Source organism: Phragmites australis, chromosome 1 (assembly GCF_958298935.1).
Source record: "Phragmites australis chromosome 1, lpPhrAust1.1, whole genome shotgun sequence".
In the NCBI taxonomy this organism is placed as follows: domain Eukaryota; kingdom Viridiplantae; phylum Streptophyta; class Magnoliopsida; order Poales; family Poaceae; genus Phragmites; species Phragmites australis.
The window spans coordinates 44,893,404-45,034,631 of record NC_084921.1 but is presented as its reverse complement, the minus strand read 5'-3'; the positions used below and the strand labels follow the sequence as shown (position 1 = coordinate 45,034,631).

General features: G+C 43.8%; 11 protein-coding genes and 1 pseudogene across 18 annotated transcripts in view; 6 read left to right on the top strand and 6 right to left on the bottom strand.

Moving 5' to 3' along the window:
• LOC133889854 (uncharacterized) overlaps positions 1-1,176 on the bottom strand; it is a 1,374-nt gene extending 198 nt beyond the window's left edge. The window contains exons 1-3 of the mRNA XM_062330333.1: positions 970-1,176; positions 603-690; positions 1-358 (exon numbers count right to left, since the gene is read on the bottom strand). The exon at positions 1-358 is cut by the window's left edge and continues 198 nt beyond it. Coding sequence (XP_062186317.1) covers positions 215-358; positions 603-690; positions 970-1,148 — 411 coding nt within the window. The 5' untranslated portion in view covers positions 1,149-1,176 and the 3' untranslated portion in view covers positions 1-214. The remainder of the gene's footprint in view (positions 359-602; positions 691-969) is intronic.
• A 37,740-nt stretch (positions 1,177-38,916) lies between these two features.
• Positions 38,917-42,086, top strand: LOC133921946 (ultraviolet-B receptor UVR8). Its single transcript, XM_062367067.1, has 8 exons — positions 38,917-39,218; positions 39,753-39,908; positions 40,131-40,289; positions 40,826-40,987; positions 41,071-41,202; positions 41,282-41,395; positions 41,527-41,625; positions 41,713-42,086. The coding sequence occupies exons 1-8, from the start codon at positions 38,999-39,001 to the stop codon at positions 41,889-41,891; spliced, it is 1,221 nt and encodes a 406-aa protein (XP_062223051.1). The 5' UTR covers positions 38,917-38,998; the 3' UTR covers positions 41,892-42,086.
• Positions 42,087-44,643: 2,557 nt separating this feature from the next.
• LOC133889843 (uncharacterized protein At1g27050) lies at positions 44,644-45,710 on the bottom strand. The gene is made up of 2 exons (XM_062330328.1): positions 45,299-45,710; positions 44,644-44,995 (listed from the first exon to the last, which is right to left on the bottom strand). Exons 1-2 carry the CDS (start codon positions 45,656-45,658, stop codon positions 44,801-44,803), a joined length of 555 nt encoding a protein of 184 aa, XP_062186312.1. The 5' UTR covers positions 45,659-45,710; the 3' UTR covers positions 44,644-44,800.
• A 363-nt stretch (positions 45,711-46,073) lies between these two features.
• Positions 46,074-52,423, bottom strand: LOC133921933 (exonuclease 1-like). Of its 2 annotated transcripts, none has more exons than XM_062367049.1 (14): positions 52,121-52,423; positions 51,356-51,475; positions 50,964-51,087; positions 50,710-50,847; positions 50,370-50,579; positions 50,112-50,286; positions 49,796-49,869; positions 49,203-49,329; positions 48,557-48,912; positions 48,393-48,447; positions 47,972-48,258; positions 47,813-47,867; positions 47,084-47,291; positions 46,074-46,944 (listed from the first exon to the last, which is right to left on the bottom strand). In XM_062367049.1, exons 1-14 carry the CDS (start codon positions 52,279-52,281, stop codon positions 46,512-46,514), a joined length of 2,523 nt encoding a protein of 840 aa, XP_062223033.1. In that variant the 5' UTR covers positions 52,282-52,423; the 3' UTR covers positions 46,074-46,511. The 2 variants fall into 2 exon arrangements, with proteins under 2 accessions (XP_062223033.1, XP_062223041.1); XM_062367057.1 differs by having other exon boundaries at positions 47,813-47,864.
• An 8,647-nt stretch (positions 52,424-61,070) lies between these two features.
• LOC133921928 (aspartic proteinase 36-like) lies at positions 61,071-66,599 on the bottom strand. The gene is made up of 10 exons (XM_062367035.1): positions 66,013-66,599; positions 64,686-64,815; positions 64,315-64,574; positions 63,326-63,553; positions 62,687-62,849; positions 62,500-62,573; positions 62,315-62,411; positions 62,176-62,242; positions 61,688-61,759; positions 61,071-61,586 (listed from the first exon to the last, which is right to left on the bottom strand). The coding sequence occupies exons 1-10, from the start codon at positions 66,261-66,263 to the stop codon at positions 61,417-61,419; spliced, it is 1,512 nt and encodes a 503-aa protein (XP_062223019.1). The 5' UTR covers positions 66,264-66,599; the 3' UTR covers positions 61,071-61,416.
• Positions 66,600-71,613: 5,014 nt separating this feature from the next.
• On the bottom strand, positions 71,614-78,459 carry LOC133921919 (conserved oligomeric Golgi complex subunit 1-like). The gene is made up of 6 exons (XM_062367023.1): positions 76,134-78,459; positions 75,239-75,433; positions 73,927-74,231; positions 73,652-73,837; positions 72,819-72,996; positions 71,614-72,367 (listed from the first exon to the last, which is right to left on the bottom strand). The coding sequence occupies exons 1-6, from the start codon at positions 78,348-78,350 to the stop codon at positions 72,224-72,226; spliced, it is 3,225 nt and encodes a 1,074-aa protein (XP_062223007.1). The 5' UTR covers positions 78,351-78,459; the 3' UTR covers positions 71,614-72,223.
• An 18,004-nt stretch (positions 78,460-96,463) lies between these two features.
• On the top strand, positions 96,464-99,695 carry LOC133921912 (uncharacterized). The gene is made up of 4 exons (XM_062367012.1): positions 96,464-96,824; positions 96,914-97,024; positions 97,924-97,992; positions 99,309-99,695. Exons 1-4 carry the CDS (start codon positions 96,561-96,563, stop codon positions 99,357-99,359), a joined length of 495 nt encoding a protein of 164 aa, XP_062222996.1. The 5' UTR covers positions 96,464-96,560; the 3' UTR covers positions 99,360-99,695.
• A 2,912-nt stretch (positions 99,696-102,607) lies between these two features.
• LOC133921906 (uncharacterized) lies at positions 102,608-106,553 on the top strand. The gene is made up of 12 exons (XM_062367000.1): positions 102,608-102,859; positions 102,979-103,073; positions 103,206-103,272; positions 103,443-103,587; positions 103,697-103,834; positions 104,237-104,376; positions 104,543-104,590; positions 104,915-105,025; positions 105,106-105,284; positions 105,369-105,490; positions 105,941-106,017; positions 106,105-106,553. The coding sequence occupies exons 1-12, from the start codon at positions 102,677-102,679 to the stop codon at positions 106,213-106,215; spliced, it is 1,416 nt and encodes a 471-aa protein (XP_062222984.1). The 5' UTR covers positions 102,608-102,676; the 3' UTR covers positions 106,216-106,553.
• A 986-nt stretch (positions 106,554-107,539) lies between these two features.
• Positions 107,540-108,689, top strand: LOC133889835 (probable LRR receptor-like serine/threonine-protein kinase At3g47570; annotated as a pseudogene).
• A 2,028-nt stretch (positions 108,690-110,717) lies between these two features.
• On the bottom strand, positions 110,718-114,351 carry LOC133921888 (cysteine-rich receptor-like protein kinase 34). Of its 4 annotated transcripts, XM_062366976.1 has the most exons (7): positions 114,253-114,351; positions 113,082-114,162; positions 112,663-112,958; positions 112,362-112,572; positions 112,039-112,282; positions 111,772-111,925; positions 110,718-111,523 (listed from the first exon to the last, which is right to left on the bottom strand). In XM_062366976.1, the coding sequence occupies exons 2-7, from the start codon at positions 113,950-113,952 to the stop codon at positions 111,185-111,187; spliced, it is 2,115 nt and encodes a 704-aa protein (XP_062222960.1). In that variant the 5' UTR covers positions 113,953-114,162; positions 114,253-114,351; the 3' UTR covers positions 110,718-111,184. The 4 variants fall into 4 exon arrangements, 3 of the variants coding, with proteins under 3 accessions (XP_062222960.1, XP_062222950.1, XP_062222968.1); XM_062366966.1 differs by having other exon boundaries at positions 113,082-114,291; XR_009910343.1 differs by having other exon boundaries at positions 111,383-111,523; positions 112,362-112,567; positions 113,082-114,313.
• A 15,562-nt stretch (positions 114,352-129,913) lies between these two features.
• LOC133921876 (uncharacterized) lies at positions 129,914-135,460 on the top strand. Of its 2 annotated transcripts, none has more exons than XM_062366956.1 (7): positions 129,914-130,122; positions 131,167-131,308; positions 133,647-133,794; positions 133,870-133,945; positions 134,478-134,589; positions 134,681-134,772; positions 135,040-135,460. In XM_062366956.1, the coding sequence occupies exons 1-7, from the start codon at positions 130,087-130,089 to the stop codon at positions 135,055-135,057; spliced, it is 624 nt and encodes a 207-aa protein (XP_062222940.1). In that variant the 5' UTR covers positions 129,914-130,086; the 3' UTR covers positions 135,058-135,460. The 2 variants fall into 2 exon arrangements, with proteins under 2 accessions (XP_062222940.1, XP_062222934.1); XM_062366950.1 differs by having other exon boundaries at positions 135,013-135,460.
• A 564-nt stretch (positions 135,461-136,024) lies between these two features.
• LOC133921859 (jacalin-related lectin 3-like) lies at positions 136,025-139,697 on the top strand. Of its 3 annotated transcripts, none has more exons than XM_062366935.1 (8): positions 136,097-136,182; positions 136,532-136,584; positions 136,765-136,983; positions 137,284-137,730; positions 137,896-138,138; positions 138,232-138,573; positions 138,675-138,981; positions 139,079-139,212. In XM_062366935.1, the coding sequence occupies exons 2-7, from the start codon at positions 136,549-136,551 to the stop codon at positions 138,945-138,947; spliced, it is 1,560 nt and encodes a 519-aa protein (XP_062222919.1). In that variant the 5' UTR covers positions 136,097-136,182; positions 136,532-136,548; the 3' UTR covers positions 138,948-138,981; positions 139,079-139,212. The 3 variants fall into 3 exon arrangements, with proteins under 3 accessions (XP_062222911.1, XP_062222919.1, XP_062222902.1); XM_062366918.1 differs by having other exon boundaries at positions 136,100-136,182; positions 138,675-138,890; positions 139,079-139,697; XM_062366927.1 differs by lacking the exon at positions 136,532-136,584 and having other exon boundaries at positions 136,025-136,182; positions 138,675-138,890; positions 139,079-139,697.
• Positions 139,698-141,228: the final 1,531 nt, after the last annotated feature.

Here is a 141,228-nt window from a genome sequence, read left to right as displayed (position 1 = left end):
TTACATTAGATCGTACATAGGAGTATACATTTTTCTGAAAACAGATCGTGCACACATATATCCTCTCGTGCTTGTATTCAAACAAACGGCGTAGTACATACGTCTGTTACAAGAACAGCATCTGGATCAGACCATTTCCATCTCTCTGATCCTGAGACCTGAACCCAATGGCGTTTTGCTATTTGCACCGTAATCTATAGGCTGAAAACATCAATCACCAGCAAAAGCCAAACACACGTACGTGTATGGTGTATATCTCTGAGCTGGGACGGGCGAATGCTGTGATCAGGTCACAAATATGACCGATGGGTCGCAACAGCACTCGTCTATGAGGCAGCAGCAGCACAGAGCAGCAAGGCTGTGTCCAGGATATAAAACAGCACGTTAGCACAAAACGCAGGATTTTTTTTTTCCTTCTGTTAGTGATGGATTATGATCATGGATCCTAGAACCACAAAAGGCTGAATCATATTAAATCTTTTATCTCTCGAAATTTTACTTATATTTTTCTTCTTCTTGGAATCATATGTTTTAGCTTGAGTGAGAGGAAGCTTAATAGTATTATGGTTCATGAAGTTGATCATATATGCATGGCTGCGTACCATCCTTCGAGAAAGCCCGGCTCCCGTCTCGGCGGCGGAGCGGCGTACTGCGGCGGCGCCATCACCGGCGGTCCACTGTTGTAGTACCCTGTGTTCAGTGCACGACACAGATGAAAAACTGAGGGCTGGCCGAACAAGAACACATCATGCATGCTAATGGATTAATCCATTCATTGCGCTCATTAGGGGGGCATCTAGGGAATACCAAGTCCTCTTTCAATTTTTAGACATAGAAAAGAAAGAAGAAGAATAAAAGAAGAAAAAAAAGAAGAGAGAGCTTCCTCCTTAGTAACTCTGCATCCGTCAATACACATGATTTAGAACATGATACAGCGCTCGCTGATGCGTGGAGGTGCAGGACACTTACCCTGAGGTGGTGGGCGCGAATACCCGTACCTGCCATCGCTCATGCTGGCCGCTGGCTCTGTAGTTCAGAACTTCAGATGATTGTGCTGTACTATGGAAGAGAAGAGAGAGCCCGGTCTTAGGGGTATAAATAATGGTGCAAAACTTGTAAGGACTTGAACTGCACGCTATGAATTCCATTTCGAAGCACCTGAAGAGTATAAAGCATTCTGCGTGCGCCGCTGTCAGCAGCAGATCGATCGTAGAAGAATGCAGGGATGGGAAACGAATAAAGCCTCGTCGTCTCTTTTAATCCGTTCGTAGATACCTGTCTTTTAACTTCCAGTTTTTATTGTTACCTATTTATTATTATATTATTTAATTATTAAAACTTAAGATAAGATATCATATTCGTTTTTAAGGTCATAAAAATTACCATGATAATAGAAAAAAATCTAAACACTTATTGTTATGAATATCTAATGATGTAAATTAAAACAAATATCTCATATCAAATACGATTAATAAATAGTTAAATTCAAAAACCAAAAGTCTATATCAAATATGATTAATAAATAGCTAAATTTAGAATTAAAATTATGAAAAATTAGCAGTTTGATTTTTATATGGTTTGATAAACAAAATATCTAAATAAAGCCAGATAAATTAAAATAAATAATAATTTTAATTGAGGTTAGAATAGAAAAAAGAAAGATGCCTATCAAATATAGTCTTAGAAAAAAATCAAATTATTATAAAAATTAAATATCTAAATAAAGAGTCTATGTAAAATATAATTAATTAATTTATATTATTATTTGAGTGTTAAAAGAAGCCACCATGTTTGATCTTAAGGTCATGAAATTACACGTTAATCTAAAAAAAGAATCTAGACTACTCATTGTTATGAACGTCTAACTATCTAGATTAAATCAAAGAGCCCATATCAAATACGATTAATAAATAGCTAAATTTGAAAACCAAATAGTCCATATCAAATACAATTAATAAATAGCTAAATTCGAAATTAAAAATTATAGAAAATTAACAGTTCGATTTTTACACGGTTTGGAAAGCAAAATGTCTAATAAAGAGTCCAAATAAAAGAAAATTAATAATAATTAAAATTGGGGTTAGAATAGAAAAAAAGGAAGATCCATATTAATATAGTCTTAAAAACAAATTATTATAAAAATCAAATACCTAAATAAATAGTCCATGTAAAATGCAATTAATCAAAGATAACATTTATAATAAAAAATAATTATTTTTTAAAATTCTTGCTAAGATAATGGATTAAGAAGCACCGTATAGTTCAAGGTTGTCGTATTAAGTAAACAACAGGCAAGACCTAATACGCAGGCAAAGCAGACCTATTATGATTTGTTGGGCTATCTAAACCTAACACACGATTTTAATAGTTGATCAAAACGTATACAAATCGAACCAATATAAGTATACGATACGGGGATAAATTTGGAGCATAAATAATTTTATCTTCTATTAACATAATTTTTATTTTTTCTTCTAATTTTATATGTTTTGTAATTAAGTGACATTAATTTTATAGAAAAACTAAAGAGACTAATATTTAATCAAATATTATCAGATAAAAAGTTAAAGCGACGTTAGTCGCACTATTAACCTTAGCCATACTTGCTGTTACAGTTCCATTTACAACAGGGGAAACAGGTGTACGAGGAACTCGGCTGCAGTAGGAAACGGTGCATCGTACGTGAAGAATGGGGCCGGATCTCTAGCAGCGACGCAATCGATCAGCTAGCTAGTTGTAATTAAGTGACATTAATTTTATAGAAAAACTAAAGAGACTAATATTTAATCAAATATTATCAGATAAAAAGTTAAAGCGACGTTAGTCGCACTATTAACCTTAGCCATACTTGCTGTTACAGTTCCATTTACAACAGGGGAAACAGGTGTACGAGGAACTCGGCTGCAGTAGGAAACGGTGCATCGTACGTGAAGAATGGGGCCGGATCTCTAGCAGCGACGCAATCGATCAGCTAGCTAGTTGTAATTAAGTGACATTAATTTTATAGAAAAACTAAAGAGACTAATATTTAATCAAATATTATCAGATAAAAAGTTAAAGCGACGTTAGTCGCACTATTAACCTTAGCCATACTTGCTGTTACAGTTCCATTTACAACAGGGGAAACAGGTGTACGAGGAGCTCGGCTGCAGTAGGAAACGGTGCATCGTACGTGAAGAATGGGGCCGGATCTCTAGCAGCGACGCAATCGATCAGCTAGCTAGGCACCTAGCCAGTAAAAGTCAGTAACCACAAACTAAAGTGGAGCGGAAGATGCGTAAACCTCCGCAGTGCGAAGTGTGAACACGCCGGTTTCTTCTTCGCGGAATCATTCGCTGATCGATCTTGCCGTCTGAATAAGCATCCTGAATTCTTACTTCTTCATACACGGCGGATATATACCAGATCACGCATTCTCGATCGAGAACTTTCGGCGGCTGTGCTAGCTGCCCATTGCCCGGCTTTTAGGACATATACAGATATGGAATAGAAGGATCCTTAAATATTCGACTAAAGAAAGAGAATAAAGAATAATGATGCTATTGTATAAGGGTCTTAAGCTACAATATCATAAACTAATTTTCCAAGGTAATCTTCAGTTATTCAGGCTAAATTTGTCAGTTTTCACGCTGAAATGGCATGAGAAGTTGACAGCTTAAGCTAGCAGCGACGCCACGACATGTGCTCCCGTGAATATCTTTGGTGGCAGAAAAAATATCAACCACCCACGAGTGCCCGGCCAAGCGTTCGTGTTGTATATGATCTTAGACCATCTCTAACTGGTATCTTAAATTTTTATCCTTAAAAATACTATTACAGTATCTCCTATCACTATTACAGTATCACTTGTTTCATCCATCTCCAGCAGCTACTCTATATCTCATCCACTATCTTCTCTCCCCTATATTAAACTGATTTTTCCTCAACCACCATAACCGCGCACAGCAGCACTGTTTAGGCCATAAGCTTACTTGACACTCTAATATATATTTAGGCTAGCTTAAAATATAAAAAATGAAGTTGCATAAGTTACAGCACAAATAACAGCACGAATAGAACATGATGATGAACAGACGCGTAAAATAAGAGCAACTGAACAAGCCTGTCTTGCAGTAACATATGCCAGCTATGAAAATCCCATAGACAAAAATTGAACTCAAATAAAAACAGTAAAATCCAAAACTACTTACGTTTAGAATCAGAGGCAGTAGTATTCTAGATTACTTCTAGTTGTATATCAGATCATAAGAAATGGATGCATGAGACAGAATAGGTAGGATTTGCATGAGCAACAATTTCACTAGTGAATGGATCAGGAAAAACTACTAAGCAACAGCCAACAAGGACAGACGGGACATGGTACCCTTATCAGATTTGCATGAGCAAAAATTTACCAAATAAGACTCAGATTTCTTATTGGTTAAAAGGCTTTCACCAATAACCTCTATCTGCTAGCCTGGATAGGTAGGATTTTACTGCAGACATATAACCATGTCTGTGTTGCAATCTGGAGAACAGAGAGGCAAACAGATCTTGTCCAATGCATAAGGATATCAAAGATATCAGTCTTCACAAATACTAGAATGCTTTAACTCATTTACGTGCAAGACCCAAAACCTTGTTGAAATAAATGTACAACACATTAAGTTACTGGACTGAAATTTTTTGGAGGGAAATCTAGTTCACAATTAGGCATTGCTTTCAAGAGACATTATGTATGCCTCACTAAATGCTGCAAAAGATGTAGCAAGTAAACAAACACTAATCAAAAGACCACAATGCTTACCTCTGCAGCATTGATCACTGGGAGTCGCACATAAGGAAAATCAACTAAAATCCCATTGAATTTAAAACGAATCAATGGAACCTTAGCGCCATCAATGGAATGCAATTCTGATACTTCTGGCCTTCCTTCAAGCATTTGTCGCAGAACAACGAAAAAATGATGCTGCAAATTAACACATAAACACATTCTGAGTAAATTTCAAATTAATGGGCAAAAACAAAATACAAAATTGATACTCACTTGCAGTGACGCAATATAGGGACCAACACAAAGAGCATCAATATCAGATTCAGTTCCATATGCCTTCAAAGTGGAAAACTCTTAGTCAAGGCTTGTCTCAAAAAGATACATCGCAAAATTCAAAGGGGCAACTACAGAGGCAATACTGTGAAGTATAAATAGGAAAACTCAAGTTCTAATTCTTCCAGTAAAGACTACTCAAACCAAGATTTTGAAATCTGTCATTGTACGTATAAGTATATTATTCATTGTATGCATGTTGACAATAATTTAGAAATGAAAAACAAAACCATTGTACGCATATGTATAATATTCATTCTAGAAAACCTGCATAAATTATCAACACAAATTCATATTTAGCAGCTCTTTCTAACTCCCTGACTTACTTGTCTAGTTTAAACTTTTGTTAAGGCACTCGAAGCGCACAGTTTAAACAAGCTCCGTGTTCAAAGGGGCAAGCTGAGCAAGCTAAGAAGACGAACAGTGAGCGGAAAAAAGAGGACCTGGTGTGATCCAATGCTGTTCCCCCTGCTCGTACGCCACCCTCTTTGCCCAATCCATCACTATCTGCAACAACCACCACCATATCAAAACATCCACTCCAGCCGACATTGCAAGCAGAAACCTTTAAGCCCAAAATCCTAGCCCCCCATTACCTTGTCGAGCGCCATTGCTGCCGGAGCACGCCGTCGGCGGGGGCGGGAAGGCAGCCAGCCGGCGGCGAGGCGCCCCGGCTATGCCCGCCGCGTCGTTGGGTGGGTGGCGGACGCGGAGACAACGACGCGAACGAGAGCTTTCACGTTTTGGCGGGGGAAGCTTCGAGCTCGGTCGCCGGGTCTGCGTCATCTGCCGGGTCGCCGGATCTGCGTCGTCTGCCGGCCTCGCCTCCGCAAGGAGTCGCCAGCTCCACTTCCGCCTCTCCGCGGGAGCAACGGCCACTACTCCAGTCCCCTCGCGCACAGTGATGAGGCGCCCGCATCTCTCCGCAACTTTGCCGACACCGAGCCCCTCCCCGCTTCCCTGTTCTACCCGATAAGGTAGCCGCTGGAGACGGATGCGGCCGGCGTCGGGCGGCAAACCAGGCGCTATAGGGGTTTGCGGCGTGGAAACGGACTCCGCTGGAGATGGTCTTAGGTGCATGGAATTAGCCGTGATAGACAAATGTGGCTAATCTGGAAAACACGATGGCAATCTATTCGTAATGAGAATACTAGAGGATGAATAACAACTAGGGCTCTAAGTGGGTATTTAATATGTAGTTCTAGATCATCATCTAATTTATTTTTTCTTAATTTAATTAGATGAGAACAAATTTTTAATTTTTAATTTTAATTTTGAATCGACCTAAGAAAAAAAATACAATACTTACGTCATAATGGCACCACGCCGAAACCTTCCTCAGGCAGGCGGCTGACACTTTCAGCCTCCGTGCCTGTTCGAGGAGTTCCCTGAGCTATCTACGGGAGCGACACCGATTGCCATCAAGGCGACAACTTTCGGAGATAAAGCAGTGGATCGGATTCGGATCAGGCGTACACGAGAACACCACGAGCACTAAGCTAAGCATACTGATTTTTTAACTTAACGCTAAAAAACGGTGCATCCATCTATTATATTATTATTTAAATATTAAAAGGAGATACTATATTCGATCATAAAGTTATAAAATTATCATGTTAATTAAAAAAAAAAATACAGATCATTCATTATTATAAACATCTAACTATCGGTGTAAAGAATATGGGCGTCTTGTTAGGGATTCACATCGGTAGATGCTAGTTGGCCGTTGATATTATCAAGATCGTAGCCACACTACGCGATCAGATAGGACTCGCACGACCAGTTCTCTGATCGTAGAAGGAAACCTCTTTACGAGGAACGGTAACGTTCTAAGAGGGAGCTGAATTATGACATATAGAAATCTAAACCAAATTAGCTTTAAAAATTTCACAAGATAAATACATCTCAATTTGTATCTAAATGTGCTCTAGATTTATCTATTATGTCTATTCTATCGCTTAAGAGTATTGTAACCTGCTCTAGCAAGGTAAATTGTAAATATATAAATACGAAAATATAAATAGGGTAAAGAGACAAAATCGGCATAAGAATTTTTTATCCCGTGATATCGATGGCATGAATACGAACGACCCTTAGTACACATTGGAGCTCCACAAAGAATGTACTTCTGATCGTCAAGTTTCTTCCGGTCACAACTCTTAAACTACCAAGTCACAAAGACAAAGTCTCAAGCATAATGAGCCCCAAACCACTAAGGCAAAGTTTCACCACTAGTTTCTCTTCTAGTCACTTGTCGTTGTGATTATTTCGGAGCTTGAGCCACCAAAGTAAGGGTCTATGCGTCTTGTATATGTGACTTGCTGTCGCTCCACACCAAATCGAAGGGTCAACAAGCTTGAGCCACTAAGGTCTAAGATATCGACGAGTCACTAAAACTCTAAGGCGTCGACGTACCACTCGGTACAAGCTAAGATCACTCATTGATCCCTTCTTCAAGCTGTAACAACTAGTTACAACTCACTCTAGACCTATAAGCACTAAAACACTATCTAATCTTATGCTTAATTACTTTGGATAATCACTTTAAGTACTTTGGTGGCTTGGATGTCTTCTCAAGTGTGTATGAGCTTCCTCTAGACTTTAGCAGCATGTCATATCTTCAAATGACTAAGTGAAGAGATATTTATAGCCTCAAACCCACCAACTAGTTATTTTCCCAACGGCTCAAAAAAACTGTTAACACCAGATGACCCGGTGAGAACAGTAGTACTAACACCGTATCATCCAGTGAGTACAACCTTAGAAACTAGCCATTGGATTTTCACTCAAAGTCTCTGTGAATACAGGACACTCCAGTGTGCCTTCCAATCCATCACCGGACCTTCTGATGAGTTATCTTGAGCCATCCGAGCCTTTGCAGTCTCTTTGTGTAAAATACTCTGATGCATTCATCTGGTGTTCATTCTATTCACACCGGATCTTCCGGTGAGTTAAATTTTCTTCTTTTTTTTTTTTGAAAAATGCTCCGATGCAACTATCTTTATGATCACCGGACTATGCGATGAGTTGATCTTCATTCTTCAGTACTTGCAGTCGTCTCTACAAGAAATGCTCCGATGCTATACTCTGGTGTGCACAAACCAAGGATGGACCATCCGGTGGGTTGATCTTTAGTCTTCTGCACTTGCATTTTTCTATGCAAGAAATGCTCCGGTCTTACCATGTGCAGATCATCGTACTATCTGATAAGGTTCTCAGCATTCTCTCTCTTTATCAAAAATACTCCAGTGAGTTCAGCACAAAGAGCACCGGACCTTCCTGTAAAGTCATCAGCCTTCACTTTGCCTCTGGACAAAATACTCTGGTGAGTTCATATCCTATTCACCGGACTATCCGGTGATACTATTAGTCTCTATACACAATGCTCCGGTGAGTGCAAACTCTTCTGCACCGGATCTTTCGGTGAGGTCAATTCTCCTATGACTTCACCAATTCAATCAAACTTTGTCCCAGCTAAGGTGGCTTCTTGATGTATTGCATCGATGAGACATACTAACATATATTCTTGACAAACATATTTGTCCTGATGACTATATTGTCATTAATTATCAAAATCACAATTATGATCTAATAGGGCCATTTTCGCTACACCCTTACTGGTTGTGGGGCAGATACTCATATAACCTATCTAATCTCATTTAATACCATCCACTTAAGTATTTTCCTTCCTCAGGCATCTCCTCTCGGCAAGCAAAGTCATGGGGGGTGCAGAGGTGCAGTGCTCTATTTCATATCACTAAATGCTATGGGATGCCCTGGCAGACAGGCGGGGCACCGTTGGGCGGATGGGACAGGGCCTGCAGGATGGCCAGACAAGTGGGATGGTCTCACAGGTGAGCGTGCGGCACGCGGTGATGGGACAAGATGTACCGGTCGGCAAAGTAGGGTGAACCTACCTTTCATTCGTCATCATATGCTAGAAGTAGTTGACTTTGTCAGTGTTAGGCCGGTCTTAGAGTTTGACACGGTCTATTTGTATGTACCCATCTCCTCCTACTATATAAAGGGAGGTGGATCGGGCTTGTAAATGACGGTACTAATTCTGTAACAAGTTCATCTAAACTATAAGAAAATACACAATACATAGGACTGTTGTCCTATGGGAGGTCTGAATGTGAATAAGTCCTTGTGTTCTTGAGTTTCCTTCGACACACACATCCACCTGAAATGTTGATCACATGCTCATCATCCAGTACACCCTGAAAACATTGTCAGGGATTAACCCTCGACAGTTGGCGTGCCAGAAAGTTGACGCATTTTCGCCAGTTGGTGTTGATAACTTGATTGGGCTACCCATGGCCGGATGCACGGCAACCACTAAGTCCCGTTTTGAGGACCCCGATCGTCACGCGGTGTTCGTCATGGGGTACGACCCAGATGAGCCTAGTGTGTTCCAGGCATAGGGCATTGAATCGGAGTCCGAGGGCTCCGAGACTTAACGTGAAGTTTGCATGGCAGACCATGCAACAGGGGGCAGTTGAGGCCCTCGTGTCCCAGGAATGTCGGTGAGCCCTAGGCCTTGTGCCCAAAGGGAAACTGGACTGGCACCTAATAGGGAGGCGCTCCGATACAGTCCCATCAACTACAGTGCCGCCTAGAGGAGCTCCCACATAGGCGCAGTCCTTGGCTGCATCGTCATCTAACCTGTCACGCCGCATGAATGCCATGGGCTCCACCCTCAAGATATGTCGTCGCTCCGCGCCTAGTAGCTCAACTACAAGGCCATGGCGCTTGGACATAATCTGCAAACCATGCGAATGGCTCTTAGCCACCGCTGGTAATAGTACGCAAGTGTTCACCAGTAACGCCATGGTTGCGCGACCTCACCCTCCTAGTTGAGACTGCCCGATGTCAAACCGTGACTGCAAACACCGAGTCTGTCGCTATGACTAGTGAAGGTCACGATCGCCAAGAAGCACCACATGCCCCACGGTAGGAAAGATCCCATGCCCCCTCCGTGGTAGGGGCAGCTCGAAGACCCTCACCATGTTGGGATAGCCAACCTACCATCCTGCCCGACTCTCTTTGACAACGCGATCTCCGTAGTGTGATCCATAGCTAGAGGGCAGCTAAGAACAGGAGGATTGCGTCTGACAAGAGCAGAACAAGGGCAAGCAGCCCTACCACTTGCCTCCCCCTCATAGGGAGGTGTCGAACTCCTCCATCCCATTGTTGGGACCATAAAACTGTCGGCTCTCTCCCCAAACACGTGCAGCTGCTCATCAGCGAGTAGCTCCCTGTTACGGGATGGGGTGCAACGCCTTATCAGCCCGGCTAAGAGAGGTGCGCTGGCCAGATAAGTTTCGATTGATCCTAGCTGAAAAATACGATGACTTGACTAATCACGAAGAGTTCCTGCAGATAGAGGTCTAAGTCCCCACCCGACCCGTCGGGTCATCATCCATCCTACCCCGGTTGGGGCAAGACGGGGCGAGGCACCGGTTGGGGCAGGGTGGGGGTGGTTCAAGGTCTGCCCCGCCCCACCCCACTCTGGGGTATACGTTACATGCACATTTAGCGGGTTTATTAAGAAGTTTATTATCCTTTTGTAATGAAACTTTTAGTAAACTAATGCATACATATTCTACTAGTTAAGTGCTCGTGCGTTGCAATGGAATCTATATTTTACATGAAACAGTTTCATATTCTACAAAAAAAAAATTATTTTGGATACATACATGCGCCGATCATATGAATTTGAAACAACGGAACATGTAAAGCATTATAACATTTTTTCAAACTCACAGGTGAGGTTGCTTTCTATACAAACAATAGCTTTATGTAGAAGAGATTCATCATCAACTTCTGTAAGTGTGAAGCATACCTATAATACCAAATATTTTTAAAATCAAGGATCTCACATACAACATAGAAGCAAATATCAAAAGCATAATATAATAGAATAACTAAGCACCATAGTCTAATAGCCATTTTTATTCGTCATGCTATCACAACTGAATAGATTGAAGAATGTGTATGCACCTATGAGATGTAATATGAAGTTCTGAACATACGAAACAGAAAACGTGATAAACGAATGAAATAAAAAATGTCCTAAGGCAGTTAGAAGGAACGATGGAAATAACCTTGCTGGGAATTTTTTGAGAAATGGCAAGAGGCCTGCTAATCTTGAAATTAAGAAAGGAGTTAAATATTCAAAAGGTTGCTGCTAGACAAATCAAAGAGAACCACTAACCATTTGTACCATGAACAGCAGCCTGTTCTAACAATGTCCTGCATCCTGTCAAAAGTCAAACATGTCTAGAGATTTATTGATGTGTCAGAATTCAATTTATCCAGATGTTTTGACCAAGCATTTCAAGCTCAAATGTATAAATCTTTTCTTCCATCGTTCAGCCGATTGCAATGCTAAACCTAGCACCACAAAATGGTAGAAAATCATACCTTAATTTGGTCAAGATCTGCTTGGACTTGATTAAAATGTTATCCTAACCTTAATATAAAATCATGCAATACAATGTCCAAGTCATCAATTCGAAGAATCTCCCTTTTGTTAAAGCAACAAAGAAAGGCATGTCATTGTAAAATATATATTACATTTAAACAAAATAAGGACGGACATACATCAGCTGGGTTAGGGGAATAGAAAATAGATAGACATCAACCATTGCCCATTTTACAATTTATCGAAGATAAGGAGGAAAGGTTGGAAGGGAAGTTCACAGCGTTTCGAGGGCGAGGAGGTGCTGGACAGGATAAAACGTGATGATTGAGGCGGTGTAGATCACTCCATAGTGAATTGTGATCTGCGTGTTCATTTCGGGCACATCCCTAGCAAGTCCTTCTCCTACCCCCTCTGCCTCCCTGCAGCAGTAAAAGCCCAAACAAAATCAGCAGCAGAAGCAAGCTCAATCCATAGTAAGCAAAACGTTGTGCTGTACTTGGTGAATATGAATCTGGATCTACCAAGGTGATTGGAATTCCTTTTGTGCAAATCTGAGCTATACTTTTAAGCAGCTAGTCTAGTGGGATCAAATTAATAGTCGACAAGGGAAACGAGAGGGGGAGGACCTGATGACGTAGAGCCCTGTGCAAGAGGCACTTCCCACATCGCCATCGAACAGTTTCAATTACAATTCTAATAAATCAAACCACATTCTAACCGTATGGTGCACAAGACAAAGCTGCATCAAAATAACCAAACAGTGAAAAAGGTAAATAAGTAATAACTAAGATTTTGGAACCAAGGACACAATATTATATTATTCACCCCTATAGAACTGCACCTGAGCACCACCAAACCATTTGCCACATCCTACACCATATTCACACTGAGATAGCACACTTCCCTGCTTTTCTGATGCTTCAGAAGCATCTACCTCAGATGTAGGTTTCTTAGTGGGGGTGCCATGATTTTCTTCTGTTGCTGATGAATGCTTCAGAGATTGTGGCTTTTCTGATGCTTTAGTGCCATCCTCCTCGCCATTATGTCCCATGAAAGCCATGATAGGATTGAAGAATTCTATTCTATCCGAGTTAGATGTCCTTGATCCCGATACTGCATTACAAAACAAACATTTATTTCAACTTGTTCATAACCATGTAAACAAACACAATGCTAAGATCCCACATAAGAGCATCTTCAACCGACCCATCAAATTTAGCTCCTTATTCTCCTATATAGGGATATATATATGGAGCTCCCTATCAATATTCAACTCCCTATTTATCATCGCACTCCAACCGACTCCTTAAATCTCTCTCACTAAATTCCACCCCTATATTTTATTAGTATCCTATAAATAAAAAATTGCAACGGCTATATTTCTAATGGTTAAATTTTGTATATGTTTAAATTTTGTTTGAATTTAAATTGAATTAAAAGAAGAATATCACATGAAATTATAAAAATACATATAAATGGAGCATTACAAAGAAACTCACTTTTTCATCATATAACCTAGGGTTGAAAATAATTTTATAAATTAGTCAATCACATAGAAGAATATTAGTGAACTTTCTAGTTTTTTAGGAATTTATTTGAGGCCGTAACAATTGCTAGAAGTTATAAAAGTAGCATTTTTTGAAGAATTTTATTTTACTTTCTACATAGGTTTTTTTGGATGAATCCAATTAAAATGGGTTACATATAGGTTATGGAACATGTACAAAAACTTCTAAGATTTTTTGGAGTAACAGAAGACCACTGTTTTCAACAGAGAAGATGGGAAGGGAAATTAGATCTGATGAGTACTGTTCACCTAGGGCCCATAGGCCATCGTCTCATAACGAAGTTACGAACTGGGATGGCGAGCCTCTCCCGCTCGCTGGATGTGGCGAGTGAAGGTGGACGGATAGCGAGCGCCGAAGTAGCGAGGCCTGGTTGGAGAGCTATTTTTTGTCTGCTTGGTAAATTTGACTATAGCGAGGAACTAACGAGCTGGCTAAAGTTGCTCTAAAGCTCTTATAACCCATAGGTACAAAAAGGGGCATAATAAGTCATTGCTTTTGGATACACCTAAAACAATCAGTCATACAAAATTCATCGACTCTGATAGTGCAAAAACTGTTATCATTCCAACATTGATAAGAGGTACACTAAACCAATCAATCGTATAGAATTCAGTAAATTGATAGGCATAAATTTGAACTATAAGTGGTAATGGAATCGATTATAAGCATATTGTTGCCAAAACCAAGTGATAAGCAGAATTCAAACTCACTTCCTGTGACCAAATGCTGGAACTAAATAAGCCATTCTCTACAATACAGAACACACGAATATCAATTGAACATAAGCATTACCACCACTGGCAACTCCTTCACAGTTTAATCTCAACACTTGTACACAACCAAGGATGCACCAATGCAACCTGATCACATTACAGAGAGGAAGAATGGCAGTACGGAGAGTTATAACATCAGTGATGCGGTATGGTACCTTCTTCATCGTCGTGCTTCTAGATCACAACCGGTCCACTGCCTCCACCCCTGCCCTTCTAGATCTCACGCATAGATCTGATCCGCACTGTTGATCCACCTCCTCCACCTAGGTCCTGCGGCCTTGCCCTTGCCAACCAAATTGGTTGGACCTGAAATCGCGAGAGCGAGGGGAGGAGGCGGGAGTGGAAGCCGAGCTGATGTTGCAGTTAACAAGAGGCATGGCAGTGGAGGAAGTTCTTCGTTTCTCGGCGTGTGGTGGCAGGGTGGGAGATGTAGCTGCAGGATGGAGGTTGGGATCGGGTTGGGTCAGGGAACACGACGGTCAGGGGGCAAAGAGTTCGCTAGTGCATTTGGCAGTTGGCGTGGGGCGCTACGTCGGCGTCGGTTATGCAAACCACTGGTGTGGCAGGAGAGGTACTGCGGCGGGGATTGGTGCAGTGCAAAAGCATGGCAGAGAGGATGGAGGATGGCGTGGAGGCATGGCACGAGTAGGGCATGGAGGCCTGGGTGGACAGCAGCGGCGAACCGTCGCCTCGGGCTCCCCTCGGGATCTTGGTCCCTGGCGGCCACGGGCTTCAGCATTGGGGACCCTAACGATAGTGGCTACAACTAACTCTCCTCCTCTGATGACACGCTAGACGACGTGGTGGCGAGGTGCGGTGGCACGGTGAATCGATGGAGAGAGCAGCGAGGCGGCGCAGCGGAGAGCAAGAGCTGGTATGGCGACCGAGGCGGGGTAATTGTAACCCTAACCACCACCTAGCCCACCTTTTATCCCACACACGCACCCTCCCCGTCTGGTCCATGGGCCAAAAAGGCCTTAGCCCAAGTTGGTTCAGCCCGGGCAAGACGTGGAGGCAGGACACTGGTGGATGCAGGAACCACTATGTATTTTTTAGTAGTAGAGATTGTCATGTTATGTTAGGTCCCATGAATCATAGATGCAATTTTTATTGATTTGTATATTATGGTAGCTATTATCTCCTAATTAAACTTGATCTAGAGCTTTTAACAATTTCAATCGGAGCGGGACGGGGTAGGTCAGGTCAAAGTCGGGGCTCTATGGGAAGGGACGCGGCGGGGGACATGTGGGTGGGGGCGGGTGGAGGCAAAATCCTTCCCGCCCCTCTCCATCTAGATCTCTACATGTAGATCTATATCACCATGGTACAGACCACGGGAGACCATAGGAAAGTCATGACCAACTATTTCCCAACTGTCTTGGCCGGTTCAGCCCGGTCCTGGCTTATGAACCTCCCCAGTGGGTCTGTTCACTCATGGGAGAACTTGTGTGACATGCACCCGACTAGGGGTCGAGGACGACATGTACCAGGTCAGGCAGTGATAGGGCGAGTTGCTGCGAGACTACATCTAGTGTTTTGCCGAACATCAAAATACCATTCTAAGGATCACGGGTGAGGCTGTGACCATATCATTCTGGAGGGGAGTCAGTGAGCATAAGATGGTCAAAAAGCTGGCCACCAAAGAAGTCCGAAGTACCACTGAGCTCTTCGAGCTCATGGACAAGTGTGTGCAGGCCGCAAAGGCCTAAGAGCGCCAAAGCGGCCCTAAGCTACAGCCGACCTCTGACCAGCCCGCCTCTTTCAAAGGGGTCGGCTGGAAGGAGAAAAAGAGAAACGCAAGGCAGGACTGCTTGATGTCATGGTGACCGAGAAGACCGACCAACTGCGCTGGTGCTTCAAGAAATAGGACAGAAAGAAGGGCCGAGGCTCCTGCCTGATCCACCGCACAGATGCCCACAACTTGATCGAGTGCAAGGTTGTGTGTAGCATTATCGACAAGGAGCTTGGGGAGCATAAACTCAGGCGCAATGATGATGGGGAGATTGGGGCCGACCCCAACCATTTAGCACTGGGTTTTCAGCAGGCTGATCACATGATCCACCATATCTTCGGGGGCACCGCAACATATTCCTCGAACAGGGAATACAAGTTGGTAGTCCCTAGGCTCCCACAAAAACTCCAAGAGCTCACTAAGACAACTCTAATCACCAAAAACTGGTTAGGTGTTGCCAACCACTAAGAATAACAAGCTAATAACTTCACTTAACCAAGATCAAACCTAAACTACAACTTGATCCACACTTGCTAGTCTGTAAGCACTAATGATGTCCTTAATCTTCCAATTAGGAACTTTGAAAATCACTTAAGTGATCTATCTTTCTTTTTGATGACACACACAATGTATATGCTCCTTTAGGTTGCAAGAGATCAAAGTGAGACCGAGTGAGGGGGTATTTATAGGTTAGAGATCCAAATTTAGCCATTGCCCAACTACCCCATTTTTTTGTGAATGCCAGAAGATCCGGCATGCACTTTCTCACACATGATAGAACATTCGGCGTGTACCTTTTCAACCACTACCAACTGCCAGCTGTAAATAGCCATTAAGCATGTTAAACACTCTAGCAAAGCCTCTGGGCACACGTTGGATCATTCGGCGTGTAGAACCATAAAATCCAGACTTTGAAATTCTTCTCTACAAGAAATACTCCGGTATACACACCAGACCATCCGGCTTGCATATTCTTCAAACACCTCGCTGAAATCCTCTCTATAATAAATGCTTCGGCGTAGCTTTCTTTATATGCTAGAACATCCAGCGTGGACTTCAACTTTTTTGTGTTATGTCACTACACAAAAATACTCCAGTGTTAATGAGTCTTAGATCGCCAGACCATCTGGTGTACTTAAGATCTTTTTGCCTTAATCCAAGAAATACTCCAACGCGTTCATCTCTAGTATCGCCGGGCCATTCGGTGTACTAAAGAATTTCTGAGCTTGTCTAATTCAAGCACTCTTGAGATCTAAATTCTCGACATATTAAACATGGGCTTCTTTAAGCTACCTAGTGCTATAAATTCACAAGTGTGCATCCAATCTTGCCTAAACTCAATTAGTTAAAGCTACAACTCTTAGCCCCTCTTTATAATAGGGTCAAAAGACTAAGAAAAAGTACCTAAACTAAACTTGGAACTAGAAGATCCTTAATCTTGATGCATATGTCTTTTGATCGTCCATTATATCACCTTAGGGAATAAGAAACGCACCATCATTGTGAACTAAATTTTTGATACCCTTCAAAACACACATGTTAGCCAGAACGATACGATTGTCATTGATCACCAAAACAGTTACTACTTACCTGGGGACCTAGATACTACAATATCTCCATTTTTGGTGATTGATGACAACAAGAATAAGAAATATTAACATATGAACTGAAGTACACCCTATCAAAGTAGGCAATAGACAACATGAAGCAATAAAGCAAGAGAGAGCCTAGCACTAGAACAACCTATCATGCTAGATTAATTAAAATTAAATACGTAAAAAATTAAACACAATGTGATGACAAGCGAAACATATCAATAGAGAGAGACAAATTGCCTGACATTACATCAAAATCTATGAAGATCCAACACGCCACATCTGCTCTCCCTCAAACATAAACTAAATGAAGTTGTGCTCCGACTCAATCCATATTGTAATATAGAAGACTCTGACCCACTCCTCAATATATCTATTCACATTTGTAACCAGGGCTGAGAGTCCTGAGAAGACATCAAACAGAGATCTCAAGTCAACTCCTCCAACTGCATGTAGTGCGAGTTGAGTGTCTTATGTTTGCTCAAACTTTCCTCCTCAATTAAGATGCATGAAAACTTCTCTTGAAGAAGGGTCCAAAACCTGAGATTTACCCCCTCATCTCTGTACAGGGTAAACCACTCCTCGACTGGCATGAACCTCAGCTTATTGATTCTTGGTGACTTGATGGACGTCAAGTCATGCAAGAGAACCTATCCCTGTGCTGGAGGTTGTTGCTCTTATTGCTACTAGGGTTGCTCCCCTTAAGGCTACACCTACTCCTCTGTCTCTGGCTCTTAACGAGCCCTCTTCTGGCTACCTAACAGGCCAAAAGGTGTCAATCGTAACCCCGTGGCAGAACAAGTGCAGGAGGACTGACGAGGTGTGGATGAGTCATCCCTGATCTAAAAATTGTGTTATGCATCTGCTGCTGCGACTACATGATCCTATTCTTTCTGCGCTTTGGACTTCTTCTTCGTTGGCCCTACAACTGCCTTCCCCTGTCGCGACATTCATAACCCATCTAGAGAATGAAATAATTCAAAATGGCTGAGCGAACGATTCGAGTTTATGAATTTTGAACGAATTGTACCTGAATTTAAATCCTAAGCAAGAATTTGTGGAGAATTTTGAAGAACATGCTATGGATTTAGGTTTGCGGCACTAGGAAATGATCAATTTTCAAAGGATCTAACTTCAAATTGAACAAATATTTCAAAAGGCATATGAAATTGAGGCAAATTTGCAAGATTTTGACCTAAATTCGAAGAAATTGAGCAATTTGATGCACAATTTCAATCAACATGCCGTTAGGTGATCAGTGAATAGGATTATGTTCTAATTGCAACACATGATCAATGGATTGCTCAAATTTTGATTGAAATTCAGGAATTTTGAGAAAACTTGACGATATGGATCTAGGGCATAGCAATTTGAAGAATCGGTCGAACATGAGTGCTCACCACGAGATGAAGAGTAGGGAGACCGCCGACGAGCTCGAAGGTGGCCGACGGTGAGGAATCCGACGACAGCAGTGGAGCTAGGTCAAGAGGCAACTCACAGTGAAGAAGGAGCAGCGGTGGGCGACTGGTCAATGGCGAGCAGTGGAGGAGGAGCTGGCGAGGTTGGCCGACGGCAGGATCTCGGTGTTGGCGAAGTGGCAGTGGCGACTAGGCGGGTCGGTGGGAGGAGCTCGAGCAGTGGTGCAAATCGAGAAGAGACGAGACGGCCGAGCCTAAAAGAATATAGGACATGTGGGACTCACAACAAATGCGAACGCTGGAAGGTCCGACAATAAACCATATGTACACCGGAAATAGCATTGAACCAATATTTACAGAGAGCTTGCAAACTGAGCTAAAAACTGACTTTCACACACTGGATTGTCCGCTGAACAGAGCACTGAATGTCGGACCTTTTCTGAGCAAAAACTAACTTCTGAACACCGAAAAGTCCCATGTTGACAAAACTGTACACGCTGGACTATTTTTGAACATCTCCAATTTTGCTGCCTTTGACTAAATGCCAGATTGTCCGATGATGACCTGGAGTTGACGTCGGACTTTATGCAGGGGGACTTCATACAACACAAACCACTGAGCACCGGATGATCCGTTGAGGAGAAAGCAGAGAGCATCGGATCATACGATGTTAAGAAAAAGACTACTAAACTAAAATCTCTCGCTGTGTCCAAACTTCAAATAACCACACAATAAAACTCATGTTTGGACCAGTTTAAGTGAAGCTTTACCCTCTCAAACACTCATTTGCAAATATTTGCCAAATGACTATCTTATAATAATTTTGAAATAGACACCAAAAATCTAAGAAAGAGGGAGAAAACTCCTAGGAAATGTTTGAGCCATATTGCCTATGAATTCAAAGATTAAAACTTTAAATTCGCTAAGATATGACCCAATAGGCATTAACCACTTACGTCTTTTAAATCACACTTATAGAGATGTATGTCCACATTGAGGGCGAACAACAATCTCAAAGAGTGATATTTCTCCTTTGTGATCTCTCTACCACTAATGCACATGCAATGTAGAACAAGTACATGAATTTAAACACGAGTGCACATTATATGACATGTGAATGCATAGCATAAAATAAATCTATCTTATCATATTACTTACCTTCTCAAGTTTCTTCATGGTGAACCCAATAACATGCCTTGAGAGAAACAAAGGGACCACCATCTCAATCAAAACTCATGCACACCACTATCTTGAAAAGGTTAGACAAGCACCTATCATGAATGTATCTATATGACAAGGCAACATATGACATTTGAAGCATCTATCATGTTCTACTCACTTCGCAATCTTCAAAATGTGGCTTCCTCTAGAGGTTTTTTGAAGATATCCGTCAATTGATCTTCCGACCTTACACCACTAAGAGAAATATCATTTTTAGCCACGTAATATCTAAGGAAGTGATGGCGAATATCAATGTGTTTTGCGCGAGATTGTTGAACGGGATTGTTTGCAAGTTTTACAACACTCTCGTTGTTACAAAGGAGTGAAACCTTCTCTAGACGAACACCAAAGTCTAACAAGGTTTGCTTCATATAAAGGATTTGAGCACAACATGCTCCAGCTACTATATATTCTGCTTTTGCGGTTTACAAGGCTACGGAATTTTGCTTCTTAGAACACCATGAAACTAGGGATTGCCCTAGCAAGTGGCACCCACCCTAAGTACTTTTGTGATCCACACGACATCCGATAAAGTCCGAATTTGAGTAACCCAAGAGTAAGAAACTAGCACATTTGGGGTACCACAAGCCTCTGGTCCTCTTGACCACACTAAGATGCGACTCCTTAGGATTAGCTTGAAAAAGAGCGCACATACATAAACTAAACATAATATCATGCCTAGATACAGTAAGGTAAAAAAGTGACCCATAAATAGAATGATAAAACTTTTGGTCAACTGGTTTATCCATTTTATCCATGTCGAGATGTCCATTAGTAGGCATTGAGGTCTTAATTGGCTTGCTATCATCCATCTTGAACTTCTTGAGAATGTCCTTTGTGTAATTTTCTTGAAGGATGAACTTCCTTTCCTTCAATTTCTTGACATCTTAAACTCCCTAGACATCATGTCATCAAATTCCTTGCAAGACTCTTTATTGGTTGAACCAAAGAAATATCATCAATATAAATTTGACACGAGAAAAGTTCATTGTCGATGATCTTTATGAACAATGTAGTGTCCACCCTCCCAATCTTGAATCCTTGGTTGATGAGGAAGTCACATAGGCGTTCATACCAAGCTCTTGGAACTTGCTTTAGTAAATAAAAAGCCTTGTGCAACCTATAAACATGATTATGATATCTAGGATCTTTGAAACTGTGTGGTTGTTCAACATAAATGAGTTTATTGATCAAGCAATTTAAGAACGCACTCTTCACATCCATTTGATAAAGTTTAATGTTATAATGTGAAGCAAATGCAAGGATATGTATGGCTTCAAGCCTTGCCATGGGAGCAAATATTTCGCCAAAATTCAAACCTTCAACTTGTGTGAAACATTGTGCGACGAGTCTTGCCTTGTTTCATACCATCACACTATGCTCATCTTGCTTATTGCGGAAGACTCACTTGGTTCCAATCACATTCTTGTCTTGAGACCTATCTTTAAGAATCCAAACTTCATTGCGGTGAAGTTGTTGAGTTCTTCTTGCGTTGCCATCACCCAATCCGGATCCTTAAGAGACTCATCTACATGTGTGGGTTCTAAACAAAAGACAATTGAGTAATGTTCACAAAATAAAGCATATTGACGAGAGCGTGTTTGCACTCCCATAGATGGACTCTCAATGATCAAGTCGATGGGGTCATCCTTGGAAATATATGTTTTCTTTACCCGTGGTTTTTTAGGTGTATCTTGAGGTGGTCCAAAAACTAGAGCTTGAGCTTCCTCTTGAGAGATATATATATCATGTGATGAAAGTGGTTGATCATCTTTCTCATCATTTTGATCAACTTAGGGCGCCACGGAGGTGTGTGAAGTGAAAGTAGAAGGTACATCTCCATCCTCCTCATTTGGCTTGATCTCCCTAATTGCCATCTTTTTCATTGCGTCTCTCAAGGGTTCATCACCTACATCATTACAAGAAACACATTCTCCTTGTGAGCCATTAGATTTATTAAACTCCACATCACATATTTTCTCAATAAAATCGGTGGCATTATTTAATATTCGATATGCTTTGGAGTTAGATGTATAACCAATAAGAAAACTAATATCACAACGACGCTCAAATTTTCTAGGCGTTCTCTTTTCTTGAAGATGAAGCACTTGCACCTAAACACCCGAAAGTAGGAGATATTAGGTTTCCTCCCAATGAAAAGCCCGTATGACGTATTCTTTAATAATTGGTGGAGATACACTCGATTGGATGCATGACACGCTATGTTGATTGTTTCGGCCCAAAATTTCTCTGGTGTACCATACTCAGCCAACATAGCTCTTGCAAGCGTAATCAATATCTTGTTTTTCCTCTCTATCATGTTATTTTATTGAGGGATGTAGGTTGATGAGAATTCATGCTTGATGTCTCTATCATCACAAAATTCTTTAACTTGAGTATTCTTGAACTCCATCCTGTTAGTACTCTAGATCTTCATAATTGTGTCTTCAGATTCATTTTGAGCCCTCTTTATGAACTTCTTGAAGATCCCAACGATCTTGCTCTTATTATCTAAAAAGAAAGTCTAAGTATATCTTGTATAATCATCAACAATGACAAGGTAATAGAGATTAGCACTAAGATTTTTGTAGGTTGTTGGTCCAAAAAGGTCTATGTGTAGTAGCTCCAAAGGACTTAATGTAGACATCATGGACTTTTATGGACGAGAGCTTGCAAATTACTTCCCCGCTTGGAAAGTACTACACAAATTGTCTTTCTCGAATATCATTTCCTTCAAACCAACCACCATTCCATTTTTAAACATCTTCTTTAGTTGACTCATTCCAATGTGTACAAGTCGACGATGCCAAAGCCAACCCTTTGATGTCTCGGTAAAGAAGCATGTTGTCAAGCTAGCTTCATTAGAGAAAAAAATTCACAAGATAGATATGTCAATGTCTAAAGCCTTTAAAGATTAGATCATTATGCTTCTTGCTAGTTTTGACAACACCAACCTCACTAAATAAGCATGTAAAGCCTAAGTCACATAGTTATAGAAAGCAAATTAAAACTAAGACACTCAACTAAAAAAACATTAAAGATAGAGAGATAATTGGAGATTGCCACCTTACTCAAACCTACCACACTTGCCTTAAAGTTATCACCAAAGGTGATTTTATCATGATCGCCCACTTCATCTTCTAGTGAGGTGAACATATTTATATTGCTAGTCATATATTGTGTACATCCACTATCAAGCATTCAATGCTTACCACCGGTCTTGTAGTTCACCTACACATAAGAGATCAAACTTGTGGTTTAGATACCCAAATAGGTTTGGTACCATTGACATGAGTTACAAGAGCTTTGGGCATCCAAAGTTGCTTAGGAAGCTTGTACTTAGCTTGAGTTCTAATGAATTTAGCCATAACTTTGCCTTTTAACCTTATACGATAAAAAATGATTATCATTGAAAGTAGACTTGTATTTAGAAGGCAATGTAGGGAGGGGTTTAGTAGAAAATGCACACTCCCTTGTATGGTGACTGGTGACTTCATAATATTAGTAATATGAACCAACTTCCTTCATGAAGCAATTCGTGATCTCCGATGACTTGATAATCTTTTCCATCAATTTGGTGAAGCATCCAAGACCTCTCTTGTTGTAGTACAATACATTCTTCACAAGAATTTTCTTGTGCTTGTACTCCTCCTTAGTCAACTGGGCCACACATAAATTGAGATTTGCAACATCATCTTTGAGCTCTTGCTCCCTTGCATGGTTAGTCTTAAAATATAATATATTATCACAAGAAGATGAGAATGATATGTCAAAAAGATCATCACAAGAAGTAGATACATTGACCTTAACAGTATCAATAGTAGGCAGTTCATTTAAACTAAGATCAATGGCACCATAAGCTAGCTCAAGTTCTTAATATTTGTATTTCAAGTCTAAGACCAGCTAGGTATTGCCAACCACCAAGAGTAACAAGCCAATAACTTCACTTGATCAAGATCAAGTATAAACTATAGCTAGATGCACACTTGCTACTCTCTATGCACTAATGATGTTCTTAATCTTCCAATTAGGGACTTTGCAAATCACTTCAGTGCTCTCTCTTACTTCTTGATGACACACACAGTGTATAGGCTCCTCTGGGTTGCAAGAGATCATAGTGGGACCACATGAGCGGATATTTATAGGCTAGAGATCCAAATCTAGCCGTTGCCCAACTACCCCATTTTTCTATGAATGCCGAGAGATCCGACGTGCACATGCTCACACACATCGGAACATCCGGCGTGTACCTTTTCAACCACTCCCAACTACAATATGTCAATAGCCATTAAGCCTGTTAAACACTCCAGCAAAGCCTTCGGGATCACGCCGGATCTTCTAGCTTGTAGAACCACAAAATCCAGACTTTGAAATTCTTCTCTACAAGAAATACTCCAGCGTATACTCCGGTGTACATGCCGGACCATTCGGCGTGCATATTCTTCAAACACCTCGCTGAAATTCTCTCTGCAATAAATGCTCTGACGTAGCCTTCTTTATACGTTTAAACATCTGGTGTGAACTTCAACTTTTTTGTGCTGCGTCACCACACAAAAATACTCCAGTGTTAATGAGTCTTAAATCACCGAACCATCTGGTGTCCTTAAGATTTTTTTTCCTTGATACAAGAAATACACCGTTGTGTTAATCTTTGGTATCGCCAGACCATCCGGTGTACTAAAAAATTTCTGAGCTCGTCCAATTCAAGCACTCTTGAGCTCTAACTTCTCAACATCTTAACCATGGGTTCTTTAAGCTACCTAGTGCTATAAATTCAAAAGTATGCATCCAACCTTGTCTAAACTCAACTAGATCAAGCTACAACTCTTAGCCCCCTTTATAGTACGGTCAAAAGACTAAGAAAAGAGACCAAACTACTCCAAGTGTTCTTCATCTCATTGTGGCACTTAGAACTAGAAGATCCTTAATCTTGATACATATGTCCTTTGATCGTCCATTAAATCACCTTAGGGACTAAGAAACCCACTCATCATTGTGAACTAAATTTTCTATACCCTTTAAAACACACAAGTTAGTCACAATGATACGGTTGTCATTGATCATCTAAACACTTACCACTTACCTGGGGACCTAGATGCTACAGCCGCAAGCAGGTGGTTGCCGATGTTACCGCAAAGCTTCTGCTTGAGCACACCCGCCTCCTCGGAAGCCGCCAAGAGCCATTCAACATGACCAGTCACGATATCTCTAGGCGTAGGGTGGATCTGAATGCCTACAGCCCAGAGTAGCGAATCAAACGAGGTTGTAGGACCAAGATATGTGACTAGAGGAGGGTGAATAGGTGCCTTAACAAATTTCTTTCAAAAATTATGGTCTTCTCTTATTCTGGAACACAACCCACCTCAAAATCACTTGCGGAAGCAAGATAGACAAGAACAAATGCAAAACTTCCGAAACCATCGCCCTCTTAGATGAATGTGAACACTAGGTTCCTATTAAGACCATATTAAGAGTCATAGCGCAAGGAAATCAAGAAACTTGACGAAAAACTCCTAAACACAAGAGAACTAGCCGCCGGAAGAAAGGATTCTTCAAGTTGAAGGATCTAGAGGGTTGGGATGGTTCAAGATAAACTCATATGAGATAATAAACCCTCCAGCAGCAAGAAGAACACCCCTTACACGACCCAAAATAAGCAGCTCTCTAGGAATACGAAAATCAACAAGAAAACACTAAGAACTTGCAGGAAAACAAGAGATCCAAAGGCAGGAGACTAGAAGGAGATAAACTCAAGCATATGCAAAAACACTCTCTTCATTAAGCTCAGAGGAGCACCTTCTTTTGGCATATTACAAACTGTTTTTCCTCACAAAAGCTCTCACCTAAACATAGACTAAGCACTCCTCTCTCCTTCTCCACACAACACAAGTGGAAACTCTCAAAACCCTCCAAGGCTCTTATGGCTGGTTCAAACCTCACACACAGCTCTACCCCTCTATTTATAGGTATAGGGAGGTAGCTTAACCCTTAAGCTTTCTTGTTCGCAAAATGCCCCTCTCTTCCAATAGCCTCCTACATACCACCGGGGTATTTTGGTTTATTTTTCGCTCCATCTATCAATGGATGTGGTGCCTTCATCACTTAGCTTTGCCTCAATAATAGCTTCGCGATGATGCCACGTGTCCTTCATCCTTCCACGGTTTTGAGGCCAAACCGCGAAACCATCTTGCACGCTTATCAAAGCGTGACTCACTACTACTTGCTTACACCTTAAGCAAATGATCCGATGTCAATGCGTGTACTCCATCTTGCGATCTTGACCGCCGGCAAGTCTCCTCTACTTCTGATCCCTCGGACCGCCTTGTCACTTGCACCGGCAACCCCTTTGCTTGAGTTTGTCAACACACCATCTTCATCCTTCTTCGCATGCATTGCTTCACCTCCATGTGCATAGCTAGGATCACCCTTGACTTTTCTCGGTATCCTCGATTGTCCAGCACCAAACAACCCGCTTGGACTCGATCATCCTGCCGTCGGCTGCCAAGTTGCATCCATCACCTGCACAACATTAGACAAGCAAACACATATCCTAACACCATATGCAGTTAGCTCAAAAGCAGAATTCTTAGTTCAAAGCATATCTCAGAGAAAACGTGAATGCCGGATGTTTCGCTGTGCACCCCTCGTGAGTGCCAGATAATCCAGCATGTGCAAACCATTAGACCATCCAACTTTCAATCCTCTCTGAAAGAAACAGCCTGGTGTTCTCTTCACACGGTCGCTGCTGAACAATATATTTCTAGCTTTGTTGTTAGCTTCATATTGTTCAATTTAGACCTGAGTAGTGTGAGTAGCATTCACCCCAGAGTCATTATGTAGCCTCTCTGTAGGAAAAGCTCTAGCGATCCCTCCGACGTTTATATTCAACATTGTCGAACCATCCAACTCATGTAAGTCCACCAGAACTAACTTGCAGCCTGTCTGCAAGAAATGCTCTGGCGTTCACAGTGCCCATCGCCAGACTATCTGGCGTGTAGTTTAACTTTTTCTTCTAAGTTAAAATGCTCCAGCGTGTACACCATATGAATGCCAGGCTATCCGATGAGTTCAAATTCCCAGGCGCCGGACCATTCGACATGTACAATTTTCTAGACTCAAAGAAAAACATGCCAACTCCATTTCCTCTGCAACTTTAGTTAGTCATGATCATAATTGTAGTGCATTTACATGCTTATGCAATCCAACAATCATCAAACCAAATCCACAACTTTGTCAATCACTCATCACATATAAACCAAGGCACATTTTAACTTGGTATCTCAGAGGTAAATGTCCAGCTTAGGTGGTCATAGAAATACGCCCGCCGCTGGTACTCCCCCCTCGTCATTTTCTCCAGGCCTCTCCGCACCACGAGCAGCTCCTTTAGACAAGCTGGTCAAAGAAACAAGTCACAAACCGTGCAAGGGTGAGCTAGTCAAAGTCTCACTTGGCTATCCTAAGACCTCACTTTACTAAGTGGTGATAGGGCCAGCGCACCTCGAAGATTGCTTTGCAAAATCTCTCGCTTGATCGCAAACCTAAGTTCACACTCGGCCACCGCTTCCTAAATGTGCTGGTCAGTAGAGTCATTGGCAAGTGTGGTCGGAGGCTCGGAGTGAGAAGGAGGGGCAGCCATTTCGGGGACTCTACGACCACATCGGCGACACAAGCTCATCAGAGAAATGAAAAGCTTCATTCATATATAATACAAGCCTAAGTTACAGTTCAGAGTTTACTCTTCTTCAATGGTCTCCACCTAGAAGAGAGACCCTACGTAATCCACTGACCCTTGGCACTCCGCCTTCATCCTCTCTATGGCTACGAGACCATCAGTTATGACCCCCTCCCGGAAGAGTTCGAGGTTGAAGTTGGGGTCATGACAACAGTAGCACTGGAGAATGTATGCCGTCGTGGTTTTCATCGCCTTCACCATGTCCTCCTATGCCTTTGCGGTCATGATGCTTGGGATCTGGGAGAACTTCTTCATCAAGACGTGGATGGAATAGGTCCAACCCAGTGCATTTCTTTCATCCTTTGGGTCGGCGGTGGTGTAGCACACTTGGGTACGCTTGGGAACATGTGTAGTCTAGGAGGACTGTGGAGTGGGTTGAGCAGGTGGCGGCTTTGGAGCAGTCAACACGGCTCCCGGCTTCGGGTAAGGGCAATCACGGGTGAAGTGCCCGATGTGTCCATAGTTGTAACATGGGCCATCGGGGCCACCCGTCACACTCACTTGAGACCCCATGGGTCATGGAGGTTGTCCTTACGGAGCAGAGAAAGATGGACACCACACCATCCACATCGGTTGTGGAGCATTTGAAGCCGACATGTGAGATGAAGGAGGCTAACTCTCCGTGCGTGCATGTTGAGACCCTGCGCCCATGGAAGGCGATATAACCCTCTTGCGCTTCTTCTCCTCGTAGTGGTTCTTCAACTTGAATTCGATTGTGAGGGAGGTGCTCACAACCTATTGAAGTCGGCGAACTCATGCGCTGAGAGGCGATCTTGCATCCCTTAGCTGAGGTCATACACAAAGCGGTATTGCTTCCGCTCATCGGTGTTGATCTCATCCTTAGCATATTGTGCAAGGTGGTTGAACACCTACACATACTACATCACCGATCTGCCTCCTTGCTTGAGGTCCATAAACTCCTACATCTTAATCTCCATAAGGCCCTTAGGAATATGAAAGTCACAGAATGCCTGGCGGAACTCCACCCAAGATACCCAATGATTGGTAAGGTGCATGGCCCGAAGGCCCACCGCACCCTGAAGCTGATGCGGTGAAGAGCACCTTCTCGTGGTTCTCACACCTGAGGAGTGAAAGTGCATCTAGCCCCTATGTGTGGTTTTGGTAATTAATGACAATACATATGGACTAACAATGTTGTTGAGATTGTTAGTAGGTTGTTCAATAGGTGAAGCCTAGGTGAAGAGACATGCATGAACTCTAGGTGAATGGGAAGATTGAAAGTACATCGAGATGAACGAGCTCTAGGTGATGCTCGGATGTGATGCATGGAGGAGAAATATGCATCTAAATAAAGGAGCTCTTGGTGATGCTCATAAGAAGAAGAAGCTCAATAAGATTAGCAATAAGCTTGAAGGCTAAGTTACTTGTGGAGATCAAGTAACTAAAGGTATGACTTGTCAATAGAGTTTTATGGACTAACCCGTGTGCTATGTGTTTAAGAATGAGTGGGGTTAGGTTCTATATGAAGATTGACAATATGCATGAAGGCTAATAAGTTACTTGTGGAGATCAAGTAACTTAAGGTATAAATGTTATCATTTAGGTTTTATGGACTAACCCATGTGCTTTGTGCTTGAGAGTGAGTTGGGGTTAGGATCTATAAGAAGGCATAAGTTGAATTGAAATCACATATGCCAAGAGTGAAGAACAAAAGTGGACTCCATATATGAAAAAGTGAATTCCTTGAAGATGTCGAATACAAAGTGGTTTTCTATGGTAAAACGGTGAAGGGCAAGCAAGACTCAGCTGCGATGGACCATCCGTGGTGAAGGGCAAGCAAATGGCTTGGCGCCGAAGGACCAAGGCGGTGGTGAAGAGCGAGTGAAGGCTTTGCGCCGATGGACCGTGCGAGGCTATGGGAAGCTATGGATGATTCACATAAATCATATGAAGAATCAAGAAGAGATGGAGTGAAGATTTTATGGAAGTTAGCAACCCTCAAGGTTTGAAAGAAAAGAAGCGGTACTTGAAAGTTTTCAAATGCTCAAAGTGGTTCAAACGAGTTTTATCTTTGAATTTGAGTATAGGTATGCCGCACTATTAAGAGGGATGCAACGTGAGCTAATTGTCGTGTCTCAGTGCTCAAGAGTTCCCAACCAAACCCAAAGTGAGAGTTTGTTGTTAAGAATCCAGAGCGGAAAGTGCGGAAGTGTCCAAAATGGGTTTTGGAGTGTTCCTAATTTGATCCTATGTGTTTTAGGTCATGAATTCAGTTGGGATGTGTAGCCCTCTGAATAAGCTTTCCATAGAGTCCAAAATCATCGAAATCGGACTCCGGAATCAAAAGTTATCGCCGTTTTTCGGAGGTCAGCTGTGCTGTGGCCGGAGACTCCGGTGTAGGTTGGATACTCTGGTACCTGGAAAGGCCGGAGACTCCGGTGAAGTCCGGATACTCCGGTACCTGGAGTGGCCGGAGACTCCGGGAAGTCTCCGGGGCTGTTTTCTGGGTTAAGTGCCGACCGGAGACTCCGGTGTAGGCCGGATACTCCGGTAAAAGTCCAGAAAAGAGCGTAACGGCTAGTTCTGACACATTCTGTGACCGTTCTGACGCCGTATTTGGATTTAGGGCCGGATACTCCGGTGTTCACCGGATACTCTGGTCAGTTCTGTCAAAAACAGTAACGGCTAGTTGTTTGGAGTGGGCTATTTATACCCCACTCACCCCATCCTTTGGGGCTGCTGGAAGGGCACGAAAAGAACACATTTCTAGAGCCAAAAGAACCTCTCCCACTCCATTCTAGTGTGTGATTTGAGAAGAAAAGTGAGTTGGATTGAGAGATTGGAAGATTGAGTGCAAGTGAGCTAAAATCCAATCTTGAGCACTTGAGTTCTTGACAAGAAGTTCTCGAAGCGTTTGTTACTCTTGGAGGTGAATCCTCCTAGCCGGCTAGGTGTCGCCGGTGAGCTCCCGTGCTTGTGGTGAGCCGCGGAAAGTTTGTGAAGGTCGATCTCGCCTCCGGAAGGAAAGAGATCAAGTTAGTGGAAACCGAGCTCAAGTGTGATCGAGCTTGGAGAGGAAAGCGGTTGAAAGAGACCCGGCTCGTTGGAGCTTCCTCAACGGAGACGTAGGATTCACGGTGGTGAATCCGAACTTCGGGAAACAAATTTTTGCGTCTCCTCTCTTGTTTCCTTACTTTTAAGTTCTTGCTCAAATCTTTGTGTATATTGCTCGATATACTTGTTTGTGTGTATTTGAGTGTAGGTTCTTCGTGAATCCACTTGGAATCATCTCCGGGAACACACGACATTACCTGGTTTGAGCTAGAACTCTCTACTCATCATTTATATTTAGTTTCGGGCTCAGTTCTGTACAGAACCCGGAGAATCCGGACTTTACTGGAGTTTCCGGACCTGTACACACCGGAGTATCCGGACTACACCGGATACTCTGGATGAACAGTAATTCCAGGCATATGAACAGTATTTTCAGCCTTTTTTAATTTAAGTTTTATTGCATATCTCTTGCTAGAATTGAGTAATTTTTGTCACCTTAGGATTGTAATTTTCACACTTCTTTAGGGTGATTGTGCACTAGTTGAGCCTAGCATATTTAGATTTTTCTCTTGTGAAAAACTCGTTAGTTTATATTCCGCTGCAAGTTTAGGTCAACGGTAGAAAGGGTTGAATTTTTGTAAAAACGCCTATTCACCCCCCCCCCCTCTAGGCGACATCATTGTCCTTTCAAGGAGTGAGAGCTTCTGCTCGATAGTCCAGAGCCAGTGGTCGGCATCAAGAGGATCCTCAGCCCGTGTAAAGGTGGGTGGCTGGGTTCAAAGGAAATCGGCGAAGTTATCATAGCGTCCGACCCTACCTCCTCCTTGAGGGGTCATGTTGTGCATGAGGGCCTTAAGGGGAGCAGTTTGAGCTTGGCGATTTTGCTCTATGTACATCAGGACATCCGCCATACTCAGCGCTTGAGGCAATGGAGGGTTGTTTTCATTGGAACCCTCAGGAAGATCACCTAGGCTTTGGTGGGTTCTCACCATGTTGCAACGACGAGATGAAAAAGGCACGAAAGGCCAACCTCCAACATAGCAATTTCGCACTAGTCAGATCCAAACATGTGATGCATACCAATGCATCAAATATCAAGGAATATGCATGTTCAAATGTATGGTGCCAAACAATAATAGAATATGAAAGCATGCTCGACCCTTACCTACGCAGTTCTCTCTTGAGTGCATCTCTCTCCACAATCATCCCAATCACATACATCACCCTTCACACGAAAAGAATAGGCATTCGTGCGAACGGTGCTTGTGTAACTCACCGCACAAGCAACGTTTCATATGTGGTTGCCCACGCATTCACTTCATGTACCATCGCCGTACGGGACACCTCATGTAATCGCCACATGGGTATATGACCATATCTACCATCATATGGTGGATGTTCATACGTTATTGCTAATGTATTCACTTCCCGTACTATTGCCATACGGGACACACCGAGTCCATACCTCGCATCAGTTGAGCCACCGATATTTGCCATTATCGGGATGCATCAATGCAACATGATCAACAAATACATCATACTAGGAAACGACACAATGAATAAATAAACAATCCAAGTGCATCAACCAAGCATATGTTACACTTGAGGCATAGTATAGCAAGTTCATATATATTAATCATGAGGAGGCATAAAGGAAACTTTAGTGGGTTGCTTAGTGGGTTTGACACTCTTGCTAACCTACGTCTTAAGCATGTTTAGGCTACTTCATTAACTAGGCTCTAATATCACGCTGTGAGGAACCATCCAAATAGTATTTCAATTAGTTATTAAGTCGATCATTTCCTTAATTACGACTCTCATGACTAATTGGAATATCATCCCGATAGTCCCGGCACGTGTTTTGTGCCCAAGATCGGAACGCATGCCTTTCCAATGTTTAACATCACAACACAGCTTAATACAGAGTGAGTAATTAACATTAGATTACAAGTTCTTAAGCATTTACCAAATTATTATAATTTACAGCAAAAGAGAGTTAGGAGGAGATAAAAACTGACTCAATTTCTAACCAACAAAAGAAACTACGCAGCGAAAACAAAAGCTATAGACAGCAAAAGATAGGTGAAGTCATATACCCTTAGGCTTCACCCTAAAAGTGCGACCTTCGAGTAGTTGCCTACTCATACCCGCCACCACCCTCGACGGGTGTGAAGTAGCCAAAGACCAATCCTCCTCGCGCGGTAGCACCTGGAGTACGAAGGTACTCGCAAGACTTAATCCATAATGGACACTTATAAATAAGCCGACTCTAAGGATTATGCATTTGGATGTTACCAAGGATACAACTACATGGTTAAGTAAATTTTATATGCGAAAGTAAATTTTACATACACATATGTGAGCATCTATACTTGACCAAATTAACATACTAGCCTATAAACATCAACTAAACATATATGTAAACAGAACCATAAGAATAATATATGTAAAGCACTATCTCAACCCATCAAACACCTCAATCCACATTTGTAACTCTACGACTACTGCAAGTGGAAAAAAGTATGCTCATGACCGAGAACGCGGTATTTTAAAATGTTTTTATACCCTGCAGAGGGTACTCCTTTACCTATGCGACTTGAGGATCATACGGCTTGCATGACCACACAGGTCCATATAAGGGGGTACTCATGTCAACCTTTTCCAATAAGCTCCGATCGTTTGATCATACTCCGATAGGTACGGGGGTCATCCAGAACTACTCTCAGAGCAAAATGGATACCCTAACCGACCTCATACCTGACACCATTGACCCACACATCAAAAAGCCACAGCTACAAAGGTAATAAGCTTATCATTCACATATGCGATATGTAGTAAGCACGAAAAGTGCTAAAGCCAACTGAAACAACGATCGATGCTTACACGATACAAGCGATCTACGATGTCCAGATCCCTCTCTCGACCTACCCAGGGTAACTCCACATCTGGACAGGACAAACACCCCTAACACCGCCTACATCTCGTCTCATCCTCACTACTTATCCAACCAACACCATTAACCTATCATTATGATCATTGTGCAAGTAATGAAATCCTATGCTCGCGAACGATGAAACATTTTATCGCTCGACTTCTACTGATGACCTAAGCACTTACTAAGCATCATGAATAATATTTTAATTAGATAATACCATATTAAACCCAGGCTACAAGGATACGGATCAACAATTATTCAAGATAGGAGAATTAGTACATCAACATAGGTTATACCCATCGTAAATCCGACATCGATTCGAACTCATGCATAACATACATAAAGCGTAATTTATCACATATGACACATATGATCCAAATTAATGGGAGAAGTATGCTTAGATTCTTGTCTTGCTGCTTAGGTGACCTCCTAATGCTACTCGTGCAATACTCACAGAATTCCAGTAGATCGGCATCGTCTTCAACCACGGTCGGATCACATGCCGGTTCTTCATTCACTAAACAAGAACATGTGCAATGATGAGCATGAACAAAATGCAACAAAGTATGCCTCAATATGCATATGATGAAATGCCATAAACTATACTTTATAATGCAAGAAAACATATTTCCTAGATGGCACTAATCATAACATGAATGGGTGGGTTCATAATTTTAGGACATGGTATTAATTAATTGTGATCTAATCAAGCTAAAACACATTTAATTAATTAATTAATTATCAAAAATATTTTCTTGAATTTAAATATTTTTAACATGTAGTTTATACTCATACGAAGCTAACGCAACTAGTTTCATAATTTTTGGGGTTCGTATGAACAAATCATGAAATTTACAAGCTATCAACATAAAAGAAAAGGCCTCATGAACAGTAAATCCAAAATCTCCAGATTTTTCTTCGGACTTTCTGGACTACGGAGTCTCCGAAAAATTCTCTGGACACTCTGGATTTATCCGAACTCTGGATTTTTATCTAGACTTTCCAGATTTCTGCAGAAAGCAGTTCTTCGTGGGGAAAAATTGTCGATTTAAGTCGCGAGCCTCTCTCAACCAAAGGGGAACATGTTTGAAAGAGTTTATAGAGTCTTGAACTCATTCAACAACTAAGAAACTCAATTCCTAACTCAAATCACACCCGAATCCTCTAAATTGCTCTGAAGTTCAAGAATTCAAGAACTTCACAACCCTAGCTCAAAATTCAAAATCCAACCATCCAAACTATTGATTCTTGCCATGGATGCCTAGGGAACTTACCCAAGGGTCCGTGCCGAGGTTGGTGTTCGCCGGATAACGAAAGAAATGGAGGAAATTGCTCAGGGAAAAGGAAAAAATGTTGGTGCTCCTTGTTCTTCAACCAAGAACACAAAAAGACATCAAAATCCGCTCGAATCCTTCGGGAAAACGAAAATAAATTGGATGGATGAGAAGCTCATGAGATAGAGAACGCGTGAGTACTATATGCATACATTGATTCCTTCTCTTGAGGTGGAATTTTGGGGGAGAAGGAGAGAGTGCTTGAGAGAGAGGGAGAGGGGAGCTAAGGGGTGAGGGAGAGGGGCTGCATGGGTGGGAGAGAGGGAGCAGGTGATGGAGTGAGAGAGGGAGGGGAGTGAGGTGGCTACATGTGAGGGAGAGGGAGAGAAGTGGTTGGGCACTCCTGTGGGGCCTATGTTTTAGATAAACTATGTATTTTCAATGCGATTTCTATTCTTTTCTCTTACAAAATTCTTTCTCTCATCTTTATTAACTGAAACGAGATACTCTAGTGCCCAAAACAAAATACTCAAAATTAAACATGATGCTAATGATGCATGATTATGCTGAAATACGTGATTACAGGTTTCGAGCCGTGACAGTCCCATAGGCGTGTTTGGACATTTTTGCGGCAGCAGATTCCTCTGTTGGTCTTTTCCCCCTTGTGTGGATGCTTGGCCAGCAGTAGCCTGATCCTCCCGTAGTCAATACTTGGCTCTGAGCAGTCTAGTCACCGCCATGACCAGCTAGGTCGGTACCACGACCAGATGGGCAGCCGACCAAGGAGGTACTGGGTGACAGAGAGGGCATATAGGTGCCAGGGTTGATTTCTCGGATAGCCTCCATGACCTCATCGACTGTCGAGCGCAAGACATCAACCTCAGGAAGACCATGTAGCAACGCAAACCATGAAACCCTAACCCAGGAGAAGGCCTGGAGGGGGGAATTCCGAGAAAATACCAAACATACAAGTTTGATCCGAGCCCACTTTCCTCGGGGCGGTCACCATTAGGAATTTGACCCGTGACTCGATTTCCTTGTCACGAAGATCACCACAAGGGGTACTTAATATGTGGCACGATTAAGAACGTACACAAAGGAAACAGTTGTGATATTACCTGTGGAGCTCTCCCAGGTGATATCATCACTCCCGGTGTACTTGTATGTCGAATGTGCTCTCCTCCACAAGGGGCACAACTGGTGCTTGACGAAATCACGGACAACGTCTGTTCCCAATAGCCCAAAGTCCGCAAGCGTCTTGACCCATGCAACGAGGGTCAGCAGCTCTGGTGTTGTCGTGGGGGCGCTTCCCCAGTTCTCATTGACATGCACTAGTGTACCAAGCACGCAGAGGTTATCCAAAAAATCTTCTACTGCGAGATAGAACCAGTCCTCCCTCTAGCCTGACCACGATGACTTGAGGTTCATCTCGAGGTAGGCACCCGCAACACCATCGCAGAGACGAAACCCATAGCTTCTGGTGGACGGCCCGATCTGTAACCTAGCCGTGTAGAAAAACCTAAAGAGGTCAAGGCACGGCTCAACCCCAATGAAATTCTCATGCATATGAGCAAAGACGCTCAACATGATAATAGAATTAGGGTTGAGGTGGAGGTGGCAGGTGTCGTATAAGGAGAAAACGGTGGTGAAAAATTCGGAGAAGGGCAGCACGAGGTGGACCAAGAAGAAGGAGACAAATGCCACGATCTCCCTCTGGTGAGGAGTAGGCACGCTCTCCCCAAGGTGGTACCTCAAAGACAGGCAGCAAGTGAGTAGGTGGTTCTCGCGCATTTGCCTCAGTTCACCATATTGCACTTGGATTTGGGGAAGTCTGGCTCGTTGTCGGTGTGCGACGCCATTGGAATGCGGCAGAGGTTGCAGCGGGGTACGAACAGCGATGAAGGGCAAAGGCTTAGAGGATAAGTGATGTGAGTTTGCCTGATATTTCGAATGTAATATGATAAATCAATTTGGTGGAGTTTCAACGTTGATGATCCAAAGGCTCTAACCAGAACAGATCGAGAACCCTCGCAACCACTACTCCGTGGTTATCAACCATGCCAAGACGTAGTTGACCTTGTCAAGAAGGCTTTTCTTGCAAGCGAATCGAGAACACAAGCAAGAATATGTAGATGCAATCTGAATATTGCTGCTTACCAATTAAGTGCTCAAGTTTGGAGTTTTACAAACTGATATATGACGAAACTATCTAAAACAAAATAATCTAACTAAAACTCAAGCCTAAACTATGACGGCTACTATATATATATATATATATATATATATATATAGTAGCCGTCAAGTTGACCTAGGGTTGTGTAGCCATGGAGAGAGGTGTACATAACCTGGACTTCGACCCTGATACGATTACATGACTCGACAAGATCCAAAACGGTGATGTAACACTTTATTTTATCGATTCTGACTAATCTATAAGGAATATTTGGACGACACTAGATCCATTGAAAAGATATGGTCAAAAGCTTTCCAGCAAGTCCAAGATCGCCTCAATTATACTCTGTATGTGAGAGTTGTACTCGTTTTACTGACGCGCTATTCTGGGATTCCAAGTAGACTTTTGAGTTCGACTAGAACCTGACTTTGACTCTGAGTAGACTTGAACTTCGAGTGATGATGTCTAGGTGAGATTATGGCATTTCTCCCAGGTTTCTAAGCAATAAGACAACACAAAAACTTAGTAGCATTCTATTTTTTATAAAGAAAATATAAAGAATAAGGAACGAATTCACCTTATGTGTATCCGAGGGAGTCATGCCATTATCAATAAGAGAGATGATGAAAGGATATATGGGGAGCCATCGACGCTCCATTTATAGGACCGCTGCAGTATCTCAACCACCGTAGGATCCGGTTCGTTCAAAATTCAAAAGGCCGCACATGAGGAACTGAGATTCCCTCGGGTCTGGTGACAATCAATGTTTCTCTCTCCCGCATCCTCCGTTTTTTCTCTCACACCTCCTCCTTTTTTCTCTCTCGTTCTCTCTTCGAACTCTCAGGATGCAATTTCTTGAGCTGATCACAAAAGTGGACCATGTCGATGACTACTCCCTAGGTGAACTTATGTCCCTCTAGGACACAGGTGATATGACCAGACCCGATCATGACTACATGGCAAACCACTCAGTCTCCCAAATCTACGGAGGAGCTTAGGGGCTACTAATGGTATAAAAAATAAGGAGGTGCCATGTCAGGGGATCCACACTAGTAAATACCACTTGGCAGTTGATATTATCAAGACAGTAGTCCCACCACACAACCAAGCGAGGTTCGCACGACTAGTTCCCTAATCGCAGAAGGAAACCTCGCGACCAGCCTTTGCTAATCGCAGTGCATATACTCATCTAAACCGTCTAATCTTATTCTTATTTAATATCATTCACTCAAGTATTTTCCTTTTCCAAGCTTCTTCTCTAGACGAGCAAAGTCGTGATCAGCGCAGAAGTGCAGTGCCCTATCTCATTGCATTAAATTCTATGGTGTGGCCTTACAGACTGGTGTGGCGTTGTTGGGCGGATGGGACAGGGCCTGCAAAATGGACAGACAAGTGGGATGGTCTCACATGCGAGCGTGCGGTGCACGGTGACGGGACAAAGCATATCGATTGGTCAGAGTAGGACGAACTTGCCTACCATTCGTCATCATAGGCTAATAGTAGTTGGCTTCATCAGTGTTATACCGATCTCAAAGTTTGATATGATCTGTTTGTATATACCTCTCTCCTCCTACTATATAAAAAGAGGAGGATCGGGTCTATAAAGAACATGATTTATTCTGTAACAAGTTCATTCAAGTTAAAAAAAATATATAGGATATATGACTGTTATCTCACGGAAGGTCTAAACCTGCTTTTAAGTTTCATTCAACACACATATTCATCTAAAACATTGATCACATACGCGTCGTCTGTTATACTGAAGATATTATTAAAAATTAACCTTCGACAGATTAAGATTATACAAAAAGTCCCCATCAAATATGATTAATATAAAAAATTCAGATAAGATAAATCATAGACGAAAAGAAAAAGAAAAAGAAGCCGTGCAGTTGCACAAGACGTCGGCTAATGTTATTATCTCGTAATCGTATGGTCTAAAAGAACGTTTTTATCTCGTGCAATCGTGATCGTTTGTGCTGCTAATCGGACGGTTGGCGTGGAGTTACCTAGCGCCAGGGGCCAAGGGGGCGGAAGGTTTTGGGAGGCATGGAGAAGGCGGCGGCGGCTGCGGCGGCGGAAGAGGGGCGTGGGGCGGAGGAGGAGGCCGAGGAGTGGGCGTGGAGCTGGGGCGCGGGCACGGACGGGCAGCTCGGGAACGGTGGGTTCCAGGACCACCACCTCCCGCAGCCGCTCCTTCTCCCCCCTCGCTGCCGCGGCCGCGTCTCCTTTGTCGCCGGCGGCGGCGCCCACGTCATTGCCCTCACAAGTACGCTCAACTTCACTTTAGAGCTGCCACCTTGGCAGGTTCTTTCGTGATAGCGTTTGATCAGGCGAACTTTTATCACAGTTCCCCCATGTTTTCATCATTGTTATAGAGATAGTAGCTGCGATGATTATGGCTCTCGCATTGCTACATGTTGAAAATTGGTTTGTGAACGAAAATGCTAGTTTTGGCAATCTTAGAAACAGAGATTTAGGGAGTTCAATCCTATGGCATCGATTCGATCCAGTGTCTATCTGGGCAACATTAACCAATCTTTTGAGCTGGCATTTGCATATACGCATTCAAGAGCTGTATGTTAGCTTCAATCCGTGGCAGCTTGGGATTAAAAAATTATTATTATCAAGAGATTTTGTTTGTTCAAGCTTGACTGTTTACTTGGAAGCTAGCTGTATGTTGGCAAGCTGTCCCATTTCCATCAGTCCTCAAGAAATTAGCTGCCACGCATATATTTTTTGATGTACCTTACACTTTTGCTATATTTTCGAAAATAAGCTTACAGTTTACTCAACATTTCAGGTGATGGTGAAGTATTTACTTGGGGCAGAGGTACACATGGTCAACTTGGTCATGGGAACTTGGACAACATCCCTCATCCGATGTTTGTTAAGTTCCTTGAAAATCGTACGGTAACGTGTGTGTCTGCTGGATGGAACCATTCTGGATTCGCTACAGGTCTCCTAATTCTAAAACTACTCATATCTTTTTATGTTCGTTTTGATCTGTTATGTTTTTATGTCTGAAATATTATATGCGGCATTTCTATGTTATATTTCATGTGTTCGTTTTGTTTTTTGATAAAGCAATATCATCTTCCTTCGGTATTGGCATTGTTTGTTTGAAAAATGAACAATTGCTGATGAACTTTGCTGTGATGTTTCTAGTTCTTATTTTCAGATTCTGGACAACTCTTCATGTGCGGAGATGGTTCATTTGGACAGCTTGGCACTGGTGATAACCACTCAAGGAACTTGCCTTTCGAAGTACCATACTTTATTGCACGGCATGTTGAGAAGCTTGCTTTTGGGATGCGCCATTCTCTTGTCCTATTGAAAGGTAAGTAAAACTAGGGCCAGTTCTTTTTTTTTTTTAAGAAACCTCATGCTCAAGTACCCCTGCAATTTACTTTGTTACCATCCAAAACCCAAGATCCTACCCATGTGGGGTTGGGAATATTTTCTCTCAACTCCCAAGAATGTTAGAACTACAGAATAGGCGTTATGAATGTGAACATGGTGGAAGTGAGCTTGCTGCTATGCCTGAAAGAGGCCACACGAAGCAGCAGCATGGATCAGAGGTGTTAGGTCATCACAAGTGATGCATATGCAGGAGATGTTGGTGTTAGATCATCACAACTGGAAGATCAGAGCTTCACCCTTCTGCACTAGTGATGTCTATGCAGGAGATGTTGTAGGCGTTCAGTCACCCAAACTGTAAGATTTGAGGTGTTAGATCATCTCCAGCATCTTACCCTATTGGACCTCTGAGAATTTAAGGACCGAGCCATCTCTCCTACTTGATACATTGACATACTTATCAAAATTTTCCATCTATGTTACTAATAGATGGCACTGTTAATCTTCTCTTCTCAGATAATTCAGTGTATGGATTTGGCTCTGCGAGACGAGGACAAGTTGGTAAATGTGTTTCGAGGAACCAAAAATCATGTAATGTTCCCAGACTAATTGATGATTTTCCAAACTGTAAGATAGTAAATATATATGCCAATGGAGATCACAGTGCTGCATTGGATGGTAAGCCTTGTAAATCTGTAGTCATCGACTCTCATCTTCTCTTTGGTCTTTGACCATAATTTCCCTTTCATTTGATGCTACAGAATCTGGTTGTTTGTACATATGGGGAAGAGCATTAATTGGAGAACATGACGATGACCAACCTTGGGCGGTTTTACCCTCTTTGAGTATTTCTCAAGTGGCATTAGGATGGCATCATGCATTAGTTTTATCTGGTATGTGTGCAGTGTGTTTCATTTAAAATCGAACTATACTTTCTGGAAATGTTAGATCTGTTGCCATTTCATACTACAGCAGGGGAATTGTTCACCATTGGTGTTTATCGCCACCAGAAGTGTGATCCCCCTGTGTCAGGGAAAGCAGCGGTGCAGCAATCAGATAAAAGTGCAACAAGCAGTACTCATGATGGTAGTCCTTTCATCTGATGATGTTGTGATACTGTTTTTGTTCAACTAAACCCATATTTGTTCCTGCTGATACCGTTGCATTCATACCTCCCAGCCTCTCGATTTTTCCCTGAAATTATGTTTCACATGCAGAGTCATCTTCTTTGTCAACTTTGGAGAAGGTTCCCTGTATTGGTGGAGAACAGGTGGTGCAAATAGCAAGTGGCACTGAACATTCTGCTTTGGTGACAGGTAAAAGTTGTCCAAAGGATGAAAATGCTCACATAAAAAAAAAATCCACAATGAAACTGACTTATATGCTCTTACATTTTTTATCAGATAAAGGAACAGTCTTCACCTGGGGCTGGGGAGAGCATGGACAACTTGGTTTGGCTGACACTTCTGATCAGGTGGTTCCTCGGAGAGTAAATATAGGTGACAAGGGGCCACGTACTTCTGATGGCTCACTTGGCGTCTACTGTGGGAGTGGATTTACCATTGCGGTGAAATCCGCCTAGTGGCTGGTTAGTTTGTAATGTATCACATTTACCTTTCGACACAGCACGCGAAGAATAAACACCAGATCAGATAGTTTCTTGTGATTCTACTAAAGGAAAATGATGTGCGCAGCAGGGCTGGGCTAATGTTGGATGGACCGCTTTACCAACTGTGTTTGTTTGATGAAATACTTGGGCACCTTTGGTTTTGAGCTACCCATCGGACTTCTCCCTTTACAGATGTAACTGAAAGAAATATATATATATATATATATATATATATATATATATATATATATATATATAGGACACCTATTCTATACTCCTAGGAGTATGTACTCCCACATGCAATATACCACCTAAACAAACACTTTATACTCTTTTATCATTTTTAGTATACTCTAATACTAATTCTAAGATACTTCAATATGAGTTGTATGAAAAAAAATTCAATGTTAACATTTCATTTTTGCTATATACTCTTTTTTATACATAAAAGAAGTATATACGCAAATTATGATAAAAATCATGGAATTTCATAAAAATTTTCGTGGGATTTGTATTGTAGTATCTTATAATTACTAATGAAGTATATTTAAAGTGATAAAGAAGTATAACACACGTGTAAAAGTGGTATATGAGAGGTGGGAGTACATACACCCAGGAGTACATACTAGTTTTCCTATATATATATATATATATATATATATATATATGCCGTTCAGTGGCTATTCATCATTGCATACAAACCATATTCTGTATTTCTGGGTCGGGTAGAAGTATACAATACAGTAGTGATGCATCTGGTTCTTGAGAGAAAAAAGAAAATATTCCTGGATGCAATCTTCAAGAGTTTCAAGCTGCCGAGCGCTGACCTATGAGTGAAGACAACATAGCAGATAGAAGCAACCAACAAATTTCCCCAAAATTCCGGCCTTACACAATGCTAGTGGGCGCTATTTGACTGGCCACACGAAGATACACGACTCTTAAGTAAACCAAACGGTCCATTCAACTAAACCATGCATATTCTAGCCATGCGTTGGCTCATCGTTCTCCATAAAAGTAAGGCCACAGAAAAAACAATTGCGATCAGAGTTTGAACGTGGAAGGGAAGGCTCCAAGAAGTCTTTGATTACGTTGTGGTAAGCAGCATGATTTGGTCAAAAATCTGCGTGCCATGCTGCCTTGCAGACGCGACGCCTGCCCTGGCCTGGCATACTCCGGTTGGATGTTCCTCCCTCGATCTCGAGGTCGACGACGGAGACGGGGGCTCCAATAGGATTGCTGGTCTGTTTCGCCTAATTTTGGACTAGTCATCATATTGCTTAATGTAAAAGTTCACTCAAACGGTTAGCCTTTTTTTTAATAATGAAAAGAGTTCTGGCTTTTTTATCCTCGGATATATACATCCTGTATTTATTATTATATCATTGATTCATCATTAAGGAAACAAGGGAAAAATAAAATAACATTAACCACATAGCCTATGATTCAAACGGTTCACCTGCAGATGAAAGTTTGATAGAGCACTCTGCATGAGCGGCTAGGCTGCATTTGATTGTTCTCCGGCCGGAGGCTCGTCTGGATGGTTCTTGGACACCGAAGCATCGTCTTGCTTCCAGTCCTGGTATTCTTCACTCTCTTATCCCTCATCTGATCCTTCAAAAATTGAAGTTGGCAATGGCAATACTCTCCCTGTTATTCATACCGGCACATCGCTCATCTCAACTTCCTCCACTCCCTTACATCTTCGTAATGTTTTACTCTCTCCAAATTTAATCAAGAACCTAGTATATGTTCGTGCACTCACACGTGACAACCCCGTCACTGTTGAATTTGATTATTCTGACTTCTTTATTAAGGATCTTCACACGCGGATGGTGATTCTCCGATGTAACAGTGATGGCGAGCTGTACCCCCTATCCCCTTCGTTCGTCATCACCGTTTTGTCTCTACATCGGCGCTGCCTCCACCGGTCTGTGGCATCAACAACTTGGTCATCCCAGACATGACTCCCTAAATAAACTTTGAGCTCCTTTGAATTCTCTTTGTAATAAATCAAGTCGCACATTTGCCATGCCTGTCAATTGGGCGAACATGTGTGTTTACCTTTTTCACCTTCTTCTATCGTTAGCTTCTCCCCCTTCCAGCTTCTTCATGCAGATGTCTGGACCTCTCCCATTGTAAGCAACTCCGGTCTCAAATATTACTTAGTAATTCTTGATGATTATTCGCATTATATTTGGACTTTCCCATTGTGGCAAAAATCTGCAGTCTCCATCATCTCACAATCGCCTTCATGGTGTCAGAGCAGGTTCAATTTGCAATCGATAGCAAGCTCACACCTCAACCTTCCGCTGCCATGGCCTCCAACGCCACCAACTCATCTTCCTCTACTTCTTCCCCTCCCTCCTCCCCTGACCACGCCAGCGCCGGCACAGGTGTCCACCCTACTCTAGCGCTAGCACCTGACTCTACAATTGAGATGGTCGGCATCAGATCGCATGTTCCTATCACCATCGATCTCTCAGAATCAAACTACACACAATGGTGCATGTTCTTCGACACCTTTGGCAAGTTTGCACTCAGTGCCCACATCAACACTGCGCTGGCACAGGCCCCTGCCGACCCGAAATAGGTCATGGTCGACTACGCCATTGTCAACTGGCTCTACACCACGGTGTCTAAGGAGATCTTAGACCTCGTGATGAAGCACCATCTTTGAGATAGGTGTATAATAACATGCTTAAAGACACAAAAGCTCACCATGTTTCCATGAAAACTTTTTCATGATACATACTGAAGACAGGAAACAGTTGCTCACTACAGCGCAACATTGCGACCTACACAGGCGCAGCTTAAGTTCCTAGCATTATACAAGACCAAGCTGGCTCCTCCCTTCCCTAGAGAAGGCTACTTAATACTTACTAGAACAGATCATCATAGGCGACTATTTCTCGAGCTTTGTAGGTCGCTCTTGAAGCTGCTTTGGAGCTCGGGACGGCTGAATCATCAATCACATTATTCGCCGTTGCATCATGCAACGATTGCCCTGCTGGGTCAGCAGCTCGAACTACGCTTTTCGAGTTATTTAGCGCCTCACTGGCCTGTACAATTAAAACCTGTATCACATGAAAGAGACAAAAATCTGATTAAGTCCGGATTTCACAAGTCTGAACTGAGGTCTAAAGGAATTGGGACTGTGAAGTAGCTATTGTCACTGAACAACAGATGAATAATGCTAAGTAAGTAGGGATTTCACAAGCCTGAATTGGGGTCGAAGCTTTACTGCGTAGTACATGCTTAGCATTGAGCACCGAATCGAGGAAAAACGATTGCTCCCTTACCATTGAATCGAGCAAACACCGCACCGCAATTCAGGAAATCTAGCTCATTTACTGATAAAAGGAAGGTCGTTCCATTACCTTCTTGCATCCGATGGTGATGCCGCCGTCGGGGTCGAGGGACGCGGCGATGGCGGCCACGGCGGCCTCGCCGGACCGGAAGGTAACGTAACCGGTGGCCGCAGCGGCGTCCACGCGGGAGCGCGCGATGGGGCCGTACGCCTCCAGCCGCGACTTGAGCTCCATCACGCCGCACCCGGGCGGTAGCCCCGCGACCATCACCATCGACGGCTGCGGAGCCGCGGCCCCCGCAGGAGCCAGCGCTGGAGCCGGAGCGGGCTCCGGCTCGTCCACCTCTAAACCCGGCGGGCCGCCTCGGCGGCGCTTCGCCGGCGGGTCGGGGCTCGTGCGCCCGCGCTTGCCCCGGCGGCGTCGGGTCATGGCCAGTGTGAGTCAGCACTCTCGCTAGCCTAGTCTGTACAGATGAGGCCGCCGAAACTCGGGAGATTAGCTGGTGCGGGTTGGAGACCCGTGGGCTGGTAAGGCTGATTGCGCTGAGATTCGTGCGGAGTATTACTACTATTATATGTAGTACATTGTAAGTGAAATCCCTTGGATTTTTTCTCTCATATCTTTCTTCTAAGCTTTCCAAAAACTATATCCTTTTCTCTACTTTTTTTTTTGAATCAGTTGTTTGGAAGTTCATTTGCTCTGCCTTCTGTGAGAATGGCTGGCAGAACAATGAACAAATGGTAAACTAAACTATGTTAAGGACACCACCTTACATGTATTACGAATCTTTCAGCTTGATCATGAATTGGCAGGACATATTTCCGTTTTACTCCGAACCGGTTTTTTCTTTTTTGAACTTAACAAAGATAGTGTCTGAATCATGCCCATAAGAATTGAAAATACAGATACAGGTGTACAACGGTATCCTGGCTGCAGTTTAAATACAGTCACAGATGATGATGCTTTTTTCAGACGCACAAATGGGACTGCTACTAAGCCATCCAGGCGGCAAGTCAGACAAATGGGCATGTACACTTGGTTTTCACACACGCAGCACACAAAATGAGCTCTGAAATGAAGAGCTGCTGCTAGTGACGTGCTTTCACAGCATGGATGAACAGCTTCATATGGGCTCTGAAATAAGGGGCCTCCGCAGCTACTAACAGCCTTCCAATCTCCGAATGGCTTCCATCCGTTCAAAATTGAAAATGCTTCGGTCAGTGTTTCACCGCAGCATGGTTTATTCAGGTCAGATCAGGAGGCAACATGTGCAGCAGTGGTTTCATTTGAATTGGTTCCGAGAAGTCCCTCCAGCTGCCTTTAGTGTTGTTCCTGCAAACCTGCTCCCTTCGGCACGCCTGACCACAGTTCTTGTTGGATTATACGCGAATGTGCTTAGATCAGGAGGGCTGTCCACAATTCTCATAGTTGTACCTGTGAATTTGCTCCGATCAGGACGGCAGACAGTAGATGCCATGGGTGTGTATGCAAACGTGCCCAGATCAGGGAGGCCATCAACATCATCTGTAGTTGTGATTTTGCCTTGATCAGAAGGAAAAAAATTCACAGGCCTGTATGCAAATGTGCTGATATCAGGAGGGCCGCCGGCATTTTTCTTATCATCACTTGTATGTCTGCTTTTTGAATGAGGCCCTAGATCTGTTTTCTTAGCTGAACATCTGAATTTACTTCGTTCTGGAGGTCTGAGAACAGAGCTGCAACAGAAATAAACATGCTATAATAAATAATACTCGTTCGTGACGAACTGTACTATTTCTGGTACGTAAACTGTCCATACTTGGTTTATTTTTTTAAAAAAAATAGAGCCACTGAGAAAGTTCCAAAGCTGCATACCTCACAGAAAGTGTGTTCTTCACATCCTTTAAAGGAGCGCGAAGGCCACTGGCTCGGGAGCCTGGGTATCTGAAAGATGATATCAATGCAGCGAACTTATCCATTGATTTTTCTGCTATGCCACTGTACCTATTGACATGGGAAACATTGCATCCAAATCTGCCTTCAGTTTTTATGTTCGTATCATCAAGGCGATCAGTACCACAACCTGCAGGAGTTTCTCATAAATTCACAGGGTTTCTTAAGATCAAACAAATATATTAAGATTTAAGAAAGGTGTCTTAATGATAATCTGTCAAATATTTATGCTAGAATAAAGAAAGAACCACACGGAAGATTGAGAAGCATCTAAGATTGCATCTGCGAGACATACACCAAGCTTTGCATCTGCAACTTATTGGCAAAATGTCTCCTAAATGCTGAACTTCGCTATGGACTTGATATATTATAATAAATTAATTGTAAAAGAAAGCTTTGTATGCCGAAAAGACGGGCATTCAGAGACATGATCATTAAGCTGACAAGTATTATCAAAACATGCACAACATCTGCAAGCATGAAAATGAGTAAAGTATGACCTCAAATTGCATGTACAGTAACCAGAAACAGATGAGCATAACTGATGTTGTTTGCCATCCTTTCAAGTCCGTTTGATCATATCCAACAAAACAAGGAAAGGCACAAATTCTCAAATGAAGTAAATAAACTAAAATTAAAGTAGACTATTACCTTCATCAACAACTGGTGGACTCTCGTCAGAACTAATCGGCTGCAACATTTCCTGCTAAACAGCACAATTAAGACCAGCTATGTACCATGGTTCAAAGTTCAAACTAATGGAGTAACTGCCATGTGACGATGAAAAGAATCAGGCAAACAATCACTTACATCCTCAAAACTTTGGAGACCAGAAAGTTTTCTTCTCTTCAACATGCCAGAGTTCCACAGTTGATCTCCAGAAAGAGTGTGATTACCAGTTTCAGAATCCTCTTTATCGTCTAACTTGTCTTCTTGATTTGTGTGAGCCCCCTTATTTACTGTTTTGAAGTATGAATTCCTTACAGTGATGTCTTTATCAGTAGATGCCACATTGCTTTCGGTATAATGTTGAACTGGTATATATGGTTCCCTGTTGTGTGGAAGTAAAGAAGGCTCTGATATGCCAGGCAACTTTCCTAGAAAAGGAGAAAAGACACACATAAAATACTGGAATCAATGCTAAGATTATTTTGATTTTTCATAAATAAATTAACCCAAAACATGATTGCAGATGGAATCATGCATCAATCACGCAAATCAGAGGTATTACCCACTGAGCAAGAACCAGTTGGTATTGTACTTCCAGTGCAGTAGTCGGCCTCAACCTGAATAGTGCAAGTAAACTTTGAGGACAACAGAAAAATGATTGCTGTAATAGCATACGAATAGGACACTGGATATGTTTAGGTAATAAAGTGATGGGAACACAAATACCTTTCTTTCTTGAATACCTGTGTCCTCGGAAGGAGGATAACTACCACCATCAAGTGAACTACATTGGGGTGAAATATTGGCTGAATCATCACGGGGGAACTCACAGCTGAAATGCTCAGAACTACATTGAGAGGCAGCACTGACTGGATCATCTTGAGTAGGTTCGGAGGCCAAAAGCTCAGAACTACATTGAGAAACTTGAATATGATTTGTTGGCAAGCTAGTATCTTCGATTGAATCAGGGGCACCAAAGTATTCAGTTTGAGGACTGGGCAAAGAAGACTCATTCAGTATTTGTTGCTTAGGTGTAATTTTAGGTGCCCTGAATTTCCGCTTTGCCTCAAGCGATGCTAAACCTTATACAAGTCAAGGATAATCAAATATACAGTTGAGTCTTGTATACGAATGGTGCAAAATAAACCCAAATAAAAAGTTGGTATGAATGGTGTAGCATACTAAAGATTTGCACATGATGCCAACACCGTCATCTGCTAAATATTGAGGGCCAAAGGGTACATGATATCAAGTCCAAGGCACTTCCATAATTGTGAACTTGTTATCTTGTAGCTAAAGAGTTCACTATAGTAAATAAACTTGATTGATGTAAGCTTTCCTTGATTGAAATTGCTATATGTTGAGAGGATACAGAAGTAGTTTGTCAATATATTTTTCTGCACAGGCAAATCTAGCCTCTTTCTCCCATTTGAAGGAACAATAGACTCTCTCGTTGGATAAACTTTATCAACAGCAGGTGCACTGCACTCTGGTTCAGGCTGCAAGACCATCAAGGAAAGAAGTTACAAGTAAATATTGGTAACCCGCATGTCCTGTGTAACAAATAAGTGCAGCCGGTAACCTGTGGTAACAACTGACACAAAAAATAGTATGCTGGGTAAAGGCATTTTTAGTGGATGGAAAGATAAGGAATGTGAAACCATGACCACCTATCTCTACTCTCTAACGAAATATTATTGCATTTCCATAAACCCTCATGTTTGTTTTATTCGTATGTTCATGTAGTTATGTCGTGCTTTTCCGTGTACATTTGTGTGTCTGTAATTGCACACAGCTCAGAAGCAGCATGGAAGAAATCACATTTGGAAGTGGAGGAACAAGGACATGTGATATGAATAGGGAAAACAGTAGCTTTCACATAAATTTGCAGTTATCCAAATTCTTTCCTCTGAAAGAAAGGGGGCAGGAAGAACTAATAGCACCAAAAGGGAAATGGACAAGTACCTCAAATGGTTCCTTTGTAAGTGGATCAATGTTCCCTAGTGCAATGCCTTTGGCAACATTCTGTGGTAACCATGTACAAAACAATTAAGGAAAAGCCCTAATGTATGAGTGTTTCTTCTGAGAGTGAAACAATTTGAGTTATTGAGAGATATGGTGCCAAGGTAAAGCCCTTAGCTATTTCCAAACTCAACTAGATGCAGTGGTCGTCAGACAGAATGACCTAATAAAGGAAGGAATACATCCTCACAGTATATGAAACAGTGGATAATCATATGAAAGAGCTTTAATATTTAAATATATGTTTGGAAAGGATATGGGCCCAAAAAGTCCAAGTCTTCACTGAGGTCATGAGGAACGCTTGACAAATGGGCAATATTTTCTGTAGCAGGATCATATACCCTTTGGAACTTAAAGGCCCGGATTGCCTTTTTGAAGTTCTCTTCATATTGAGGTGAAACAGAAACAGCACTATACCTCAGGTGCTTGATTATCTGCAATTATACGTGCCACTAAAGTTCGTCAAACTTTTACTAGGTTTGAAGCTAGCATGTGCAACAGAGAAGACAGGGTTTACCTTCTCATGAGACTTAAGCTTTTGGATGAGTGCATGAGCTCGTTTCACACCCATTCCCGGCAATGAGGGGAGATAGTCACAGCCACTTAAAATACACATCTCGAGTAGCATTTGTCTCGTGAATCCATTAAAGTCAAGCTCTCTATTTATCTCTAATCGTGTAATATGGAATTCAACACCATGTCCAAATTTGTCCATTTTGAAAATAATCTGCAAGTTAGAATACAATGTACATAAATTAGAGGACATACAACAAGCTATGGAAGCGGATCTAGCTGATTAATGAAAAGATTATGGAGGATGTTGAGCACAGAGAAAAGGGTTGTAATAGTGTACTTACTCTAGAACAGCCAAATGGTATCAAATCTGAATCCTCGGTGATTACAGCATCGACAAGTTTGTTAACAGACAAGAATGTCATTTGTGCATCTGCTTCATAAGGTGCAACAATATAATCAACCTTTTCTTTCTTCAGTACCTGCATTAGTTTGAAACAATGTTGAGAAAAGTCTACCCAAACGATTCCATTCCTGTTAGAAATACTTTAATAGGCAGTAAGGATTTGGTGATGTTACAAGGAATTCACAACTGTACCTGGATCAGTTCAGAAGCAATTCTAGGTGTAATGTCAACAGCTTTCTGATAGCACTTAAAAGCAGCACGTGAATTCCCAGCTGCTTCGTGTTCCCTGGCACGCTCAAGATTTTCCTTTCTTGACCTGAAGGACAACAATTTTTAGCATCGGATAGCACATAAAACAAGAAGAAAATGCATCAGAATAGCAAAGTGTAGCTGGATATCCTTAATATATCCACCGCTTGGTAGTAAAATCACAACTGCATTATATAGGTTGAAAGCCCCAGGTGATCATAGCCATAGTTATATGTATATCTCAATTACATTTAAGATTGTGTAAGAGCAATGCAAATGGTCCTTGGCAACTGAAACATGTTAGGTTCTTTGTGAAGCCCCAAAAAGGAACATACCTTGCACGTTTTGTCTCTTGATCGCTCTTTATTGGCAGAAGACCTCCATCAAATATAAGAATTGGTTTCACGGCATAATGCCGCAACATGTTAACCCTATGCATGCAGTATTCGATATGCCTGGTTCAATTTCAAGGGGAAAAGTGTCACAGTTAAGTTTATGGTAAAACCCCAAACATGATAATGGGTTGTGGCTGTAACTATATGGTCCTCTCTTTTGTCTATTTTTTTTATATCGTCTAAAAACTCTCTGTATTACGATTTCAAGACATCTGAAATCACATCTGCACCAGAAGATAAATACCAGTATAAAGAAAATGCTAGGGATGATAATGTTAATGTTTACAGATGTTTCTTGCATATCCAACAAAATATTGACAGATTGAAAGCAGTGCCAGATTGGAACTAAAGCAGTGCCAGATGCCAATCCAGTGAACTACTGATATTCACAAAACCCAAATAGGTTTTTTTAATCCAACGTAAACATACAAGAAATCTTGCCACCGGGGCAGATAACAAAATTCGGTAAATGGGCTATGAATAGGGGCAAAACATGCAATGCAATTCGTTTCCTCAATCCCTGGGACAACACAAACGAGAAATCTATCTAAAAAACGAGAAATCCCCACCCGCAAAATATTGACCTATCTATCGCAAAGAACCACATTTCCTGGATTAGTGAATCAGGTTTCGACGACCGGCGGAATGGATCAAGAAACTCTATCGGGGGCCCATTCTGGTCCGAGAAAGGGGCGGGAGGGGGACCTGGAGGTGGGGATGCCCTTGCAGAGGCGGTCGCCGCAGGAGAGGGCGCCCTTGTGGAGCCAGGAGTAGGTGTCGACGGCCACCGTCTGACCCCGCAGCTCCTCCAGCCCGATGGGCGCCATAATCGACTTCAGCTGCGGCAGCAAACCCTGGATCCCCATTGCCGCCGCTGCCTCCCTCTCCGCTGATGAGGATGGTGAAATGTGAAAGCTTTTTTAGTGGGTTTTCTCGGAAGGGGAGAAGGGAGAAGAGAGGGCGGGAAGCGAAACGGTCCGAGGCCGGAAGGAGGGAATCAGGGATGGAGGAAAAAATGAGAGGCTGATTGGTTGCCCATGTTCATCTCACACAGAAGCGTATTTATTTATTTATATATTTTATTTTAGCTTAATCAGTGAATACAAATGTATGTCTATAGTTTGGCTTGATGAGTCTACATCTGTTCATATAGATGAGTTCATTTATTAATATTATAAAATTATTTTCTTACAAATAACTAATCACAATATCAGCTCTCACATTCTATACGACTTTAGATTCGATTAACTAAATAAAAACTCAGCTCAGACTATCTAGATAGATACAAACAAATATTTTTCTTTACAACAAATATAACTTCACTTAATCGGCTTCTTTTTATACTGCATATATGATATATGCGGGCAACCAATCTGAAGATTTTTTTTCTTCATTTTCTTAATAAATGTAGGCCCGATTAGATGCGAGGAAGATTCCGTTTCTCCCCAAAATTACTTAAATTCATGCAAAATAGTGATTTTGGCAAGTGATTTGAATCCAAAACCGAAAAAATATTTCTTTTTTATATTGTGAGGAAGAAACTGAGAACATGTGGTTTCTCCGGTTTCTAAATCACTTATTTCTTATTTACAACTGTTGTCATCTCCGGAGAATCAAAATTCATCTAATTAACGAAATAATTGTACAATATGATTTTAATTCACCGAGGGTTGTAATCACATCCGATCCAAATCCAAATCCAAGCCATTTTTTATAATAAATCCCGTTTCTGATCAGGGAGGGAGATAACGGAATTTTTTTTATTTTAGTTATTTTTAAAATAATATGTGGAATACTAAATTTTTTAGAAACTAGACTCTTTTATCACGTCATGAACTTTGGTGTGACAGAAGTATCATGTGACAAGACGTTGGGATAGGGTGTTAGCGTGATCATCTTAATCATGCTACATGTGTTGATGTGATCAAATTATAAATCACACTATGTACTTTAGTGTGATAAAAAAGCTAGTTTCTGAAATTTAATATCGCTTGCTATTTTTTAAATATTAGTTTAAAGAGAGTTTAAAAAAAACCTCAGAGATAACGAGGTGTCGGTACGCAAGATTAGTGCTGGAGGCACCAGGTGATGGGAGAGGAAGCCAATCAGACCACAGCATGAGTTGATCGGACGGATATACAGGACGGACTAAAAACAATCGGATGGCTAGAACAATTTAGATGCCATGGCTTAACGTGGGGGCAGAGAAATAACAGATGCTTAGTGGGTTACATCTATATAAGATATATATAGATAGATAGCTATGATACAAATAGAGATCGATGAAGTGGCTACCAACTAGTAATTAGGTGGAGTAGCATTTTTAGTTTAAAAGAGTGGGATTTAGGTCTACCTAAAAAATGAAACTTGCATCTCTAAATACAAACGATTTTCTTTCGATTAGAAGGGCAACATCCATGCACACCACACATGCATTAGGTTTTCTTAAACTTATTATTTTGGAGCTCACAGCGCCACGAGGTGTGGAAAATGGTATCACAGCTCCGTATAAAGTTACGTCTATAGTTCCAGTAGACATACAAATTTGTAAATTTTTCCATTGACCATGCCACACTGAGATGAAAGATTTGAAGACAAATAAAATATGTGATCAATATTGTACTTTCTTCAACTTAAAAATATAAATACAATTTTATTTGTCATTCTACTCATAGTACCTCATGTCTAGCGTAAGCACATCTAAGCGTGCTACCTATAGACAAACGTAGGACCATCTCCATTAGATTCATTTCATATATTGTTTTCTTTCAGCACTTTAACAGTTCTCTTCACGAAGAGATTTTTAAAATTATTCTCTTCACATTAAAATGCTATCTCTTTTTTCACCGTAAATCCATTTAAAAGAAAATTGTTAAAGATAATAAAAAAAGAGAATAAAAATAAAAAATAGAATCAGAAAAGCGACCGCGACGACGCGCTTATTCAGGTTGCTGTCGGAATAATTCGATCGGGTGCTTGCGTGTGCGCCCACGAATTAGCAACGTCCAAACAAACCCCAGCAACACCACGATCGTGCCATGGTGTAAGTTTTTTTTTTTTTAAAGTTTTATTAAACTCTCATCGCTACATCAAGATAATACGAACATATAAAATTTTATCTTTAACTCTTGTATAACTATGATGTGTACAGTCAGCCACACGTAAGTTTGTTTCGAGAACAAACTAAATAGTAACTCGACTAAGGACAGAGTTGTATCCCATGACCTGATGGAAGTAAGCAAGATAAAACACACACAAATGCTGCGATGGTATTTGGTTATATAACAAGCCAGATTCCAAAACTTCAGTTAATCGAGAGCGCAGTAGGTACAAACCGTGAGTGATATAACTCATGAACAATAGGCCAATAGGGTTAACTAGCATGACCATGATCGAGTAAGAAGAGCACGTCTTTTGCTCAAAAGCAAAGTAGTGAAGAGATTGCAGTGAACCAGGGACCAAATTTCAGTTGAACTAACAGTAGAGTTCATGAGCTGGCTGTGAGCGATGCCATAATAACAGCATGAAGAAAATGGTACTCTCTTATACCGGTTTTGGGGCTCTAGCAAATACCAATAATATATGCAAGCCATATGCCTATAATGACTACAATCTAGATTCAGTAAGTCTACAATGGCAGAAACATTGTGCCTTTGTAAGTTAAACATGAATTAACAGAACATACTTGTTGAATCACCATTTGTGAAAGGGAAAAGGCGACAGAACTATTTATGGACAATATTAAAAGTTTTTTCTGTTAAAAATGCAGTTTGCTGTATTAAGTAAGATTGCTCAATATTGGTACAAAAGTCTTTCTCAGATTCTTCTTCATATCAACAACATAACGGCATGGAACCAATTTAACGAAAGTTCGCCTCAGATATTTTACAACATAAACACACAGAAATTCTCGGAGGCACGCCATCAGCCTCTCCAACCACTTACCGTGTGTTTGGTTCGATGGATATGACCATCCAGGAGATGGCCATCACGTGGATGGGATGGGCACTATGCACGAATATTCGATCTGGATGCTGGACGGAGTGATCCTGAAAAAAAGCTGGATCAAGCGATCCTTCTCGTACATTCACGCTCGTCCTGCGTTCGTATTTTTATTTAACTCTAGATTTTATCTAGAAGTACAAAAATAGTTTAAATAATCTAAATATTTTTATGAGTAAACTAGAGCTCACTAACAATCCATTTTAATTAGTTTGATCCAAAATTCATGAGCTAATATTTAATTAAAATTCTCTAAAGAAGCATACTTTTATAAATTTTAGTAATTTTTAATGCCTCAAATAAATTCCAAAAATCAGTAAAAATTCATTAATATTCTTCTCATTTGATGTATTAACTTATAAAAATATTTTTAATCATAGATTATTTGGTGAAAATGTGAGTTCATTTGTAATGCTTTATTTATATATATTTATAAAAATATTTCTAACCAATTCAGCTCATCTAATCCATTCAAACAAACAGAAAATTGGCTCATCCTATCCACTCTAATACCACAAAACAAACAGAAAACTGGTTCATCCCATCCATCCAACCAAACAGAAAATTAGATCATTCCATCCCTAAAAACAGATATGGTTCCATCCCATCCCACCTCATCCTATAACCAAACGCACCCTTATTAACCTCCCCTCCAGCAGCATCTCCTGCTCCCGACACCTCTGGTAGGGGGAGTGACGCACTCATGAAGATCTGCAATCCTCCGTACTCACATACCTTACTATCATTTTTAAAATTATACGGGGCTAATTACCTCAGATACTGACTAAGAAGAAGATGAGCATCTAAGTTCAAGCCTAAACAGGCGTGCAACTTATTAACTACCTCTATCAAATAAGTAGACATTCGGTGGGCTGCCCTAGAGATCTAACCTTCGTGGGCTGCCCGAACGCCGTCGGAGCTAGCCACCCGAGCGTCAGCTCAGTTCTCCTTATGATCATTCTTTGAGATGTTTTCAGGGAACACGTTTTTCATAAATTACATTATCAGTTTCAGACTTACAGTTAGTCCCAACTTCCAAGCTTAGCGAAAGCATGCAGGAGCAAAGTTGTTTTCAAGAGCTTCTTGAACCAGACTTTGGACTAGTGGGAGGGGGGGTTCATGTTTATGTCACTGCATGTCATGTCAGAAATAAACCAAGCGGAGGCTGCCAGCAGTGCACCATGCATGTCGAAGGTTTAGTGAATCGCGCCCTGCCCTAGTGCCCCTGTAGTTGACGATGAAGAGAGCCCTGGCATCCAATTTGTCGGATGGTGGGGAAGGTTTCCTAGTCGGATGGTATCAATTTAAGTATAAATGCACTGTACATATTTTCTCATTAGTTTAGACTTTTGAGATTGATTGGTTGATATATGCAACTCAATATGGTATCAGAGTCAGAAATCTCGAGTTTGAGTTTTGATAGACGTAATTAAATAAAAAATTATAGCCGACTTGTATTTCTAGGTCTGAGGTCTGAGGGAGTTTCTATGTGAGGAGAGTGTTGAAGTATAAGATAGTATTTGGTTCAACGTATGAGGTTGGATGGGATCGTCTCATCCAGTTTTTTAGCCTCGTTCAAGTGTTTGGTTTGCGGACAAGGCCATTCCACTGAGGAGAATATTCCTCTAAATTTCAGATGAGCCAATCTAGGAAAAAGAGCCGGATGAGCCTGTCCAGGTTCGCTCGCATTCGCAGCAGGTGATGCTCGTGTGTTTCGAGTTTTTTATTTAACTCTCGATTTTATCTAGAGTAAAGAATAGTCTAAAAAATCTAAATATTTTCATAGGTAAACTAGAGGTCATTAGCAACTTATTTTAATTGGTTTAATTAAAAAGACTGACCCAATATTTAATTAAAAATCTCTAAAGAAACATATTTTTTATAAATTCTAGCAAATTTTAATACCTTAAATAAATTTAAAAAACTGAAATTTTTTACTAATATTCTTCTCATATGATGTAAAAATTTATAAAAACATTTTCAAGAAAAATTGAGTTTCTCTGCAATGTCCCATTTATATGCATTTTTATCATTTCATGTGACATTATTTTTTTTAATTCAATTTGAATTCAAATAAATTCAAACATACATAAAATCATCCAAGCGCTAATGAAAAATACCTAAAACCAACTCAATTTATCCAATTCATCCAACCAAACAGAAAACTAACTTATCCTATCTATTCTAATCCCACTAACCAAACCAAAATTTGGTTCATCCCATCCATACAATCCAACAGAAAATCGGATCATCTCATCCTTAAAAAAAAAATATCTCTATCTCATCCAACATTGTTTTCCAACCAAACACACACAAAGTGAATTACCTAACTTTCTCCACCAACTTAGATTTTTGGGTCAACTGGTTGTTACATTTAACTCAATTGTACCAACACATGCGCATGCAGAACTCGAGAGCTCACTGGAAGGGCGGCGGTGAGACCGACGAAGTACGATGAGGGAACGCTCGGTTCTTGGAAATGAGGCAGGATGTGGTCTCCCAAGCTTAATCGTGACCACGAGATAAGGGGCATGCTTGGTTCAATTTTTAATCTCATAAGTCAGAAGCTGAACCAAAAAGTCCAGCTATAAGTTAGTTTTTGAAAAGCTAAAAAACTAGATTTTGAGTAAATAAACTAAAAGCTAAACCGGTTGAGATGAACTTTTTGATTTTTGATGTGTAAAAAACTAAAAATTTATTATAAAATTAATAAAAAAATCATCAGTTAAAAGCCAAACAAATCAAAAACCTCCGCCCAACCAAGCATGCCCTAAATCGGACGGTTCCCAGCTACTCCGTGTCGGGAAATGAAACACCGACCACCCCTGGCCGCGATGTCCGGCGGCCAACGCCACCCGCCGGAGAGCCGCGAGGCGGCGATGGAAGCTAGCAATAGGAGTGCGCCCTTCCCTCTACGCACCGGCACCAGACATCTCAGCTAGCTTCTGCACCGCGCCGCGCGCTCCCGGTACGCCAGGCGCGCCCGCGCGTAGCCCAGCAGCCATGCCGTGTCTCCTGTGCACTGACTCTGAGCAGCGTACCGGAGCGCTGTGAGGCTGCAGGGGAAGCACGCGGGGACGAGGGGAGTTGGCTGGCGGGTGTTTCATGGGAGGAGGGAGGGTCGGCGCGCGCCTGGTGGTTCCCGCGGCATAAGAAAGAGGTAGGATGCCGACGCAGAGCACGCATGGTGATGCACATGCTCAGATGCCCAGCTATATTGACAGGAAAATAATCCAACGAGACATGGTGTCATGTATTTAGGGTTGTAATTAATTCATAGTGTGACATGCGGCATAAGCGTAAAACGTATAGATGAGTTAGAAAATTTTAGATGGAAAATAAAGAGAAAACAAAATATCATATGTCACACCATAAATTAGGTCTCGTAGGATTATTTTCCATATTAACATGTTCTTTTGCCTTGTTTTGATTTCCATTTTTTGTTTTGATCATGCTGCATCTGCGCCTGCGCGTTGGGGCGAGTTCATATTTCTCGCAGGGACTCGATATGCTAGGTGATTGAAGCAGCGGTTGTTGAAGCACGTTTGGGACATGGAATTGAATCGTTTCTCGCCAAATTCCTTTCATGTGTTCCAAACATGCGCTACGACAAAACTGTATAGATTACACAAAAGGTTGCCTAATCTATGAAATGAAGCTGACTGACAGTGATCGTATAAGTTTGTCTTCTCTTTTTTTTGACACCAAATGGTCGTATGAACTGAGAGGAGCTAAAATACATCGACGCATTTTTTTTCTTTCATTTCTGTATTGTTCTTAGTATCAATACATGGAAGGCATGAAATTAGTGTGCCTTGGAATCTTTAATACACAGCAAACAATCGTTGCTTGCAAAAGGGATTGATTCTGTATACTATATATACTGAACTACTGATTCGAGAGAAAAGACAATAAGTCCCAGAATAAAAGCTCATTGTAATCTCTGCCAGTCTACCACCTCGCATTCTGTACGTTCATTGTCGTCTGGAACCCTTCGTTGGCATGTTTTCCCTAGATTATATAAAATTCGCATGTCTCGTGTTAACCCAAAATTTCATAAAACTAGCACTCATCAGCGACATCATTGCTTGAACTACCCTGCTCGATCTTTCATTCTCACCTGAAGCTGCCCAGTACGGGTTCAAGTCTGTAGCAACCAGACAAACTTCAGACTTCAGAACAAGAAGAATTCAGACTTCAGAACAAGAGAGGACCCAAATCAAATGTGCCCGTCAATGAACATTGTGAATCAGACATATGTCCCAGGATATAACTTGAAATCGTCTCACAACTCACAGCTTCAGTTTTTCGCATGATTATGGAGCCTATAAGCAGCATATGAAACTATGTTACTATACATTCTGTACTGAAGAATGAGCAGCATATGCTTTTCTTTGACTTCTGAAGATTTTTTAATACCAATTAACAGACTTGCCCCATGTGGTGGTTCTGTAATTTTAGTGGTAGCTCCGGCAGGAAGAAGGATCCATAGCCGCCGGGCCGGAGATCACGGTCGATCTCGATCATGTGCATACCATAATACCATCTGATCATTTCGGAGGGCGGTAGAAATAAGAAGGGTACATGCATACACCGCGCGAAAAGGAGAAGACGAGGAGCCTTTCCGACTGGATCGAACCACACGAGCGCGTGCATGACTCGGGAGCTCGCCGGAGGCGGCGCCGAGGCCGGCAGAGCCGTGCGGCGGGACGGCGAGATTGAGCGCTCGGTTCTTGGAAACGCGGCATCCAGTATGGGGTCCCCCGTGCTTAATTGAGACCGCGGGACACGGATCGGACGGTTGTCAGGTACCCAGTGGGTGGACGGTAGATGAAATAACGGCCACCCCGGTCGTGCCGTACGGCGGCGAACGCCACCCGCCGGAGCGCCGGGACGCAGCGAGGGAAGCGGAGAAGAGGAGGGTTCCCTTCCCTCGACGCGTCGGCGCCGGCACCAAACATCTCAGATTCTGCACCGCGCCGCGCGGCAACCACCGCGTGTGCTCTGGCTCCGAGCAGCAACGCGGCGCGCCGCAACGGACCATGTCCGCGTCGAACACGCCGGTGAAGTCGACGGTGATGGGCGTTCGAAGAGCCGGCGGACGGTGGCTGTATCAAGTGTTTTCTGAAGAACCACTAAAAAATTTGTTTCTGAAGAAGGGAAGAAGAAAGATTTACATTTCTAAGATACAGCGCATCGGAGGTAGCACATCTAAGGGCATTAACAATGGTAAGCGCTTATGGTTAGGTGCTTAAAAAAGAGAGTATTAAATACCTATATAAAAATTATAATTTTTAATGTTGACAAAGACTACAGATACTTAAACATAGTTAACTATCTTGTTAGTACTAATATAAACAGTAGTGTTTAAGTAATCATATTACTCTCCGTATAAACATCTGTGCTAATACAGTTGAGAAAAAAAAAACCCAAAAATATCTCCTCTAAGTATTCCTTTGATTTTGGAGGGAGGTAAACATCATTTCAACCTACTCATCTCCTCTGTGTATAGGATCAATGCAATATTTCCTGACACATGCAAACAATGACCCCAACTTTCTTGTGTTTTCGGATTCTCGTCCTATACTCTTATATAGTTTTCCTGTGGTTTTGTCTTTTTCTACAGATTTTCTCATTTTCTTGTTTCCTCGAGTTTACAATAGCAACAGTATCTGAATTCTGTCAAATAAATTAGCTTAGTCCAATCAGCTTTTACAACCCCAGTAACCACCAGAATTTTCCATTTCCGGCGGTAATGAAACCGTGGGTATAACCGCACTGCCAAAGAGAGACAACACAGAAGAAAGGGCCTGGCATTTGAGAAAGGAGGCCGTGCTCCATGAACACTGAACCTTTTTCCTGTATGTACAGTAAGAATGCTCATGTCATGGCAACTCGTCGCCCGTGGGACTAGTGCAGGGACGTCTCAACTCTGAATACACCAACAATAAAGAATCAATTCACAGCATCAGTTAACCCCCCACCCCACCCCCCGGCTGCTACCTACGCGAGGCGCCAAGAATGAGCATATGCACAAGCATGGTAGCAACTCCGGTAGGTATCAAGCCCCAGTGCGACGCACGCTGCAGCGAGCCGTTCACGTCGAACTGCCCAGTGTTCACGTACCGGTTCTTCCCCAACGAAGTGGTGACGTTCACCGACATCGAACCTGGCAAGAGCTTTAAGTTAGTTGCAAAGAAGATGAAGAGGACGGCGATAAAGAACTCGAGGAACTGGTGGTTAAAATGGTCTGAAGGAACTTGTGCTTACAATCGTAATCAGCCCAGCCCATGCGCATGTTCCCCAAGTCATACACGAATATCTTATCCTTTAAAACAAGATCTGGGACAAGAGGGACCAGGCAGTTAGCACCAAAAGGAAAACCATCAGGCTTCGGAGAGGTATACATGCTTGGACATTTATGCACATCAGCATCTGATTATTAATGTAAAGCTGGAACTTAAATAGGAATTGCTGATCAGTCAATGCTTGCATGAAAAATAGGAGTTGCACCAAAAAACAGGGGGGGGGGGGGGACTACGGAGTCAGAAGTGAGGAAGGTTCTCCCAGGCCTAAGTACCCTTGTGAGAATGTCACGGAAGAGCTTAATTTACGTTTTATCTTACGTGCAATTGTTGAGTATGTCATGGAACAGCTTAATTTATTTCATACAACCATGATGTAACAGCAGCCTAAGAACTTATAGCTAGATGTGCAATCTAAATTGGCTAATTCTGTCCAGAGTTAGACTGACTAACCTCCGAGTATAGTTATTTCTTGGCCCTGGTTCCTTTGCCAGCCAATGCACCACAATACATTGTTGTCCTGAAACCATGACATGATATTATTACTATTGAAACGTCCCAGAAACAGTTAACCAGATATGCAACTACTTACAATAGAAGCTTGCTGCAAAAGATAGTTCTCCGGCTTCACCACCATAGCAACACCACCCATAAAATAAAGGGTCACAGTTGGAAACGACGAGTCAACACTGGCCAAATGGTTAAGAATATTTGTAAGGAATTCGGCACAATAAGGGACAAGAGCTGCTAATTTCGTTCCCAGAAGAAGAATTCAACCTGCTGGAAGTAATAAAACATTGGTTCCCTTTGCTGACAAGAGAGCGTACAGAAGGAGAGACTGCTGCAGCTATCTGCAGGTACGAATAATGACAACTAATAATCCCATCATAAAATTAGTTGGTTATGCAAAATCGTCAAATCTTGGTCATTCTATCAAAAAGATTTTGCGCCCTATGAAACTTACCGCACTGACAAATGGATCGTATGCTCCATCTGCAAGGTATGCCAATGTTGTTCCTGAATCCACGATTGTTCCTTGTGCATTTGATGTTGTAAACAAGGAGGAGTCAATGGGCAGCTTTTGACCATTGACAGCGATGCTCTCCAAATTCAAGTTGTAATGAGGCCTATCCATTAAAAAATATTTGCATAAGCAATGGTTTGTATTAAAAATACAGAAGATTCTAGAACTTCTTATCACAAGAAACAGTTGTTCATGAATCAACCGTAACATAAAGTTAGCAATATTGTGTTACTGACACAATTTATCAATGCATTTCATACATACACTACTATCCACTCACAACACAAGCCTCATGAACTTCTCAGGAAAGGCTACTTTCTAGCCCTTTTTACCAAGAAACAGGCATCTAGTAAGGTGAAAGCACGTCTCTTCAAATTCAGATGGCAATTCAGAATATTAAATAAATAAATAAAACCAAGTTTGGTACAACATTTGTTGCCATCATTGTTTAGTCTGCCTTCTAAAGGAACTACCCATGCACACCACAAAGGTCATAGAAGAATGGCTACTGAAACATAAGATAGCAACGCAGATTTCTGAAGCTTCACACCCAAAGTAATTCCAAGGAAATAAACTTACTGTGATGGAACAAGTGGAGTATAAACTAATCCTGGTTCCACAATTTCACCAAGCACAAGAATGCCGCCACCATTGTCTGAACCTTTCAGGCAATGAGAGAAAACCTTCGGGGACACCCCAAGAGAGTTCAGTTGTGAAACAACAGACAATTGATGCTGTCCAAACCCAAAAATCCCATCAACTGCCCTATCTGCCTTCGTGAGGTCTCCTGACTGTGAGTTGCTACATCTGCTTGGAAGGAATTGAAACATTCATGAGCTGATAAATAATTTCTAGTGACAATGTTTGACAGCAAAATTCACTGTTAGGAGTAATAATGAGTAAACAAAATTGCAATCAAGAAGTATAGCTAGACTTGAACTGGTGTACAGCTTAATTAAACTAAGAAGACAAGAACAATGATGTGGACTCCTATCACTAAAAGATTTTGGAGACGACTCCAAGGCTAAACTTTTGGAGACATGACATCAAGGCCACTAAGACATTGCAGTATGCATGCAAGAGAATAGCCATATAATCAGTTGACAGCAGAGGATGCAATGACAGTTCTAGTAACATGCCGGCATCTTTTTGCTCCAGGATGGAAGAAAAAATTTCAGCAGTTGTTCAGGTTGACCATAAAGGAACTTGATACTTTTCTAGTGACATCAGTTGTCCTGGGTGACAACAAGAAAAGGAAGTGTGCTTGCAAAAATGCCAAGCAACCTGCTGGCTTCAGGACAACAGTTTGTTGCCATTAGATCCATCATTTGTACCAACCCAATCAACAAAAGATCTAAACTTATCTGCATCTGTGACACAAATTATCAACATGTAATGGTTCACATTATCAAGGAACAACACCATGTCAACGATCACCACTCCTAAATTTGACCTCTCTAGCAAGGTTTCTAGTGGTATATTGGGTAAAATATCATCAGCTACTAATGGTAGGTTTCAGTTATTTGATGGGTAATTTAAAATGATATAGGACTCCAAGGAAACTGTACCCAAAAACAATGGAGGCGGAAGAATTGGCAATCTGTTCATTTCCCATGACAGTGTTGAAATACATTGTGTCTGACACATAGTACCCTGATGTGCCACTCCCATCACCATAGGTGAAAGTGTACCCACAGGGGCTGCTTGGGGAGTCTGAGGTTTGGCAGACCGCTTCCCCTGTCTGGAGGGCAGCTGAACATCTATTATCCGAGCACGCTATCCTGGATGATGTTGATGAAGTGTCAGGATTGAAGGACTCCAACTGGATCTGAGGAATCAACATAGTAATTATTTGGTCAGAAGGAGCTCCATAGCTAATACCAACATTTCCTGAAAGTATATGCATTTGTTGAAATCAAAGATAAGAACTTGGCCTCACATTGAGTCCACTTGATGTCGGGCAACCAGTGCAAGAGCTGCAAGTTACCCACAAGATGTCACTGCCAGTGTCAATCTGGACAAAGAATTCCTTGGCTGGGTTTCCCAATTTCACACGGGTAAAATAGAGCCTGCAAATTCAATTGAATTTCAAATTTTATGACGCAATAGTCGAAAAAACAGTACATTATATTTATAGATTGAAAAGAAAAATATATCCTTCTTATAGCTTATACCAACAAGCCGAGTTGCAGAATGAATATTGGCATGAATTGGTGAAATGACAATGCCAAATAGTAGGTCGATAAATTACAACACAGTGGTATGTTTTGCGTAACAAACTGAAATGTGCAGCCTAACCAATTCGAGGATAGGCAGAAATAGCATCCTTATGTGACAAATCGCTACATTCAATGACGAATACAGGACGTTCTACTACCCTGTTTCTACAGCTTGCTGGATTACTCCTCCACAAAACTATTTTCTTCCTTTCAATTGAACGATTAAGAAATAGGCTAGAAACATAGCAGAGGGGGGGGGGGGGGGGATCCCCGACTGAAGCCTAAGGAAGAAATATTTTCTTTTCTTTGGAGTTGACCTTAAGCAAAAGCAACTAAGGAAATGAAATAAACCAAGGATTGCAACGAATGGAATCTCCCATCTGGAACCAACTCTACCAACCTATGATCCAAGAAGAAGCAAAGCGCAACAAATTTGATACTCGCGTCAGAATTGGGCTCCTAAATAAGCATCGAGAATGACAGGAGTGGAGCAATCAAATGCACAAAGAAAGAAAAAATTTACACTTTAGCAGCATAATAAGGACGAATGGAACAAATCTGCAAACTGAATTCAACCGAGACCGCAAAGAGTCGCCAAAAATAAAGCAAAGAGAAACTTCGTGCAATGCAAACAATATCCACCCAACGAAAATTCACCAAGTAACGGCATATAAACACTTAAATCATCGCTCGTTCAACTGAGAAAAGAGATGAACTTAACTACTTAAGCAGCACAGCCGACAAACTGCCAACCATTTTCCAACAAACACACGCATGAAAACAAACAGCTCAATCATTTCAGTCAAGGCAGCAGTTTCAGCTCACCGCCCGAACCAAGAAACCCAGAAAATTACGAACACCGCCTGAACCAAGAAACCCAGAAAATTACGAACACCGCCCGAACCAAGAAACCCAGAAAATTACGAACACCGCCCGAACCAAGAAACCCAGAAAATTACGAACTTCCCACGCTTCCACCAATCGCACACAGCCGACCTAACCCAACCAAATCCTCCAGATAACACAAAAGTGAAGCAGCTCACCCACCCGACCATGTAAGGGTTGGCGGAGCCCTCCACGGGGAAGTCCACCACGCCGGCGGCGGCGGGAGCCCCGCCGAGCAGCCCCCTCCTCGCGTGCCGCGCCCTGTCCCGCTCCTTGAGGTGCTCCACGGGCACCCCCTTGTGGGGCACCGCGCGCTCCAGCATCAGCGCCGCCGCAGCCTCCCCCACACCGGCCAGCAGCGCCACCAGCGCGACTGCCACCGCGGCGGCCAGCGCTACCTCCGGCGGCCTCATCGAGGCAGCCGCAGCGGGGCGGTCTCGACACCCGACGCGGCGAGGCGAGACGAAGGGAGCGAGCGCTTCTTGGCGCGGCGGCTGCGCGTGCGCGTAGCAATTCACGGCCCTTTTTTTTGCACTTACACGGAAGGGCTCGGAACAGCCGCAAATTCGCCGCGCAGCGTATATACCCACCCTCCTCGAGGCCTCGGTTTCTAAATAGTCTAGGAGTTCAGGGGGGCAAGTGTGAAAGGGTGGGAAAGGATTACGCGCCTCTCCCTCTCTATGCTGTTCCGTTCCGCCGCTTTATAGCGTGGACTCCTTTTCCTCCTCTACTCTTTGGCATCGCCTCTCTGGTTTCCTTTCTTTGCTTCTTTCCTGCCATTGACCAAAGTGATGATGGGTTTGGTTTTCATAGTCTGATTTATTCAATTCAAAGAGGGGCTGCTAAATGATAGCAACGGATACAAATTCGCTTTTCAATTGTACTTTTTATTTGGTTATGATCGAACGTTGTACATACTTTTTTTGGTCAAACAATGATAGCAATGGATACAAATATGACATTCTGGACAAGATTCAATCAAACTTATAAAAACTTTGAGTAACAATAGATTTTAAAATATTCATTTTAAAAACATTAAAATCATATATATATATATATATATCTTGAAAAATACTTTCATGATACTATAATTTTTTGAATTTTACAAATATATCATAATAAAAAATAATAGTCAAAACTATACGTGAGTGATCGTGTCTTGTCTAAAACTTTATGTATTTGTGACCAGAGGGATTATATATTCAATTGAAGTCCAATATCTTTGCTAAAAAAATTACTTGAACTATTCTCTTGCCTCTCTTTGCTAAAAATTGTAAATGAAGTTCAATGATCAGCGTCTAGAAAGAAGCCTTGATGTCAAAACGATGACTTGAGCATCTTCGCTTCTTATCCCTTGATGGGGCAGGTAGAACCGTAGAAATCTTCTTCCAGGTAGGTGGCGTGACATTGTTTTTGGGTGCTGGGACGTTTCTGCCGAACACTGGACGCAAAGTGGTTGGTTTCAGATTGAAATGAATGGGAAATTATTCTTGTCATGCGTTCGCTGTTTGCAAGGCGTGTCATTTTCAGCCTCTGTGAAGCGATCAATTTTGCACACGCATTCTTCCGGTCTTGCCCAAATATATTTGGAGCACACGTATTCTTCCGGTCTTGCCCAAACATATTTGAAACAATTTACTATGTATCATTATAAAAATTATAAAAGTTAAAAAATAATATCGGTGTGATGATGACATATGGGCTTTATGCTCGTATGTCATTCTCACAGACAATAATATTTTCTAATATATATATACTTTTATGATGACATCCACTAATTTTACTAATATATTTTTTACACTGAAAATATAACTTGGAATCCACATTGATAAGGAGATATCATGGTCCCCTTTGGAGCCTAGAAATTTCACACCAATGTGGCAAGAACTTGGCCGAAAACAGTATAATTTCTGCTGGATTTCCATGAAATTTCCGAGATTCTAACTCAGCGGTTGAGGCTTGAATTAGGCGCATACAGATTAGCAAATTCTGGTATTCCCATGATGTGTTTGCCGTTTGGCACAAGCTCATAAGATTAGCAACACCAAGGCAGGTGATCCTGCTGGTATCATCAAGCGTCAAAAACATGTCTGGAAAGATGCCAAATGGTTCCTCCAAAGCTTCCAGTTTATTGTGTCTCGTGCCGTCCTAGCCGGAGCAAAGAACAGAACCAAGGTACAAGTTAAAAGAATGGTCAGATGAGTAGGTCAAGCAACCGACTGTGCTACACGGTTTCTATCAATCTGTTTCGTTGTTTCCAACGCAAGTTCCCTGCATTATATTGGCGAGATGTGCCATCCTCTTATCTGAACAATGATATAACAAAAAAAACTGCCTTTGGTTCATTTGTTTAGTGTTGAGTTGGTTAGGATAAAAACTTGACAAAAAGATCCAATCTTTTCATTGCCAAAGATACAATCTTTAGCATATATAATGTTGTTTATTGTGCAGTACAGCGTGCCACATTCCCTTCACAAAGATTCTCTTTACAATATGTAGTTCTTTGATGATGATCAGGTACTGGTTCAAAAAGAAGAAGAAGAAAACTTAATTATAAATTCTGTTGTTCTTGTGCAACTGAATCATGTAGCATAGAAGAAGCCGATACTTCTTCTACCAAATTGTTTTGAATTATGACAGATTCAGAGTTTTTATGTCTATCAGATTCTAGTCATGGTGAGTTGAGACCAGTTCAATCAGCAGGAATATATGGTTGTTGTACCGAACGCCAGAGCATCATTGTTTGCGAGAAGCATGAGACACGAGAGAGCCTAAGGCTAAGCAAGTCAACTCAAAACTAGGAAGACAGATCATTGCTCAACAATCGTTATCTCTAGTCAAATGAAGACTAGCTTTGGCCAGCAATGTTGCTTGCTTGCTCTACAATTGTTGATCTCCACTACTACAATATTTTTCTACAAATAAACTCTTGCGGTATAAGTTTGAATATTCTTTTTTTTAGGGAAAAGTCTGAATATTCTTACTCTACTCGAATAAACATTAATCATAACATACTCGTCTGTTCACCTCAAAAATCTAAGCTGTCAACGCAAAATCGACAGTACGTCCTCCTCAACGTTATCTGCCTAATATAATCTCTCAAACTAAGCAATTAGCTTTGGCATTAAGCAACCTCAAGGGGGGGGGGGGGGGGGCACCGGTTTGGGAAGGGAAAGGCCCCGGAAAAGGAGCACATGAGATCTAGACATGCCACCACTGGCTGGCTTTGAGGCCAAACAAACCAGAGCCCATCCATACCAAAGTGTCTGCGACGAATCACCCAACAAAAGTTGTCTCCCTCCTGAACATAAAAATTGCAATCACAGGTAGTAGTACTGCCTCTGTACGGCGATCTTCGAAAGATGTGCTACGGATTCGGAGACCGGCAGGCAAGGATCATCTGCACTGCACGTGTTCAGTGGTGGTGCTGGATCCTGTAGTTTTAGAGAAGAAGACAAGAGAAGGACGTGTAAGCGTAGTCATTTGAGGGTTACTTGCCTCAGCCATTTTGTGTTATATGTAGACACTGAATTACTTACTGATCAAGTGATCATATTATACGTGCAGGCATTTTGTGTTTCCCATTGGAGAAGGTTCTTGTGTCGTGGTTGTGCGTGACATCGAAATAATGGGAGAGATGATCATGGGCCGTACCTAGCTTGTTGCTCTCCGCTTTGATACGACATGGATTCTTGTGTCACTAACAGAGGCATAATCTGCATGGAGGATTATATAAATCGATCATGCCACCAATGATAACTCGACATGCACCTCTTTATGTAGATATTACTCGTTGTATCTTGGATACTTTTCTTTAAGTTCGCTAGCATAAGATACACGTAATATTCGATTACAAAGGAGATCGGCAGGTTGTTAATCCTATTCAAGGACAGGTGTGCTATCCTGCTAGCTAGGGTGAAAGCAACTGCTTCTTGTATTCTTGCAGGGCGGAGGGGGGGCTAGGTTCCCAGCTGCTTCACAGTCAATGGAAGCTCCCCTCCTCTCCAATAAATTTTCTTTTGTCATAGACGAGAGAGAAAGAGGAAGAAGAATAAGAAAAGAGTAAAAAAAGTAAGAAGTGGATAAGTTCTACTACCTGATTTATCTGTATCTGTCAATAAATTTTTGGTGTATTCATCTGATAACAACAAAGCTATAAATGTGAGTGGCATAATCCTATTCGGTTAAGATCCGTAGCCTAGCATCAGCTGTCTACACTCAACTTGCAAGTTGCATGTACCTTTCACCCTTCCTTTTGGCGCTTGGAACGAGTTCATGCCTGCCGCCCCTTTTGATCGCGATCTCGACAGCAACAAGCACTCTCCCTTACCTCCACGAACTGCCGCTCAAACTTAACAAACTTAACCGATGCGAAAAGGAGAGCATTTTTATAGTACTTCCTAGTCCAACGATTGGTTGGGAGTATAGATTAAGCCTGACCCTTGGTCTTAAGGGGTAGTCTCTGATATCGTACTTAATTTGACTAGTGCTGTGTCGTGTAGTAAGTAACCAGTGAGTGTATCGCCAGGCCTAATGGAGAAAGGAGGGTAGAGAAAGAGGGAGCTTGAACTGGAGCAACTTCAGAACAATCTCTTTCAGTGAATGCAAGTTGCAAGGTGTTTAGACCTTTTTCCGGTACAAAACCGCGTCGATCGCCGGCGAGATCGCGACGCACTTTTGGGACCAATTGGCCCCACCAGTATCCGACCGTGGAGAGAAGCTGGTGGCCACGTTGGGAGCCCCGATCGTGCTATGTGTACGTGTAAAAGCGTTAACCCTAATATGCTTTGTGTGCGTAGGTTTGTTTATAGGTAGAGAGTTGTAAGCGAATTTTAAAGACGGTTGGTACGGATATTATGAGAGCTAACTCTCGTTGTATGGGTTCGTATATGAGACATGACATGATTATGACACTAAGAGGATATCATGTGTATTTACATCCCGTGCACATCGTAAGTTTCAGCTAGGTTATTAGTGTTTTCGGTTTCGGTCCGTGTGATCTAAGTGTTCCGATATGATGGATTTAATATCATCTTAGTAGTTTAAATATATTCGAACTAACTTATAAACTTTCGTGCTTTAAACATACTAGCTACGAGTTAACCCTTTTATACGGAATAATGACAAAAAAACAATAAATATGTTATATGTATATGGATCTGTTCTATAAGTGAGCTAGACTATAATCAAAATTTGAAGGTAGGATGTTATGGGGAGCGTCAGTTTTCTCTCTCATCTCTTATCCAACAAATCATTTCATACGTTACTTCACTCTCTTCCAAACGGTCGAAGGAGTTGTTCGCGGTTCGCTATCCGTGTGCAAATCATGGTCATGGATCATCACATACACATCTGGGAAAGGGCAAGCCCTTTTTCCCGGTGCAAGCCCAATCAATGGCAATGGCCCATGACCATGGCACAGGCGGCCATGACCATCACGAGCCAGCAACATCTCATCCACCGGCGTTACGCCGTGTTTTGAACCACATTTCAATTCTCTGCTCTCAAGAAATCCAGCTTACCATCTTTTTCTTTCGTGGTTCTGTGAAAATGCATGTTTATCCATTTTCTGCCCTCTGATTGAGCCCAAGTCCAAAGTCAACAACCCTTTTTTTCCTCTTCTGGGAAGAACAGCATCCAAGTCTTTGTTCTAACTTGTTAAAGCGTACATGCATGTAAAAACGTACAAATTTCGGCACGCCATACAGGCCCTTGCTTGTTGCTTAATAAAGGAATGGACCGAAGTTCTAGGTGGGGGGGGGGGGGGGGTAATAGAAGACTTTATTACTATATTTCCAGTGTACACATCTGCAAATTTGCCTACATACAAGGAAAACCGCAACCGTTGCAGTTTCAGCACTGCAAATTTCTAGGTTAATGTAAAAAATCCTCCAACTCACCGAGCCAAAAAGAAAAAGGGAAAAGAAAGAAAGAATTGACACCAAAATTCTTTTTGTGACTTCATGTGTCGAGTACCCCAAAAAAGTGAGCTATCATCATCAGGAAGTTGTACTTGCTTTGTCCTATGTACTGTGTCAAATTGCAAGTAGGAAACATACTGTGAGCTCATTTGATTTCCTTGAACACTCCATCTCAGTTCGGTTAGGAGACCGAATAGATCTTGTGCCATCATATTCTGTAGCTTCTCCTCAAATGCTGTCCAGTCTAAAAATGTGAAGATGCATGGTATGATGTGCTGAGCAACACTGCCAACTATATGGCGATTGGCATCATTCTGTCGTTAACAGATTTTCCATGGCAGATTACACCCGCCAGCAGTTGTGTCATTCTCTTCAGTGACACATGTGAATTTCCATTGAACATATAGAAAGCATTGAGTATTGAATGAAGATCAAGGCTCATGGTACTGCAACTATGAATCATATCGAACTCCCGATGTGAAAGAAGAGAAAAACCCAGCTGCTGGTCCAGGAAGAATGTCACTGAGCTTACCAACCTGGCCATCCGAGAGCATGGACCCCCATCTCGATGTGTTCTCCCCAAATTTGCTCCCGACCTGATAAATGGCAAGACATGGAGATTTTTAGCTGAAGATTTGTATTCAATTAGAGAAAAATTCCAATGTTAGGCTCTGGGTCAATAAGGTTCGTAAAAGGGAGCTGGCGAAACATCTTATTGACTTTTTATATAAAGAAAATGGCGTTCTCTCATTTCCACAAGCTCAAGGACTAAATGAAAATCAAAAGTACAGACGACTTTGTTGACCTAAAAAAATGTTATGTACTAGCAATAGTCACAAGAAATGATTCAGTCAGCGCGCAATTCATTTCCCTTGTTTTACGGGGCTAACTTTCTATGTCCTATCATGCTTATGGAATATTTCTTCAAACAAGCAGAATGAATATTGATGATCTACATTTAGTAGGTTATACAGCAGCAATGATTGCTGGTTTGTTTACCTTCTAAATTGAAGTTAAAAACAAATAAACTTGTAGTCAGTCACTCACCTGGGTAACAAATGACTTAAGCAATGGAGCTGCACCTACAAGACTTGCATTATCATCAAGTTCTGGTGCAGTAGATCTTTCTCCATTTGAATATGATTTCCAAGGACTTTTAGATGTTGAATCGCCAGCTGGCGACTGAAGTGATGATTTGTGTGCTCTTGATGATATAGCTGGGGCACTGCAGGTAACAAGATAAATAACAAAACGTTTAGAATCGGCAAACAAGCAAAAGTATTCTTCACAAGCCACCCAAAAGTCCCCTTAGAAAGTCAAACTCCTACCATGGGTTCCTAAAAGGTAAAGGTTAAAAAAAAACAGATAGAAGAATGAACCTTCATAAATCTCCTAAATGCATAACAAACATATCGGGGGGAAATTTCATCTCTTTTTTTACATGTTTAGCTGTCCATTTTTTTCATTTCCTAGTCATCCATGTATAGTGGGCCAGAATAGAATATCCAAATGTCATCCAAAAGTAACAAGTCGTAGTGTCACTGTGTGAGGATGGAGCACTGAAGCTGCAATATTATATACCTGACCAATGTAAGCACTTGACATTCAGTAGACAACTTTTTGCAGATTGCTATTTACATGCTCAAGAATAATGGTTTCAAAATATTTCAAATTTTACTACCATCCATCAATATATTTTCATTAAATACTTTTAAACACAAATCTTAATACCATAACTATCTCCACTGATTGTACTGGTAGGTGCAAGGCTGATAAGTTAATTTCGTCATAAATCTAGAAGTCTTGAACATCTTTCAAAATCACCTAAAGAAACATGCACTTGGCAACAGTTATTCACACATGACACAAAGAATATTTACCTGATCGGTAGGTACTTGAATCTTGGAACTTGAGAGCACCTCATAATGTTTGAATCTGTATTTGACTTTGTTGGTAACTTTTGTACAGTACCAGTATACCTGTGATTCAGTTGGACCAAAAAACCGAGAAGAACAACATAACGCTTGTAAGATTGCTTCTCATTCTCCCACAAGTAAGGTTCATACCTGTTTCATGACACATGTCTCACATATTTAAGGAATATTAAGTAATGACTTGACAGACATAACAATGCATAATGAAAACAAATTCTTACGTGGCCCAGTCTATCGGATCCAATCTCTGCGAGAGCTTATTGATTAACTTGTTTATAGGCTCCATGACAGCTGAATCTGCCTGAAATTGATATTGTTTTCTCCTGAAGTAAGTCTTGGTGATGGTGCTTGGGGAAGAATCCTGTTTTGTCTGCAGTTCAGAAGTGTTGGTGGAAGGATTTTTGCCTCCTGATAGGACGTCGCCAATGAAACGCAAGTCTAGCAGTATTTGCAGAACTCCTATTTCCGAAACCCGAGAATTCCCAGACTCAACAGATACCAGAAATTTTTCATAAATATTGATGACCTGCATACATTTAAGTATAAGTTGTTGGATTCGACCCTGCGAGAGGTGGGTCGATGAACACACACGCGAGCTCACACTGTTAGCAATTTCTGATGTTTATTCAAGAACACCCAAAAGCCTATAGCTGCTAACAACCTCTAAGACACAGGAGTTTTCTCTGTGCCAGTAGCTTCTGATGTTTATTCAAACACCCAAAAGCATATATATAGCTGCTACCAGCTTCTAACGGGTGAAGCTCATCTAGAGTTTTTGATGTTTGAAGCTCCTCAGCTCCAAAAGCATACCTAGGGGGGGGGGGGTCACCCCAGTATATAGGCCTCATGACCGACCTACTGTTGCTACAGTACAGCTCATATGGAATATTCATAAGTACAGGTTGAGACATACTCCGATAAATACAGAGGGAGCGACTAGGTCATCTAGAGTTCTCATAATTAAAAAAAATCAATGTCACTTGCAACATTTTTGCAACTGAGGCACTCAAGCACTGGTGTTTATTGTCTAGATGAAGGCACTAGTTTTAGTGTGAAGACAGTATGGCCACCTAAATCGCAAGACCGGTTACAGTTTATAAAAATAAATAACTAAAACAAAAAAAAAATAGTTCTTAAGTTGCAATGTTTGACTGATAATAATCTGTTCCTTTACTGGACAAATATGAATTAGACATTGCCAACGCTAATAATGGGACAAGCCAAAGAATTTGCTTCTTAAAATGTGTCAGTGTTATTATCATTATGGTGCGAAAAAATATCTACGTAAAATTCAGATTCACCGTACTGAGTTCCTGGAAGAAACCGCAAACAAATTTGTAAAGATCAAAATCAATTCTATCAAATAAAATCAAGTAATAAGCTATTTATGGTTTATGCACATGAAAGAAGAAACAGCTTAGCTACAAACAACTCAAAGAAAAACCTCTTAGATTCTTGACTAGAAGTTTGATAAAATACTTCAGTTTCAGTCGTAAGCATTGTGGTTGTTTGTGAACTTGTAATAGAACATACCTTCTGCAGTAGCTCCCATGCAAAATTATGCAAAATAATTCTGTCCAGGACGTGCCCTCCAACTTTATGAATCTCCAAACATGCTTTATAAAGAAAGGATATGATGTACAATGAAGGCATTGATGGAAGAGATATTTGCATCTCCAAGGGACCCTCAGTCGTTTCCTCTTGTTTGATGACTGTGACTTCCCAACCCTGACAAGGCATAAATGCAATTAAAACAACTAGAATTTTATATCTATGAAAAATGAGATAATTTTGTTTTCAATGGACACTAAATAGCTTGAGGGAGCAATACATTGATGATGAAAAATCTGGCCAAAATATAGTGCTTGACTTAGGCAAGTGTGTATCAGTGTTGAAAAAGCGTTAGGCGCGCGATGGGGTGACACCTAGTGCCTGATCAGTGCTAAGCAGGTACCTAGGCAGGCTAAGCAGCAATTAAGCGCTAGGTAGGGTGGCCCCTAGCACGTAGGCACTGCCCAGGTGGGCTAGGCAGACCCTTTAAAATAGTGGATCATATTTGTGCTAGCTCCTCAATCAACTCTAAGAAAGGTACACCTTTTGACATTCCTCTAGAACGTCTCATGACATATTACTTCAATATCATTGTACATTCGGCAGGCAAGACTAAACCTCTTAAAGTACACCTAACCACTATTTTTTTACTCCTATAATTTCTCCAGACGTGGCAAGTCATTATCAAAGAGATATTGTCTTCTACCTGTTCAGAGATGTCCAACATGCTGCATAATTAATTAATTATACATGTTACTATCGTTATATGTTAAAGATGTTGCCTTAGGCAACCTACCCAAGTTTTCCCAATTGATCCATATTACATTGTATTATATACTGACAATGATCAAAACAGCAAGTGGGTTTGAAGTTGTACCCGTAAAGGAGTGGACGAGGATAGTGAATCATCTTTATTGAGATCATATGAAAGAATGTAAGATAATTCAGTGGACACCCATGCTATCCATACGCTATGAGCCGTGATGCAAAGTGACTGCAGGGTCTTATTGAGCTCATCAAGTCTGGGATTAGAGCTATCATCAGTGCCAAACAAAGAAGCTGCAGCAGCAATAGTTTGTCTTCTGGGGCTATCAGAGAATTGCCTTCCAGGACTCCTGGGACTGTCAAATGTGTGCCTCCTGGGTGTAAAAGGCATCGAAGAATCAAAAGATACCCTTGAATGTCTTGGTGTGGGTGATGATAACCTTGCAAATGATGCACCACCAGCCTCCATTACCCACTGCCTTGGGGAGCCTAGTATCAAGGGTACATGACTTGAATGGTATCTCAACGCAAACAAGAGACGACCAATGAAGAGAGACCTCTCCACTATAACAGATGCTGCAGGTTTTTCATTATCCTCCTTTTTGGTACTCAATGAAGTAGAGAGCTTCCTGAGGTTAGCTTCTAATTCTTTCAGCAAAGCCGAAATGGTACTATAGCATTTCTCCTGGAGATATGGCACTAATTCTTTTAGTCTCGGAGCTGAATTATGTGACTCCACAAAGCTTAACAGATCCTCCAGAATATTCTTGCATTTGCTGTCAATTGCATTCCTGATCCGACTAACTTCTGGCCCGAAATACGAGGTAAGGCAGCTATGGAAGTCATTCTCATCAGCAATTGGTTTCAAGTGAGCCAAAATTCCACCTTTTTTTATATTAGACTCTGAGAACCAGAAACCACCCCCGGTTGAAGCTTTCCGCGTGTATGCAAGGAAATCACCGGTATCTTTTGGATCAGCATTGGCACAAATAGAAATAGCCTCAACTGATTCCTTCACATTAACACTAGCACCCAAACTATCAAGTTCTGAATGCACAATGTCCTTCATCCGCCGCACAAATGCCTCCTCCATCCAATCCTCAAAAATATCCTTGCCTTCCTTCAAGATCAATCCACGGATCTGATCCCATGGTGATTCAATCTCCGATCCAAAGACGTTCTTCAGCCACTGCTCCAAACTCCCCTCCAATCCTTCCCTCCCATCTAGTGCATCACGTACAAGCCTTTGCACTGATCCAAGCAACTCCCCACTCCCAATGGCATCAACCAACCTCTGCCCCCTAGCGATCACACCAAAAACCTCAGCACAACATTCCTTGAGCCAATCTGTACAGGCACACGCCACAGCATCCGGCTCAAGCAGCACCATGGTAGCCTCAAGCTGGTTCATGTGCTCCTTCCACAACCTAGCTTCCTCATCAGGGTCCGGAATGCCGCCGTACAGCTGCTCAGGCGGCGTCTTCTCAAGCACCGTCTTAAAGAACAGCGGCAGATCACTGAGGGCAGGCACAAACAACTGCCCAACGTGACCGAGCGTGATACGCACGATCCTCGCGACATCGCACAGCACGGAGGTGTGGGATGACAGATCCGAGGCAAGCCCGGCTAGCTCTTGAGAGATCCAAGCACGGCGCGAGGTGAGGAAGAGGAGGAGCACCTGGGGCGGGGCGAGCGACGGGGCGTCGATCGCGGCCGCGGCTGCAAGCGCGTCAGCGTGGGCCGCTACGGGGAGGCGGCGGTCGGCGAGGCGCTCGCGCGCGCGCTGCGCGATCTGCGGCCGGAACGCCTCTACGAGCCGCGCCTGGTGCGCGAGGAGTGGAAACCGCGCGGCGGCCGCAGCGTCGCGGGACAGCCGTCCGTGCACGACCTGCGCCCGCAGGTACCGCCCCGCGGCCTCCAGGAGCAGGCCCTCGTCGAGCCGCCCCCAGATGTGCTCGGGCGTGTCAACCAGGTACTTGGCGCGCGCGGCAAGCGAGTAGAGCCGCGCGCGCCCGCCCGACGGGGAAGGCGAAGCGGCACTGGCGGCGGGGGCCTCGGGCGGCGGCGAGAGCGACGAGAGGGAGCCGGAGATGCAGGAGAGGTTGTCGGAGATGGAGTCGGAGGACTGCTTGATAAGGAGGATGGAATCCGCGGAGTCGAGGAGGTCGCGGTAGCTGCGGCCGACGAGCTGCCGGAGCTCCTCCTCCTTGGCGGAGATCTCGCGGCGCGTGGCGCTCTCCGCCGCGCGGATCTCCAGGATGCGCTTGGTGCGGAACAGATCCTCGGCATCGTCCGCGCCGCCTCCGCTGGGGACGGCCGCCGCAGGCATCGCGACCCCGCTTGCCTTCGGGCGCACGGCGAGATCCAGGAGGGGATCGGGAGGGGTCTGGGGGTCTGGGGGAGAGAGACTGGCTACTGAAGAGGCACGTTCGTGTTCGTTTGAGTTGGAATGAGGTGTGTTTGGTGGACCGATAGTGTGTCAGGAAGCGGGGCCGATAAGTCAGCGAGCGATGGCTTCGTGGACCCGGCTCTGGAATTGTGGGCCGGTTTGTCAGTGGGTGAGGAGGTGGCGACGTTGGTATATATTTCCCCGTTAGTTTCCACATTTCGGCTAATTGCCAAAGTGGGTTCAGAAATAATAGGTGTTTTTTTTAAAAAAAAAAATTGTGTATTTTGACTAATATTTAATCAAATTTAAAAAAATTCTAGTAAATGAAAATCATACAACCAGGTTCGCAATTCAAAATAATTTTACACCATATAAGTTTTGTAACTATAAATGATATATTTTGTGAGAAAATTTTATTTAAAATCTAACTTCGAAGATAAAAAAAAATACATCTACTATTTCTGAACAGATGGAGTAGTTGCTAAATGCAATTGCAAATCTCTACTTTTAAAAAGAATCTAGACGCAATTTGTGGTTTGTTCAATCACTCCCTAAAATCAGAAATTAATTACTTATTGTAGACAGAAAGAGAGGAGGATAGTTGATGCTTGGGAGATTATATCGTGTGGACGATTTGTCATGGGTGTCATCCCTCTCTCCATCTCATCTCCGATCATCACGCTTGACATCTGCCTCGTCCCTCTTGCGGCCCTCCGAGTGTCCCTTCTGTGTCACTCTCAAGGATCGCATGGCGCGGCGAGGGCAAGACGCCTCGAGGACGGTGGTGGCATCCCGAGGATACAGAGCTACCAGTCCACACTAGTCTGCCCATCGCCATTGTCGAGATCATGAGCTGGTGTGACTGCCGCCATCAAGATCCTGCAAGGACAACAACGCCTCGGCAGCGCGACCCAAAATCTGAACATGGACAGCTGCCGCTGTCGAGATCTTGCAAGGACAACGATGCCTCAGCAGCGTGACCTGAAATCTGAGCATGGACAGCAGGTTCGTCGGCAAACAAACGACCGACGTTAACATGGGAGGCCCTCACTATTTGGCAACTATAGTTGCTCCTCTGATCGATGCATGCAAATGCATATGGCATGCCATGTTTGCTCTTCTACCATGTAGAGTGCAGAAGTAGCCATCTTATACTTTATGCTTGCTAGCTACTACGTACAATTGATTTACTGTTCATAATCTAGCCTTTTTTATGGTTCATTAGAATTTGTATTAAAAACATAATTATCAAGTTCATGTTGATAATGGTATGTCATGTTCGTCCTACAGTCCCCAGAATTGTTATTTATTTGTTTTCCTTTGCAGATACACCATCAGCAGAGTAGCAGGAATGAAGGAGAACAAATATAGGTTGATGTTGCTATATTTTGTCATTTTGCCCTATCATCAAATAAGAGTAATTATTGTTATTACATTGTGCCATACACAATTTCTAACACCCAGATTATTGGATCCTTATGTTTACTTGATGAGGAATGCTAAGGCTTATGTTTATGTGATTGTTTTTGGATCTTGTGTTTACTTGATGAGGAATCTTATGATGGGAGTATGGCTCGATCTTCTGAAAGATAATATGATATGTTGATTTAAGGAGTTTTGAGTTGATGATCTAACTTGCAAGCGGACTGAGAACACAAGTAAGAGAATAGAATATCCAATCTGAATTAGTATTATGAATATAGATAAGGTTTACAAAATGGGGTTCCTCAAACCAAACAAGCAGTGAAACTGCAATGTGGTAGAATAATCTAAGAAAAACTCGAATTATTCAGGTGTCTATGGCTAACTATATATAGAGGGTTACACAACGCCTCTCTCGGGTGATCGCGGAATGCATAAAATGAATTTAGTAGTGGGGCTGGATTTGTTGGAAAAATCATCTTGTATCATTTCTAGGTTGTATTTAAATACTTCTGTATAGCTCCGTATTAAAGAGATATGATCCAATTGCCACACGGTTGTTTGTTTGAATCTAAATCAAATTTTGAGATTGAGTTGACTTCTTGCAATCTTTATTTCCACTTCCCGAACGAGTTTTGAGATGGGAACAAATCCATTGAAACATAGATGAAGTCTCCTTTCGAGATTGTACTCAAACATCTCTATTGGATTTCGGATGAAAAATAATTAATACTTTTATTTAGGCATGACATTAGACTCTAAATTTGATTCGGATTTTGAATTCGAGTGGGACATGGATTGCAATCCAAATTAGCTTGGCTTGAAGGTGATGTTGATGGCTTGTAAAAGGTTGGAGAAACTTCTTTATCTTGGAACCAAGTTTGACAAGAGGGCCATAGCCCACAAAAGCATAACAATGATAATAATTTGACAATATACAGTTCTCCAATATTAGACAATAGCATATTCTCACCCAACATAAATAAAAGCTTCCTAAATGATTTTACTTGTCATTCCTTATGAGTGGTTGTATCCACATGTAGCATGGTCACATCATGCTAAGGTTAAAAGAATGTTTATACAATTATTTATAGAAGTCACTATTGTGCACAAATCATTTTCTAAGGTTGTAAGCTCGACAGAAAGTCGAGCATGCTTTATTAATCAACATACTTTTTCGATTTGCAAACAACTAGCAAAACTAAATTTGAGATTGTATGAAATTCCTGAACCCCACTAGCATATGTTTACTATTCGAGGTCCTAGTTAGCAATGAAGGGGGTAACATCTCATCATTGTTTAAAGCCCTAGCTAGAAAGTGTGAACAACTTTTTTTTACCATGCAGTGCACCATATAGGGTTTTCATTTACAATTGCGACTTATATTGTTCTAGTATTAGCTTGTAATTTGAATAAATTTTTTTAAAAAAATCATTAAGACATTTCCATTTGATTACGCATGCCTTCATACAAAGCTCGGCGACTTCAATCTTATATCCAATATTAGAGAATATGCAATGCAAACTTTATAGTACTCATGGGAATGCAAGAACTAGATATTTTGCTATGAATGTACTACTTACATTTTATTACTTCTATTTTGACTAGTCGGCATATGAGGAATCCACTGTTATCTAACATTGGACAAAAATGCCCCTCAAAATATCTTCGAAACAAAAAATGGAGTAAAAACTATGAATGGTGATAGATAAAGGTGTAGGGATATTTTTAGAAAGTTCATCTTGTGAATCGTGAGGTTTTAAGTATTTGTAAATAAATAAAGTAGTCTGTAAGAATTTGAAAATGGAGAGAGTACTAGATACTAATGTTTTGTGGCAAAGCAAGAAACCTTTATACCTAGATACTTGTGAGAATTTTTAGAATATGGGGCTAAGAAAGATTTATAGAATATGGATATTTTACATTGTAGGCATTATGATATTACCACTTTGTCCTACTTCACGCCTCACTGCCGCACCATTGCGGTAGATAGAGCCTAGGGTCAATGTGTGTGTACCGTGTCACGAGTGAGAGGACCAGGATCGGAGTAAGTGTCCAATGGGTTCATGGTCTCATGGTGCCTATGCATTGTTGATCTTGTCTCTCATAAAGTTACATATCTTTTGGGCGGGCTGCGATCTAAACCATCATTGACAACATAAAAGCGAGGTTAGAGCAACAACCTAAGCCCAATGGATCCAAACTGGGTTTCAGCTGCCCTTAAGGACCTGGTATACCCAGCATCTCAACGCCTGAGCTGGACTCAAGCTCGAATGGGGCTTTGCTTTCCATGATGAACACAAGAAGCTTTATGGTGCATGTGAGGAACCGTCCAAATAGTATTCTAATTAATCATCAGGAGGATCATTATTCATAATCACAACCTCAACGATTAATCAGAATACCATCCCGGTAGTCCCGGCACGTGTTTTGTGCCCAGGATCGGAACACATGCCTTCCAACTCAAATATCACAACACAGTTTAATAGAGAGCAAATAATTAAACTGGATTACAATTATTAAACATGCAACTGCTTCCACAATTTACAACAAAAAAGGAACAACAACAACTACGCAGCGGAAGATAAACCTATACAACAAGAGAGTATGGAGCCGGATGCCCTTAGGCTCCATACCAAAAGCGTCAGAGTTCGGAGTAGAAGGTGCTACTCCTGCCCGCCACCCTGATCGGCAGGCACAAAGTAGCCGAACACTGCCTCTTCCTCACCAACCTGTGAACCTGAAAGCAACTTAAGGGCAGCACCCCTTAGTACGAAGGTACTAGCAAGTCTTACACAGTATGAGTATATATATTCTCGACTCCAAAGATCATGCATTTAAAGCTGTAGCAAGGATTAAGACAGGTTTAAGTTCATTAAGCGGTAAGCAACCTAGACTCTAGGTGTAAGCAACTGACTTAACCAACCACCCACTCAAACCCTGCCAGCCAACTGATCAGAACAGATATATAAACAAGTGTATAAAAGTAAACCATTACCACCAAACCACCGACCACATACCGACCAAACCACCCAAACCAACCATGCCACAACCCACATCGAAACTCTACGACCAAAAAATGGTCGCTCGGTGGAGATAAGCGATAGCGATGCTCATGACCGAGAGCGCGGCAGTTTGAACTGATTATACACCCTGCAGGGGATACTCCTAGACCCACACGACACAGGGACCATACGGCTTGTGCCACCCGCTAAGATGCACACAAGGGGGTACCCGTGACAACCTTTCCCAACCAGGCCTAACCATGTGGATCAACCATAGCTCGGCGAGGCGGTATTAGAACTACTCCTCGAGCAAACTAATACCGCTAAAAGCTCGGACTCAAACCGGACTCACACCGTCTATGACGAGGCCCACATGACCACGTCTGCGAAGGTAATCGGCTCGCCTACCATTATATCAGCATGTGGTGAGTAAGATAAGTGCTAAAGCCGACTACACCGATGATCGGTGCTTAACCGGTACAAGCGGTCTACGGTGTCCGGGTTCCCTCCCCGAACTGCCTGAGGACTCCTCGTGAGCAGATGACACCCCTAACACCGCCCACACCTCGTCTCAACTCACCACTCAACAACCGACACATCATCAACATAACCACAAATGTGAACAGGTAAAAAGCCCTAGGCTCGCGACAACGGTGGACGCCGTCGTCGACTTCTACCGGAAAGCCTAAGTACCACTAAGCATAGCGAACTAAAATTAGACCGCGATGACACCACTAGGCTCCAATGGAATAACACATGACACGTGACCGAAATGGAAGAATGCATAGGCATAGGTTCTACCCAACTCGGAACCCGACACATGCAATGCATACTTAAGCGTAGATAACATATTAAATTTTCAAGTAGATACGGTGCAGTATGATAGATGCTTGCCTTGCTGCCCTAGCTGCCGCTCACAGCTACCCGAGTCACGATCACCACTGCGGGAACCTTCGGGGACAGCCTCGTTCGCCGGGTCGAAGTTCCCTAAAAGAATCACGCGTGCAATGTAATGAATATGAATGACATGCAATGACGGAGGTGACATGCATTATGCCCTGCGCTTAAAACATCAAATATTTCCTAATTGCAATTAGCGTTAACCATTTAAACATTTCCTGAAATACTTTAAAGCACAAACCAAAGCTTAAACCAAACTGGAAAGTTAATTATGCTTAACACGAGGGTGTATATTTTTACTGAACAGGGCACAATTTAGCAAGACTCACAAAATTGGATTCATCAATTTTGGAGCTACCAAGATTTAACTATGAATTATCCAAGCTTAAACATGTTTCATTTATTCAATAAATTACAGCACACATTTCATGGCCACTGGTATTTTTAATGGATAGATCATGTCGTAATAAAGCCAACAAAATTGGTTTCATGAATTTTGGAGCTCTACATAATTTCCTATGCATATTTCAATATTTCAGCCGATTTATCAACTCAACAGATATTAATTTCGCAATTTCTGATTTCCTCACATATTAAAACGGGCCCACGCCTTTTTCTACCGGCACCGATCTAGCCCAAGCCACAGACCAGTGGGGCCGGCTCCCTTGACCGAAGTCAAAATCAGCCACGGCCGCTGCGCGCGTGCAACTGGCGGACGGCCGGCGGCCCTTGCGGTGGCTGCCGGCGGCAAGCGGCAGCCAGAACGGCTCGGCCGAGGGCGGAAACGGCACTAGCGCGAGCACACGGTCATGGCGGGGGCACACGTCGACGTCGGCGACGGCCGGAGCACGGCGAGCGGCGGCGAGGGGCAAAACTAGCACGGCGGCGGCACGGTTTTGACGCGCCGACGGCGAACGGCGACGCAATAAGCCCGGCCGAGCACACCTACACGTTCTACGTGAGCGCGTGGACCTAACGGCGCGGCCAAACGCCGAGGAGCTCGACGGTGGCACGGCCGGCGGCGAGAGCTGTGGCGCGGCGGTGCTCAGTCCTGCGCGAACGGCCGCGCCGGCAACAGGCCAAGGCTGAAAAAGCGCGGGCAAAGGTTTCAAGGGGTCGAGGGGGGGCTCACCGCGGGATTGGACGGGTCAGGGAGGGCTCGCAGCAGCAAGATCGACGATGAGGTTGGAGAACCGGCGGTCGGCGCCGTGGCAGGTGAGCTCGAAGTGGCTCGGTCCGGTGAGGCTGCTCCAAGCTCCTGCAGGTCCGGAGTGGTTGGGCAACGACGGACTTCGCTCGGCGGCGGTGGAGCCTTGCTGCAGCGCCGGCTCGGGGAAGAAGGTGCTAGCTTTAGCTCTGCGTGGCCACGAGAGCAGGAGGGAGGAGCTGCTCGTCGTTTTGCTGAGAGAGAGAGCACCAGAGAGCTATGGCTGTTGCTGCTGAGCTGCTTGCGCGTGGCCGAGACAGCAGAAGAGACGGGCTGCTGCTGCTGTTGCTTGCGCTCAGTGAAGAACAAGCAGTGGAGAGAGAGAGCAAGGAGTGAGAGGGTGGCTGCTATGGCTGCCTGCTCGAGTGTGTGCTGTGTGCATGTATATGCCTGTGGAGCATGCCTTGCAGGTGAAGCCACCGAGAGGAGGAGAGCAATTTGCTTTTGCCTGCTCGGTTGCTCCTCTGCTGGACTCAGTGGAGAAGGGAAGAGAGAGATGGCGTGCTGCATTTTTCTGCTACTCCTGTGAGGAAGGATCGGGAGAGCTTGAGGTGGCAGCTTTGCTCAAGGCCAAGAATGGCTGCGCCGACCTGCTCTGCTGTGAAGGAATATGAGATAGAGAGAAGAACAGCAACAGTGAAGAAGCTAGATAAATTTTGGTGTTAGTTTGCACTAGTGTCTTCATTCTCTCATTTGCTTTCTCCAATTTCTCTAGTGGTTGAAAAGTCATCACAAAATTCGAGGATCAATTTTGTTGGATTCTATAATTCATGTGCAACCCATTTTAACTTGTTTGACCCATAATGCTTGAGCCAATTTCAAACTAAAATTCTCTAAACATGCAACCTTTACTAATTTGTGGTAATTTTTATGCCTTTAAAATAATCCCCAAAATTTGGGAAAATTCAGTTATATTCTCCTCCAGGCACCTACTAATTTCTAAAATTGTTTCCAGCCCTATGTTGTATAGTAATATGGTGAGTTGCTTAACAACGCATCAACTAATATTGATTTTTTACAATTTATTTAATTGAAAATTGCATGCCTAAAATTGCTCAAAACCAAACAAATGATGCTAATGAAGCCCATTAGCACTTAATTACATGTTTTAGAAACTCTGGGCCATGACAGTGCATATGCAGGATGTAAGATCTCAATCCCGGGATCTTTTGCCTCCTATATCAGTCTCTAGATCAAGTAGCTGATACGTATAGTACAACAATTATAATATCACAGTCAAACTTTGTACATAATTAATAAGGTTCAGAGTACAAAAGATTATAACCCATACTGTATATTACAAAACTGGCCGAGAGGCCAACAAAACACAATGGAAAGCAAAAGCCCAAGCCACAAGCAGCTTAGGATGCGGACGCGACTTATAAAACTATTCTTCATCCTCGCATTCACCTCTGCCCAAGTTAGCATCGGCTTTCTTATCTGAATGACAATAAGAATGAGTACAAAAGGTACTCAGCAAACCCTATACTACTTCAAGGTATTGATAGATGCATAAAGGGGGGGGGGGTAATTTAATTATAAGGCTTTATGGTTTAGTTTTAAGCATAAAACAATTTATGCAGGTGTCCAATTGTATCATCTAGGATTGACTTAAAAACAGTTTAAACAGTTCAAAATCAGATAAAAATTATATCTCAGGTTCTTTTGGTCTTGAGAGGGCCTACACCTCACTACGCAGTACCTTTCATCACATCTAGTGTACCTCTAGTACCACACAGATCCTAACGGATTTAGCTAGCAACCTCATCACACGAGCATCTAGTCCACACACTCACTCGTTAAGACACACGCACCCAGAGTCTAGTCAACACGATTGCTGCTTTCGTATGTCCATGACCATGGACACGGCTATTCAAATAAGTTTACACTCTGTAAAGGTTGTACAACTTTACCCATGCGATATGCTCAGCCTTCAACCATTGTAAGCGGAGGAGCGAATTATACAGAGACACTCCAACCACCTTTCCTGCTGGACTTTTCAACGAGATTTACCCCAAAGCGCCATAGTCCATGTACTAAAAACTAGTCCCCTTTTTAAGGCTAGGCCGGTACTAGCAACCTACAAATAGAGGGACAAATGGTCACTTGACTGCTCGCTGCTCCCAGCCTCCTAGTATGATGTCCAACACAGTCCGGTGAAGGAGAAGTCAAGTCCTACCCATTCAGGACGTATAGTTGCACGGGATGGCTAGGCTAGACGGCGCAATGATTCGGTCCTTAAGCAACCAGGGTATATATCTTCTGGTAATGAACACCACAGAGGTGACTCAAGCCCTTGGGAGCATCCTCATCCAGAGTACTACTCCACATACCTCTGCCAAAACAATTTTCACCCATTTTTACATATCACCCTTCACATCCCACACGACATCAAGGATTTTATAACCATCATGGAATTCAAAGCCATCAAAGATTCATGGTATATAAGTTATAATTAATAATAGTAAATCTTATATTCGAGGAGAGGTATTTTAAAAGCGATGTCTCCGAGAAGACGTTTTCAATCCTAAACATGCTAGATATCAAGACATCGTATGTCATTAATATAGATAATAACAGGTAATTCTAGGGTGATATGTATTTTAGATGATAACATTTATGGCATGACAAGTGTTTAACATGATAACTACTGCAAGCAGTTTGTAAAAACTTATTACATAGCACATGCAATATAAGTTCAGTTTTAATTGATTATGTAGATTAGTTGAAAATATAGGATCAGTATGATCAAGTAGATATGACTTGTCTTCTCTGAAGTTTTCTTCAAAGTCTTGGTTGTAGTCAAGATCTTCCTCGCCCCTAACGCTTCATGCGCAACACTTGTAGAATTCTAATAGTTCTACAATTGTGACTATGATCATTAACAGACTATACTAGAGGAGAATCAAATAACACTAAATGAAAAGCCAATGAGTCCTAATGAATAACACATTGTGATAGATAGGTAGATCTCGGATTTAGATGAATTTTGACGAAAGAATCGTCGGAATCGAAAATAGAATGGAGAAATTATGACTCATAGAAGATTTAATCTAATATAAATCAAGAAAATATGATATGACACTAATTACAGACGGGACCCACATGAACAGTAACCTAAACCCACATGAACAGCAACCGGGATTGGGTCTGAAATGGGCTTGGACAAGGCTAGGCTTGAGCTTAGGGTGCACAATACTGAGTTGCACAGTACTTGGCCCACTCAAGTTAGGCTACCCGGTTTAGCGGGCTTTGGATATGGGTCGGCCCGCTGGGATGCAGCCTTTGGGCGGTCGGGCTGGCCTAGCAGGCCGATGAAGTTCGGTCCGAACCGCAGCTCGACTTGGCTAGGCCGTCCGGGCGAGCGATGGCCCAGCCACGCACGCGGAGCGCACGAGCGAATAGGGCGGCGACGGGGGAATGACCGGCCGACGACAAGTGATTCGGTTTGTTTAGCCTTATGGTTATCAATCTTACAAATGGTTATGAATTTAGCTACTTGTAAAACCTCTCGGTGATCAAATGGTACTGCTTTATGTGAACTTATCTTTAAGTCATTGATAATTCCATAACTTTTTTATGTTGGTCTGTGGGTTTATTTCTTTAGGCATTGCCTGCTATTTTGTTTTTCAAATATTCCAGCCCATATGATCAATTCCGTGTAGATTTTAGCACTAATATTAGCTTGAAACATTTTTGTACCCTCTAATATTGCCTTGAAAAATTCTTGCTTTATCTTTTCTGATGATTTCTAGAGGAACTTATATTGCATCTTAGTAATAAAAATGATTGTACTTCATTGTAAGTTGGTTTGTTTCAGAGCCTACGGAGGCATCTTCTTGAGGAGCTCCTGAGGACGCAGTAGCATACAAGGAGATACGTGCCACTGCTGCTGCTGTAAGTGGAAAGACAACCTCGTTCTGCTGTAAGTGGAAAGACAACGAGCGAATATGTGTTTTACTACTAGCTGAGCCTATAACAAAAAGTCATTACCTTATGCTCGATCTAGGATTCGATATTTTGATCTGTTGTGAGATGATATCGAAAGATTTCTGAAGCGGAAATTTTACCATTTGGAGGTAATGTATTTAGATTACATGCATGCTATGAAAAGCGTAGAACGTAGGACGTGAATTAATTGTTGAAGCAATGGAACTGTTGAAGCAATGGCAATGTAGACATGCATACCTGTTGCTTCCTTTCCTGCTTAATACAAGTAGCTGTCACTCTCAGAAACAGAAACACCGTGACTAAAAATTTACATATTAATTAACACTCACAATTAAAATATATATAGGCGTCCAACTTTCGTCATTGATTCCGGTGTATTGGTGATAATTTTATTTATTTTTCAATATTCTGATGATGTTATTAAGTATATAGCGTAGATCAATCACATGTTGTCTTCCTCGCAGATGACATCAAATAAAGAAATTAAGGATCTTACTCCATTCAAAGACCTAACCAACACCACGAGTACAAAAAATTCTTATTAACTGCTATCTAAATATCACATCTAATACTCCACAACTAAATGCATACGTATTTTTAGATGGCGTCAACGATAGCAATATTGGTGGATCCACGTCATCCAATGAGCGAGCCAACTCATGCAACAAGAAAAATATGTCTCCTGCCAAAAGTACTGATTGGCTGCACAAAAATTATTCATACTAGAGGCAAAAGATACCTATATCATATCAGCTCAAGAAAGCATGATGATCAATATCAAGCAACAAATTCCTCTGTTCAATTGCCAGTTACTTTGAAAACTTATATGTTGCCATCATTTGATTCTTTTTGAGAAGTAGATAAGATACATTTTTAACTATGATTTAGGTTTTAACATGAGATGAGTATATTTCACAAAACCAAATTATGATTGGAAAAACTATCGTAAAACTACACTCTTAAGAAGCAGTTTCGTAAAACTATGTTTTGATTGACATATGTATCACAAAACTACACATTTTGCTCATTCTTTATCACAATACTATATTTCTAATGATTGCATGTGATTCCATTCTAGAAAAGAAGCGTCATTGTGATGTGGCGCGTTATAATAGCATACCAAAAGAGCAAAGCAAATTAAAATGTACTTATGTAACTGCTCTTAGACAAGAATTAACAACTGAGCAAATAGAAGCAAGATGTGCAAATGATAGTGTCGGAGAGTGAACTCCTAAATCAGGGATCCGGAGGGACCCCCTTTGAGATTCGGCCAGGGGGATGATTCTGAATCTGTTTTGCGGGTGAAATAAATGAGCGTAAATGCAATGGCAGGTGGAATGGAATGATCGGATGCAGAATGCAGTAAATGCACTGGAGGTTTTTTGACAGGTTTGGGCCGCATTGAGCGTAATACCCTACTTCTGTGTGGATGATATAAATGCATTGAGAATGTTTCTCAGGGATGTTGCTGGTTACAAGAATGTTGGTCTATCCTAGAGCTTCGGGCTCATTGTTCTTCGGTGATCTTAGCTTCTGTGCTTGTACTGAGGTGTTCTTCTGTCTTCGATCTTCGTCCGGGATTCTTCGTGTGTCTCTTTCCGTCCAGATCGGGTCCTCTTAAATACTCGCCGGCGGTAGCGTGGAGGGCACGAGTTCCAAGACACCATAAATGGAAAAGCAACCATCATAGGCTGCTACCCGAAGTGACGGAGGGTTGAAACCGCGCCCCTGCCCGGTCTCGATCGTCATGATGGCATTCTGCAACGGGCGCTGTGGAGAGGGCCCACCGGGCAGCCACCGAGCAGCCCGGCGTGCCCGCCCGGTCTTGTATGCCTGACACAACAGAGCGACAAGCGGGACGCCTTGGGCCTCGCGATGCTATCCTGAGGCGCGCCGGATGACGCGGGATGGGATCCGTTCATTAAATATCCCCACGTCCTCCTACCAGAATGTGGCAGGGACTGACACTGAGCGTGGCAGGAGCAGTTGGAAATGACAGGCCACGCGCCCTCTTAAATGTGGCATCGGGCCTTTCACTGGTTGACACCTCACCGCTGGACCTCTGTGGGGGCCACCGGCGAAGGACTTCTTAGGCCGTCGGGGAACCGAGTGCTCGGGGGTCACTGTTCACATCCCCGAGCACTCTCTCCCGGATATGCCCTTTCTTGGTCCTCGGGGAACCGAGTGCTTGAGAGCCACTGTTCACGGTCCCGAGCACTCTCTCTCGGAATTGACTGTTCAGATCCTCAGGGAACCGAGTGCTCGAGGGCCGCTGTTCACGGCCCGGAACACTCTCTCCCGGAACTAACTTCCTTGGGTACTCGGGGTACTTGGGTGCTCGGGGGCCGCTGTTCGCAGCCCCAAGCACGCCCTTCCCGGTACTCGGCTTTTCTGGTCGTCGGGGGACTTGGGTACTCGGGGGCCACTGTTCATAGCCCCGAGCACTTTCTTCCCGACACTTGGTCTTCGCGGATCATCGGGGAACTCGGGTACTTGAGGACCACTGTTCATAGCCCCGAGCACCCTCTCTCGGGACTTAGTCTTCTCGTACCTCGCGGAGATGATCCCAGCGGGAGGGCGCAACGTGGCAAACTGCTGGCCTGGCCTCGGGACTCGGGGATCCCTGGTTCCTGATTCACCGATAGATAGGGTGTGATATGCAAATATGACACCGAAGCAGAGGCAAACAAGATGTGATCGTCAAAATACGTGAAACGTATTGTGACGCAATACTCCAAGTGTGTCAACTAAGATGAAAAATACTATAGAAAATGTGAGGAACCGTCCAAACAGTATTCGAATTAATCATCAAGAGGATCATTATTCATAATCCAACCTCGACGATTAACCCGAATACCATTCTGGTAGTCCCGGCACGTGTTTTATGTCCAAGGATCGGAACACATGCCTCCAACATAGTACATCACAACATAGCTTAATAAATAGCAAGTAATAAATATTTATATTACAAATATTAAGCATGCAACTGATTCCAATAATTTATAACAAAAGCGAGCTAGGAGGAGACAAAAACCCCTCAACTCCTAACTACCCAAAGATCTACGCAGCGGAAGAAAACTATACAACAAAAGGATATGGAGCCACATGCCCTTAGGCTCCATACCAAAATACTGAGTTCGGAGTAGAGTGTGCTACTCCTGCCCGCCACCCTGATCGACAGGCACAAAGTAGCCGAACACCGCCTCTTCCTCGCCGACTTGCGAACCTACATTAACTTAAGGGCAGCACCCTGAGTACGAAGGTACTTGCAAGTCTTACACAATATATAGCACATATACATAGCTCGACTCTAAGGATCATGCATTAGCTGGTAGCAAGGATTAAACACGGTTAAGTGAATTAAAGCGGTAAGCAACCTAGACATATGTGTGTGCAACTAACTTGACCAACATATATGACACTACCCTGCATCACCAACTGAACATAAGTAATTGTAATCAACATATGTATCAAAAGCATAACAAGTACCAACTCTGACCAATCCCACATAACCACCATGTTCATACCACCACCACAAACGAACCACAAATCCACAACAAATCTCTACGACCGATACGGATGAAACAATAGCATGCTCATGGTCGAGAGCACGGCAGTTCAAACTGTTTATACACCCTGCAGGGGATACTCCTGGACCCACACAACACGAGGACCATACGACTTGTGCCAACCGCTAAAGTGTACACAAGGGGGTATCCGTGACAACCTTTCCCAACCAGCCCCAACCGTGTGGAGCATGCATCGCTCGGCGCGGCGATACTAGAACTACTCTCGGAGCAAACTAGTACCGCTTACAAGCCCGCTCGCTCACATCGTCGATGTTCACGCCCACAAATCCACAGCTGCGAAGTTATTTGGCTTGCCTTACCATTAGATCGGCATGTGGTGAGTAAGGTAAGTGCTAAAGCCAACAACCCCGACGATCGGCCTTAAACGATGCAAGCGGTCTATGGTGCTCGGGTTTCCTCTCCCGACCTGTCCCCTGGACTTTCCACCGAGGCAGACGACACCCCTAACACCGCCCACATCTCGTATCATACTCATCACCCACCAACCACCTCATCAACAACATGTATTTGTAATCAATAGTAATCCCTATACTCGCGGACAACAGAAAACACCGTCGTTCGACTTCTACTGAAAGACCTAAGCATTGCTAAGCATGTATATCGTACTCGTATCTAGACATAACACCATCTCTAGGCTACAAGGAAATTACTTGAATAATTGACCAAGGTAGAAAGATGCAATCGGCATAGGTTATACCCAAGGGTACCCGACATATGCATACATACATATGCATATTCATCAATTGAGACTTCCAAATTTGACATGGGTGAACTATGTTAGTTGTTTGTCTTGATGCACTGGTTCACAAAGGTGCGACGCCTCGGGATCGACCTCGGTCCCCGGGATCGACAGATCGGTGTGTTCTAAGAAACATAACACGCACAATGATAAGCATAAATAAAATGCAACAATCTAAGCCACAAGGTACAAATGATAAATGCTATAAAAATATGCTTTAAAATGTAGGAAAACATTTTTCCTAACTAGAACAAGTCATAAGAAGACTAGCAAAATTGGTTTCATCCATTTTGGACTTGTAAAGAATTAATGGTGAATTAATGAAGTTTAAGCCTAATTAATTAGCCTCAAAAATTTAATTCGACATTTAATGGCTGAGGATCTTTTTAATAGATATAGTAGTTTATTCTAAAACCAACAAAATTGGTTTCATGATTTTTGGAGTTCATATGAATTAATTATGAATTTTACAAGTTATCAGCAGAGGATGATGAACAGTGCACCCGGATACTCCGGTGAAAGCCAGATACTCCGGGGTACCGGAGACTCCGGGAGACTCTCTGGCAGCACCCTCTCTGTTAATTTCGGCTAGGGCTCACCCGGAGACTCCGGAGAATGTCAGATACTCTGGGGAAGCTCCCGAACTGGACTGTTTTGAGGGGGAAAATATCCGGAACAAATTGCGATCTTCTCCAAACCAAAAGGGAACATGTTTGAGCTAGTTAAAGGGTTCTATAACTCATTTAACAACCTAGAAACTCTATTCCTAACTCAAATTCATCCAATTCCTCAAATTTGGTCTAAAACATCCAAAAATACCCAAACTTCACAACCTAGCTCCAAATTCGGATTTCGACCAACCAAATACGAATCCAAGCCATGGGAAGCCTAGAGGACTTACCCAATGTGCTTTATCGAGGTTGGGGACCGCCGGGATAAGGAGAAAACGGTGGAAAATAGAAGAGCTCCGGTGTTCTTCACTTTTCAACTCTAACACCAAAAGACATCCAAATCGGCTCAAATCCTTCGGGAATGAGCAAACAAATTGGAGGAATGGAATACTTGTGAGGTTGTGATCGCAATGGTACCACATGCATACCTTAATTCGGCTCTTAGAGTGCGGATTTAAGGGAGAAATGAGAGACGGAGTGAGAGGGAGAGTGAGGGGGAGCTCCCTTGCTTTGGCTGGTTGGGAGAGGAGAGAGGCACGTGAGTGGGAGTGAAGGAGCAGGTGGGGCTGCTTCCCAAGTGGAGGGAGAGATGGTTGGGCCGGATGGGTCCCACATGTTAGAGAGAAAGATGTCTATTTTAACTACGAATTTAATTTTTTTCTCTCCCGAATTTTTCTCTCTCATCTAATTGATTTCAAATAAAGTGCTCTAGTACGCCAAAATAATTTACCTCAAAAATAATTATGATGCTAATGATGCATGATTAAGCTTAATCACACGATTATGGAATTTGGGACGTGACAGGAAATGCATTGAGCATAGATGACCCCTCTAGCTCATGTGATCCAATTGAGTCTATAACCAATGCTGATTGTGCGACTTTTACTTCCCCTGCTGGGAACACTCGTAAGTTAACTAATGAGCAAATTGAAGTAAGGCGTGCGAGAGATAAAGCGCGTTATGCAAGTATGACACCTGATCAAAGGCAAGCAAAACGAGATCGTCAAAATGCATGAAACACATTCCGCCTGCAAAGTGGGATGGCTAAGCTTCTGCAGGTGATGTCACTGATTATGTGGGATGAAGCCTTCATGACTAAAAGGCAAGCGGTGGAGGTCTTGGACAACAGCATGCACGACACAATGTGTCAACCAGATGTCCCGTTCGGTGGGAAGATAATTGTTTTTGGTGGTGACTTTAGACAGGTTCTCCTTGTTGTTTGAAAGGGGTCAAGGTCTCAGATAGTTGATTCGATGTTACGTAGGTCCTACATGTGGGAGTGCATGTGACACCTAAGGATTGTGCGTAACATGAGGGTTCAGAGCGACCTATGATATGTGGAATGCCTGTTGCGCATCGGTAATAGCACCGAGGAGGTTAATGATGATGGTAATATACGTCTTCCTGATGATATATACATGCCGTATACAGGAAATGACGTATACCTCGATAAACTTATAGAGAACGTGTTTCCGATGCTCAATGCTATCTTGACTGACCCAAACTACATCACGTCGAGAGCCATCCTGTCCACACGGAATGAGTGTGTGGATACGATTAATATGAAGATGATTGGTCTTTTTTAGGAGGACGAGATGGAGTACCATAGCTTTGATCGCGTTGAAGATGACTCCCAAAACTACTATCCTCCAAAATTCCTTAACTCTTTGATCCCAAATGGGTTGCCTCTATATATGCTAAAGCTCAAGGTTAACTGTCCTATCATACTGCTCAGAAACATTGACCCCGCCAACAGACTTTGCAACGGGTCAAGGCTTGTGATCAGGGTTTCTAAAGAAATCCTATTGACGCAGAGATCGTGCTCAGGATGCTTCTAGGAAGAGGGTTTTCCTATCTCGGATCCCCTATGCCCCTCTGATGACGAGATGTTTCATTTCCAGTTCACAATAATTTCCTGTCAAGCTTAGCTTTGCCATGACAATCAACATGGCATAGGGACATACCATCCCGAACATCGGCGTGTATCTCCCCTAGCCAGTGTTCTCTCATGGCTAGCTATATGTTGCGCTGTGTAGAGCCACCGTCAGAAAGAACATCAAAATCCTCATCGCCCCTGATGACAATAGGAAAAATAAGAAGCGCTCAAAGCAGAGTACGGCGTGTACTAAAAATATGGTCTACATAGAGGTACTTACATCATAGTCGAAGTATTTTTTATTGTTTTTTTTTGACACGAAACAATTTATATTTATTTGTAAGTATGTTTATAGTGAAACAATTTAGACTATCACTTTAATATATATAACTTTTTATTATACAACTATTCTATAAGGATAGTTTTTCTCCTTATTTTATATTATCGTAATAATATCAAACGTGTTTGAATAAAAATATCTTAGCACCGTATGAGCACAGAACTAGTCAGAGAAAACCCCCAACAAACAGGTCTTTAACTCAGCGATCGGAACAAAGCCCCGGCCCCACACGCCATCGACTCAGCGACGCAACAACCCACCCCGCCCGCCCCCTTCTCAGAACCACACGCACCGCGTCGGGTCGGACCGACCAACTCGACCCCACCCCGCCCCGTTAATAAAAGTTCCCTTTCCTCCCCCCTCCCGTCTCTCGCCTCGCCTCCCCCAACGAGCGAGCCCAACACGCAAACGGAACGCTTCCTCGCCCCTCCTCCGCCTTATCCTCTCCGATGGCGTCCCTCACCACCACCACCTCCTCCCCGGCCGCCCTCCCGGCGGCCACCACCGCCTCCTCTGCGGCCGCGGCGTCGTCCATCTCCCCTCACGCTGGGACATCCAAGCGGCCGCTCCTCGCGGGCGACGACGCTCCCTGGCGCGTCGCGGCCACCGCCGCGGGGCAGGGGATCCGCCCCGTCCCGCGCATCCACCACGCCCCCGTACTCCGCGTCGCCACGCGGGACGATTCTGCCGCCTACGCCCTCGCCGTCATGAAGGTACGCCCCAGCTTGGTTGCGGTTTGGTTTGGTTTGGTTTGGTTAGGTGCGGGAAGGCTAATTTTGGAGGCTGGTTGGTTGCTCCGCAGCATCCGGATCCGATTGGGGAGGGGCTGGCCATGGAGGCGATCGCGGAGGCGGCCGGGCCGGAGTGCATCGTGCCCGGGCAGCAGGCTCCGCTGCGGCTCATGGGGCTCAAGGTACGAATCCATAACCTGCTCGCAGTATCTTAGGAATTCGATTGTGATTCATATGTGATTGATGTAGCTATTAGTTATTGGATGATTGATGTAGCTATTAGTTATTGGATGATGTTAAGGCTGTTTCGTGATGGTACTCGTGGCTGATTTCGCTCAGTTCTGTGTGTTGATTGGAAGTTATGTGCCTGTGATTGATCGTTGATTTGATCATCAATTGTTGTGCCATGCCTGCTATTTGATAGATTGTGTGGTCGAATTAGTCATTTCGTTGTAGCACAAATAACAAGAAAGAAACACTGAATTTAGTTATCCGAAAGTATTCGTGGAATTAAGGATGTTGCTTTGGTTGTGGGAAACTAGCCTGTAACTTCTGATGATGGCTGGAACTGCTGTATATTTTGTATTTTACTGTAGTATTTCTACCTGCATTATTTCCTAAAAAAAATGAACCTTCTGGAGACGTTTGAAAGGTCAATTATGGGTCTTGTACTGTAGTTCTACCTTCATGCTCATGTTGTCCTTTTTACCCCTTATTTTAGTCGTATACTTTTATGGTGTCATCGTTCGCTTTGTTTGTTGTGATATGGGAGATCACAACCTTTTCTCTTGTTTCTCTTTTACTTGGCAAGTGCAAGATCTTGTAAATTGCTCAAAGTTGCCGAATGCATTCTATAAATTAGCTCACATCATCGTGTTTGAGTATTTGAATGCATCGTACTTTTAGCCTGTCACATGTATAGCCCTGCAGGGCTTGGCTTTTTACTCTCTACTGTATGTTGACAATAATTTGGAATATTGAAGTGTGTGCATAGTTGTCACCTATATGAAAGAAAATGGAGACGAATTAAAGTGAGTTATACAAAATTTTAAGAATTTACTAATTTTTTCCTTGTATGCAGATTTGGCCCCTTGATATAGATATGAAGTTCCTAGAGCCTTTTGGACGGGAGTTACATTCCATGAAAAAGGTAATGCTTCAGCTTCGGACTTTCCGTATGTTTTCTTTTTGCGATGCACTATTTGTATGAAATATTTGACAATAAACTCCAAGTCTCTGTTAATGCGATTTTCTTCACAACATAACCTTCTAGTCTGCCAACAATCATCAGAAGGGATTTTAGTTCAGTGTTTCCCCTGCAGTTGTTACAAGATTCATAAATATGTGGCCAACTAGCGATATTCAAAATTGTTTGCAGTGACATCCTGAGAAAGATTAGTTAAGCCATCAAAGCATGTTGTGTAGTTGCACATTAAACATTGCAGGTATCATGCACTTTTTCTGTATCTGCTGGTGTTTGTCACCATCCTGTATAGAGCAAACTTGCTGAGTAGAGCCACGCATACACTGGTTATGTCCCTCTATCTAACATTTCACGAGCAATCTGGTATCCCTAATAGTATTGGGAATTTGGGATACATCAGTCTCTTATGTCAGCTATTATGAATAGTTAAAAAACATACATATATAATTTGAAGAAAGAAATCAAGATGATAATTGAACCACCTTTAAGACTGCTTACTTGGCTATAGATTTTGAATCAATGGATTCATTGCCTAGGCTGTGGTTTTAGAAAAGAGCTGTACCTGTTGGAGACCAGGGTACAGTTACAAAAAAAGTTAGTGCTGGTGTTAGACCAGCTATTCTGACCATTTAACCTGTCAGAGAGACTAGGACCAGACCTGGTCTTGTTCAGGCAAGCATACTCCTGCACTGTGCTGATACTTGCCGTTGAGGCCATGCTATATTTGTGTTTTTAGCACGAGGAGGTTAAGAAAATAAATCTTCAAGTAGCTAGTCCAGTTCCTCCAAAAGGTGGGGTGGATAGGGGATTAGGCTTCTTATAACGCTTGTTGGGTCTATGGTATTGGGCTCTTCCACTATTTAGAGGTTGCTGTGTAACACTCTTGGTTCCGGGAATTGAATTTAAGACATCTCAGAGGTCAAGAGACGAGCATATCACTTTTAGATGATGCATAAGAACTTGTGTTAATAACTTTGCTATAATTATCTTGCTTGGATCATATATGCTTTTATGCCCTGCTCAAATTCAGACCATAGGAGACAGTTGCAGTCTGAGAGTATTGTTACCATAGCCATATTTGTTTGGAAATTAGCTTCTGCTGCTCCAATAGAATAGTAGTTTCTCTGTTTTTTTGTGAAGACTGGATCTTGATTTTCACCTCCTTACTATTGCCTATCTCAAGTAGTTACATTCATATCCATGATCTGGTTTCTATCTATTCATGATTCCTACCCTAATATTGTTCTTCTGCACTTTTGCAGTTCATGGACAAGTCATGCAGTGTTATGGACTCATCTCTAGCAAATAAGTAGGCACATGGCAGATTAGTACCGTCCAATACCAGCTTTTGTTGTATCCTCCTGCTTGCTGAAGTTACGAGACCCGAAAGATAGAAAATCGGAAGAAGAGCCATGGAGAGAAACCACATTCTTTGCATATCTCGAGCCACATCACCTGATGGAACGAGATATGGCAGTAACAATTAGTGAGTAGTTCTGTATGGAGCCCGGGCTCAGCCTCCGCCAATATAAGTGCTCTACATGTTCCTATGCATTTATGTCCGTGTAACGTTTACCCACTGAGGTTATGTTGTCAGTTGCCAAGGGAAGAAAAAAATATTTTACAATTTACCATTTGTTCTGTTGCTATATCGGATTTATTCTTTCAGCCGGACACATGTGATGGTGAATTCTTATCAGAATTCACCATCACATGTGTTCTGAGTTTGGTTTTGCGGGAGAGTTCTGAGTTCGTTTGTTCCCATGTTTCCCTTTGCATTTGTCAACATAATATTCTTGCAGGTTCTGGAGGCTGACAAGCACGGAATCGATTGCTTAACGAAACCGAGCGAAGAAGGCAGGGCACGCCAGGAAACGGCTAGGCGTCCCGATGTGACCAGACAACTGGACCGATCTCAAGTGCACAGCAGTTCGGCACTGGCCACTGGGCAGAAGCCATTTCGCAGTCGTAGATGACCAGCACCGCAGCAGTACAGAAACGACGAACCGCATCGAATCCGCGGGGGAATTTGCTTGAAATCGGCGATGGTGCTCGTGTTGCCCGCCCAGCAGCGGAACTTGCCCCCCTGCCAGACAGCTGAAGGCCGCCGATGTGTATGGGGTGCGCGCGCCAGGTTGAGACCCGGTGCGTGTACGTTGGCTGATCTCATCTGATCCGAGGCACACGGCAGCGGCAAGGCCGTGGTTGACGGACCTTCACCGTGCCGCGTGCTTACCTGCTGGTACGCGCCATCAGTTGCATCACAATTCACAAGGAAGAGGGGAGGAGTCCCCCAATGTTCTGTGCATACGGACGTCGCGTGAAAAACCGGTGCTCGGGCTCCCCTAAGGCTTCATGGAGCTCATCCTCTCTACCCTTATCAATGAAGTTTCTATGTGAGTTTATCCATTTAAGTCCCAAACCACACAGAGCGTGATATCCAAATCAGAGTTTTTTTTTTGTAAATGATCGAATATTTAAAAACTTGTAATAGAATTTAATTACTTACTTTTTATTAAGCTTTGTTACGATGTTATATGTTGAATAAATATATGTTCCGATCTTAAGCACAAAACATGTGCCAGAACTACCAGGATGATATTTCGGTTAATCATTGTGGTCATGATTAAACAAATGATCATCCTGTGATTAATTAGAATACTATTTGGACGGTTCCTCACAGTCTACTTGAGTGTTTTTCCTTTCTCCAAGCACTTGTTTTCGGCGAGGCATGATTGTAGTGCGGTGTGGAGTTGCAGTGACCTATCCTGTAGTATTTAATATCACGAGATAGTCTGGCAGGTGCGCGTGATAGCTTTCGGTGATAGTACAAGACACATAGGACGATCGGAGCAAAATAGGTATGCCTATCTGACATCATGATGGGTTAGAGGTAGTTGGCTCCGTTAAGAGTAGGTCTGCCGCAAGGTTTGGCACAATCCGTTTGTTTGTGCATCTTTGCCTCTGGTATATAAGGGGTGAAGACTTTGTTTATAGGAGAAGATAATATTCCATAATAAGTTCACCTAATTTATAAGACAATATACATAACGTACGACTATTATTCCACAGAAGGTTCGAACCTGAATAAATTCTAATATTTTTTAGTCTAGTTTGATATACACATATAGAAAACGTTGATCAACGTGTCCGTCGTCCGATATACTTAGGATTATTGTGAAGGATCATCCTGACAGTTTTGTTATAAATGTTAACATTATTGATTCAATATGTAGGATGGCATATAGATTTTGTACTCTGTTTTTTATAAGATATGTTGATTTGAGATAAATTTTATGAATTTGTGTAAATATTTCGAGGGCAATAGGGGTACCATGAGACGATAATATACGTGTGCGGAAGCTATCAATAACAACTTTGATTTGGTCCGATTCTCGTTCTCAAATATGTGACATCCATTTAAATAGATAGATAAATAGATATGCTTAGTAAATTAAATTAAAGGTGCGTTTGGTTGAAGTGATATTTTTGAATGAGAGGTGATCATATAATTTTTTAGTGTTTGGTTACAGGATAAATTGGATGGGACGACTACCTAAGAAAAATATTCTCCTCAAATGTTTAGATGAACTCATCCTATAAAATTGGCCAGATGAATCTATCTATATTTTGGATGAGCTGTATCTCTGTTGATGTGACATGTTTCAGTTGGTTAGAGTAAATAATTTTTTTTGTCTGCACGCTTTAAATGATATTATCTTCTAAATTATTTATCAGATTTACGGTCCAATTATATCATTATATTTATTACAATTAAATCAAGAAAGCAAGAACTCACAAGATTATATTTTAATAAAAAATTAAATATATAACAAATGAGTCCTATAAAATTTTGACTAGCCATATCTATATTCTATTTGTCTAACCAAACAAAAAATAGTAATCCTATACTATCAAATAAAAATTAAACCACTTTATTTAACAAAATATAAACGGTCATATCTCATTTAATCTTATGCTCGAACCGAACTCAACCTAAATGTTTTCGTTTGACTAAGCACATGCAAGTGTGCGCTTACTTAGTTGCTAATTGATCCGCCACTACTGAGCGATCCCCGAGTTCAGACCAAACAATCACAACTCCGGACAAGAAAGCAACCACTTCTGCCAGCTCATCCCCCATGCTACGACCGACCGCCCGAGATCCAAGCCCCCCGTCCCGTCTCTGATCTCTCCCCGGGGTAGAGCTGGAACTTTGGGCCATATTTTTTGGCCGGCCCGAGCCCAGCACGGCCCGGTGAAGTTTAAACCCGATCCGACCCGAGCACTGATGGGCCGGGTCAGTCCGGCCCGATTTATGGACCGGACCGGGCCTTGATATGGGCCCAATGGCGGTCTGGCCCGGTAAAAAATGGGTTCGCGACCTCACACGCGGTGGAATGGGTGGTACTAGGCCCATGCCAGCCCGGCCCGATAAGGCCCATCGTACATTTGGGTCGGGTTTGGACCTAGCTGAAGGAGGATTGGGCCAGCCCGACCTGACCTGAATAGTTTATCGGGCTATAAGCACGGCCCGAAAGGCCCGAAGCCCGAATGGGTCGGGTCGGGCCCACCTCTGGCCCGGGGCGCGCGCGAACAGCACACGCACACGCCCGGCGAGACGGAGCCAATGGCCACCGCCTCCTCCTCCTCCCCGGAGTGCCCCGCGCCCCCGTCCCGTCCCACGGACCCCGACTTCCTCAGCTGCGTCCTCCAGCCCCCGACTCCCTCCTCCCGCCCCGATGCCGACTATGCCGCCCTGCGGCGCCTCCTCCTCCGCCGCAAGCCCCCCTCCGCCCTCCAGCACCGCAGGGTGGGCACCCCTCTTCTCTGCTCCCCTCAGCTCTTAGATCCCCTCGATGGCATCGCGTTTTGCTTTGGGGGATGAATGAATTGAATGGGTTGGTGTGCTGGTCGGGATGCTGCGCGCAGGAGTGGCGGTGCAACGGCAAGGGCTACATCGCCTACCGCAACTTCCTCCTCCGACGCATCGATGGCGGCAGTGCCCACAGCACGCCCAGCAACAGGTTGGTGCGCCTCAGATTTTTCGTGCCTCGTCGCCTGTTTGCTCTCAAGCTTAATCCTTTGAACATGTAGTATGATCGGAAAGTTAAGGTGAAATCTAACAACGTGGTTACTGTAAATTTGTAATTGACCAGTGGAAGATGGGCTCCCTCTCCTGGCCCTGCTACATTCTCCGAGGCAGACAGTTGGAGTTCTTTGCGGGTTCGTATTATCTAACTTCTTCTCTCTGTTTGTCTACATACTATCAAGTTCCTTATTTCTAGATCGTGCACCAAGAGGTTTTTGTGGATAGTTTCATACTGCGAGAAAAGAGATGCTTGTCCTCTGCAAAAAGAGCCTCTGTAAATTCTGATGTAACATGTTTGATGCAGGACTGGAGAAGTAATAGTGGTGTGTTAAGCCGCACCATAAGTATCAGCTCAAAGCAGAGTGATCCTGAGCGCCATGTCAGATTCGCCGAGCCTGCATACTCATTTGTTGGAATGCATTGCATCTTTGACAACTGTAAAACCTCAGGTTATTTCTTATGGTCATGCTATACGTTTCTTCTCTTTCAGTGATCAAGTGTTCTTATCTGATTGATTTGGGTAGTATGTTCATGGATGACTGATTTTACTCTTGGCAGTTACAATATTGAAATTTGGCCGTGCAAGTTCTGATCTGCTTGCGTATGGTGCGGCAGATGGCAGTTTGACAGTCTGCCAGGTTTCTGAGCCACCATCTGTTCTTAAAAAATTGATAGGACATTCTAAAGATATCACAGGTTAGATCGCACATAATTGTGCTCTTAAAGCTATTCTCTCGTGTCTATGTTCATCTGTCACGACCAAAGTTAGCAAAGGCTTGCTACACATGCCCAAGATTTTCCCTCCTATTTCAGAAAATCACTAGTTCAGTTAATGTTGATTTCGCAGTATCAATGATACCTGTTATTCTGGTCATGAGGAAACCCGTATTCCGAGCATATATATTGCTATACAGAAGTAATACACATAATTAAATTTGGGTTTTGTGATAGCTAGAAAAGGTTATAAGACATGAAAACTCATCAATTATATGGATGTTGTGAAATAAATTAGACATGATCAATTTGAGTTGCAATTTCATTTCTCTTCCATGATTGTGTTCCAGTCTGTCCTTAGTTCAAATTCTAACCACATTACAGATTTTGATTTTTCATCTAATAACCAGTACATAGCTTCATGCTCCCTGGATAAAACTGTGCGAGTATGGGAAATCTCTAAAGGCACCTGTATCAGGGTTGTATATGGAGTTTCTTCCCAGCTATGCATCTGCTTTCATCCGGTAAGTTCCAGCTTAGCAGAACACATGATTGTCTATCCTTTTTACTTATTTCACCAGTGGTATTTGCCTATATCTCTGTCGCTAATCATGCTTTGCATGGTAACCATCATGACTAATCTACTGTATCTTACATTTACCGGGTTTTCTTTCGGACGCTTTGTTGCAGGTGAATAATAATTTACTTTTAGTCGGCAACACAAACAGGGAAATCAATGTAAACTTCCTTGACTTTTGCTCCCATGTCTCAAACAATTCATAAACTGTAGTTCTCTTTCCCATGTGTTGCTTGCTGCTTGGTCCTCTGATCAGTTCTCTCTTGTCCAATAACAATTGGGGGAAAATGATTTATTCTTGTTTTGGCATTTCTTCTAATATAGATGATGTACCTTGCTGTGTAATTGAGTATTTTTCAAATGCTTCCTCAGTCAATCAGATTAGCAAAAATCATGTAATCTTACGTAATCACCAACATTTTCCCCTTACTTTCCTGTTGCTTTTACCCACCTTGTGATCCATTTCTCTCCTTTTTTTAATCTAGGCAATTAATTTTAGCACTGGGAGAGTAACCAGTAAACTTACCTTTGATGATGCGGTTACAGCTTTGGATATTGATCACACTGGGCAGTTTATTTTCGCTGGTGATGCACAGGTATCCAATAATTTAACTTGTCAACTATTTAGATGAATATATGATGTTCATAGTTTTGAATTGGTGCTTGAAATGTGCAGGGTTGCATATATACTGTTAGTGTGAACTCACATACAGGGTCATTATCTAGAACTCATAAGAACAAGAGTAGTAAGAGCAAATCTCCTATTACAACCATCCAGTATCGTACCTTCTCTCTTGTAGCGCGTTGTCCGGTACTACTTTCTTGTGCTCAAGACGGAAACCTGTCTTTCTTCAGGTGGGCTGACTTTGCAATACTGTAGCAGTCTACTTTGTGGTGGACTTTATTTTCACACAACCATTTGTATTATTGGCATTTCAGCATTGCAACAGATGCTCAGGGATACTTGACTCTCATATGCTCCCTAAAATTGGTGTCGCGGGTGCAGAGTATCCGTTCTTCTTTCTGTCCACTTCTTTCCCTTGAAAAAGGGGAATTCGTAGGTCAGTGGGAGTCAAAACTTGTTCAAATGTTTTGTCGCTATTACCTGCTGGTTACCTAAAACTTAAAGCGGCTGGAGTCTTATTTCTGTTAAGTGATATTATTCATGCACCTAGCACTCAAGTGCTGCTGCACTGTCCTTTGCACTGCTTTCCTTTATTTATTTGTTTTACTGTTAACCTTTGTAAACCTCCTCTGTAGTTCAATGAAGTACCATGTCAATCACAGTTGACACTTGATTTTAAGTTTTCCTGAAAAAAAATGTTGTTACTCAATTTATTTAGAATTGAATTGAAATTACCAAAAATATCTATGATGGATGACTTTGGCAAATAAGTATAGCTGCTTTTGTGGAATAAATCCATCATATTCCATTCTCACCTTCTGTTCCTTTTCTTTTTATGCACAACTGGAATTTTACAAAAATGATGTATTATATTCTGAACCTGAAGTTACTGGTAGCGAGGATGCAAATGTTTACTTCTATGATTTGGCACGCCCAAAGAACTTGTGTGTCAATAAACTGCAGGTATGTCTAGTGCTTCCTCTGTCTGTCACATCTTAATATTTTCATTCCACTGTTGAAGCACCAACGAGACTATTCATATTCCTGAAGGGACATGGTTCTCCAGTAATTGGAGTGGCCTGGAATCATGGGGAGAATTTGCTGTCCTCATCTGATTCAGATGGTACAGTTATTGTATGGAAGCGAGCAAAAATTAATTAAAGTGATTCCACACCACGAAGGATGCTTTTATACAGCAAATTGTAGATGCTGCAGGACGGTTCCGATGAAGGCATTTTTTGTACATTGTACCTCCATATTGTTTGTAACATAACCACAAGGCTAGGGCAAAGGAGATTAACCGGCCTTGATTGCATTTACAGAAGTATAGGTCTCTCAGTACGTGTAAAGTATTTCGCGCGGTATATCCTGTATCATTTTTCATTTTTTTCTTGGACTGTATCTTTGTATCATGAATCTAGGACTGTATCTTTGTATCATTCATAATTTTGTCCAACAATTACATTGATCTTGTTCTGTATTAAAAGGTGCAGTGGATACATTATTTTTCAAGCCAATATTCATGAGTTGGATTGGACTACTTCTCGTGTGTTTGGATGGGTGGATGAGTCCATCCCGAAGATGGCCATCCACTTTTCTTGCTATTTGGTTGGATGCACGGGATACCTTCCAGCTTCGCTCCAGTTGTGAGCTGTGCCGACGGGGGCCGCACACCCCTGTAGTGGCGTCCAGAGAACGCCGGGTAAGGGGGCCCTCATCTAAAAAAAAAAACCTTCCAGCTTCGCTCGTCCCGTTCATCCGTGCTTGTGCGCTCGTTCTGTGTGCGTTTTGATTTTTATTTAACTTTAGATTTTATTTAGAAGTATAAAAGTGATTTAAAATTTCTAAATATTTTTATGAGTAAACTAGAGCTCACTAGCAACCGTTTTAATTAGTTTGATAAAAAAGATCAGCCAATATTTAATTAAAATTCTCTAAAGAAGTCTATTTTTGTAACTTCTAGTAATTTTTAATGTCTCAAATAAATTTCTAAAAATCTAAAAAAAATCACTAATATTTTCTCATATGATGTATTAATTTATAAAAATATTTTCAACCTTAGATTATTTGGTGAAAAACTGAGTTCCTTGTAATGCTCCATTTGTATGTATTTTTATCATTTTATATGATATTCTCTTTTAATTTAATTTGAATTTAAACAAATTCAAACATACATAAATTTATCCAAATACTTATGGAATGCATATAAATATAAATGCATCATCCTATCTACTCTAATTCTACCAACCAAATAGAAAACTATTTCATTCTATCTATTTTAATCCTGTCAACCAAACAAAAATTTATCTCATCCTGTTTATCCCAACCAAATAGAGAATTAAATCATCCCATAAAAAAACATAAATAACCTTATTCCATCCGACTTCACCCTCCAATCAAACGACCATAAGATTTACATCATCACATGCTGTGCTACTCTTAGACTGCAACGAGGTTTGACAGGTTCTCATCTATCACCATGCTGAATCTCTTTGATGCGATGGTCCCTTCATGTTCCGAAACTGCAATTTTTTGGATGGGATCCGAAAGGGCAACTGATTGTTGATCGCAGTAGAAGGGAGCTTGCGGCCACGTCGAGTAGCCATCCGGCATCACCGCTGCCGTTGGCCCGCCGGGGAGGAGCCTTGGTTTCCTCTGCACGCAGTCAGCCCAATCTGTATGCACTTGGAGCAAATCAGTGCTGATCGCTTGATGATGCGTCCGCCGTCTCTGCTGCCAACTGAGCGCCGGTTTTGTGGGTGCAATAAAAGTTCCAATGCCATTAGAAGCTTGGATGCCGAGTGACGCATGCTTCCCATGGCTCGGCACCAGAACCTGATAAATGATACTGAACACCTGCTCCAACCTGGACGTCAGAGCACTGTGCTCCACTAGATGCCCAACCAATGGCAGCTTAGAGATGCTGCTGCACCATGAAGGTAGAAGTGGTCGAGAGACTGGATATCATGCTCGACGTGTCGATGGCAATGGGGTATCTGCACCATCAGCATTTCCAGGTGGCCCTGCACCTAACAACGAGCTATTGGACGAGGACATGACGACGCATGTGGCAGACTTCGGTGTAGCAAAGTTGCTATTGGGTGATGAAAACTCCATGATCACTGCAAGCAGGCCTGGAACACTTGGGTATATGGCACCAGGTACTAGCACTTGTACTCTTGCCAAATCACAGATTGCAGAACGGTTGATCGATCGTGCTTAAATTCTGTTTTGTGAATTTCTCGAGAAGAGTATGGATCTCTTGGACAAGCATCACAAAAGAGTGACACGTTCAGCTATGGAATCATGCTCCTTGGATTCTTCAGTGGAAAGAGACCCACAGATCCTATGTTAGTCGGAGAAGTGTGTATTAGGTAGTAGGCTCATCAAGCATTTCCAATGGAGTCAGTCCATGTTTTGGTCACCAGCTACTGCAAGATGCTTCGCCTAACCACGAACTCAATTACTTTCTTTTGTCAATATTTGAACTGGGTTTGCTCTGCTCAAGCGACTCACATGATCAAAGGATGGCGACGAGTGACGTGGTTGTCACACTGAGCAAGATTAAAAAAGATTATACGAAATCTCCAGCAATAATGTAGAGAGCTTCCCATTGATTACCCTTACATGCATATATGTTCCGTTCGTTCAAATCTGCAGTTAAGAACAGAATCAGCTGCAGCGAACTTCTACATTTAACATTCTTTCTTATTGTTTTGTGCCTCCTATAATTTCTGGAAATATAATGTCAAATGTTAAAATTCTGGAACTTTTACTACACTGTGAAACGGTGAGTTGATTGTTCTTCTGCTTGAGCCGATGGATTCATGCCTGGAAACTAATGACAAAATGCAAAATACTAGAGGATGCCTGGGCCGTAGAGAAGATACAAGGAATGCTAAGTTAGACAGGTCGTCAAGAGAAGCAGGAATGGACCCGGTCATTTGATTTTGTGAGAGATGCAACCTTGAGAGTTGTCAGTTGTCCCAGTCGCCCAAGTTCTGCCGAAATGACTCCTGCTGCAGAATGACAGGTCCAGGACAGCCCTGTGACGGTGCTGAGTGCAGCAGGGATTGGACCAAGAAGGTAATTCCCACTCAAGGAATGCCAATGGAAAGACAAGTCAGTTGCCTAGTCATGTTGGCACAAATCACAATACCCTCGACTAAATTAGGTAGCGTTTAGTGGAAAAACGGGGTGGGATGAGATGATCTCATTTATGTATTTAAAGATAGGATGATTTCAGATACTTATTTGGTGGAGATATGAAACGATCCCATTTAGGATTTCGGGTTTCACCGTCATCCCTACATCCGGAGTGAGATGATTTTATTCCAGAATTTTTTTTAAATCCTCTTGTTCAAGATTAAAAAAATATTCTTATGTGAGAGTCGTCTTATTCCTCCTCGCTCTACGACAAAGACAAGTCCCAACGAATTTTGACCAGTGAAACTGTTCTTTCCAAGATAAGCCACAGTTCATGGCAAGAACAATAAATGCAGAGTAGACATGTTGAAGATGATTGAGTAGCAGATTAAGGAACTCAAGCATTGGCAAGGAGCCTCTCCTCTCCTCTCCCCCACCACGGCTCCTCCACCCGCCCGTCCGCCGCCGCCGTACTCATCTGATCTGACTCCCTAAGCAAGGACTGGAGGACGGAGGCGCAATTCGTTGCGTCCGAGCCGAGCGAGCATCAGCACGATCGAGTTCAGGCGGTCAGGCATGGCGGCTTGATCTGGGCCTGTTCTGCAACCGCAACCGCAACCGCGACTGCATGCAACGGTACGGTGGTTGCTACAAATGATACACTGCACGTACCGACCGACCCGTGAAGACGCTGACGAACATGTTCAAAAGAAATCTCTCTGCTTTCATCCCTCTGATGATGTTATTTGTTCATGACACAGAATTGTAGGCCAGTGCCAATACAATTCAGAGGACTGACGTTGCTGCTGCCAAACACCGACAAGCAAGATCGATATCCTGACGCCATCCATTCGTCGCTAATCTTCTTCTCAAACATGCGCCCATGCAATTTTTTTCACCTCAATTCTCACGTTAATTCAACTACTAACTAGCAGTCTAATTTCACTTCACCACGCACGTGCACGCCTCAGCAACTGAACTTGTTTTGAAACCACAACTAGAGCATCAACGTGGAGTTCTCCAAGTTGAAGCTGGATGCAATACATGCCGTCCTCTCTCTCTCTCTCTGTCTCTCTCTCTCTCTCGCGCGCGCGCGCGTGATCTCGAGACGATTCATGGCCGCCAACGCTTAGCGAGCAAGCCTTCCCCCGCGTGACTCGCCGCCGAGGCCTTCCACGCTGGACGCCGCGGGGCCCTACTAGTGTCTCGTAGAGAGAGTCGCTGCAGTATCGTGGTCGCCGGCGGGGCGACGAGGGCACGAGGCTGTGGGGGCGGAGGGCTAGCCGGCAGCGAGCCCGGGACGGGACGGGACTCGGAGGCGGGCGGTTGACTAACTTTCCGGCCTATATGGAAATCGGTTATTCATCAATAATTAGGTCTCATTTCTATTAGCAAATAGACGCTTCAAAGAAATTACAGAAAAATACTAGGTCACCTTCTTAAAAGACTCTTTGCGCGGCGCTTGCCTACGTGCGTTTGCTCGAAGCCTCGAACGCATGGCGGGCAAGCCTGGGCGGATAATAACCGCGATCCATTTCGAAAGTGGGCCAAACCAATTCTTACGTGGGCTGGAGTCGCCGCCGGCCGCGTCTCTCGGTCTCGGGGCCAGGACGGTGCGCGTGGCGAGGTGGCCTTGCAAGATTCCCTGGTCACGCGCGGCGAAGTCGCAGGCGACAAACCAATAGGTCTGGCAACATGAATAGCATTGCAACAAGCAATCGAGCACTACCTCTACCATGCCAACTAAACCGGGTGTATTGCCTGGTGAAACAAAGAAACTTGCGACTATTGCCTGGTTGGTTAGGAGTCTTCGGCGCAAGAAATCTTGTGGAATGGGTGTTCATCGTGCGTTGCATGCACCAGGCACGACCGGATCCACGTGTCCAACTTACTAATTACATACGACGTCAGGAACGAATGTTTCCACTTTCCAGTGCAGCGCTGGCTGCTGGAGGACTGCACTGCACCCTGAACCTCACACGGTCTACCTCGGTTGAAGCTCTGAAATCGTAACGCCGTTCTCCGAATCAGAGCTGCGCATGAGACGACGCGCATCGAGCGTCGCGTTTCCACTGGCAGCACGCGACGAGGCAACGCCGGTGGATCCAGAGTAGAAGGCCGGCCTGGATGGTTGCTGCTGGACCGCCGGCTGGTCATCCAGCATCAGGACGACCTCCGACGCGTCGGGCCTGGACTTCGGGTTCTTCTGGACGCACAGGAGCCCGATCTGCACGCAGGCGAGGGCTTCCTGGCGGGCGAACTGGCCGCCCAACGATGCGTCCACGATCTCCGCTACTGATCCGCGCTGCCACATCTCCCATACCTGCAGTACTCCGTTTTTTTTTAATCCTCATTGACCTTTTCATATAGTAACATAATTTTCATATAGTCAATCTTTAACAACTTTGAACATATTAGTAAGTCAAATATTTGAAAGTTTGACGGTACAGATCCTAAAAGTATAAATAAAAATGATCAGAGAGAGTAGCGACTAAGCTAGCATTACTAGTGATGATTTGGGTATAGACGTAGCTTCTTCGTTTTAGCAATTTATCGTGTCGCGGTACTTACATAGCTCAGCAGAGTTTTGTTGCCGCCGTCTTCAGCTGATGGACAGGTGTTCCTTCGACCCGTGACGATCTCAAGGACTATCACTCCGAAGCTGAACATGTCCGATTTGGTCGAGACGTGCCCGTAGTACGCGTACTCCGGCGACATGTACCCACTGCATTAATATATACAGTACCGAATTGTAGCAGTCTTCTTCGCAAGTGACGGTACTAATAACGAGCTTTTTTTGAACGAACGTGATGGTCGTTTCAGCTGTTGCGAACTTACAGGGTTCCAGCTGGTCGTTTCGTAACGGCTCTGGATTGATCTCCCCAGAACGCTCTTGCCAGCCCGAAATCCGAGATCTTGGGGCTCATATCCTCGTCCAGCAGGACGTTGCTCGGCTTGAGGTCCCGGTGGATGATCCTCAGCCGTGACTCCTCGTGGAGGTACAGCAGGCCGCGCGCAATCCCGCAGATGATCGCGTGTCTTTTCCTCCAGTCCAGCGCTTGCCGCCGCCGCCTCCCTGCATCTGCGAGACACGCACAGAGGAGTTACAGTGGAATGCCCAGCTGAACTTGTGCTCCAGAGGACTGCATCTGCATGCGTACCGAAAAGGATTGTGTCTAGGCTCCGATTCGGCATGTACTCGTATACGATCAGCTTCTCTCTTTCCTCCAAGCAAACCCCAAGAAGCTGCACAAGGTTCCTGTGCTTCAGCTTGGCGGCGAGCATCAGCTCGTTTTTCAGCTCGTGGAACCCCTGCGAGGAGCCCTTGGAGAGCCTTTTTACTGCTATCGCCTGTCCATCCTGCAGTCTGCCCTGCGAACATAATTTTGCAAATTAGTCAGTCATCAGAAAACGTGCCCTGTCAGTAACGGTTTATGAGCTCGAAATTTTCGTATCGAACACCTTGAAAACTTCTCCAAAACCTCCCTCTCCGAGCATGTTTTCTGCAGCGAAGTTGCCAGTCGCAGCTCTCAGCACCGGCAGAGTGAGTTTCTCCAGATGAACATTAACGTAGGTGCTGTCGTCCTTGATGCTTCTCCTCTGCCGGAGACATGGCATGCGTGCTGGTCTTGTGTTCTCTTCGATACTTCTTCTCCTTTGCAGGTAAACACCAGTGAGCACGAATGCTAGGAGTAGCAGCGTTCCAAGGGGAAGGACGACTGCGACTGCGATGACGGCATGTCTTGATCTCCTCTTTCCTGCATGTTTCAGTCGTCGCAATCAGCATCGGTGCATGCACCGCTCAGTGAGTCAATGCGGGATGCAGGAAAGAGGAGACGCGGTTGGAAGGGAAATGCTCAACAGTCAAAGTCCACACTCACCGCGTCTTTCTCTGCCGGCTGTCGGCGAGGGGACCGGCGGCAGCGGTCCAGCGGCCGGAGGCGGCGGCGTGTCGAGCGCCAGGTCGTAGTAGGTGTATATCTGGATCCGCAGGTAGCAGTTGTAGCCCAGCACGACCCCGCCCTGATGCCCCGAGCAGCAGCGCGGCAGCTGCGGCACCGACTCCTGCAGGCATCGGTCGCAGTCCGCCGCCCTGAGGTCCCTCATGCACTGCACCAGCCCGTACATGGTCCCGTTGGGGTCGTCGCTCGCGTACTGCGTCTCCCCGGTGGCGAACATCCTCGCCGAGCCGCCGGCCGCGCGCGCCACCAGGCGGCTCATCAGCGCGTCGTACGCCTGCTCGTAGCCGCCCGGGTCGGCGACCGTGCGCACGTCGTAGAGGATCGCGCGGAAGTCCTTCTCGGCGGCGGTGGAGGCGTTGGTGTCGGCGTAGGTAGCGTACGCCTTGTCGAACCACACGGCGGCGCGGCGGCTGGAGGAGCAGCTGCCGCTGAGGTTGCGGACGGCCACCTGCAGGTCCGCGAGGCACTGGGGCGGCGCGGAGTCCCCGCGGCAGAGGCCCCGGACGAAGGCGCGGTCGCGGCCGGCGCCGAGGGAGAGGGACGCGAAGCCCGTGGGCGCCGCGGCGTGGGGCAGGGCGCCCAGGATCGCGAGGAGGTTAGCGCGGAACGACGTGCCGCCGCCGCCGCTGGTAGGCGCCGGTGCTGGTGATGGGGAAGGCGAGGCGCTGCCGCAGTCGAGCCAGGTCGGCCGCGTGGCATCGTCTTGGGAGGTGGCGACGCTTGCCGTGAGGAGGAGGAGGAGGGCGAGGAGGAGAGGCGGCGATGGGGCCGGGTGCTTCACGGGCGGCATGGCGCCGGTGGTTGCGTTTCCAATCCACGGAACGTGCACGCGATGTATGCAACACTCGGACGATCGAGTTGGATCCTAGCGTGGCACTGTGGCAGGGGCTATGGGCTGTGTAGGCAGCGTTGCCTGTTGCGGCCGAGGTGGGATTTTGGAGTTGGACCGTGCGGTCGAGTTCCAGCTTTGCCTGTTGCGTCTGACTTGGCGTGCATGCACCTTTTGCCGTGTACGTCGTGCCCAACTGCCGATCCATCATGATCATCGCAGGGCTTTCAACTTTGAAGCCTGACTTGGGCGTGCATGCACCTTTTGCCGTGTACGTCGTGCCCAACTGCCGATCCATCATGATCATCGCAGGGCTTTCAACTCTGAAGCCTGACTTGGGCTTTGCTTCCTTGATCCCTGGACTAGATTCCATTGACCAACTTAACAATATTCATGACTTTCAACTCTGAAGCCTGACCTGGACTAGATTCCACTGACCAACTTACCAATATTCATGACTTCCGTCGCCTATGACTATGGGACGTTGAGATGGTACGTACTGGTACATGTAGTCACCCTACAAAATCAACTTTTTTTCACGATGCCTCCGCAATTTAGTTACAGAAGAATATTTAATAACGTGATCGTTTCCTTTTCATGTGACTTATTTCTTTCTTCAACATAAGCCGTATTTTCGGACTTGCGGATGGTGCTACCCAGTCCATCATCGAGGATTGTGTGCAACTGTCTGAAATTTACCTTACGTATCTTTGGATCCTTTCGTTATATCTGAGCACCCACTGTCAGTGTATTAAGTAAAAGTTACCCTGGCTAACGGGTTTCGCAGGGACCTAACAACTAGAGGAGCATACTTCTCGAGGCTTGGTCGATTGTACGATCAGGGTACGACTACAATGACCAGTCTAACGTCCGCACGACTAGTCTCTCTATACCATCGCTTACACCCGCGACTAACCCCACTGGTCGTAAGGTCAGATTTGATGCAACATGTCTAGAGCGCAGTTGCTAATATCCACTTAAGTATTTTTCTTTCCCTAGACGCTAGCACCAGAGAACGAAGGCATGGACGGGGTAGTTAGGCATTGTCCCGTCCCGTAGCATTAAATGTTACAGGGTAGAACTTTGCAGGCCGGCACGATGGCGCACAGCGAATGGGACGTTGTCAGCAGCCCAACCAGACAAGTGGACGGGGTCGGCGTAAAAAAGCATTATCCCATCCCGTAGCATTAAATGTTGCGGGGTAGAATTTTGCAGGCCGACACGGTGGCGAATGGTGAATGAGACGTCATCAGCAGCCTGACCAGGCAAGTGGATGGGGTCAGCGTAAAAGGACCTTGTCTCATCTCATAGCATTAAATGCCGTGGGGTGGAACTTTGTAGGCCAGCACGGCGACGCACGGCAACAAGATGCATGGTGCCCTCAGAGCAAGTGGGCACGTCTGGTACTCCGTAATGATAGTTTGGATTAGATATTAGGATGAGTAAAGGTCTTCTATTTGGACCTGCATGTAAGTTTTCCTCCTCCCTACTATATAAAGTGACGAGGACCTCATTCCTAAAGGGAGAGAGACGAAGGGTCTGGGAACTAGCGAGAACATTATCTATAATCAACTGAGATCCTTCATAACACACACATGACGTATGGCTATTATCCTCTGGGAGACCCACACCTATATAACTCCTTGTGTCCCCTAGTTCACCGAACACACATACTCATTTCTTGAAACACCGTTCACGCGTCAACTGTCCAGCATACCCTGGAATCACTGTCAGGGATTTACCCTTGACATTTGGCGTGCCAGGTAGGGGGCGCGTTTCATCGTTTCAGCAAGTTTGAAAAAACTTGACCATGCCACCTATGGTCGAATCCACAGCAATCGTTGAGTCCCGTTCCGAGGACCCTAGCCGCTGCGAGGTATTCATCATGGGGTACCACTCGAATGAACCCGGAGTGCTCCAGGCATGAGATATCGAGCCGGAGTCCGAGAGCTCCGAGGCCCAACGCGAGGTCTACATGGCGAACCATACAGCGGGAGGCACTGAAGGTCCAAACACCTCAAACACTGGTGGTGAACCCCTGGCTTTACGCCTAGAGGGAAACCAGCTTGGCGCCGGATATGCAGGCGCTTCAAGACAACCCCCGCATCCCCAGCACCGTCCTGAGTAGCCTCTACACAGAGCATAGTCCACGATGGCGTCGTCGCCTAGGCCATCGTACCGCCTAAACGCCAGGGGCTCCCCACCTCGCGACTTATCGCTGCTCCGCACCCAGCGTCTCAATTACGAGACCATGACACCAGCGCATAACCTACAGACCCTGCGGATCCTACTCAACCACCCACCAGTACCTATACCAAAGGACTCGCCTGTGGCACTATGGCTGCGTGATCTTGCCCTCCTAGTTAAGACCGTCTAGCGCCAGACCACATCAAAATGCATCGCGCCTATCGCAAGGGCTGGTGAGGGTCACGATCGCTAGGGGTCACAACAGGGCCCACAACGGAATAGGTTCCGTGCTCCCCCAACCACATGGAGTACTCGTGGACCACTTCCACGTCAGGACAGCCAACCCTTTGACCTGCATAACTCTCTGTGCCAACGTGACCTCCGGGGCGTGATCCAGAGCCAGGTGGCCACTAGAAAGCAGGAGGACAGGGCTCGACGCAAGCAGGAAAAGGGCAAGCAGCCCTGCCGCACACCTTCCCTTGCAAGGGAGGCATCGGACAGCTCCACCCCTTCATCGAGACCCTGAGACCGTCGTCTCTCTCCATGGACACGCACCGCCGCCCACCAATGAGTGGCTCCCCGTTACGGGACAATGTGTAACGCCCTATCCGTCAGGTTACGTGAAGTGCATTGGCCGGACAAGTTCCGACCGGTCCTAGCCGAGAAGTATGACGGCTCGACCAACTCGAAAGAATTCTTGTAGATCTACACCACTATAGTGCAAGCTGCAGGAGGCCATGGAAAGGTCATGGTCAACTATTTCCCTATTGTCCTGATCGGTTCCGCCCGGTCTTGGCTGATGAACCTTCCCTGCGGTTCGGTTCACTCGTGAGAGGATCTATGCGACCAATTCATCATTAAATTTTAGGGGACCTTCATCCGACCAGGGGTCGAGGACGACCTATATCAAATCTGGTAATGACAAGGAGAGTTGTTGCGAGACTTCATCCGGTATTTCATTGAATGCCGGAACACCATTCCAAGGATCACAGGAGAATCCATCATCATAGCGTTTAAACGGGGGGGGGGGGGTCAAAGACCAGAAAATGGTCGAGAAGCTGGCCACCCGGGTAATCCGAAGCACAACTGAGCTCTTCGAGCTCGTGGATAAGTGAGCACAGGGCTACTGAGGCCTGGGAATGACAAATCGACACCAGGTCGCAACCTGTGTCCGAACGGCCTGGCCCTACCAAAGGGGTCGACTGGAAGGACAAGAAGAGCAAGCGCAAGGCCGGACCTCCTGAAGTCTTGGCGGTCGAGCAAATCGGCCTAACACGCAGGCGCTTCGGAAAAAAAGACGGGAAAAAGGGTCGGGGCTAGTGCCCGATCCACCGTACGGACGCCCACGACCTGACGGAGTGCAAGGTCGTGGTAGGCATCATCGACCAGGAGCTCGAAGAGCGTAAGTACAAGCACAACTATGACAATAAGGACAAGCCGCCCCTGACCAGTCTGCACTGGTGTACAAGCAAACCGATCATATGGTCCATCACATCTTCGAAGGCATCGCAACATATTCATCTAATAGGGAATACAAGTCGGTGGTCCGGGAGGTGTGGGCAACCGCATCAGACCGGTGTGGGCAACCGCATCAGACCGAAGCCCGCACCTGAAGTGGTCGGAAGTCTCGCTCACTTTCAGCCAGGCTGACCGTCCTGCGTGCGTTCGACGCCCTGGTCGCTACCCCATCATGGCCGAACCCATGGTGCAGAACATCCGCCTGGGCCGCGTGCTCGTCGACGGTGGAAGCTCGATCAACCTCCTCTTCGCCGACGCACTAGACACCCTGCAGATTCTGAGAAGCTTATTGAGGTCGTCTCCACCTTTCTTTGGGATCTCTTCGGGCTCCTCGGCCAAGCTATTAGGGCAAATCGAGTTGCCCGTCACCTTCGGCTCGCCAGATAACTTTAGAACCGAAAGAGTCCTTTTCTATGTGGCCGACTTCGGAACTGCTATAACGCGATCCTAGGTCGACCAGCGATAGCCCAGTTTATGGCCATTACCCACTATGCATACCAGACGATCAAAATCCCTGGGCCAACAAGGGCCATCACTGTTGTTGGCAATGCCAAGATAGCCTTGCACTGCAACAAGAGGAGCTCAACATGGTCGAACTGACTCTCGGGTCGCTTCTCATGACCACGAAACCCAGCGGGTGGCCGAAAAAAGTCTGTATCATCGCCAGCCCCAACGATCGGCTCAAGGTGGTGAGTCTAGACGACACCAACCCGACCAGGTCAGTCCAGATAGGGTCCTCCCTGGACCCCAAATAGGAACTCACACTCATCACCTTCCTCCGGGCGAACGCGGACGTCTTTTCATGGAGTCTGTCTGATATGCCCGGAGTCCCCAGAGGTGTGATCAAGCACAAGCTGTCTATGCAACCAGACGCACAACCAGTAAAGCAGAAGGGACGTCGGTTCGCAGCTGACCGAAAGGAAACACTTCATACGGGAGATCGATAAGCTCCTCGAAGCAGACTTCATACGGGAGGTTGAAAGTGCATCTAACTCTTATGTGTGGTTTTGGTAATTAATGACAATACCTATGGACTAACAATGATGTTTAGTGTGTTAGTAGGTTGTTCCATAGGTAATGCATTGAGAGATATGTATGAGCTATAGGTGAATGGGGAGATTAAAAATGCATCAAGATGAATGAGCTCTAAGTGATGCTCGGGTAAGTGATAACAATACTTATAGACTAACAATTATGTTAAGAATTGTTATTAGGTTATTCCATAGGAGATGCATAAGTGATGAATCATGGATTTCCTGTGAAATGTCATGAGAACAAAAAAAATGCATCGTTGTCATTGAAGCTCTTAGTAATGCTCATAACGAGAAGGAAAAACTCAATAAGATTGGCAATAAACTTGAACACCAAGTTACTTGTGGAGATCAAGTAACTAAAGGTATGACAATATCAATAGAGTTTTATGGACTAACCCGTGTGCTATGTGCTTGAAAATGAGTGGGGTTAGGTTCTATATGAAGATTGACAATATGCGTGAAGGCTAATAAATTACGTGTGAAGATCAAGTAACTTAATGTACAAAAATTGTCAATTAAGTTTTATTGACTAACCCATGTGTTTTGTGCTTGAAAGTGAGATGGGGTTAGGATCTATAAGAAGACGTGAGTTGAATTGAAATCATATACGTCAAGAGTGAAGAACAAGAGTGGACTCCATGTTTGATAAAATGAATTCATTAAAGATGCTGAATACAAAGTGGTTTTCTATAGTAAGGCGATGAAGGGCAAGTAAGACTCGGCTGCGATGGACCATCCGTGGTGAAGGGTAAGCAAATGGCTTGGCGCCGAAGGACCAAGGCGATAATGAAGAGCGAGTGAAGGCTTTGCGCCAATGGACCGTGTGAGGCCATGGAAACCTATAAACGATTCGCATCAATCATATGAAGAATCAAGAAGAGATGAAGTGAAGATTATATGAAACTTGGCAACCCTCAAGGTTTGAATGAAAGAAGCGGTACTTGAAAGTTTTTCAAAGGCTCAAAGTGGTTCAAATGAGTTTTATCTTTGAATTTAAGTATAGGTATGCCGCACTATTAGGAGGGATGCATTGTAGAGCTAATTGTCGTGTCTCAATGCTCAAAGTATCATTTTAGAACCAAAAGTTGAGAGACACAATCACCTACGGACACCGGGAAAAAGGACAGAGTTGTCTGAACCCGGAGTCTCTAGGTTAGCCCAGATACTCCGGATTTTGTTAGTGTCCCGGAATCTCCGAGTGAGACTCCGAGAGAGTCTCTGTTTGGCATAGGTGTTAAAGCCGGAGTCTCCGGGTTGGTCCGGAGTCTCCAGGTCCTGATGCTTCCGGACCCTCTAGGGATGCTCCGAACTGAGATCTCGTCTGTATTCACAAGTGTTACTCGGAGTCTTTGGGTGAACCCGGATACTCCGGGTCAGTATAATTGTCCTGTAATAGTTAGTTTCTGACAGGGTTCGGTGCGTGTATTTTGTGCTACCCGTAGTCTCTGGGTTGACATGGATACTCCGGGTCAGTATAGAAAAGCCTGTAACGGCTAGTTTTTTTAGGTGGGCTATAAATAGCCCCTCACCCCATCCTTTGGGGCTACTGCAAGTCACAAAAGAAAAATCTTTTATAGCCAAAAGAACTCCTTCTCACTCCATTTTAGTGAGAGATTTGAGAAGAAAAGTGAGTTGGGTTGAGAAATTGGAAAATTGAGTGCAAGTGAGCTAAAATCTATTTTTTTGCACTCGAGTTCATCAGCAAGAAGTTCATCGTCGCATTTGTTACTCTTGGAGCTTTGAGCTCCTAGGCGGCTAGGCGTTGCCGGTGAGCACCTAAGGTTGTGGTGTGTCGCGAAAAGTTTGTGAAGGATTCGATTTCGCCTTCGCAAGGGAAGAAATCAAGAGTGGAAGCCAAGCTCAAGTGTGATCGAGCTTGGAGAGGAAAAGGGTTGAGAGAGACCCTGCTCAAGTGTGACTGAGCCCCTCAACGGAGATGTAGGAACCTCTAGAGGAGGTGTTCGAACTTCGGGAAACAAACATAGTGTCTCCTCTTTTGTTTCCTCGTTCTTGTGTTCTTGCTCAATATTTATACATACTGCTCGATCTACTTGCTCGTGTGAATTTGATTGTAGGTTCTCTGTGGATCTACTTGGAATCATCACTTGGAACACACGACTTCATTTGGTTTGAGCTCGAACTCTTTACCCGCTGTTTAATTTCAGTTTCGGGCAAGTTTCTGTACAGACCTCGGAGATTCCGAATTTACCCGGATGTTCCAGAACTGTACAACGCGGAGTATCCGGATTGACCCGGATACTCTGGTGAACAATGTTTTTAGTATTTTTCAATTAATATTTTCTTGCATATCTTTTGCTAGAATTGAATAATTTTTGTCACTTTATGATTGTAATTTTCACATTTATTTAGTATGATTGTGCACTAGTTGAGCCTAGCATAGTTAGATTTTTCACTTGTGAAAAATCCGTTAGTTTATATTTCGCTGCAAGTTTAGGTCAACGGTAAAAGGGGACAAATTTTTGTAAAAGTGCTGTCGGTGACACAGGAACCAGGGGTCCCCGAGTCCCGAGGCTAGATTAGCAGGTTGCCACGCGGCGCCCTCCCGCGGGGATTATCTCCCCGAGACGCTAGAAGACTAAGTCCCGGGAGAGGGTGCTCGGGGCCATGAACAGTGGTCCCCGAGTACCCGAGTTCCCCGATGACCCGAGAAGACCAAGTGCCGGGAAGAGAGTGCTCGGGGCCGCGAGCAGTGGCCCCCGAGCACTCGAGTCCCCAGATGACATGAAAAGCCAAGTACCGGGAAGAGGGTGCTCGGGGCTGCGAACAGTGGTCCCCGAGCACACGAGTCCCCCGAGGACCTTAGGAAGTCAGTTCCCGGAGAGAGTGCTCGGGGCCGTGAACAGTGGCCCCCGAGCACTCGGTTCCCCGAGAACCCAAGAAAGGGCATATCCGGGAGAGAGTGCTCGGGGCTGTGAACAGTGGTCCCCGAGCACTCAGTTCCCCGAGGGCCTAAGAAGCCCTTCGCCAGTGGCCCCTGAGCACTCGGTTCCCCGGGGGCCTAAGAAGCCCTTCGCCGGTGGCCCCTACAGAGGCCCAACGGTGAGGTGTCAACTAGTGAAATGCCCGATGCTGCATTTAAGAGGGCGCGTGGCCTGTCACTTCCAACTGCTCTCCCACGCTTGCTGTTAGTCCCTGCCATGGCCTAGCAGGGAGGCGTGGGGACATTTAATGCACGGGTCCCGTCGCGGGACATCTGGCGCGCCTCGGGATAACATCGCGAGGCCCAAGGCACCCCGTCTGCCGTCCTGGTGTGTCAGGCCTGCTTTGATCGGGCGGGCGCGCCGGGCTGCTCGGTGGTTGCCCGGTGGGCCTTCCCCGCGGCGTCCGTTGAAGAACGGCATGATGACCTACAAGACCGGACGGGGGCGCGTTTTCAACCCTCCCCGTCACCTCGCGCAGCAGCCCATGATGGTTTCTCTCCATTTAATGCGCCTTGGAACTCGCGCCCTCCCTTTCTGGGCACGCTACCGCCCCGACGGGTGATTAAGGCGGGGCGGGCTCCCCGGAGAAGACAGAGTGGAAGTTAGGTAAGACAGAGGTTCAGTACAATAGCAAAGACAAGCACAGAAGCTTAGATCACCGAAGAACAAGGAGCCCGAAGCTCTAGACTAGACAAATATTCTTGTAACCCGCCAGAACCTCTGAGAAACATTCTCAGAGCATTTATAGCATACACACAGGAGTAGGGTGTTACGCTTAGTGCGGCCCGAACCTGTCTAAAAACCTCCTGAGCATTTACTACTTTCTGCATCCGATCCTTCCATTCCACCTGCATCGCATTTACGCCAATTTATTTCACCCGCAAAACGGATTCAGAATCATCCCCCCGGCCGAATCTCAAAGGGGGTCCCTCCGGATCCCTGCTTGAGGAGTTCACCCTCCGATAAGTGCATATTCACCCCCTCTTGGCGACATCATTATCCTTTCAGAGGTGCATTATCCAGAATGGTTGGCTAACCCAGTCATGGTCCGGAAGCACAATAGTAAGTGGAGAATGTGCGTCGATTTCACCAACCTCAACAAGGCATGTCCGAAGGATCTTTTCCCACTTTCCTGAATCGATCAGCTTGTTGACTCAACTGCCGCCAGGGATCTGTTATGTTTCTTAGATGCACGCTCAGGGTACCATCAAATTAGTATGTATAGGGAAGATGAGGAAAAAATAGCTTTTGTTACACCCTTTGGGGTCTTTTGCTATGTAAAAATGCATTTTGGCTTAAAAAGTGCCAGTGCCACTTACCAATGGTGTATTCAACTTGTTCTCCGACTACAGCTTGGAGGAAACATCGAGGCATACGTAGACAATGTGGTCATCAAAAGCAAAACCAAGACAAACCTAATCGCAGATCTCCAAGAAACATTTGACAATCTCCGAAAGTACCTCATAAAGCTGAACCCGGAGAAGTGTACGTTTGGAGTTTCGTCAGGGAAGTTGCTCGAATTCCTCGTATCCCAGCGGGGAATAGAAGCAAAACCTGACAAGATCAGGGCTATCGACTAGATGCGATCCCTGACTAGGTTAAAAGAGGTTTAGAAGCTAACTAGATGCATTACTGCTTTAAGCAGGTTCATCTCAAGGCTAGAACAAAGGGGACTGTCGCTCTACAAACTCCTTAAAAAAATGACCACTTTCAGTGGACGCCAGAGGCAGAAGCAGCATTCCAAGAGCTCAAAAGGTACCTCTCCTCCCCTCCCATACTAACTGCGCCTCGGCCTAATGAGGAACTCTTGCTCTATGTTGCCTCAACACCACAGGTCGCAAGCGCGGTCCTGGTAGTCGAGTGGGATGGCCTCCAGCGACCAGTATATTACGTCAGCGAGGTCCTGCACGACGCAAAGGCTCGGTATCCACATGCTTAGAAACTGCTATACACCATCCTAATAGGCCCTCGCAAGCTCAGACATTACTTTCAGGCTCACAAAATCAAGGTGATTTCCTCGTTCCCAATTAGGGCAATTCTCCATAATAGATATGTGACAGGAAGAACGGTAAAATGGGCAGTAGAGCTCAGGGGATTCGACCTCCAGTTCACCCCCTGAATTTCTATCAAGTGGTCGTCCTTCGAGTCCGAGCAGGTACCGCGACCAGAGGCAGACGAGCATTGGACCATGCACTTTGATGGGTCATTCACACTGAAGGGAGCTGGGGCAGGAGTGGTTCTGACCTCACCCACCGGCCACCGGCGCCATCCTCAGATACGTAGTTCAATTATATCTTCCTGCAACTAATAACACTGTTAAATATGAGGGCCTCTTATTCGGAATACGAGTAGCCTCCACACTTGGGATTAAACGACTGTTAGCGATAGGAGACTCGCTTCTAGTCATGAACCAGGTGCAAAATGAGTTTCAATGCTCTGACCCGATGATGGCGGCATACCTCGTTAAAGTGAGAAGACTAGAGCGACGCTTAATTAGCTTTGAGGTCAAGCACATCCCTCGCAAGGACAACTTTCTAGCCGATGAGCTAGTCCGTCTAGCTTCTTCTCATCAACCTGTTCCGGTCAGAGTCTTTGAAGAAAGACTCTCACAACCATCCACCGCAGTCTCAGGCCAAGGTGAAGGGGATGCTCCGCTCGAAAACACAACACTCGAGGCAACACCTTTAGAGGCAACACCTCCCTCAGTGCCATCGGCCTCGGGCGGCCATCAAGTGGTCGCCCTGCTCAATTCGGGTACGACCTGGATGCATCAGATCTCGGACTACCTTCAGAATCGAGTAGCCCCTAACGATGATGTGTCAAAAGAAAAGGTCTCACGGCAAGCCCGCAGATACTCCTTAGTAGAGGGACACCTCTACCGCCGAGGGAGCAACGACCTCTTACTGAAATGCATCACTCAGGAAGAGAGGAGCACAATGCTCTCTGATATCCATGGAGGCATATGTGGTAGCCACACTTTCGTACCGCGCCCTGATTGGAAAAGCGTTCTGACAAGGATTTTATTGGCCCACTGCCCTCCAGGATGCTTGCGAGCTGGTGAAATGGTGCGAGTCTGTCAGTACCACGGCCGAAATACCAACCTACCAGCCTAGGCACTGCAAACCATACCACTCTCTTGGTCTTTCGCTGTCTGGGGGCTCGATATCATGGGACCATTCCCCAAAGCAACATATAGTTTTGAATTCCTGTTTGTAGCCATCGACAAATTCACTAAGTGGATAAAGGCCGAACCTATCAGGAAGATCACCACCATAGTAGCGATTAAGTTCATACTAGGGATGGTAGTGTGGTTTGGTAGTTCAAACCGCATAATCATGGACAACGGGACTTAGTTCACCAATAGTGCTTTCCAAGACTACTGCAATGAAATTGGGACCAAGGTTTGCTACGCATCTGTGGCTCACCCCCAAAGCAACGGACATGTCGAAAGGGCAAATGAGATGGTATTACAAGGGATCAAAACTTGGGTCTTTGACTGGCTTAAAAGCTATTCAAGATGTTAGGCGGATGAACTCCCAACAATACTCTGGTCATTATGGACTACCCCCAACCGGGCTAGGATCGAGACCCCTTTCTTCTTGGTCTTTGGCGCGGAGGCCATGCTCCCCTCAGAAATCGCCCTCCAGTTGCCTCGAGTCAGCAATTACTCGAACGACGACCAAGTGGCGTGACGAGAGGATGACATAAACCTGATCGAAGAGTTCCGCGATCATGCTCTAATTCGAGCCACCCGATATCAGTAGAGCCTCAGAAGCTACCATGACTGGAAGGTATGAGAATGAACACTGGTTGTAGGTGACCTCGTCCTTAGGCAAATTTAGAATAAGGCAAGTCAGAACAAGCTCTCCCCCAAGTGGGAAGGAGCCTACAAAGTGGTCGATGTCACTCGGCCTGTTGCAGTTAGGTTAGCCATGGAGGATGGCTAGAAATTACACAACTCCTGGAACATCACCCTGTTGCGCAAGTTCTATGTGTAGGGTCGCTCAAAAACGGACATGTTTCTCTATTTTTGCAGGGCCTTCCAGACGAGCGTGGAATACGACCTGTAAGTTCTAAGATTCAAAAAACCAGACTCCCTATTTTGCAGGACTCCCCGATCGGGAATGGGCTCCCGACAGGTTAATTCTCCGACCACAACATGTGACCACATTTAACGGCCATTACGAGATCCATCAAACAACAAGGCACCCTGAAACAGTACAAAGCCCCATCCCGCATGATAATGGGGGTACGAACGGCCGGAAGCAACAAACACATGGCCACACACCCTCACTGGGGCCAAGCGTTGGTCGCCATCGACGGGCTTGTCGAGCTATGATCCGTTATATGCCCCAAGAACCTGATTAGCAAGCAGGATAGGAAAAAGACGAGCGTCATGAAACCTCAACATTTTCCATTCATAAAAAGGAAGGGTTACAAGCCGACTAGTTACGTCCGATCGGACCAACTATCCTGGTACATGCCTTCCCTATCCTCTCTGGCTCAAGTAACTAACGTGAAGTTGACAGAAAGAGTCCGCCGGACTCTCATCTCTACCTACCTCTGAACGAGTCAAGAAACCTCTTATACTCCTCACTGGAACAGCAGCTCACCGCTCCAGGGGTCGTGCGATGACCTGCATAAGGGCCAGGGAGGGAGGCCAAGGCAAAGGCCCTGCTAGAGCTAATGACTGACCATGACATGCCCTGCAGACCTCTCTTCCTCTTCATCGATCTCCTTCTCCAGAAGGTTCCAATCGATCCACTCCTCGTCATCAGAAATATTGATGAGCTCGGCCGAGGGATCCACCCGGGTGGGAGAGCAAGAAGGGCCAGCAAAAGGCGGCTTTCTTTGGAAGAGCGGAAGCTTGATGGTCGCCGGTTCCAGTCTTGCAAGCACCGGCCCCAACCTCGCAAGCGCATCCACAACGTAAGCTACCTTCGGAAATGCCTTGGCAGGTGGATCCGAAGGTGGAGGTGACTCCACCTCCGTCAAGTCATCCAAGATCATCAACCCCTCTGACGATGAAGGAAGGGAGTATGCCATGGCCTGAGAATCTTCCTACACTACGGAGCGAAGCACAAGACAGGATAGAGATGAATGGGCTCTAGGCATTGGAAGACCAGAAGGGAGGAGGAAAGGCAAGGGGGTGGATCGGAAGGCCATCAAACACTCATCTTTTAAAAACCCACAGCGACACCCTAATCGACGCAGCATTCAAAACACTCAAAACCTGAGGGGGCGCGCTGATGGAGCCAAGAGTCCTTCAGGTCCAGCAGCAATCAATATCTCTCATCTCGTCCCCCTTGTTTTTCTCTCTCAAGACACTTAAGCCTCCCCACATGACATGAAATTCGGAATCGAGCTTTGGGAACTGACGACATCGAACGACCACTCCCTAAGCGGACTACGTTTACCTGGGACCCAAGTGGCACCACCAGGTCAAACCACAGTCATGGGGAGGCTTGGGGGCTACTGTCAGTGTATTAAGTAAAGGGGTACCCTAGCTAACGGGCTTCGCAGGGGGCTTAACAACTAGAGGAGCATACTCCCCGAGGTTTGGTCGATCGTACAACTAGGGTGCGACCACAACGACCAGTCTAACACCCACACGACCAGTGTCCCTATACCATCGCTTACACCCGCTACCAGCCTCACTAGTCGCAGGGCTAGATTTGACGCAACCTGTCTAGAGCGCAGTTGCTAATATCCACTAAAGTGTTTTTCTTTCCCCAGGTGCCAGCACCAGAGGACGAAGTCATGAACGGCGCAGTTGGGCATTGTCCCGTCCTGTAGCATTAAATGCTGCGGAGTAGAACTTTGCAGGCCGGCATGGTGGTGCACGGTGGATGGGATATTGTCAGCAGCCCGACCAAGCAAGTGGACGAGGTCGGTGCAGAAAGGCACTATCCCGTCCCGTAACATTAAATGCTGCGGGGTATAATTTTGCAGGTCGGCACAATGGCGCACGACGGATGGGACGCCATCAGCAGCTCGAATAGGCAAGTGGATGAGGTCAGCGCAAAAGGACCTTGTCCCGTCGCGTAGCATAAAATGCCGTGAGGTGGAACTTTGCAGGCCAGTACGGTGGCACACGACAACAAGATGCATGGTGCCCTCAAAGCAAGTGGGCACGTCTAGTCCTCCGTAATGATGGTTTGGATTAGATATTAGGATGAGCAGATATCTTCTGTTTGGACCTACATGTAAGTTCTCCTCCTCCCTACTATATAAAGGGACGAGGACCTCGTTTCTAAAGAGAGAGAGGAAGGGTCTGGGAATTAGCGAGAACATCATCTGTAATCAACTGAGATCTTTCATAACACACATGACGTAGGGCTATTATCCTTCGGGAGGTCAGAACCTGTATAACTCCTTGTGTCCCCTAGTTCACCGAACACACACACCCGTTTCCTGAAACACGGTACACGCGCCCACTGTCCAGTATACCCCGGAATCATTGTCAGGGATTTACCCTCGACACCCACCCTACGCGAAGGCTGAAGATCCGCAACACTCTACACTGGACTCCTCCATCGAGGACTCCTCTTCCGAGGAACCCCTTGCACTACGCTACAACCTCAAATGTCAGTCGCGTCTGAGCGTTCTCCCTCTACCGGGGTTGAGTACCCCCCCCCCCCCCTTGCACTTCGCTTCAACCTCCTTTAGCGGTGCCGGCAAGACGGAAGCGAAGGTCCTATGACCGGTCGTCGGTTCGCCGAAGCGTCCGCCTTGCCGAGCGCAATGTTTTAAGAGGCTTAGGCATCATGAGAGCCAATGGGAAGCTTGATGACGCCGCCTTACAAGGCTTCGCCGAATCCCTCACGGAGCTGGTTCTATCGGACCTTCTTGATGTTCTTCTGCGCATGAAGGGTCATGCCTTCTGGGATCTTGTGACTGGGAGGTCGTTACCTTTTCGTTAGGTCTTTCTCCTTGCAGATGTGTCTTGTTTTTAGGGGTTGTCTGTTTTTGCTCCTCTATCGTTGCAGTTGCTGTTGTTGTGTTGCTGTGTTGTTGTCTACTGTTGTGCTGTTGTCGTTGTATTGTTGTGGTCTCTGTTGATGTACTGTTTAGTTTAGACCTAACTTCTTTTTATTTAATATAATAGGCAGCCCTACTGCTTGTTTGTTTTAAAAAATAAGCCGCATTTTTGAACCATTAACTCGACATCCAATAAGAGAACCCACTAATATCCATACTAAATCTAGCCGTGACGAAATGACTCGCTCAGACTTAAGAAGAAACCATGTGACTTATAACTAATTAAACATGCTGTTTATATTTTCTAAGTTGACTAGGGTGTATTGTTGCGAGTGTGGCATCCGTAGGTCATCTTCTCTACCCTTAGAAAAACAAACACAACAACCCATCATCTCTAAACTCACTCTATCCCTCCCCGAAAATGCATAGATCCTCCTAGCTACTTGAATCTCCACCCGTTATGGATTTACGCATTTCTTCACAACAAAAGTTTCTAAACAGTTGTATATGTACATATTAGTGAAATATATTCGTCTTGCAGAAATTTGTAAAAAAACTTGCACATATGTGTATAAAAAGATATACATTCTTTGCATAATAGAGAGTATTGTATCTTGTTTTTATGGTACGCATATTTTTTTTAAATCACATACACACATAGTTTTTTAGAATCACATACATAAATATTTTACACAAAATTTTTCAAATATACATATTTTACCAACACATGTATAGTCTTTTTAGAATTTGAAAGTGGGGAGACATGGAAACCCATAATGGTGGAGATCCCTCTAGTAGCAGATAATCCGCGTTATATCTTTCTTATGATTAAGTGGACGAGTGAATATGTGTGAATGCACGATAGATGTTGTGATTAAGGCTCCGAGGTTGCCGACAACGGCGGCTTCCTTATGAGGATTTGTCTGCTACTGGGCATAGAGAGAGGTTGCTAGGTGGGAGCGGGAGCGAAGCAGCGAGACAGTGGGGGTGTCATCGGTTGCGGGCGACAGAGGATGACCGGATGGATGGTGCCGAAGCGAGTGGAGATGATCTGACAGAGCCGAGTTAGCACGATGATAGACGGCACTGACAAATCCGATGATAAAAATGCTGCTGGAGATAAGCGAAAGAGGGCAGGAGGTGGGGACAAACACACCGAGAGGGCGACACTACCATATTTCGATCGAACCGCTCGACTGAAAATAAATAGGCGTCTCAAGTATAGCATGGCCTATGTTTTTTTACCATGCGATCACCACGGGTCGTATTCGACAAAAGGCGAAAAAAATAAAATAAAATACGGGTCAAATCCTCCTTTCAGGAATCCTCGCTCGGATCCCCCAGGCCCCAGCAGCGGACAGCACCAGCCTCCGTCCCCCCGCGGCCGGATTCCGCCCCGCATCCGGCGCCGGCCTCCTCCCCTCTCCTACACCATGATGGACCTGGATCCCCGCCTCTACGAGAACGTCGTACGCTCCCTCTCCATGCGCGCACTTCTACCCCCACTTGTGCAATCCTAGTATTTGTTTTCTTTGTTTAGGCGCTCCATTATAGAGCTCTTGTGGATTTGTTCCTGCTTGCGTGCCAATTTGGTATTCCTTTATGTTCGATATTGGATTCGTTGTATGGAGAGGGTAAGATGTTTTCTTGGATTATGTTTCGAAAATATGGTTTCCTGGATTTTTGGAGTGCTTGGACTTGTAGGATTCGCTCGTGTTAGGGTTTGCGGTGAAAAAGAGATTGGAAGTTTGTCGGTAAGGCGGCTTCTAGTTATGGAAGATTTGAACCTTGTCGATTGCGTGGTTCAGGCGGCTTGGGATCCAACGCAGTTTAAGTGGTTATTCTGCTTCATGGCGGTGGGCGGCATGCCGCCAAGCTCATTTGGTGTTTAGTGGGTAACTTTATTGGGGGACAATGTTGCAGGCAATCCAATTTGGTGTTCGACAATTGAGTATAGAGTACAGATAGTTTTCCTTTTTGAGAACTTAGAGTGCAAATATTTGAGCCAGTAGTGCATACTTCCTAATCTTGTATTTGTTGAAAAGGATTGTGCAATGTTGGAAATAGTAATTGCTATTCCCCCACAATCCACCAATCTATATGGCACCAAAGCTAGCCAAACACGGGTGCCAAATCCTTAATTGAATCCTGTTGTTGGCCCAAAACTGAACGTTGATCAATGTCACCTGCACATGGCTGCTCCTGCCTTTGTCATAGCCTGACCACCACCACGCAATGATTCATCCAGTCACCGTGCCTTACTGCTGACTTACTGATTCATCCCATGCGTATTTATGGTGTACTCATGCACTATGCCAACCTTACCAATGGTTTCGTCTTCTACCCATTGTTGTCATATTCAATTAATGGAAATTACTTACTAGTTACTATTGCCTGTTGTTGGATAACTGGAGTAACATGAGTTGTTTTTTTATGTGGCTATTAACATAAATTGTATCATTGTCTTTGTTAAGTTATAGTATGCTATTGACATAAATTTCTCCCTACTGCAGTCTGTCAGTGATAACGATGTTCGCAACATAGTACTATCATATCTTATGCACAACTGTTTTAAGGAGACGGCAGAGACATTCCTATCCAGCACTGGGTTGAAATTACCTGTTGATTATAGTTTGGATGTGGATAAGCGTAAAGGTATTTACTTGCAGGTCAATACTGGATCTTTTGTCTACATCATTTATGGACGTGTCTTGTTAAATTGCACGATTAAGCACTTCTGCATATTTTGGTAAATTCCCTGCAGTTCTGGACCTCTGGTATAGAAATGGTGCGCTTTGATATTACTTCCGGTCTTCATATTCCTCTGTAGCCTTGCATTGTGATTTTGATGTTAATAGAACATGTGCAATACCAACCAGTAATTCAGCTAACTGAAATGTTCTAAATCAACTGCTCAGTGGAGTTATCTCTGTTCAAAACAGATGCTATTGTTATTTATTCTCATTTATCACTCTATCACTAGTTGTTAGATGTGATCCCTTGCACACCATACAAATGCAGGTTTTGCTCAAATATTTACCTGGACAGTAAACATATATTGAATCAACAAAAGTGGGTATAACTATTTATTGTTACTATAGTTCAGGTTTTCCCGTGGCTTAGCAAAAACCTAAGCAATGGATAATCCCTGTCAATTCTTGCATGCAGAATTTTTTTTTTCTGGATTGATATGGCTGGGATTATGGAGCGCACTCGACCTCGCTAGAGGCTCTGAGCGGCGGTTTAGTTTAGATGGAACTTTCTTATTTATTCATTGCTTAATGAAATAGATGCACAGCTGCCTCTTAAATAGGCAAGCCCCCCTAACAAACTCTATCTCTAAGCAACTAAAGGATAACAATGCAACTAACGCAACCTCCATGCATGCTAACGAAGCTAACAACCCGAATCTCCTCACTTATGCATGTAGTTAACTAATGCATCCCGGTGACTAACTAAACACTAACTAAACTAATTGACTTGATCTTCTGTTGGACGTGCTGCTGCCTAGCCACATGCGAGTCGTCACCACACCGCACGGCCGCTGCGCCACTGGACTGGCTCGAGGCCCAGCCAATAACACCCATGTTGGCTCCGAATGGACGCGAGGGTAGTAAGCCAGCATTGGAGTGTCATGGGTAGGACAACGGTGGTGTTGGCTGCAGTTGTCATCAGGAGGTTGAGTGACCCAAGCCAAGCTGCATGTGAACTCCTTGCACCACTTGATAAGGCAACAGTGGAGCACATACGATGATGACGTGCTCGCGTTCAAGGCAGCTGGCGTGTTCCACACCGTTGAAGGCATGGCGTCGGTCGGCGGCGAGGTGAACACCGAAGTCATCCCGACAATCATGCACATGCCCTCAGCAGCGAGCTTATTGGCCCAGCTTGAACATGCAGCATCACAACCACCTCAGCCAGAGCTGTGACACCGTCTAGTTGTTGGGCAGCTTGGTCGGCAAAGCTGTCGACGTTGCTGCAGGGCAGGACCTCCGAGCTATCGATGATGAAGTCGGCGCCAACATAAGGAAGCACAACCTGATTGTCAATGATGGATGGAATCTCCCGGTGATTGGTGTGGAGGCTGATATCCGTGTGCATGTACTTGATTTGGTACTCTTCCTTGCCATGGACTTCAGCTATCTCAATCTCACTGGCCACACCCTTGTTGATGGCCATAGATGCCTCTGCCACGGTAGACAGCCGCAGCACCTTCGGCATCGCCCATGCCATAGCCGCCGGGCTCGTGTGCGAGCTGCTTGCTCAGCAGTTGGTTAACAGCCACATTGAGGGAGGAGAATTGGGTATGGATGTGGGAGATCTCATTATTGTGGCAGTCGACGGCGAGCAGAATCCGGTCAAGCTTGGACGTGATGTCGGCCATGGTCGCTGTATCACCCACGACTGATACCAAAGATGATATGGCTGGGATTATGGAGTGCACTTGCCCTCGCTAAAGGCTCTGAGTGGCGGTTTAGATGGAACTTTCTTGTTTATTCATTGCTTAATGAAACAGATACACGGCTGCCTCTTAAATAGGTAAGCCCCACTAACAAACTCTATCTCTAAGCAACTAAAGGATAACAATGCAACTAACGCAATCTCCATGCATGCTAACGAAGCTAACAACCCAAATCTCCTCATGTATGCATGTAGCTAACTAACGCATCCCGGTAACTAACTAAACTAATTTACTTGATCTTCTGTTGGACGTGCTGCTGCCTAGCCGCACGCGAATCGTCACCACACCGCACGGCTGCTGCGCCGCTGGACTGGCCCGAGGCCCAGCCCATAACAGGATACTTGTTGAGTGCAGCTGATTGCTTGTTCTTTAGTACTTCATATGAAATAGTTTGCAGTTCCGATGGATAGTAAATGCGTTCTAGTTAATTTTTCATGACTATAAAAGTTTTAAAAAACACTATTTCTGTTCCCATTTGTCTGCATGCATGCACTGTTTGCATCTAATGCCGTGCCTTGATTTTTCTTTCAGAGATTTTTAATTTTGTGTTAGAAGGGAATGCACTGAAGGCCAAAGAGCTCACAGAAGAGCTGGCAGCTAACTTGCTGGAAAATGATATGGATTTACATTTTGATCTTTTAAGTCTTCACTTCATTGAGCTAGTTCGTTCCAGAAAATGGTGAGTTTGTGAAATTTAATTTGGAGGGAAAATATTGTTACATGGTTTGATTAATCTGGATGTTTTGACTGACAGCACAGAAGCTCTTGAGTTTGGTCAGAAAAAGTTGACATCATTTGGGAAAGTTCCCAAGTATGTTGAGAAACTAGAGGTACCATTTCCTTAAGCATACAGGACTCAGAATGCAACTTTTTTCCTTTGTTTATTTTAGATAGCTTTAGGCCTCCTTTTGAGCCTATGCAGTACAAGGGATTTCTTTTGTCCTGTATGCATTAGATATGTATCAAAGGATGTGCTAGCAAAACAGTACTGGTACCTTACAACCTCCATTCTGCTTGATGCCATATTTGGTTGAAATGCTACTGAAAGATGATGTATTTTTATTATGTTTAGTACATAAACCATACAAAGTGCGTTGAGTTTGATTTGCTTTGTCAGGTAATGTACTGGTAACTACATTTTGTTTGGCAACCAGTAATAATGAGTAATGGTTTGTCGTCACAACTATCTTTAGTTTTTTAATTAAAAAAAACTTGTGTTGAAGATGATTGAAGTAGTGAAGGACCGTTCTGCCAGTTAAAACGTATTTTCATTTTGCTTAGCAGATCAAGGGACTGATGATATGTTTGGATGTTTAGTTTGTATTATACAAGAATATTAAAACCCAAATTTTCATTGTATAGGACTTTATGGCCCTCCTAGCATATGAAGAGCCTGAGAAGTCACCTATGTTTCATCTACTAAGCCCAGAGTACAGGCAGAATGTTGCAGATAGCTTGAATCGAGCCATCCTTGGTATGTTTGAAGATATCCTGCTTAGCTCCTGGTATCGTAACCTCATTTCCCCATGATACGATTGTGATCTTCCTCTCATGATCAATGACAGCACATGCTAATCTGCCTGCATATTCATCATTGGAGAGAGTGGTACAGCAAGCAACTGTGGTTCGACAATACCTACAGCAGGAAGTTGGCCAGGTAACACGGCTCTGATTACTCATCAGTCGTGAATCTGTATCATATCTTGTTGCAACCTTCAATTTATGTTGGCATCATCTCATAATTTTTCACTAGTAGCAATATATGTGTTTTAATTGAGAGGACTGCTTACGCATCTTATGTTCTTGGAAGTTGTGTCTGCTAGTCTGCTTCAATTGCAATTTCATAATTGTTCCCAACTCCATGCTGCACGCGTGACATCTGAAACTCTTGGAGCAGGATTCTTACCCACCATTTTCTTTGAAGGCCTTTCTGAGCAAGTAAGGTGCAATCGGTGCAACCGGTAAATTCTTCAGAAAGGCTATCACCTTCCAGGCCATTGGGCACCTCTACCCTTAAAGAGTGCATAAACGATGATGCAGTTTATATACAATTCAGAGAGACACCTTCTGCATTAAGTTGACACAATGTCTGCAGTTGAAGTGGTGTACTTTGAACTAGGGATGTTGCATGTGTTCTGTTCCCTTGGTTTATATACTGTTTCCTTTCCCCTCTTAGACATAGCTAAAGCTCTTGGAGTACATATGACCCACCTTGAGCTATTCTGTGTATCCGTTCCGTGAGCTTAGTTTGAGCCAGTTTGTTGTGCACTATGTGCCTGATGCAAATGATGCAGGCCAAGCCATTGTGGTCGGGCCTCCATTCCTCATGAAATTTTTATATCAAATTTGAATTGTCTTGTTAAATTTGAACTAAATCCCCATAATTCCGAGAGCAAGCCCCTCTCTTCGAAAGTTCTCCAAGAGCAAATCTACCAAATCATTTTGTACCAATTTGCTCAACATGTTTCAATGTAAATGCTCACATATCGTCAAGGAATATTCCCAAAAGAGAACCACGTGAAGAAAAAAAGAAAGAAACCGAGATATGAAAATCTTTGGTTTTGTTCGCCATTTTCACAAAAGGAGAACATATATAAAAAAGAGCAAAATAAACTACGAAAATCTTCGTTCGAGAATCCAACAAAAGAAAGGAGTGCTGGCTTCTTTAGTTTTTCCATCGCGAACGTGAACGCCGGGAATGATGCAAAGTTGGTGGCAAGTCGAAGAAAGGTGAATTTTGAGAGCGAGCGGTGGTAGAACACTTGCACTTTGCGGCATCTTTCACACTCTCGCGAGTGAATGAATCGTGCGATCGCTTGGGTCAGCGAATCGAGTTCTTCTTACCTTGTAGCTTTCCGGCTTCTTCAACCGTTAGTGCTGCTGCCAGCTTGTGGATTGTGATGGTGCTTGTTCTTTTCTGGCTTCCATTCTACCTACTCCTCTATAAATAGGCAGCTGACTGTTCCTTGTCTTGCTAGTAAGCTCAGCAACCATCACTAGGAACTGATTGGTATAATCTTAATTCTCTCTGTCAGGTGTTTGGGCATTGCGTGGACGACGGAACATGGTACTTTCGTCTTCTTTGTTCATGGGCTAGACTATGTTTATAGTATGTTCAGCTAATTGTTCATATGCCAAACAAGAAGTGACGGTTCTTTGATTTATTCTTTTTGGTCGGAGAGAACCTTTTCTTTAACAAAGGTGGAAGAACTTGCATACCTGAGCATATTTGTAGTCTTCAGAAAGGCTGTTCTAGAATTGTTCAGAACAGAAGTTTGCATGTCGAGGTGCCTGGTCTGTTTACACTTTTGATCAACCTACTTGGCTGTTACTAATAGGATCAGATTGACATCTTAAACATGAAATGTCTATCTGCAAGTTTTCTTTTGTTCAACCAGACCATGGTTGGTTCGCAGGATCTGATAGGACTCAAATGCATAGATTTGATTTATTGCTAAACATCAACAAGGCAAGCATGCTAAAAGTATTTCTATTCTTCCATGGAAAGTAGGTTAGAAGACTGGCATAGATTGGGGTGGTCATGGATGGCATAATATTTAGCTCTGTTGATGCAGCATGAGTTTAACATTCGGAATTTTGTTGTCCCTTATCTTTTGCGACAAAATCTCAACTTGTTCGTGTTCAATAGAGTTTCAGAGGCTCAACCGGGAAGAGTGCGAAAACGGTCGGGCCATGGGGAGGTCTAGGAGGAGACCCTTGGGACGATGGTGTTAACTCCGCGGTACGCCAGATCATCATCACCCATGATGCGGCCATCGATTCCATAAAGATCGAGTATGACCTGAAAGGAAACTCGGTCTGGTCAGAGAAGCATGGGACTGGGAATGGCGACTCGAAAACTGATCAGGTTCGGTTGACTAATCTCTTTTTAGGCTGTTATGACATTTGAAACATTTGGTTAGAAATAATAGTACTAATACTACATGGCAGTATTACCAAGAATCTCTATCTGTACAAAGCTATGTATCCAGTTCTCTTATGGTGTACTAATAGAAAACCTTCATTTATTGTACAATTAGACAAAACTAATCTTTGACTGTAGAGTTCTTTCAATATGGTCAATAGTTTACTTTGCCTGTTTTTGAAGTTTTACTGATACAATGCTACTACAAAGCAATCCTGCCATTAAAAAGCGTCTTTCTAACAGGTCAAACTTGATTACCCTCAAGAAGTTCTCACATCTATCAGTGGCTGCTACGGTGCAGTGGGAACTTCAGTTGTCATCAGATCACTAACCTTTGAGAGCAACTGCTCCAAGTACGGACCGTTTGGCACTGAGCAAGGGACATTCTTCTCACTCCCAGTGTCTAGCGGAAAGATCGTCGGCTTTCACGGACGATCCGGGTCTTGCCTCCACTCCATAGGCTGTCATCTGAACAAAGAGAAGAACACAAACCTGTCCAATGCGCCGTCCGCGCTTCGGAGCATCACAAGATCTTATGACAGGAATGGTCACAGGTATGCAGATAGCAGTGCTGGGTATGACATGGTTCTTGCAGTGAAGGAAAGAGGTGACAACCGCAGTGTCCTGACTAGAAGTCTTCCGAAGGAACAGTATCCTAATCCATCTCAGGATGGAACTATCTGGAACAAGGTAATACCAATTGAAACTTGTTATGAATTATGATCAGAAGAGGGTAACATTGCTTTCTGTCTAAAAATCAGTTTTGGACTCCCCCCCCCCCCCCTTTTATTTCTAATTATAGAAGTTATAGCTTGATTATATGGTGCCATTCAGTTTGTTAATTTTGCATTGCAGATGGTATCGATTCCAAGTTTCTATTCGGATAATGGGACCTTGACTATAAGCACCCCAGTGAGATTTGGTCCCTGGGGTGGAAGTAGTGGCACCATATTTGATGATGGAATATACACTGGTGTCCGACAAATCAATTTAACGCGGGGATTAGGAATATCTTCCGTGAAGGTTCTCTATGATCGAAACGGGCAGGCAATATGGGGTGATAAGCGTGGAGTCAGTGGGGGAGCTAGACCTGAAAAGGTGATGAATTTCAGTATCAGAGTTGTTTTGGTTGCCAATCGCATATTAACACTATTGATAGGATATGCCAACATAAAAAGATTTGTTTGGCAGGTTGTATTCGATTTTCCATCGGAGATCTTGACTCACATAACCGGCTACTTTGGGTCGACGATGATCATGGGACCGACGGTGATAAAATCTATCACATTCCACACAACGAAGAAGAGCCATGGGCCATTTGGGGATGAACATGGCACATTCTTCTCCAGCTGTTTGACCGATGGGAGGATAGTAGGATTTCATGGCAGGGCAGGATGGTATGTCGACAGCATTGGAGTTCATGTTCTGGAAGGGAAGGTTCTATCACAGAGAGCTGACGTAGCATTGACCGACACAAGCCCGTCTCGACAGTCCGATACCCTTGCGCTAGCACGGAGAGACATCGGAGATCAGGTAACCAATTCGTGTGACTGAATTTATGTATGAAATGGTAATGCACAGAAGTGTTAGTAGTACTGATGGAAGAATGTGCGTGGATTTTTGCTTTTTTGCAGGTTACATATGGTGTGGTGAAAGAACCAGTACCGATAGGGCCAGGACCATGGGGAGGGGAAGGAGGCAAGCCATGGGATGATGGCGTCTACACAGGTGTCAAACAAATCTACATCACGCGGACTGATTTCATCGGGTCTATTCAGATCGAGTATGACAGGAGTGGGCAATCCATCTGGTCTACAAAGCATGGAAATGGTGGCCAGACAACACACAGGGTGAGCACTGAAGTCGAATCATGCATCTCACTTGTCACATTGTTGGCCAAATCATGAAGTGCCACACAGAATTTATTTCTGGCATTGAAAAGCATGTCTATGACAATAGAAAAATGATTTATGTCTAGCTTTTTATGTGAAGTGCCATACAATTATGTATAGTTTCTCATCAAATGCACACTATGCAGATCAAGCTTGACTACCCACACGAGGTCCTGACCTGCATCTACGGCTACTACAACACATGCGTGGAAGAAGGGCCAAGGGTCTTGAGATCGATCACCTTCGTCAGTAGCCGAGGGAAGTACGGCCCGTTCGGCGACGAGATCGGAGCCTATTTCAGCTCTGCTACAACGGAGGGGAAGGTGGTCGGCTTCCATGGCCGGAGCAGCCTGTACCTGGACGCCATTGGGGTGCATATGCAGCACTGGTTGGGAGATAATAAAACTAGTGCGTCCAATTCCAAGCACTACATCTCCAGGTATCTGTTCTGAGCTTGGTTATGATCCTGTGATTTGGTACCGATTGAAGGCTGTGATTTTTGAAGTTTGATGCACTCCAAAGTCCAAAAAATTTCAGTTTGGCAGTTGAGTCTTCTCTGTATGCGCCAAGCTCATGGCGCAGTTCTGAATGAGGAACCGTAGTGTTTGTTCCAGGGTATGTTGGTATATTCTGACTAAAATTTGTGTGGTTAATGATTTGTCTGGATGGGAGAAACAAGAAAAGTGTCTGGTGGTCTTAAACTTGCCAAAGCCTCTGAAATGATATATTGACGACAAGTTTTAATAAATTATTTTTAATAGATAATCTCAGCTGTGTTCCACGGTGCATTCTGTGACTTGACATCAACTGCACCATCATTCAACATTTGTTTTTTCCCCAGAAAGATCAGTGCACAACATGAGGTGCATGGTTTATAATCAGAACTAGTGCTCCATTCTTGCTGCAGATAAATCTAAGTTTTGTTAAGTTAGATTTTATTTGAAAGAGTTCTAACTTACCGCTCCACATTAGATTTTAATATTATAGGATAAAATAAAGTAGTTTAAGTCTCTATTTTTAGTTTAAAATACAAACAAGATATTTCATCCAAATACCCTTTTGTACTCACAGCACTAGCTTCATAAATTTTTGAAGTTAGAAATATTCAGCTTCAAAAATTCTTGAAGTATCCTTAGCACTGTGGCTTCAAGCCAACTTGGTGGTGGACATTTAAAAGACTACTGATTCGGATAGTTGTTGTGGGTTGTGTAACTAGTCAGAGAGATTCACCTAACCGAATATCGAAGTGGGTGAGGAGGAGAGAACAAGCAGTACATCGAATCCAAGTGCCTCACTCGAGAACAACCAAGTAATGCACTGTTAGTGGCTTGCTCTGGACCCGTGCAAGCAACTTGATGACTCAAAGTCTGTACTAGTGCAAGCAAATTGCATGATTGAAAGTCTGAACTGGCACAACAAGCAACTTGCATATGGCTGAAAGTCTGAAAGGACGATTGAGCCTCGCCAACCTATATCCATATGGACTATATATATTCCATGCTCCTCGAACACGATGCATAAAACCTATGTTCCATGAATCAGACATGACGGACGGACGATTGACGTGGCCCGATCTGTGTTTAACTAACAATGCTGGTGATTTAGTCGGTGTTTCCGATTAATAAAAACCCGAGACATGGGAATCTTCCTGAAGATAAGATTCTGGTAATACCTATGGTGGGCATGCAGTTTCAGGCCGGCCGAAAGAACGGAACACGCAGAAGTAACGGCAAAAAGAATTGCAGGGTTGTGTCCCTGTCGGATGCATTGCATATCTGCATTCTTTTTTTTGTGCAGTTTTTCTGTACGGTCGTGCGGTTTCCAACTCGTCTTTGTGACATCATGTACGATAAAAAAACTGACAAAGAAATGTGATTAGGCATTATGGCACAGGTTATACGTATGTGTTACTAATACGTTGTTTAGTTATACTCGTGATAGTATAGTAATATTTGTGGTTTTAATTTGAATGTAATATACTCATATGAGTGATGTTGCATAGAATGATCTCTAAGTCAAGTTGAAAAGAACTTATGCTGGTATGTATTCTCGTGTAGGTGTGTTTTGAGAGCGAACCTAATCAATGTAGGTGGATCAAAACTAGATTCAGAGAGTAACTGAGATTCTAACAATCAAGGATGTCATGTGAGACATTTGGGTTAGAGAATAATGCACATGAAGTTAAGGTTGCAGGCATGCGACTAGGTGCATCATGAGAAGCGCAGACGTATGCGAGGTCGTGGCACGAAAGAGCGACCCTCAGTTACTTGGTATCAGAGGGGTCACGTTAGAGTCG

Excerpts from the sequence above, each read along its gene's own strand:
- LOC133921946 (XM_062367067.1), top strand. The coding sequence starts at position 38,999 with ATGGAGAAGGCGGCGGCGGCTGCGGCGGCGGAAGAGGGGCGTGGGGCG. Across the intron at positions 40,290-40,825 it reads TTCTCTTGTCCTATTGAAAG|ATAATTCAGTGTATGGATTT; the intron begins GTAAGTAAAACT and ends TTCTCTTCTCAG. Across the intron at positions 41,203-41,281 it reads TCATGCATTAGTTTTATCTG|CAGGGGAATTGTTCACCATT; the intron begins GTATGTGTGCAG and ends TTCATACTACAG.
- LOC133889843 (XM_062330328.1), bottom strand. The coding sequence starts at position 45,658 with ATGACCCGACGCCGCCGGGGCAAGCGCGGGCGCACGAGCCCCGACCCG. Across the intron at positions 44,996-45,298 it reads TCACCATCGGATGCAAGAAG|GTTTTAATTGTACAGGCCAG; the intron begins GTAATGGAACGA and ends CATGTGATACAG.
- LOC133921933 (XM_062367049.1), bottom strand. The coding sequence starts at position 52,281 with ATGGGGATCCAGGGTTTGCTGCCGCAGCTGAAGTCGATTATGGCGCCC. Across the intron at positions 51,088-51,355 it reads CAAGAGACAAAACGTGCAAG|GTCAAGAAAGGAAAATCTTG; the intron begins GTATGTTCCTTT and ends GTTGTCCTTCAG. Across the intron at positions 49,870-50,111 it reads AGACTTGGACTTTTTGGGCC|CATGGTTACCACAGAATGTT; the intron begins CATATCCTTTCC and ends AATTGTTTTGTA.
- LOC133921928 (XM_062367035.1), bottom strand. The coding sequence starts at position 66,263 with ATGAGGCCGCCGGAGGTAGCGCTGGCCGCCGCGGTGGCAGTCGCGCTG. Across the intron at positions 64,575-64,685 it reads CGACATCAAGTGGACTCAAT|ATCCAGTTGGAGTCCTTCAA; the intron begins GTGAGGCCAAGT and ends TTGATTCCTCAG. Across the intron at positions 62,243-62,314 it reads TTTTGCAGCAAGCTTCTATT|GACAACAATGTATTGTGGTG; the intron begins GTAAGTAGTTGC and ends TCATGGTTTCAG.
- LOC133921919 (XM_062367023.1), bottom strand. The coding sequence starts at position 78,350 with ATGCCTGCGGCGGCCGTCCCCAGCGGAGGCGGCGCGGACGATGCCGAG. Across the intron at positions 73,838-73,926 it reads GATCCGATAGACTGGGCCAC|GTATGAACCTTACTTGTGGG; the intron begins GTAAGAATTTGT and ends GTCATGAAACAG. Across the intron at positions 72,368-72,818 it reads TTAAGTCATTTGTTACCCAG|GTCGGGAGCAAATTTGGGGA; the intron begins GTGAGTGACTGA and ends GCCATTTATCAG.
- LOC133921912 (XM_062367012.1), top strand. The coding sequence starts at position 96,561 with ATGGCGTCCCTCACCACCACCACCTCCTCCCCGGCCGCCCTCCCGGCG. Across the intron at positions 96,825-96,913 it reads ACGCCCTCGCCGTCATGAAG|CATCCGGATCCGATTGGGGA; the intron begins GTACGCCCCAGC and ends GTTGCTCCGCAG. Across the intron at positions 97,993-99,308 it reads AGTTACATTCCATGAAAAAG|TTCATGGACAAGTCATGCAG; the intron begins GTAATGCTTCAG and ends GCACTTTTGCAG.
- LOC133921906 (XM_062367000.1), top strand. The coding sequence starts at position 102,677 with ATGGCCACCGCCTCCTCCTCCTCCCCGGAGTGCCCCGCGCCCCCGTCC. Across the intron at positions 105,285-105,368 it reads GGAAACCTGTCTTTCTTCAG|CATTGCAACAGATGCTCAGG; the intron begins GTGGGCTGACTT and ends TTGGCATTTCAG. Across the intron at positions 105,491-105,940 it reads TGAAAAAGGGGAATTCGTAG|TTACTGGTAGCGAGGATGCA; the intron begins GTCAGTGGGAGT and ends CTGAACCTGAAG.
- LOC133921888 (XM_062366976.1), bottom strand. The coding sequence starts at position 113,952 with ATGCCGCCCGTGAAGCACCCGGCCCCATCGCCGCCTCTCCTCCTCGCC. Across the intron at positions 112,959-113,081 it reads AGCCGGCAGAGAAAGACGCG|GAAAGAGGAGATCAAGACAT; the intron begins GTGAGTGTGGAC and ends TGAAACATGCAG. Across the intron at positions 111,926-112,038 it reads AAACGACCAGCTGGAACCCT|TGGGTACATGTCGCCGGAGT; the intron begins GTAAGTTCGCAA and ends ATATTAATGCAG.
- LOC133921876 (XM_062366950.1), top strand. The coding sequence starts at position 130,087 with ATGATGGACCTGGATCCCCGCCTCTACGAGAACGTC. Across the intron at positions 130,123-131,166 it reads CCCGCCTCTACGAGAACGTC|TCTGTCAGTGATAACGATGT; the intron begins GTACGCTCCCTC and ends TCCCTACTGCAG. Across the intron at positions 134,590-134,680 it reads CTTGAATCGAGCCATCCTTG|CACATGCTAATCTGCCTGCA; the intron begins GTATGTTTGAAG and ends GATCAATGACAG.
- LOC133921859 (XM_062366918.1), top strand. The coding sequence starts at position 136,549 with ATGCATAGATTTGATTTATTGCTAAACATCAACAAG. Across the intron at positions 137,731-137,895 it reads ATGGAACTATCTGGAACAAG|ATGGTATCGATTCCAAGTTT; the intron begins GTAATACCAATT and ends TTTGCATTGCAG. Across the intron at positions 138,139-138,231 it reads GGGGAGCTAGACCTGAAAAG|GTTGTATTCGATTTTCCATC; the intron begins GTGATGAATTTC and ends TTTGTTTGGCAG.